The sequence below is a fragment of the Stenella coeruleoalba genome (assembly GCF_951394435.1).
Source record: "Stenella coeruleoalba genome assembly, chromosome: 15".
Classification (NCBI taxonomy): domain Eukaryota; kingdom Metazoa; phylum Chordata; class Mammalia; order Artiodactyla; family Delphinidae; genus Stenella; species Stenella coeruleoalba.
The window spans coordinates 81,607,628-81,729,523 of NC_137161.1; the positions used below are offsets into that span (position 1 = coordinate 81,607,628).

The 121,896-nt window shown below is 45.4% G+C and overlaps 4 protein-coding genes across 10 annotated transcripts; 2 read left to right on the top strand and 2 right to left on the bottom strand.

The window, feature by feature from the left end:
- Positions 1 to 9,778: 9,778 nt before the first annotated feature.
- Positions 9,779 to 19,068, bottom strand: ZSCAN21 (zinc finger and SCAN domain containing 21). Of its 3 annotated transcripts, none has more exons than XM_079943861.1 (4): positions 18,975 to 19,068; positions 13,339 to 13,828; positions 12,853 to 13,045; positions 9,779 to 11,198 (listed from the first exon to the last, which is right to left on the bottom strand). In XM_079943861.1, the coding sequence occupies exons 2-4, from the start codon at positions 13,729 to 13,731 to the stop codon at positions 10,363 to 10,365; spliced, it is 1,422 nt and encodes a 473-aa protein (XP_079799987.1). In that variant the 5' UTR covers positions 13,732 to 13,828; positions 18,975 to 19,068; the 3' UTR covers positions 9,779 to 10,362. The 3 variants fall into 3 exon arrangements, with proteins under 3 accessions (XP_079799987.1, XP_079799988.1, XP_079799986.1); XM_079943862.1 differs by having other exon boundaries at positions 18,096 to 19,026; XM_079943860.1 differs by having other exon boundaries at positions 13,339 to 19,026.
- Positions 19,069 to 27,459: 8,391 nt separating this feature from the next.
- ZKSCAN1 (zinc finger with KRAB and SCAN domains 1) lies at positions 27,460 to 48,369 on the bottom strand. 2 transcript variants are annotated; one of them, XM_079899055.1, is made up of 6 exons: positions 48,242 to 48,369; positions 39,804 to 40,321; positions 39,414 to 39,567; positions 37,296 to 37,387; positions 36,897 to 37,023; positions 27,460 to 34,609 (listed from the first exon to the last, which is right to left on the bottom strand). In XM_079899055.1, exons 2-6 carry the CDS (start codon positions 40,227 to 40,229, stop codon positions 33,714 to 33,716), a joined length of 1,695 nt encoding a protein of 564 aa, XP_079755181.1. In that variant the 5' UTR covers positions 40,230 to 40,321; positions 48,242 to 48,369; the 3' UTR covers positions 27,460 to 33,713. The 2 variants fall into 2 exon arrangements, with proteins under 2 accessions (XP_079755181.1, XP_079755182.1); XM_079899056.1 differs by having other exon boundaries at positions 48,235 to 48,360.
- A 15,409-nt stretch (positions 48,370 to 63,778) lies between these two features.
- On the top strand, positions 63,779 to 95,928 carry GJC3 (gap junction protein gamma 3; the record flags this gene model as incomplete). Of its 4 annotated transcripts, none has more annotated exons than XR_013831646.1 (2): positions 63,779 to 63,945; positions 75,920 to 76,859. XR_013831646.1 is itself a non-coding variant. In XM_079945566.1 (2 exons), the coding sequence occupies exon 2, from the start codon at positions 95,104 to 95,106 to the stop codon at positions 95,926 to 95,928; it is 825 nt and encodes a 274-aa protein (XP_079801692.1). In that variant the 5' UTR covers positions 63,779 to 63,945; position 95,103. The 4 variants fall into 4 exon arrangements, 2 of the variants coding, with proteins under 2 accessions (XP_079801692.1, XP_079801693.1); XR_013831647.1 differs by lacking the exon at positions 75,920 to 76,859 and adding an exon at positions 68,110 to 68,771; XM_079945566.1 differs by lacking the exon at positions 75,920 to 76,859 and adding an exon at positions 95,103 to 95,928.
- A 5,335-nt stretch (positions 95,929 to 101,263) lies between these two features.
- Positions 101,264 to 121,682, top strand: TRIM4 (tripartite motif containing 4). The gene is made up of 6 exons (XM_079944702.1): positions 101,264 to 102,033; positions 108,676 to 108,771; positions 109,463 to 109,693; positions 110,685 to 110,707; positions 110,974 to 111,071; positions 117,645 to 121,682. The coding sequence occupies exons 1-6, from the start codon at positions 101,641 to 101,643 to the stop codon at positions 118,229 to 118,231; spliced, it is 1,428 nt and encodes a 475-aa protein (XP_079800828.1). The 5' UTR covers positions 101,264 to 101,640; the 3' UTR covers positions 118,232 to 121,682.
- Positions 121,683 to 121,896: the final 214 nt, after the last annotated feature.

Genomic DNA, 121,896 nt, shown 5'->3' on the forward strand with positions numbered 1-121,896 from the left:
TGAGTCATGGAGGCGGTGGGGTTTCCAGTGAAGGTAATAATAGTGGAGACGTGGCATACACTCTTCCTGGCCCTTTCCCAAGTGGTGTTCATATATTAAATCATTTAATCCTCACAACAGCCTGTGTGTGAGGCAGGTGTTAGTATTAACCCCATCTTACAGAAGAGAAAACAATTGAACTTGCCTAGGGCATGGCCCAGACGCCTTGGATGTGAGGTCAGGAGGCCGGTGTGAAGAGCAAACGTCATCCAGGCAATTGCCTTGTCCTGTCAGTTACAATTCTACCATCTCCTTCCTAGTTCCTCCTCTTTGTTTCCTTTGTTGCGAACCCTAGAGTTTGGGTCTTTATGACTTTTCCTCTGGATCACATAAATAATCTCCTAATGGATTAATGCCTTTATTTTTTCTCCGGTTAATCTCCCCTAAGCTCTACAACCATCTTGTCACTCCTTTACCAAAAAGTTTCAATGTCTTCTCCCTCCTTAAAGGATAAAATTCAAACTCCTTAGCCATATAGTCCAGGCTTTCCTTGAGCTGGTGTCTACATATCTGTACAGCCTTCTCCTTTACTGCTCTTCACACATCTGAAAACCAGATGTTTGAGAAAACAGAGGTGGGTAGTAGGGCGGTAAAAGATTTTTATTCAGAACTATTATAATGGGGGAAAAGAGGCCTCAGTGTAGAACTGGGCTCAGTTCTGAATACAGCAATGGCCACATGGGAATTTATAGCTAAGGAGTAGGGCAGAGGTCAGTGGATAGAAAACTTCTAAGGGGAAGCTTTAGGGGTAAGAAGGGTTTTGGCTAAACTGACTTAGCAGGATTCTTGCTGAAGAAAGGCCAGGGTGGTCAGACATCACCCTGGGGTGATGGTGCAGGATGAGGTAACTGACTAGATACTGACTGAGGGGGACCAGACGTGAAGGATGCAGAACTCTTGCTAAACTGACTTAGCAGGGTTCTTGCTAGAACTGGATTTTGCAAGGAAGTGCACAGAGGGGCCTAAGAAAATGTTCGGGAGCCTGAGTAAGGTTTGGTCAAGCAAAGAATCTCTGTCACATCATATAGCAAGATGATAACAAGGCCCCGAACACACCCTACATCCTGCCTGTGAGGTTGTTCACGCACGGTGTTCCCACGTCCCGCTCCAGTTCCTTACCTCCAGCCAGTGAAAATCAGAGTCTAAGAGGGCCTGTTTCAAGGCGGCCTTCAACCTCCGCTCAGCGCAGACACTAAACGGTAGTATCCTGGCGGGCGGCTCTCGGGTCTCTGTGGTGTCTTTAGGGATGGGAGGCTTGTTGTTACCCCAGGCAAAAGCAGGTGATTCCACTCTTGAGCTTTCTCACTGCTGGAAATTAGGTTGCGCTGCATGCTGTCTCCCTGTAAGCTTCTGCTTTCCACGGTTAGCTTTGCCTTTTCACCTGTGGAGTGATTCCGAAGGATATTATCAGTCCTGGCAAAAGCAATTTCATTCCTGATGCCCCCGCCCACCCCAAGTCACGCCTGTCCGAGCTCCAACTGAAATAATTTTGAGAGAGGATGTTAAGTTTCCAAGTAGAGGAAAAGCCTGGTTTTACCTGAACCCTGCAGCTGACAGGAACGTGAGCCACGGGGTGGTGGTGGAGAAGAACATCTTAACAAACCGTTCCTTTTTAATTAAAAGATTGTTTTTAAAAGCTCCCCAAAGACATTTCCTTTTTTTTTTCATTTTCATAAATTGTTTATAGAGCTTAAGGTGTTTTTCCACTTCAAAAAATAAAAAGAAAGCCCAGTCAGGTACATTATTTTTTTTTTAGTTTATTTTTTTACAACCTTGTCTTTATTTCTTTTTAACATCTTTATTGGAGTGTAATTGCTTTACAATGGTGTGCTAATTTCTGCCTTACAACAAAGTGAATCAGCTACACATACACACACATCCCCAGGTACATTATTTAAAATATATCAATAATGAAGAACTGAAGAGTTTTTAAATGAGTCCAAATTCCCATGGACCATTTTCTGCATACGCAGATAAACATGGTCGCCAGAGTGGTTTCTCAGGAATGACAGAGGACTCTTAGTCCCTTCATCCACAGCACAGTTTCCCTTGTGTATCCCCTCCTCTGGTTGCTGAGAGCGTCAACTTCCCAGTCAGCCAATCCCCAAACGCGGGCCTTGTTCTGGCTGCGCTGCTGCCCACCAACTCCTCACCCTCCACGTCTCTCCCTATCCTGCCTGGCCCATTCCTGGGACTTCTGCATTGGCCTAGGCCGTCTCTGACTTGTTCCCAGACTTTGGCACCAGCCTTACAGTAGGTCTCTTCGCTCCCAAAATCCCCTCCAACCATTTGTCCTGCTAAGAGTGAGTCATCGCTCCTAAATGCTAACTGGCTGACAGCCTGTCCAAGCCTTCCAGGGGCCCCTTCTCAGCCCCCAGGTTGAAGTCCAAATTCTTCATCATGACACAGGGCTTTTCACTTCCTGGCCCTGCCTACTTCCCCGTCCCCCCTCCTAGCACCCCTCTCACCCCAGCACCCACCCTCCTGCCCTCCCATACACACTGTACTGGAGCGATGCACAACTACAGTGACGGCGGCGCAGACGCTATTTAATGCCCCAGTGCCTTTGCACATGCTAATGCCCTTCCCTGCCTCGTCCACCTAACAAACTCCTATTCATCTTTGAAAACCTCCTCGTATGTGAGCTTCACCTTGTCCGTGGGGTGTTTCCAGGGCGTGGGGGGCGGCACCTTCCGCCCCCACCGAGTACATCATTTCCTTGAGCTGCCTCTGCATCTTGTACACGTGTTCATTATTGTGCTCATCTCCCCCCTCCTCCATCTTTTACTTGTTTGCTCATACCTCTGACTCCCTCACTATGGTGGGGGGTTTTCCTATGTTTTCACACTTTTCTACCATAAATAAGTATGGCGTTCATAATCAGAAAGAAATATATCAAGAAAAAGAGAAAAGTAGTAAGAAGGAACAGCCACGGAGCACTTACTATGTGTCAGGCATTGTTCTAAGCATTTTAGCTGGTAACTCATTTGATCCTTGTAGCCATCCTGCAAGGTAGGTACTATTATTGCCCCCATTTTTATTCCCTTTTCTTCAGGAAAGAAGAAAGGAAGGAGAGGAGGGAGAGGAGTTCTCCAGGCGCAATAAATGGTGCAGTGAGACTCAGAGGCTTCGGAGCCCAAAGCCCGGGCTTGCCCTCCCTCATCACAGTCTCCCCAGACCTCCTCTCACTGATCCTTGAAGCCCTTCGCCAGCAGCTCAGCGAGTGCCATGGGGGGCACAGAGGCGAACCACCCATTGTTCTGCACTAAGGAGGCGCCAGCCTAATGAGAGCCAGAGTGAGACCCCAGGAGAGGCTGGTGACCATCATGACAGCTGCCCTTTACTGGCCGCTCACCTACACGCCAGCATGGACCGTCTTCAGTACAGTCAGTATTATTGTCACACAGTCATACGTGCTGTTAGTCCTATTAACATCCCCCCCCCTTTTTTTTTTTTTTTTGCGGTACACAGGCCTCTCACTGCTGTGGCCTCTCCTGTTGCGGAGCACAGGCTCCGGACGCGCAGGCTCAGTGGCCATGGCTCATGGGCCCAGCTGCTCCACGGCATGTGGGATCCTCCCGGACCGGGGCACAAACCCGTGTGCCCTGCTTCGGCAGGCGGACTCTCAACGACTGCGCCACCAGGGAAGCCCAACACCCCCCTTTTTACAGATGAGAAAACCTAGACACACAGTGCAGTGGAGCAGGGGTTCCAGAGCTTGGGCTCTTAATTACACCACGGTACTCTCTCTTTACAAATGAAACGGGGGAATCAAAAGAAGCTAGCTTGTGTTCCCCATGGGGAGGGGTGAGGCACATGGTGGTCACGAAAGGCTTCATTGAGGAAACGGCATTAAAGCTGAGTTGAGAACGTGGGTTGGTAAATACAGACAACCCTTCCTCTTTTAGTCACCAGGGTGTGACCTCTCCTTCCCTCAAGACTCCAGCATATTCCCCTGGATACCGCCCCAGACTATCTCGACATTACAGTCACCGCCACCTTCATGCCCAGAAATTTCTGTGCTGCGTGTTGTTCTGTGCGGCACGATACTTAAGGCCAGGGGCAGGCAGGCATCGTCTAGACAAGACTGTCCAGAACCATGAAATACCACTGCCACCTCCCCCCACCTGCCCCCATCTGCCTTGTCACAGTGTGGACGCCAGGTGAAAAGTTCCAGTGAAAAGAAAGTTTATGTCATCTCTTCTGCAGGAAGAAGCTGATGCACCATCAGAATCATAAAGAGTAGCAAGTGACAAAAAGGTTGCTTTTAAAGCTACTAACATTACCTGTCATGTACCCCAAATTAAACACAGAATTTCTTAGTAATACTTATCTGCTCTAATTACACCATGGAAACACCGAACCCCAGCAGCTGCACGATTCCCTGGGGGTAGCCCCGCCCCATTTTCTTCATGTCTCACACCTATCCAGGAACTGTCACGCTGCCCTGTCACAGATTTCCGTCACTGACTCCACGATCTGCCATTAAGGCTTCTCCACACACCAGCCACCCCAGGACCCACCAGCACCTTCTCTCAAGAGTGTGCCACATACTCTCTCCACCCTGCCTTTGCTGGTACTGTTCCCTGTTTGCAGTGTCCTTCCCTCCTTTCCCTGGTTGCTAAAATCCTAGTACGTTCGTATCAGGGGAAAAGCATTCCAAGCAGAAGGAACAGCAGCTGCAAAGGGCTCTTGAAGAGGACCGTGTTTGCCACATCCCAGGAACAGCGAGAGGCATTGAAATCTAGAAAGGGTTGCATTCTGAAAGTCAGATCATCATTTGGGAGGGGGTTTTCTCACACAGAATTCTTTTTTTTTGTGGTACGCAGGCCTCTCACTGTTGTGGACTCTCCTGCTGCGGAGCACAGGCTCCAGACGCGCAGGCTCAGCGGCCATGGCTCACAGGCCCAGCCGCTCCGCGGCATGTGGGATCCTCCCGGACTGGGGCACGAACCTGAGTCCCCTGCATCGGCAGGCGGACTCTCAGCCACTGCGCCACCAGGGAAGCACTTTTTTAAAATAAATTTATTTATTTTTGGCTGTGCTGGGTCCTCGCTGCTGAGCGGGGGCTCCTCTTCGTTGCCGTGTGCGGGCCTCTCATTGCAGTGGCTCCTGTGGTTGTGGAGTACAGGCTCTAGGCACACGGGCTTCAGTATCTGTGGCTCACGGGCTCTAGAGCACAGGCTCGGTAGTTGCGGCGCACGGGCTTAGTTGCTCCGCGGCATGTGGGATCCTCCCAGACCAGGGCTCGAACCCGTGTCCCCTGCATTGGCAGGCGGGTCTTCAACCACTGTGCCACCAGGGAAGCCCTCACACAGAAGTCTTGATCCTCAATCCAGTTGAAACTGATGGAAAATTTCCCTAGTTATTACATGCAAGGGTAACTGCTGGCATGAATCTTTTCATGTCTTTTCACATCTGACTCCCCAGTGCATCTTCTACTAAGCAGCAGCCTGTGTGGGCATCCATGGGTCTCCTCAGCATGAATCCTCCACTGCCTCACCAAGGCTGGCCCTTCGGCAAAGGCTCTGTATTTGTTTGCTTGAGTTTGTGTGTGTTTTTAAAAAACTTTATTGATAAATAATCCATACACCATATCGAGTGGTTTTTAGTATCGAGTTGTGTAACCATCACAATTTGAGAACATTTCATCCCCCTAAAAAGAAACCCCATACCCTTTAGCAGTCACTCCCCACTTCCCCCTAGCTGCCCCAGCCCTAGACAACTGCCGGTCTACTTTCTGTCTCCATGGATTTGCCTACTGCGAACATTTCACATAACTGGACTCATAATTATATATGCGGCCTTTCGTGTTTAGCTTCTTTTGCTTAGTACAATGACGTCAAGTTTCATCTATGTATGTTGTAATGTGAATCTGCACTTCATCCTTTTTATGGCTAAATAATATTCCATTGTATGCATATACCACATTTTGTTTTTTCTTTCATCCACTGATGGAAACATTTGGGGTTTTTCTTCTTTTTGGCTATTATGAATAATGTTGCTTTGAACATTTGTATACAAGTTTTTTGTTTGTTTGTTTTTTGCGGTACGCGGGCCTCTCACTGTTGTGGCCTCTCCCGTTGCAGAGCACAGGCTCCAGACGCGCAGGCTCAGCAGCCATGGCTCACGGGCCTAGCTGCTCCGCAGCATGTGGGATCTTCCCGGACCAGGGCACGAACCTGTGTCCCCTGCATCGGCAGGCGGACTCTCAACCACTACGCCACCAGGGAAGCCCTGTATACAAGTTTTTGTGTAAATGTTTTCATTTCTCTTGGGTATATATCTAGGGTAGCAATTTCTCAAACACTCTGTTTAAACTTTTGAGGAAATGCCAGGCTGCCTTCCAAAGTGGTTGTCCCATTTTACATTCTCACCAGCAGCATATAAGCTTCTGATTTCTCTGCATCCTCAATACTTGATATTATCTTTTTTATTATAGCCATCCTAGTGGGTATGGTGTGGTCTCATTGTGGTTCTGATCTGCATTTCCCTCATAGCTATGTTGAGCACCTTTCCATGTACTTGTCCGTTTTTGTATCTTTTGTGGAGAAATGTCTATTTAGATCCTTTGCCTATCTTTTAATTGGTTGTCTTTTTTTTTTTTGCAGTACCCGGGCCTCTCACTGTTGTGGCCTCTCCCGTTGCGGAGCACAGGCTTCGGACGCGCAAGCTCAGCGGCCATGGCTCACGGGTCCAGCCGCTCCGCGGTATGTGGGATCTTCCCAGACCGGGGCACGAACCCATGTCCCCTGCATCGGCAGGCGGACTCTTAACCACTGCGCCACCAGGGAAGCCCTTGGTTGTCTCTTTTATTACTCAGTTGTAAAATATATTCAACATAAAAGTGCCTTATCATATATACATGATTTGCAAAAATGTTCTACCATTCTGTGAGTTGTCCTTTCACTTTCTTGACGGTGTCCTTGGAAGTACTTTGATGATGTCCAGTTTCTCTTATATTTCCTTTGGTTCTTTATGCTTTTGTTATCTGTATTAGGTTAGACAGAGAGGTGGAAGCATCGCTGTTCACATATACTGGGGGTAGGATTGCTGGATAAGATGCCCAGTTACATCTGAATTTCAGATAAACATTGAATAATTTTTTTAGCATAAGAAGTATGTTCCAAATATACTGTTTACCTGGAATCTAAATGTGCTTTTATTTGCTAAATCTGGCAGCCCTAGCCAGGGGTCCAGTGTACATGTGTATCTGTGTGTGTCTAAATGTGTGTCCGTGTGTGACATATGGGGCAACACTCACAAGCATCTTCAGACCAAGCCAGCCTTGCAGCCCCCTGGGACAGTGTCCTTCCCAGCCCACCAGGGGTCCTCAGCCACTCTCTTGGAGCCAAGCAGGAACTGGTCTCCTAACCATGGGAGGGGGGAACTGGGACTGAGCAGAGGTCAGGTATACCAGCTTCCCCCATTTGTGATCTCATGTCTCTGAAGGTCCCCAGCAGACCTGAGCACTGGCTGCCTACAGAAGAACCAGCTCAATAATGCGTCTCTTACTGGCTTATTCCTCCTCTCTCTCTCCTTGCTTCCTCTGGTCATCTCCCTAAGTAACCTATCTGCCCCCATGCCCTGGTCCTGGGCTCTGTTTTAGAGGAACTCCAAACTATGACAGTTGGTAGTGGGAGTGCCCTAGAAATGGAGCCCTCGGGATGGGATTCTGGAGCGCGTCACTTGCTGGTCAGATGGTAAAAAAGGAGCCTGGTGATAAAGGTAACGGTGGCAACCCCTGGCGCTCTACCCCATGGCAGCTGCTACTGTTCCTACTAGTTCTGGCAAGAGATGAGGCACAGGCACCAGGGAAAGCATCAGCTTATGCAATAGTTCTATATAACCCAAGCATTACTGGGAGAGTGGCAGTTATAAGGGCTGCAGAGTTTCTCTCTCTCAAGCTTTGAAGAAAGGAAATGATAGACTTGGGTCAGCCAACTACCAGTTCAGGGCCTGTTGTGACAGCCGGAAGTCCTCCATGGCAGCGTTGGAGGAGAACCGCACCTTGTGTACTGAGAGCAGACTGGCCTGAAAACCAGGCGCAGGATTTAACTGTCAGGGTGGCAGAACTGCAAAGGTGGCTAAATGAAAAGCCTCACCAAGTCACTGATGCCAAAATTCCAGGCCCTGATCGGGAAAGACTGGGATCCTGATGTATGTGACACTTGGGTAGGTGTGCCTGAGCACCTGGAACCCTAAATTCCCAAGCCCTCTGGCCTAACAAAAGCACCTCCCTTCCCCCTTGATACAGGAAAGGAGCCTCTTTTTGCCTGGAAACCATGCAAAAATCTCACCTGAGGCAGATGCCTCTCAAGATAATGCTCATTCTCCTCAAGATCCGTCCCCGCCTTCCCCAATACATACAGACCGCGATACCGTGATTTATAACAACACGATTTAGTCATTCAGGCGACCTGAGCAGGTCCAGAAGTCCCAAGGTGTGTAAGCAGGAGGCTCAGGCCTCACGTTTCCTACCTTTGCTGACCTGCTGCCTCCCTCTGCTCACACCTGTGGATTCATTCCCCTTTGACTTGGTGGAAGGAACAAGGAGGGTTTGTGTTTCACAGAGGGATCAGCTCAGTATTTTGGTGTGTGAACCAAAAATGTGCTGATTCACACGGCCTTGTTCAGGAGTGGCCCTAAAGGCCAGAGTGAGGGGAAGGAATCTGGTGGGCAGAGCTGTGAGCAGTCTATCTGGCACCAACTTTCCATGGAGGGAGAAGTGGCCTCCCGGGCTGTGACTTGTCTAGACAAGGGGTCTGCAAAGAATAAGGCTGAAAGCCTGGAGACAAGGAGACCACAGGAAGACTTCAGCTCGCAGATGGACCAATGGGAGCTGAAAGGAAGTATGTGGACCTTTGCGTCACAGTAACACCCATCAGAAACTACCACTGCAGAGTCAGGAAGGTGAGTGGCAGGACAGATGGGGGGCCCAGTCCACTCTCAGCAGAGGAGGACGAGGGCTCAGCAGGCTCAGCCTTCATCTGGAGCAGTTTCGGAGGGGGCCCTACAGAGAGCCAGCTGCTACCTAATCACTAAATTCTCTGCGGCCTCCGGGACGGTTAATATACAAACAGGATGGCTCACACGAAACGTCCAGTCAAAGGAGCTGGCAGGGACGTCCAGATCGTCGGCAGGCCACCAGAACAGTAAGAACCCTTCAGATTTCAAGCACTATTGATTCTTTTTCAGTAGTGACCCCCCCCCCCACCGCCCTAATATTTTGGCTGCTGCACAGACTCATTACCTGTAGTTTAATCTGATCCCAGGATGGCATACGAGGCAGTTTCCAGCGATCAGAACTGGTACTAGACATGACACTTTCTTGCTGTCCCCAATCCTGGCATGTCAGGTTTGCGTGACCACTAGGGCTGCAGCAGCAGACAAAGAGATATTTCAGTGACTACTAATAAGAGGTAGAAAAAACTCACAATATGAAGATAAGCAAATGATAGGAGCAAAGAGTGAAGTTGTTGGGTTTCCAGGTAACAGGAGGACCAACTGGCCAAAAGCCATACCTTAAATCAAAGAGTTTGCAGTCACAGGGAAAAAAACAGGATGGATTTAAGGTAATCATATTGTGTATTATTGGCTTCTGGAATTTAGTAGGAAGCTTCTCAAGGAGTCAGATTTTCACAGACTTCGGCAGAGACACGAGTATACATGCCCCAAAAGCATGAGGCTGACAAAATGTTCCCAAATGCTGGAAAAACGTGTTCTGTATGCAGGAAAAGCACGATGAAGACTAAGCTGCAGCTACCCTGCACACCCTGCTGCAATTTCCTCACACACACACTCACAATCACTGAAAGTTCTATTTACCCCAAATCCAAATTTTCCAAAAGCAAAACCAGTAGGAAGTTTCCTCTCTAGAATAGTGTTGAATAACTAACATACAATTTTTTAATAAAATAGTCCTGAGGCATCACAAGATGTTTTAAGTTTATTCTGAATCGGATTAAACTGTGTTCAACATGGCTCATTTCTTTACAAATCATAATTCTTGAATATATGTTAAAACAGTTAAACAGTTTTAATGTTTCCTTCTTAATTATACCAGATACACAGCACTTTAACTATACAAAAGGCAATGTCCGCATGGTTTATGGGACTTGAAGTGCGGTGAGGGGACCCTGCTGCAGCCAGCGGGCAAGGTGAGGAACCCGCCGCGTCCCCGCCTGAGCTCTCACTGTCCCCTCGACGTCGAGTGAAACGAAATCTACCCCCGAGTTTACATTGCAATTACTGGGCTTTCTCCCTAGCATTCACGTTCTGAAGTTAAAAAAACAAAAACCATCAAGAGAGCATACCTGACAGTTAAGGCCCTTCTCCCTCTGCAGTGTGGACTCTCTGATGTTTGGAAAGATTGGACTTACTACAGAAGGTTTTCCCACAATTATTACACCAATAGGGCTTTTCCCCGGTATGGATTCTATGGTGTTTATTAAAATTGGAGCTGTGGTTGAAGGCTTTCCCACACTCCTTACATTTATACGGCTTCTCTCCAGTGTGGAGTCTCTGGTGAGAACTAAGACCCGCGTGCTGACTAAAGCTCTTCCCACACTCGTTACACTGATACGGCTTCTCCCCAGTGTGTATTCGATAGTGTCGAATGAGGCTGCCTTTCCCGCTGAAGGCTTTGCCGCAATCTTTACACTGGTAAGGAGCCTCTTCAGTGTGCATTCGCTGATGTTTAAGGAGGTCCGAGCTCTGACCGAAGGCTTTTCCACACTTACAGTCATAGGGCCGGTCCACCAAGTGTGTTCTGTAGTGAAGGGTCAGGTTGGAGCTGTGGCTGAAAGCTTTCCCACATTTGGTGCACACATATGGTTTCTCCCCAGTGTGTGTTCTCCGGTGTTTAGTGAGATTTGAGCTATTACTAAAGGCTTTCCCACACTCAGCACATATGTAACGTCTCTCTGCTGGGGCAGGTTTAGTCATTACTTCTCTACCTTTTGAGGGACCTTTGTCTTGGAGAGGAATTTTTGTTCCTCTTCCCTTTTCCAGGTTAACCCACTGCCTTTCTAACCTGGCCTCACATTTGTTGGCAATAATCATGGGAATAGAATCCCTTCTGAATCCTTCTGCGTGAAATTCTTCAGAACTTTCCTGCTTATCTGTTGATTCCTCATTCTGGGTGTTCGACTTACGATCTGAAACAGTAAGTAGAATAAGGACATGTCAGTTGTTTCCTGTCCTGAGAAGAAACTGTTAAATGAGAAATAGAATCACCAGGTGACACTGATGGATTCTAAGGGGTAACCAAATATTGCTCTATGAAGTTACAGTATCACACTAATACAAATAAGTCATTATCAGATCTAGTTTACGATGCCAAACTTTCATGCAAGCCCCCTGCCAGAAGCTATCATGGTATGAGAAGTACATGGTGTTCTCTGCCAGGAGAACTTCGGGTATAGAGGGCAATTAGGCAAAACCAAGCATACTGAGACAGCAGCAAAGGAGATGGGTGATGCTCAGGTAGAAAGAAACAAGAAAGAAAGACTGTGGAAGGGTCAAAGTTGATAAAGGAAAATAAAAAGGATAATTAAGGGAGAAGAGGCTAGTGGCAAACTCACAAAATCCTTATTCTCACAAAAGCTGAATATAAAAGCAATAAAAGAGAACGTTTGGTCCACTTATAATCATTCTAGTCCCAGATCCTTACTAATTTGAATGACAGTACTTAACTCCCATGAGGGTTTAATTCTCATCATTTCACCTACATTGGCTATGTCTTATCATTCTCTTAGTTATAAAGTAACTGTCAAAATCAGACTGAAGCAGTTTAGCTTTTTTAGAGCACTTCACGAGGCAGTCACACCTCTTAAAAGTTCACCTAGGGCTTCCCTGGTGGCGCAGTGGTTGAGAGTCCGCCTGCCGATGCAGGCGACACGGGTTCGTGCCCCGGTCTGGGAAGATCCCACATGCCACGGAGCGGCTGGGCCCGTGAGCCATGGCCGCTGAGGCTGTGCGTCCGGAGCCTGTGCTCAGCAACGGGAGAGGCCACAACAGTGAGAGGCCCGTGTACCGCCAAAAAAAAAAAAAAAAAAAAAAAAAAAAATCTACCTAACCATCCACGTACACAGAAAAGGGGAGTAAGAGAAATTCACACTGAAAAATGGGCTCCCTTTGAGAACTGTCATCCCTCCGCAAGTCCAGAAGCCTCAGTCAACAAGGTACTTTCCTCTAAGCCACTTTCTCCTCGTCCCTGTCTCTCTCTCCACCCACCATCTATTTCCCTCCTCTGCTACCAGCTGCTTCTAGGCTCACCCCCTCCTCACTGTCCACTGCTGACTGAAGCAGCAGCTAAAATCCCTTTCAGTCCCTATGATGAGCAGTCACTTGGCTACACGTACAGATCTCCCTTCAAGTTGCCATGAACTATGTGTGGGAAGTAAATAACTTAAGAAAAGTTAAACATTTTAAATAGCTTAATGAGGCATAAGTTGAAAAAGAAATTACCAGGACCATTTCTGCATAATCCCGAACTGATCACAGCAGGTTCACTAAGTCATTAACAAATGAACCAGCACCACCTCTTACTGATTCATTCAAGCTGTCCTCGCTTCCATGAACAGTCCCCTTACTAAACTCACTTCAACTCTCCCTTTACGAGCGTGTCATCTGTTCCCACGCCAGGACTGACTGAGACACACCTGAGGGAGGAAAGGAACTCATTCTGCCTTGTCAGCCAGACCAGTTGAGTCAGCCTAGGGGGTCCACCTCACAACCAGGAATTAGGACGAGTGTTTCTTCAACCACAAAGGCCCGGGCACCGAGTGGGGGCCTGACAGATGGTCCTACCTTGAACCTTTCTCAGCTCTGGAGTGAAGTCCTCCTCTTCACCAGTCTCTTGGATGTAGAGGGGCCCCCAAGACTCATATTTGTAACTGGTCTCCACAGACCGTGGCTGCGGGCTGCTCAGGGATTCCTCCACTGTTCCTGAGGATGCCATCTTCTCCCACCACTGTTTCTGTTCACTGGGAGGCGGTGAGGCCTAGAGACAATTAGGAATGGCTGGGTCTGTGCACAGCTCACTTTAAGAACCAGAACAAAAGAAAACCTCAGGACAGCTATGTAGAACCTCTAGGAAAGAGAAAAGCATCCATCCCATTCAACTCCCAAGGGTAATTCCCTAATTCCATATAGGACAGCAGAAGAAAAATAGGAGGAAACATGGTCTAACTCAGCGGAAGGTCCATTCAGTTATTCTCAGTGTGTGAACAAACCCGCTCCTGCCTGGACTGCTACGCTTCCGACCTCACAGAGTAAAAGGTCTCCCCAGCCTACCTGCTGTGCTGGCTCATCCAGCTCTCGCTCCAGATCTTCCAGGAGAGTGACGGCCTCTTCAGCGCTCTCCGGGCAGTGCTCCTGCACCCAGGCCTGGAGCTCCTGGGGCAGGATGGTCAGGAACTGCTCCAGCACCAGCAGCTCCAGGATCTGCTCCTTGGTGTGAATCTCAGGCCGCAGCCACTCACAGCAGAGCACCCGGAGCTGGCTGAGGGCCTCCCGAGGGCCAGGGGTGTCATGGTACCCAAACTGCCTGAAGCGCTGGCGGAATGTCTCCAAGCTGGGAAGGCGCTTCCCTTTCTCCTCCTCCTCGACCTTCACAATCACAGGCCCCTGCTCTTGTGGAGTTCTAGGGCCCAGAACTGTGGCCATGCCCAGTACCTTGGTCATCATATAGGTACTCCAGAAACAGTGTCACTAAAATGGGGCTCTGTGTAGCAGGAGTACTGGTTCCTTTGGGTTTCTGGTTCTTTAGGGCTACACGTTAAACCTATGAAAATATGGTTACCATAAAATTACCAAAAGAAAAAGTATGTATGCTTTTTGGTCTTTATAGCCACACCTTTAGCACAGGAAATTGTGGAAATTATGGCCATCGTAAAACTACCATATAACAATGACTGTCAAATATCTTTCTGGAGTCAGCTCAGGATATCCTATTTTGATTTGACTTTGCCTCCACTCTCTGAAAAAGTGCACTGTGGCTCAACCCCGCTCCTGCATATATGTCTGAAGAAAACGAAAACACTAATTCAAAAATATACATGCACCCCAATGTTCATAGCAGCATTATTTACAATTACCAAAATATGAAAGCAATCTAAGTGTCCATCAACAGATAAACAGATAAAGAAGATGTGGGGTGTGTACGTGTACACACACACACACACACAAAATGGTATACTAGTCAGCCATAAAAAAGAGTGAAATTTTGCCATCTGCGACAACATGGATGGACTTGGAGGATATTACGTTTAGTGAAAAGTCAGAAAGAGAAAGACAAATACTGTATATTGTCACTTATATGCAAAACCTAAAAAAAAAAAAACTAGTGAATATAATAAAAAAGAAACAGACTCACAGATACAGAGAACAAACCAGTGGTTACCAGTGGGGTGAGAGAATGGGGGAGGGGCGATATAGGGCTGGAAATTAAGAGGTACAATCCACTATGTATAAAAGAAATAAGCTACACGGATATACTGTACAGCAGAGGGAATATAGCCAATATTTTATAATAACTATAAGTGGAGTATAATCTTTAAAAATTGTGAATCACTATGTTGTACACTTGTAACTTATATAATATTGCACATCAACTATACCTTGATTTGGGAAAAAAAAAAAAAAAGCACTGTGGTGTAAGCTTAAAACTAAATTTAAATTAACTTTGCTCCAAAAATTGTTTCAGAATCTTACAATTCCTGAGATCTCAACAGACCATCTACTGGCCAAATGAAGTCTGTCTAAACCTACAACTTTTAGCTTCAGCATTAAAAATTTACTAGTCAAATGACAGGCTAGTTAGCATAACCAGGAATCATGTTAGAAGCCTGGAATTAATTAGCATATTTTTAAATGATTGAGCATAGTTAGTGATATAATTTGAGCTTCACTTGACCCATTTTAAGCAGGGCATACTCTTGTTTTAAAATGCCATTTATGTTTAGCTTTCACAGAAAGACCAGTGGAATGACAAGAGATTAGACTAAAAGTAACCTACGTTCTTTCAGAGGTATTTCTTTTGATGAGACACATACTGCTGAGAGGAAACTGAAGGGAAAAATTAAACCACAATAGACAATACAAAAGATGTTTAAGAGTATTTTTTCTTTTAAATTTTAAATATTATATATATCTGTCAGCTGATACATTAGAATACTGAAAACATCTATAGTAAATATAATTACTTCCATTTTCTTCATATACCAAAAAAGTGAAATCCACTCACTCAACATTTGCTGAATACCTGCCATGGGCTCGATGCTAGGACTGCAGGGATGCCTAAAACAGATACACGCCTACTCACAGAGCTTTCAAGTTGTGGGGGAGATGGAAAAGAAGTGAGTAAACAGACAACAGAATCAGTCTATCATTCTTGGCATTCATTAAATATAGTACTCTGAAAGAAAACTACGTAAGTTAATTAATCTTACACACTTGTGACTGGCCTTCCTGATGAGCATGTTTTCAAACTCTAAGCAGCACCTTTCCTGTCACATAGGTGTTCCCATACTGAATTTGAATAATCTAGACCAAGAAAACTCCAGCAGTCTCAAGAAAGAGCCAAACACATAAAAAATCTATGTGGGTGTTCATTACATGAAATTATATTGATAACAATGGTAGAGAACATAAAAAGGATGTATAAATGGCTTATAAAAGCTGAAGACGAGGGAACAGGAGTTGCAGATAATCTAAAGCTAAGGCATTTAAAAAGTTGAGTATGCTAATTTCTAACATGCGTGTCAATCTCCATGGATCTGGCTTGAGAGCACTTGAAATATCATCTTGCACACACACTCATAATATACACACAATCACAATGAAGGAAAAAGATAAAAACACAAACAGTGATATTTCTGGGTTACAGAATTACGAATGATTTCAATTTTTTAAAGTCTTTTTTTTATTTCCTACATTTTCTATAATGGGTATTATTACTTTTGTAGCCAGAAAATCATAAAATCTCCAAAGGAATCATAAGCAGTTTTTAATAAATAAAATAGATTTTACTTCTAATGCCCAAATTCCATGCCCTTCAAAAAAAGAAACCCAGAAAAACAAACAAGCAGCAATTCCAGCCCATGCAGGACCTTCCAAAAAAGGTACATTTATGTTACAGCTTTTCTATCAGATGTTTAGTTTCACACATTTAGTAAATATGTATTAAAAACATGTATTTTATATGACTCTTCCCCTTTATTTTTGTAATCAATTTTGGTAATTAAAAAAATATAGGAAGTGGGGTTCTAGGAATAAAACCTCAATACGTAACCTTGCTTTTACGAGAAAGTCAATAATTATCAGCTGCTAATTAGTTCAGAACTCTTGGGATGCTAGCTGGGACTCCCCTCTACTGTACCCAAATTCTGAAGCATCCTATGAGGTGCCAACAGGTATTCCAACACAGTGGACCAGCATCAGCACTGAACACTCGTTTATGCTATCCTCTGCACCCAGTACACTACTGAAAGCTCCCAAGTTCAGAATTACTTGAAAACTGAGCGGGGGGTGGGGGGGTGGGAAGCACTGTCATCTAGTCTCTTAAAATAAAGGCATTAGCACCAAAGGCTAAAATAACCTAAATATAGATGTAGTAGCGCTGGGAGCATTCCTTAGAAATCCTTTCAAGTGGACCTCCTAAGTGTTGGAATAACTTTGTAACATAACTGGTTACAAAATTTCCCACTCTCTTCATAGGAGGGCACCCCAAGAACAGGAAAGACTGCTCAGCTTCTGGGATCCAGCCTGGGAAACTCTGCAAGACACTAGGAGTTATAACCCAGCACAGGAGGCATTAAACAGTGAGTGTCCTGTATCATGTTCACATGGGATCTGTTCCCAGAAGTTGGCGAGTTCAAACTCACAGATGCCACTATATCACACAATCGCCTTTGCAAAACACATACACAGTCATAATTAAAGAAGAAAGTTTCCCTAGATGTTGCTGCTGGGCAACTGGCTGGGCTGGCTCAATAGCTCAGTGGTTTATTCTAGCACACCAGTTTTGCAGTGCCCACAATTCAAATTCATGCCTCAGCAAGGCCACAGACAAGTGGAGGGCTGGGTGCTTGAAGCCTTCTTCCTAACTGTACTCACTCTCTTTGGAGAGTTCATCCAGTCACGTGGCTTTAAGTACCATCTATATACTCAACAGCCGCCAATTTATCTGCAGCCTGGACCTCTCTTCTGAACTCCAGACTCACATAACAAACTACCCACTTGACGTTGCCACCAGCATGTCCAGTGGCATCTCAAGTTTAACACGCCTGAAACTGTACTTCCCATCTTTCACCCAAAGCTGCTCATCTTAGTTAATGGCAACTCCACCATTTTTTCCGGACCAAAAAAACCTGGGGACCCAATTCCTCCTTCACAGAATGCACACAACTCATGAGCAAATCTCTACAACTAAGAGATTCAGAGTTCGCTACCTCCAGCACTTGTGTCCCACCAGTCCATCATCTGTTGCCTGTTAAATACAACTCAGATCACATCATTCCTCTGCTCACACCTTTCAAGGCTTTGTGTGTCATACAGATTAAAAGCCAAAATCATCACAAGGCCAACAAGGTCTCAAAGATTTCAGCCCCTGTTGCCTCTCAGATCTCCTTGTCTCTTGTCTGCCTCTAGCAAAGCCAGTATTGGTCATGACCACACTGGTCATGTAGAGTTTGTCTAAAGGTTCATTTAGGGATGCCCTCAAGGTCTTAGCTTTCGAATTTTTAATAAGGTGCTTATAAAATAAAAAAGCATGTGAATAGAAAACAGAGGCTTCATTACTCACACTGTCTTCATCCACAGTGAACTATTTTAAGCTCGCTAGAATGTTTAGCACGAGAGGCCCATCAAGGAAAAGTTCACGATCTACTACAAGCAGAGGCCTTTGTTCTGTTCCGAGGTTTTTTCCCCCTCTTTTATGCCGATTTCCCAAAGCTTATATGCCCTTATCAAAGTGCCCCAAATCCATTCTAGAACAAGATGAGGCATAAATAAACCAAATTATTACAGTCTAACAATTTAACACGACTTACCAATTAATGCTAGAATGCTTCTGACATACTCATTCTGTACCCGAAAACTCCTACGCAGGCAAACTTGATAATTCATGAGGCACAGATTTCTACTGCTGGACAGTTCTAATTGTTACAGGTTTTCTTTAAACTGCGCCAAATTCTGCATCACTTTTTATCTTCTTTCTTCACTGATCCTAGTTTGGTCCTAGACCAAAACTTACTTTCTCCGTTGTAGGCTTCCAATACCTGAAAGCAGTTCTCTTTTCTTCACAGTTCTTTCAATTGCTCCTTATATAAGAAGTTTCCAAGTACCTCACTCACCAGATCACCTTTCTCTTGACAAACTATTTATAAATAAATGGTCCTCTAAAAATGTGTTTCCAAACTGGAGCAGATCCCTGTTACGTGCTTTCTAACCTGAACAAAGCCCTCCCTATTCCCTCCCTTGGAACAGATACTACCCAGGACTTCTGAGGCCCAGTTTCTCACACGAGGTCCCCAACCCCCTCGGGCGAATTCTTATCAATTAGCCTTTAATTCGGACCGCCTACCGAGAGGCAGGGAAAAAGAGAAAGCAGCCCCGCTCAGACTGACGGGCCGTTCGGCTCAGGGAGCGCAGAGAAAAACTGCTCTGGAACACGAAAGAAACCAACTTTCACCTTTTTAAACCCCTGGGGGTGTGCGCAGTGTGGGGGCGGGGGGAATGCTTTCAAGGGAGCAAACGCCTCCGCCGTCTGGGGCTGGGCAGGGACTGGGGGCTCCTCCCACCACCCTCCCAGGACCGGTCTGGGGAGTCCCCACAGGCCACAGCTGCCTAACCCACCCGTATCTCCCCGCACCCTTCGGCGGACACTCCCGCTTCCGCCCGCCACGCGAACCGGGGACCGGGAGGCTTACCGTGAGTAAAATCCGCTGGGGCCGCTGGAACACCTCGACGCGCACCGCCGCCGACGCAGCCGGAAGTGCGTCATAGCCCCGCCCACGGAGAGCTGTGCGGGGCCGCAGAGGCCCCTCTAGGAAGTTGGGAGGTCTTTTTTGGCATCTCGGTGTCTCGGGTACTCGGGAGGCTGAGGAGCGAAAGTGACTAGTGGAGGCGGCCTCGCAACGTGAACAGGCGGGGACCTCTTTCCCATTCCTTCTTTTTTTTAACCAAGGAGGGGTCGACCAGATGAAGTCTTGGCGGTTTTCGCACCCCGCCCCCGACGCCCCGGGCCAAGGGGAGGCGTGGGCTCGGCGCGGCGGCCTTGGTCCTCCTCGTGGACTTCAGAGGCCGGTTCCCCTGTGACCCTCAGGCCGGTCACCGCGTGAGAACTCGGTCCCCATTTATGGACAGAGCCCCACGCTTAGCCCACGATGCCCGAGATTCAGTTATCACACTCAGATGCCCGGCGGCATCCACCTGAAGTAGCTGTGCCCTTGGGGCTTTGCGGGTTCGAAACTTCCTGGGCAGAAGTCTCTGAGGCCGCCTTCCAGAAGCTCCTGATGCTGCAGGACTTTGTACAGAGGTCCTTGCCTACCTTTTCCCCCGCCGCTGTTGCTCAACTGCAGGTTACGGGACTGTAGATTCTCAATGTTTTCGATCTCAGCCCCACCCCATCTGGCCCTCACTGAGTTTGCTTTTGGCTGGTCCCTCAAAAGGCACACATGTTGAGGGACAGCAATGTGCCTGCGCAGGGAATACCGTGTCTGAATGCACCATAAATTTGTAGAGATGAGACGTTTTTCCCTGATGTTTTCTATGATCATTTAAATTAAAAAACAAAATTCAAAGACATACAAAAGATCAACAGTGAATCCCCTATGTACCAACTGACCAGTTTCAACAGTTATCACACAGTCAGTCTTGTTTCGTTCATTCCCCCACGCACTGGTCAGACGTCTAAGATGGGCCCCTTCTGGGTGGCAAACGTTAAGAGGAGTGTTCAAAACCCAGTGATCATCCAGAAATGATGAAATCATCAGGAGGTGTGAGCCCTGAACACCATGCCATTCCACCTAGGAGAATCTGGAGAATTTTTCTTACCTTAGGTAGGAGAGGACAAGGGGAGAATGAGAGACAAAGCAGTCTTAGTTTTCAAATTTGTGAAGTGTCATCACTTGAAAATGAAGTTTGTCTTCTGGGGCCCAGAGGACAGAACTAAGAGCAATGAATGGAAATGAAAGAAAAGTTCAATACAAGGAAGGACTTTCTAAGAGAGTTGCTCAAAAACGGCCACTTCCTGCATCATCTTGTGCTGCTTTGAAGTGGGAGAGCCCTGGGAATGGGGAGGACAGGAGTTTTGCAGAGTGAATTTTGGGGCTGGATGACCTACAGCTTGCCCCAGACTCCTGTTAGTTTTTCCCTTCACCTCCAGCCCCAATGGCATTCATTCACCATTACCACTCCCTCCACACACCTCCTCTGAGTACTTACTGTGGGCCGGTACTGTGTTAAGCACTTGGTTTCAATTCTTTATTGCCGCATAAAAAACTACCCCAAAACTTAGTGCCTTAAACACAACAATTATCCTGACTTCTTCTAACTCAGAGGCAGTAAGGGGCTTAAAAATATAGACTCTGAAGAAAGAGCCAAGTTTGGATCTTGACTTTCCCACATGTCACTTGTATGACACTGGAGAAGTTACTTACTTTCCTGAGCCCATGTTTCCTGATCTATAAAACAGAGATTTTAATATTTCACAGGGGTAAGTATTCTCAGGATTATGTTTCAAAGGATTGATAAATTGAAGATAAATGTGTGTAGCAGATTGTTTCTAAAAAATAGTCACAACTCCCATCCCACATGCTCTTTTGCAATGTGGCCAAGAGCTAGATAGAACAGAGTCACTCAGGCTGAGGGGGAAACCAGAAACCTCAGAAACCTGCATAGTTCTATGAGCCACACGTTTCATTGTTGTTTTTGTTGTTGTTTGTTTTTTTGGCCGCACTGTGAGGCTTGCAGGATTGAACCCGTGCCCTCTACAGTGAAAGCTCGGAGTCCTAACCACTGGACCACCCAGGAATTTCTGAGCCACACATGTATTGATGCCTTGGCAGCGCTCTGTCCAACCTCTTAGACAAAAGGATCTTTGCCGAGTCATGCAACCAGTAAGTTGTGATGTTGAGGCTTAAAGGAAATCCTTCCCGTTCCAAGCCCATTGTTGTTTCTACAGCAAAGGGCCTAGAGTTGCAAAATACTGATGGCAAGAGAGACCTTAGGGAAAAACTGGTTAAGTTCTTGTTTTCAGATGAAGAAACCCACCTGTGCCTGAAGAGGTCAGCTCCGAGGAACACTAGTGAGCTAATTAGTAGCAGAGCTGAGAGTAGAATCCAGATGCTCTAATTCAATCCTGTGTCCTTACTATATCTCAGCAGATTAAAAAGATCAATATGCTCCCATCCAAATCAGACTGTGGTCAAATAAGTTAACTTACATGATCCATTATCATCTATTGATATAACCATGGCCATATGACAAAACCACAAGAGAGCAGACGAAGGAAAAGTTAGCCATTGTGGCTGGTGGCTCTGCATTTCTTCTTCAGAACAGTTTAGACTTACAAGAACCTCATACTCTTCCAATGAATTCATTCAGCAAATACTAACCAAGAACCTACAATGTGTCAGCCATTGGGTTCAGGCACAAGGAGAAAATGAAAAATGAAAAATACACGTAGCTCTTGGCAGATATGTAAACAAATAACTATGGACATGGTCCATAATAATACACGGTCCATGATAATACAGACGAGACCAATAAATGGTGACTAAGTGACGTGTCATCTTGGGGATGCACAATGTGATGTCTCCTAACATGCAAAGCTCTGTGGCAGGGAGTTTATTAGAGGACAGTTCCCGCCTTTTGGAGAATTCTACTTGCTAAAAGTTCTTTCGATTAAAGCAAACATCTAGGGAAATTCCCTGGTGGTGCAGTGGTTAAGAATCCGCCTGCCAATGCAGGGGACACGGGTTCAAGCCTTGGTCCGGGGGGATCCCACATGCCGCGGAGCAACTAAGCCCGTGCACCACAACCACTGAGCCTGCGAGCCACACCTACTGAAGCCCTCGCGCCTAGAGCCCGCGCTCCGCAACAAGAGAAGCTACTGCAATGAGAAGCCCGCGCACCACAACAAAGGGTAGCCCCGGCTTGCCGCAACTAGAGAAAGCCCACACGCAGCAATGAAGACCCAACGCAGCCAAAAATAAATAAAATAAATAAATTAAAACAAACAAACAAAAAGCAAACATCTGCTTTCTTGTAATTTCAACTCATTGATCCTAGTCTTTTTTTTTTGGCTGCACCACAAGTCTTGTGGAATCTTAGGTTCCCAACCAGGGATTAAGCCCAGGCCCTCGGCAGTGAAAGCGCGGAGTCTTAACCACTGGACCGCCAAGGAAGTCCCACATTGATCCTAGTCTTGATTGATCATTTTCTCTCACAAAATGCATGTAGTTGTTCTTGTCAGCCCTTCAAAATATTTGGAAACTACCATGTGTGACTGTCCCAAAAACCACCTACAACAGTTCTATGATCTTGTCTGAAAGTTGCTTCTGAATCTTGGAATGTGAAGTGTATAATGACCCTCTGAGAGTCCACGGTTCCTCATTTAAATGACCTCCATACTCTCCCACTTAACTTTCTCTGCATTACTCGGTTTTCTTTTGTCTTTTTTTTTTTAACTGGAGTATAATTGCTTTACAATGTTGTGTTAGTTTCTGCTGTACAACGAAGTCTTTTGTCTTGAAAGATTATTTGGTTTGAAAAAGAAAAAAACCCCGCTTTGTAGCAGAGGTCTGGAAAGGGAAAAGCTACGCTAGTTACTGCAGGTCTGGGCTTCCTCCCTCCTCTTCCAGCAGGGTGGTCATGGTTCTCTCTAAAAAGGTTGCTTTCTGGATCTTCCTCGCTCAGTCTCGCCATCACTTACTTTTGCTGCCATCACTATGCTTGGCCAGCAGAGGGTGATCAAACCTTCGTTTCTTTTAGAATAAGGCAAGCTCCTTACCCATCACAGCTCTGAAAACTTCCCTCTTTTCTTCCCAGAGGGAGTCCACCTGTACAGCCTGTTGGGAAGCTGCAAAGACATTCATTCAGCTAAAGAAAATGAAAAGAGAATAAAGGTGATGTAGTTAGACAACCCCATATCTTAGAGCTGGAGCGCTGTTGCTAATGTGCCTTGGAGGACTTGAAGACGCAGCTTAATTATCTGGAAAATGGGCATAATAATAACCTGCTCTGAGAACTTTAAAGCATTTGGATCACATGAGAGTGAACTAGCTTTGTAATTACCTGTACCAATAGTAAGGACATTTTCATCTTCAAAACTCTTGGCTACCATACTATTTCTGATCTCCGTTTTAATGTCAGTGCACTGCCCTTCCCCACCGCCCTGTCCTAGGATGTGGCTCTGCCCATCACAGGTCCTTTTTTGTTGCTGTTGTCCTACCTGCTCTGGAGAGGGCCACTTGCCTTCTTAACAAGAGACAGTAAAGTTTCCCGCCAAAGCTTTTACAAGAGCAGGTTGCCGGCTTGTTCCCCGTTGTTGGTGGAAGAACCCAGAAAAAAATTGCATAATCTCTGAGTAGAAGGAGATCACCAAGGGCATCTGGCCCAGCCCTCCCCCTTGCAAAATCCCTTCCTGCCCAGGACCCCTGGGTGTCATACCTGACCTGATTCGATGCAGACACCTGCTCTGGCTGGTTCTGCAATGAGGTTCCTTCTCCCAGCGTCTTCCACTAGGGCCATTCCTTCTGGGTGTGCACCTTGGGCCCTGCAGAACCCTGGGGCCACCAGTCATCTTCTTATCAGGAGTTGTACGGTTATCACAACTCACTAGCACAAGGCAGGCAAGTGTCTTGAGGAAGGGGTGCCTTTTTCTAATTTGTCCAAAGTCCTGGTAACAGCTGGGAAGAGCTGGCTTTACTTATCTGCCTTACTCACTGCTGGACCTCTTTCTTTTTTATTATTCCTGACACCCAGCACATGGCCTGACAATAATGTTTGTTGAAAGGGATTTAGATTGATTTCTTGGAGGCATGCAGGACAAACTGAATGCCTCTTCTACATGACAGGCCTTTAGATACTTGAGGGCAGAGACCAAGTTCTCATACGTTTTCTCCTCACCAAGCAAAACCCTTTATTGCACATCTGAGGTGGTTTTGGTTTTACCATCCTGCGGTTGGTCTGTCTCTCTTTTAAAATGTGGAGTCCAGACCCAAATGCAGGGCGCACGATGACAGATGATCCAGATGGGGGGAGTCATGCTAGCACGTGTGTGTTCAAGCATCTGGAGTGGAGGCCGTGCCAAAGACACCTGAGACTTGGAGGCAGTGGTGGTGACTACTGGTGAAGGGATGTGCATAGTTTGGGACAAGAAAGGCCTCTTAAACCTGTGCAGTAATGCCCATGACTCCAGAGGAAATACCATTCCCCGGAGGATTTGGAATTGCAAGAGCTGAAGAAGGATTGGGGCAGGGGAAAGAATTGAGTAGGGATTAGTGCAGTTTGAGAGACTCAGAGGCCATGTGAAATTCTGTCCATAACATCGGGGACTGTCACGGGTCCCAAATTTTCACAAAGACCTGATTTCAAGGTAATGTCTTTTAGGGACTCATGGGATGGAGGACACTGCCAACATGTTTCACTTAAAGAAGGGAGACCTTTGTGAGGGGTAAATTAATATTCAGGAAAGAGTGAGAGGACCATGGAGGAAATAATAGCTAGTATATCTGGAACACATAGGTCAGGCACTGCTGTAGCTGCCTTACATGTAACGGCTCATTTAATGCTTACAACGCTATGTCCATTTTGCTGATGAGGAAACTAAGACACAGCACGTAAGTGGTAGATGAAGGATTTGATCCTGGGCACACTGGCTCCAGTGCCTGCGTGTGTAAACACTATGCTAGGCTGCTCCATAAACGTTGTGGGATCACAGAGGTGGCGTATGCAGGTGGGAGAATAACTGAGCTCAGAAAGGACATGAAGTAGTGGAAAGAACCTGATTGTTGGAGTCAGACACACCTCGCTTTAAATCCAGCTCTGCCACTCATGCATGGGATCAGCTGCTTCACGTTACGGGCCTCAGTGTCCACATCTGTATAATGGGGCAACTGTCTCTACAGAGTTGATGTATGGATTAGGGAAACCTCATGGTTGTTATTATTCAGGACCTGGTGAAGGAGGAAGAGAGAGAGGAGTTGATGGGCAGTGCAATGCAAACAACTCACAAGGTTTCAAGGAAATGTCAAGTGCTCTAGAAAAGTAAGGGAGAATGAAGACGAGAGAAAGGGCTCTGTCAAGAACACTGGTGACCCCTAATGGTGCCATCTAAGAGGCTGGGATGAGAGCCGAGTTACAAGGGAATTCCTTGGTGGTGCAGTGGTTAGGACTCCATGCTTCCACTGCAGGGGGCAGATCCCTGGGGAACTAAGATCTTGCATGCTGTACAACGTGGCCAAAAAATAAAAACACACAAAAAAAAGAATGTTAAAAAAAAAAGAACTGAGTTACAGGGGCTTTAAGAGGGAGGATATCAGCAGTGAAGAGATGAAAACAGCAGTTCTGGTTCACGTGGCAGAGGAATTTGGTAGCTAAAAGGAAGGGTCAAAGTCAAACCAAAGATTTGAAAAATTTGCTTTTGCTCCTTAAAGCTACAAGTTTGTGCTTATTTAAATGGAGAACAGGTACCGAGGGGTGAGGAGGAGGCTGGAGGCGCTCGAGAGCAAGGCCACATCCCTCGGAGGCAGCAGGGGCGGAGCTCCAGGGAGCAGGGAGGACCAGACAGCGAGGCGTCGAGATGGCCTGAGGCCCCTGGGAGAGCATAACAAGGGGGGTCTGCTGAGAAGGGGTGAGGTGAGGCCATGGTGGGCCTGGGAGCTTGGGGAGCAGGGAACACCCAGACAGCGGCCCCAAGACTACGGCAGAGAGGAGGGTAGGCTAGCAGGGGCGAGGGTCATGGAGGGGCCATGTCTGCAGATTTTCCCCGGGCAGCTTTCTGTAACTAAGGCACAGGAATGGAGGGAGGAGGAAGCTACCAGGGTTTGAACTGGACACAGTGAAAGGCTGAGATGCTCTTGGAAGGTAACCTTGACCCTTACGACTCCTGGGGCTCTTGTCTACACTGGGGACGCTGGAGTCTCTGGTCCTCTCCACACCCAGCCGTTAATAAACTCAGGACCAGAATCTCTCACAGGGCCCGTCGTCCACAGCAGTGACCAAGTTCAATAATGCACTGGACTTCTTCCAGCTTCTGTCTACCCTGCTGTTCTCTGAAATCATCTCCTAAAATAAATCAACTGCACACGAGCCCTGACCTCAGGTTCTGCTCTCAGGGAAACTAGGCTAAGATTGTTGGACAGTATAGGGTTTAGTACTACTGAATTAAGATTTGGTTGTGATACCTAAGTAAAAATACATTGCTTTTTCACACGTGCCACTTTTACTTTTTAAAAAATTTGTTTATCTCACCATAGCCCTGGAAAGCAAGTGAGGCAAGGGTTAGTATTCCTTTAGGATAAGGAAACTGAAGAGCAGAGGAAAACAGAACACTTTGCACTTCTCTCTAGTTTCTAAATAGGGTGGAAAAAAATCAATTATTTAAATGAGACAAAGTGAAAAAAATCACATTTTGTTTCAGTAAGTTATGCAAAAACAAGGTTATTAGGTTAGAGTTCATAGTTTGAAGGTCTAAAATATCAACTTTACATATTGCTCCTACTATTAGCATGTTCAATTTTTTAAGTCTCATAAAGTGGTCAAAGGTATGTTTTTGTTATTGGAGTATAGTTGATTTACAATGTTGTTAGTTTCTGCTGTACAGCAAAGCGAATCAGTTATACATATATCAACTTTTTTTTAGCTTCCTTCCCCATACAGGCCATTGTGTTCCCTGTGCTATATGGTAGGTACTTATCAGTTATCTGTTTTATATATAGTAGTGTGTATATGTCAATCCCAGTCTCCAAAGGTTATTTTAATTATTCCATCCTATGAAAAAATTGTTTTGGGGGATCATTAAAAAGCAACTTTAGGGCTTCCCTGGTGGCGCAGTGGTTGGGAGTCCGCCTGCCGATGCAGGGGACGCGGGTTCGTGCCCCAGTCCAGGAAGATCCCACATGCCGCGGCGCGGCTGGCCCCGTGAGCCACGGCCGCTGAGCCTGCGCGTCCAGGTGAGCCATGGCCGCTGAGGCTGCGCGTCCAGAGCCTGTGCTCCACAACGGGAGAGGCCACAACAGTGAGAGGCCCACGTACCTCAAAAAAAAAAAAAGCAACTTTATTCCATGGTTTTTCATTGTTGCCAAGAAGCTACCTAAGCGCTTGTGAAATTACCTACAACATGTCATTTGGGTGAGGATTGTGTCAGTTCTAGTTTTTAACTTTGAAATTATACTTTTTTCTTTACCCAAAACACGCATTTTATGCAACCAAGGGCAACAAAAAACAAACATCACAACTACTGCCACCTAGAGATGATAATTTATTGTTTTACCATGATCCTGAAGAGAAACAACATAAAGAGAATATTTATTACAAATCCCCACAATTTCCTTCCCCCACCTCACTACTCTAAAATTTGTCAGACACCATCGGCCTCCTAAAATGGACCATTGACTATAAATGCATTACCAATTTATTTTGCTGCCATTTCTCATGACTGAAACTTTAGTGCTCAATCAAATGACTATTTTCAGTGGAGTTTCCTAGCTTTAAAAAAAACCTTCACTTTTCCTCTAAAATTCCATTATTTACTGAAAGAAGCCGTTTTAGAAATGTTAATGAGGATTTTAAATGAACAAATTCAATTTAAAAATCATTCACTGAACATCTACCAAGCATCTGGATGCTTCAAAGACCAGGGAACTGAAAAGGCCAGGTTTAACAGCAATAACTTAATTCTGCGGATATACAAAGACAAGTCAGTTTCTGTCTAATTTATTCTAAACTAAGAAACTAGGAACTGACAAAACAGGAAAGGTTTGTTTTACCCAGTCTAGATAATAAACAAGACAATGCCTGAGTTAGCTCTCTATATAGATTTAGGGTTATCGTGTTGACCTGGGTGTAATAACCTCTATTTAACTAAAAGTTAATAAAAATATTTATGTTCATGTTAAAATAATTGCTGATTTTGCTTGCATATCCCGCCCCTTGCCCCTAAACTCATAGATTTTTAGAAAAAGATTTTCCTGTGTCGTCACAAACCTGCTTCCCCCTGACCAGCCCTCTCACATAAGAACCCCTGCAACCAGCAGAAGCACCTCTAAATCTAATACGCTTTGTCCTCGCTCGGCGGACTAAAACCTTACTCTGTCAAGTGGCTGAAGTGGGGGTAGGGGGATGAGGAAGGCAGGCGAGCACTGGCCCCCAGCACACGCCCAGCAGTCTCTCTTCTCTCCCTCCACAGGGCTCCCTCACCACTCTTCTGCAGCTGGGAGTCTGGCCCCTACAACCCTCCCCCCGCATTCTCCTTCCTAGCAAACCTGACCTTGTCGGGAGACTAAACAATAGCGACTCGGGCAGCTGCCCGGTCCCTTCCCTGGACCAAAGGAACTTGAAACCTGCATCTGAAACTGGAATGAAATCCCAGTTTCAGCATCACCTTTCAATCCCTCACAGAACTTACTCTTTGTATCTTAATGCACTCAGCCTGGCTGCTTAATGAGTCCTTGCTGAAGGGAGAAAATTTAATTTTAAGACCAATTAACTTTGCTGATTACTATGTAATTTGAAGTGAGTCATGATTCTTTAGTAAATGGAGGTGAGAATCTCAACGATTAAAAGAAAAACAAAACAAAAAACCTGTTAAAATAACAGCAGACCATTGTTCAGAAGTCAACCTAATGCCCACTCTTTACCTTCCACTGTTTTAGGATAAGAGAAAAACATGAGGTTTGTGGTATCCACTGTTAAACAGAACCAGACAATATGAAACTAAGTTCTCATGTTAAGACATTCTGTATTATGAGATGTCCAAAACAGTTCCCAAACTTTTGTTTGACCTGCAGAATTGGAGATGGCTTACCTCCCTATAACTTCGTTTGTTTTACAAAGCTCTGAAAAGTAAAACAGATAATTTCATTTTTAGATATAATAAAAAATTAATTTGAATAGCAAAATAAGTAACTACTTTTCAATGTACAGTAGTGTGTCCATTCTAAAAATGAAACCTAAATGTTAGGGAAACTTTTCAAATAATACTTTTTATTATATTCTCCAGTAGTAGTTGAAATAAAAATCTACTCTAACTTCTAGGAAAAGATCTATTTATACCACTTAATTTCCTTTTCTCTGATTCTACGTTTCACTTTGCAATCTGCAGACCTTCATGTGGTTTCCCAGCTGGGGAACCATAGCCCCCTCATCAGTATTTGAGAAGCTGCGCAGAGTGGGACCCACAAACACATGGCTCCGCTGGTAAGTACTGCTGTCACTGTGTGACTACGTTTTAATACTGTTACTCCAATTCACACGATGACTCTTCCGTGAGGATGGTAGGATGAACCTGGTTAGCTAGCTTTAGATGAGGACGTCGAGACCCTGCAATAAAAGGTGATCAACTCTAGGATAAAAATTAGAAAAAAGTTCTTTCCTAGCTATGAATCGTCACAAGCCCCTCTCCTAATAATCACAGGCCAGGGGAAGTGAGTGGGAGCAAGGAGGGTACACAGGAGACAGCTGAGACAGGAATATTGCAAAATGCTTCTCGAGCCTTCCTGCAATCCCAGGGACTGGATGCCTGTGTGTCTGTTTTTCCAGGGAAGAGCCCATCCTGGTGTTTTCCTATCCCAAGTTTTCTATACACAGAAATTTAAGAGTTAGTGGAGGAAACAGGACTACGCTTCACACCATTGGGTCAAGGTAAGTGGCCCCACTGGCCCTCCCAGGACATGCCCTCTTCTTGATTGACGGGGGCAGACCTTCTTTCTCCCCCGACAAGCTCAGAGAACCCATTCTCCTTGCTTGAAATGGTGATCTGGCAGCTAAGCGGTCAACTTCCTGGTCAACTTCAGGAAGCTGCCGATGTTTCTAGAACTGTTCCATTTTACTGCCCTAGTCGCCTGTCTCTCCTAGCAATTTCACTCATCTCCTAAGCTCTTGACTTGATAAGCACCAAACTATGAAGGTTTTTTTCTCGTTTTCCCCTTCCTCAGTTCTGTGAACTGACTTTTTGTCTATGACCACATCAACTTCTTCACTACTCCAAAACTTTGCTCTTTTGGAGTGATGTGTTCTGTCAAATAGATTAAAATAAAAATACATTACCTGTTTACAGGGAATATACAGAATAACAACAGGGGCTGGAGGTACAAAACACAGACACTGACATTATGGTCATACAAAATATATAGAAGTACCCAACATTAACAATTTTTGTCAGAAGTTGTACATTTTGCTATTTCTTTAGCATTTCCCCACATTTTTTTTCTTCTTCTGTGGATCCCCTGGAGTTAAGATTGAGCTTCCTCTGCAGTGTTTCTGAAATTCAATACATGATTGGAACATACTGACGGAATTCATTTTCTGTCCAAAGCAATGAGTGCTACACATGAAAGTTTTCCTCACATATAATATTAATAATGTTTATTTACAGTGTGAGCTTTCTGATGCTAAGGGCTGAGATGTGATTAAAGGCTTTGCCATATTTATCACATTCAAGAGGTTCCTTCCTGGGATGACTTCTCCGATGCCAGGTAAGACAGAATTGTCTTAGGTATCAAACGTGTCAACCTCTCTGTACATATTTAGCACAGTTTCACTTTTATGCCTTTAATAAAATACTAAGTGCCTTTCATATCAAGATGCCTCATACGTCTGTAGTCTTAGGCTTTAGCCTTGCCTGCCAGGATGAAGTAGAAACAAATGCCCCACAACTTTAAGACTTTTACTTCTCTTCCTGGCAAGGTTAAGGTATATTTTTAAAAACCCCTCAAAAACTTCCACTGGGTCAACTAGCATGCTAACAGTTAACTAGAGTACTTAAACTGTTAACGTACTTCAGCCAGTCGAGAACTTTCAAATGACTATCCTGAGCACTAATTTAGATGTCGTAAGCCTTTTGGGCCATGACTCTATTACACTTTGCACTGAAGAGCTGATAAATGAATGCAATGCAGATGGTTTTAATAGACAGTGGTAGCCGGTTTTCTTCAGAAAACTTGTCTTCAAATAGCTGCTTCAAGGAGTCCATCTGTTGAAGATCTGGAGCAACGCCCATGGCCATCCCACAGTCAGTACGATGTTCCAGGAAATGGGAATTAAATGTGGGGCACAGGTTATAGTTAACTTCCATTAAAAAGAAATGATGGCTGAATCATGTCCGCATAAAAAAGCCAATGTGGGTGGACTTGACCAGTGTTCTTTCCCTCTTCACAACAGTCGGTGCTTCGATCGGTGTCTGGAGTTAAGCACCTCACTGCTTTCAGTTGCTTCCTGGCAGCAAAAGTCTTTGCTCAAAAGCATCAGCAGTTTTCTATGCGACCACCACTATGTCTCACTCTTTGAAGAAAATTCCTAAAAGCATTTCTTCTACCTTCCCTTACTATAAAAAGCTATTTAGGTGTGCTCTTCTGGAGTATCTCTCCTGTTTTTCTTAAATTGGATGGACAGAATACTCTGGTCACCAGCTGACTTCCTTAAAGTTCCCCCAGGCAACACTGATGCAACTGCTTAGGAGCTACTGGGAGGCTGGAAGTTGCTCCAAGTTATAGAGAGAGGCCAGAGAAAAAGTGCTGTTTGGCCCGGAGCTGAGGCCACAGCTGCCCCCACCTCCATGGTTCCCCGTGAAGTGACACTGTCTCACAGGCTTGGGTTGCTGGCTAGCAAACCAGTGACGAGTGACAGTTTTAGTTCTTGACGGAAAATCTCAAACTCTATGTGAGGGGTCTCCCATTATGGGGCTAGTCTTCAGGTGTGTTCTTAGTCTGTTTCTAAGTCCCTGCAGGGCTGTCTACAATCATTTGCACGCTCTCACGAGCAGTTATCTCTACCCAAGGCCCTGATGACTTCCTATGTGACCCACGCTGCTTGGGTCTCTTGTGTGTGCACCTGAAAATGGTCTGTCGCTGGCTTCCACGCAGAAGCTAATGCATCATTCTGCATAGATGATGGGAAAGATCGAAGTTTCATAACCTCACCTCAGTCTCTAGTGATGAGAAACACAAAAGACATTGTGCGGTATGACTACAATACGACAAGCCACATCTCAGCACGTTGGTGAGCTTCTCAGAGCAACGGACATTTAGTAATTGCCAGCTAACGATCTCAATGTCTTTTAGAAGTTTCTGGAAGGTGTGGGAAAAAAAGTGCTCCCTCCAATGTTCCTTTTTCTGAAAAGCAACAGAAATCACATCTTTTGAACTTTAAAGTTACAAATGATTCAGAAAGTGCCCAAATCATCACGTTGTTCAGCAGCTGACTGAAGAAATTCTGGTTAAGATCTTTGCCATCTTTGCTTTAGTAAGTGTTCACATTGTTAAGATGACGGATGACAACAAAGTCGTCTGACATTTCATGGCATTTACTCTCTGATCCGTGTCTAGATAGTCTATGCTGGCAGCTGACCAGCACCCTTCGTTTATATTTAGGACAAAAATAGCATGCGACCCTAGAGCTTTAGCCACGCCTCGGGCTCACAAGCTGGGCCACGCTACCGTATTTCAGGTACTCGTGACTCACAGGCCTTGTCATGAATGTACAAATCCTGCTAGAAGTCAGGCCTAATGAGCACTTCTCATGTGGTCAGCACTGTGTCCAGGGCTGTCGGGGATATAAATATATCCCCCGACAAGAGAAGCATCTCTTTTGGGGAGTGATGAAAACTTTCACACACGGAACAACAAAAGATTCAAAGACAGTATGCAATCAAGTGCTAACCTGTGGAGAAACGCAGTTAGGAGTACGATAGTGCTTTAGGGAATTCGGGGATTTCGCGAAGGGAGAGAAGTGTTTTGAATCACGGTTGCCATTTCAGTAAGATTTATCTCAGTCATGAGGAGGGAACCATCTACATCTGCAGCCGTCCTTTGGAACTGTAGACTGGTGCGCATGCCCTCTCTTTCAGGAAGAGATAGAAATCTTTGGTTTGATACTGACAGCGCAGTCCTAGATTTCTATAGCTTTGGTAGGCTACCAGCGACTGTACAGAACTTACCGTATATATACAACTAGTTTTGAGCAGCATGTGCCGATGTAGTTTTTGTTCAAACTGTCCCTCTTTTTTGAGAAATAAGGTTCAGCAAGACGTTGGCCAAGTAGGGCGTGTTTGTGGCAAGCAGGTTTTGAACCTCAGTGTCATTTTCACAGAGCCGATCTTAGTCTTTCAATTATGTACTGTGGCTGCGGAGAGTTCAAGAGCGCCTTAAAGGTCTCCTCATTACTGAAAAGCTTGACATTTTCCTGTGTGTGTGCTTCTATCCTGTGTGGAAATAGCATGTGGATTATCCATCCCTATGACTAGCATTTTCCTGCAGGGGCTGTGGAAGAATTACATGCCCACAGACTAGGCAAAGGCAGAACACTGCTGATGTACCTGTAAGGATCCATAAGTGTGATTTTTTTTTTTAACCTGCTGAGGCTTTTTTTCCCCCCTCCATGGGCACACATCTCTGAAATAATTTTAGAAACGAAAAGGGGAAATGGCTTATTGACAAATTCTCGCTTTACACACAGCTTTTCAGGAATGCTCCGAAAGCATCGAGGGAGGCAGGGCTGTACTCAGAGGCTCGCTCTCTGGTGTGGATTCTGTGATGCAGAGTGAGGGTCGAGCTCCGGGTGAAGGCCTTGCCGCACTTCGTGCACTTATAGGGCTTTTCTCGGGTGTGAATTCTCCGATGCAAAATAAGGTATGAGTTTCGGTTGAAAGCTTTTCCACATTCACTACATTCATAGGGCTTTTCCCCCGTGTGGATTCTCTGATGCTTAGTGAGGTCTGAGCTCTGGCTGAAGGCCTTCCCACACTCATTACATTCGTAGGGTTTCTCCCCAGAGTGGATCCGCTGATGCAGAATGAGATTTGAACTGTGACTGAAGGCTTTGCCACACTCGTTACATTCATGAGGCTTCTCTCCTGTGTGGATTCGCTGATGCAGGACAAGGTTTGAGTTAAGACTGAAGGCTTTCCCACACTCACTACATTCATAGGGCTTTTCTCCAGTGTGGATTATTTTATGGCGAATAAGGCTTGAACTCCTTGTGAAGCATTTACCACATTCATCACATCTGTGGGACTTCGCTCCTGTTGGAACTTCTTCAGGGGTGTTGAAGTTTGAGCTCAGACTGAAACTTCTCCCCAGTCCTTTACCCTTTTCCCTTGGACCTCGCTCTCCTGTGCTGGGGTTTTTTTTTTCCTTGACTGTAGCTGGCCCTGGATCTCTCTTTTCTTTTCCAGTTTTCTCCTCAGGGTTTCTCTGCTGCCTTTCTACTACTCTGCCCTGCTGGTCACGTTTTTCTCCAAAATCTTTCTGGAATTTTCCTGTGGTCTCCCCATGTGATGCTGAGTCTTCTGCAATTTCAGCCTTTGAGGTGGACTCCTCATTCTCATTCCTGTTTTCACAACCTGACACAATAAATAAAAAATACAAATAGCATCTTTTTCTTTTGAATATGTGGGTTACTCAAGTGACACTGTTTTCCAGGAAGCTTCTACCTGCCTGCAAAATGACCTCACAATATTAACTGGGGATAAAATAGTAGGAAAAAAAGGGAAAAAACCTAGGGACAACAGGGAGTAGAACTGGGAAATGAGAGGGCAGGCGAAGTGTGGAAAGGACAATGGAGGGAGCATGCAGAGAGGCCGGGAGTGAGCAGAGGGAACAGACCAGGCGAGGAAAGAAGGAAGGGGTGAGGAATTAAGGAACGTAAGAGGTCACAACTCATGGTTCTATAATTTGGTCACCCAGTAATTAATCTGAAAGAATAAACACACATTAAAAAAATCATAGTCCAGGGACTTCCCTGGTGGCCCAGTGGTTAAGACCCCGTGCTTCCAATGCAGGGGGGGCGGCTTCAATCCCTGGTTGGGGAACTAAGAGCCCACATGCTGTGAGGCTAAAAAAAATTTTTTTTTTAAAAATGATGTTCCAGTTCTAATTAAGAATTTATGAGTTAAAAAAAAGAGAGAACGGACAGGTCTTTCCTAGAAAATGATAAGTGGTATTACCAGAAAGAAAGGAATGCAATTAATTTAAAAAAAGCAAATACTCTGCCAATTCTGTGAGATTTTTATTGACAAGGTGATAGTTAACAGGCAAAACAAGGAGCGCTGAACCTGGCAGGTTACGCAGAACTTCAGACACAGAAACTAGTTTCTCTCCACCAGGGAGAGCAGCACAGAGCTGACAGTGCTCAAGCAACAGGGATGAGGGTGAAGAAGCTGGTTGGGGCATTAGTACATGTAACTGAAACCTGCACTGACAAACGACTGAGAACTACTGAGAACAAAGAGATTGAAAACAATTCCGGAGACAGCCCACAAAGGACGTAATATAAGACAAGATCTTACGAATGCAAAGCTGATCCTCTGATTTTAGCAATCTGCCTGTTAAAACACTGGAATATATTCTTATTGTGGACTGCTACATTCTGTGTGCCACCCTGTTTTTTAAGTATAGACTAAAAATTATTCAGTACAAAAACACTATTTTACATATGTTTACATTTGTCTAGGAAAAAAACTATCCCAAATCTATTCTTTATTTACTTGGCCTTAAGAAACCTTTCCACGTGAGTGTGCACTATCTCAACGCAATCACTGAAGGAGTTGAGTATCTAACCCCTGACTTGAGTGATGAAATCACCATAAATACTGACCTGATCATAAGGAAGAGGAAACTGGTCTACTTCTTTTGAATTCCAAGCCTAGGTCCTTGATGATCTGGATAGTTCCCCGGCTGTTCCCAATGTTTTGTTTTGCTTTGTTTTAAGTTAGCAAGGGGTGGGTACTACCCGGCTCACAAACAGAGATCAGTTTTTTGGCTTAATTTTCACCTCGTCCAAAGAGCAAGTACTAAGAAACAACAAACCCCAGTTACCTCTATGGTTCAAAACAAAACTTGAGGTTTCTGTATTAACATCCTTTCTTCATAACTTCCCTTCATTCACCCTACCACTGCCCTCCCCAGGCAGAAGTCTTAGGAAGTGGCCTTCCTATGACAGGACTGATCTGAGAGCTTCCTGCAGTACTATCTCCCAGGGGTTAAGACCTAATAGAGACAAATGGGACTGTCTGTCAACTGTGTCACCTTGTCTTATCTGGTTGATGCCTCTTAGAACTTCTTTGTTCTTACTACACTCAGGAGCCAGAGCTCTTCACAGAAGATCACCATTAGGTTTGGAATCTGGGAATCCTGACCAGGTGCAAGTTCATGGAATTATACAGAACTGTTGTGGAGCAGCGCTCACAGGAAGCAAGACTGAAAGCCCATGGCAGGATGCAGTGTAGGTTCAGGAACATGGTCCCAGGTTAGGATTAGATTGATGATCAATTCTCACCTGGCCCTCTATAATAGGAAATACAGACACTGCCCTGACAAAAGCACTTAGTTGTATCCACAGGGAATGAAGCAGAATCCTCAATGGTGACAGAGTAGTTGAAGAGGTGGGGATTCAGAACATAAAATTATTTCTGCTTTCAAACAGCAAAAAATACCTAGAGGTAAAAAATCCACCTGGAATCAGGAAGTCCCAGTACCAGGCTTTTGGGATTAAAGAAACTCAAATTGTTCTCCTTCTCTATCTGGTCTGAAGAAACGGGCTCAGTAGTCTCTACCACACCACAGATCCCAGAACTAACAGAAAAAGAGGCAATACAATCTTATCAGACAATAATCCTGCAGCCATCTTACCCTGGGAAATCACGTTCCCATAATTCTCCTGCCTGGTGTCCCTATTCAGATTCCTCCGAGCCAGGTTCTGACATCCCCATTCCTCCAGGATGAGGGACACGGCCATGTCCTCGATCTTCACCATTGCCTGAAATAACACGAGATCCCCACACTCAGTTCTCCCAAAGTCCAGGGACAGTCCCACTGCCCGAACCTGGAGTCAGGGACGGAGGTGACTGCAAACCTACAGGATGCTGGGAAAGAAAAGGTGACCACGCCAGGCTCTAGTGGACAGGTGGGAGTGGAGCTACTCTGTGGGCAGGGACGTCAAGAGCCAGTGTCCTGGTGAAGACCGCTGAAAGAGCTCCAGGAAGAGGCAGATGCAAGGGACTCAGGAGGGCAGAGGGGCCCACAGCTCACCTGGGAATCTGCCGAGAACAGTGCAGATGCCATCGCCTGGTCTCTGGGACCCCCCTCATGATGAGGGGCAGGAACGTGGGTGGCAGGGAGAGCTGAGGGAGGAGAAAGGAGCTGTGAGTGAAGCCAGCTCTGCTCTGGGCCTCCCTTCAAAGAAGGGCCCAGGGGCACCCTCTTTCCTGTACCAGCATGCCCAATGTTCAGTGTTTAACTACAGAACTGAGAACTACAGAGAATGGAAGAAAGAAAAGGCATGATCTGTGTCTTCCCAAGATCTCTGTTCTTAAGCAGGAGTAACAAGGAGTCATAAAAGGGCCCTTAAAATCACCTGGTCCAACTCCTTCATTTTAAAGAAGGGGAAACCGAGGCCCCGATAGGGTAAACAACTTGCGTAACATCATCCTGTTAAGAGGGCAGAGCCAGAACTATAACCCGGGTTCCTACTCTCAGCCACAAAAGTAGGTAACACTCAGCCCACATTCAAGTCTGGCTCATAATTTAATTTTCTCCAGTCCAACAAACAGTATACCAGGACTTCAGAATCCCATTCAGTTGTGGAAAATGCAACAGTTTTAAAAATCTTTAGTAGTAATATCTTGAAACACAGAGAAGGAAGGGGCTCTTCTTACTTCTGGGTAAGTTTCAGCCATTTTTTGTCCCTCTACTTTTCTCCCTCACTTAGCCACAGTTTTTGGATAAAACATACACATGGTTCGAATGTCAATGAGACATTTACAAATGTATAAGGGTCTGGGTTGACACTCATCTAATAAAAGACGTCTACAATATAGGGTCACATTAACTGCGACGTGCAAGAAAAACTGGAAAAATTTTAAGCGGCAAAATCAAAGTCCTCCCGTGCCAAGTAACGTTAGATTTGAAAATGTTACTGGTGAACAGATGATGTTACTGTGCTGCAAAGATACTAGAAAAACTAATTTGAAACGGAATTAGTAAATTTTGTAACTATTTCAGAATATACAGCAATAATATAAGCTAAAGCAAAATGTAGAAAAAGATCAAGTACCTAGCACTTTAACCCGCTGAGAGTTAGGAAACGCTCTGGAAGATGAGCAGCACAAAGAGAAACTGAGAATAAGTGCATATGCCTCAATTCCTTCAAGAACTATTTACAACGTAACAACTGTATGTTCCAGGGTCTGGAAAGCTGTTACTCTGGTAACCTGAATCAGCCCTAATCTGGCACTTAAAACCACGAAGACCCTCCTCCGTTTCCTCACTTCACCTGGTGGAGTGTGGAGAGAGCTCACAAACCCTACGAGGACCTAACGGGACTGGGTGGACAGTGGTGGATAAACATCACAGCGCACTGGTTGGCTCACAAGGCTTTCTCCAGCTTACGAGCGCGGCTATCCTGCAGAATGCACGGAAGACAATACTTCCTTAAGCTCTAATATTCCTATCCTGAATGTCATCATAAATGAACACACTGGTTAAGGACTGTGCCTTTGTCAACTCTTGCTGAACAACCATACTTTTAGCATGTTATTTTTTTTTCTTTTACTGATATTCTAGGTATCAATTTTGATTTTAAAACTGGTTAAAAATATTGTTAATATTTCCCTCAAAGGAAAAAAAATTCAACTGATTTTTATTTATGACCCTGAAGTGATTTTTTTTGCCTCATTTTCCTCAACCAAAAACAAAATATTTTTTCCATCCTTTTCCCATTCTTTGGAATTTTTGAAAGTAACCTAGAAATAGAGTGATGTTACACAGTATTTTATACATTTTAAATAAAATGAATTGATAAATGATCCTTTTAAAGATAATTTATGACATACTAGGGTGTTGGCTATATTTCATCTCTTCCTAGGACTTTCCTGTAAAAAAAAAAAACCTGCTAGACATCCAGAATACTAACAATTCAACAAATAATATAATGTCCACCCAAGTTCATTATGCACATTTCACTTACCTCCTTGGTAACATTATTTAACTCCTGAAATTGGCCTGTAAGTTATATTTCCTCTGATGTTTAGTAATAACGACAATAGAAATAAACATGTTTCTCTATTACAGGCATTTAGCAACACAGAGAGGGCACTCCCATCCTGAATAGTTTGCTTCTTTCCCCCCATGTGAAACCTTGCTTCTTACCCCGTGGTTGTAAGAGGCGGGGTTTCCGAGATGAATGCTTGAAATGGGACTGGGTGGCCTCATGAGGAAGGTCAAAGCTCGAGGACTCCTGTACTGGATCCAGAGGCACCATGCCCCTTGCGAGCATCTCAGGTCCATGAACTTGACCTGGGACCTGAGGACAAACAGGGTGGGCTTGTGGGTAAATCACTTTTTAAACAGGAATTTAAACAAGTGAAAAAAGACACTAAATATACCAGTATATTAAAATACACTTTTTAATATCCAAGCAGAAGAGGATCAAAGCACCACAAGGACTATTAATACGAACTTTAAGTCAGTAACTTTCTCTCTGCTTCAGTCTCAAAGTCCACGTGCTGCTCACACATGACAGGTTTCCCCTCTTCTTACCTGCTGTCCTGATAAATCCAGCTCCAGATCTTCCAGAAGGGTCACAGCCTCCTCTCCGCTATCGGGACGGTATTCCTGCAGCCAGACTTGGAGCTCCTTGGGCAGAATGGAAAGGAACTGCTCCAGCACCAGCAGCTCCAGGATCTGCTCCTTGGTGTTTATCTCTGGCCGCAGCCACTGGTGACAAAGTTCCTTCAGTCGACTCAGGGCCTCTCGAGGCCCAAAAGTGTTCTGGTAACAGAAGTGCCTGAACCGCTGGCGGAAGATCTCCGGGTCGGGAGGAGGAGACTCCTGCAGACTGGCGTCCTGCCCCCACACGTGCTCTTCCTCATCCTCCTCTTCGACCTTCACTATCACGATGCCATCCTTCTCCTGGGCAGCGTGGGGGGACAGACCGGTGGCTTCCCTTGACTCAGCAGTCATCATTCAGGCTCAGGGACCTGACTTGATCCAAACAGGGTCTGTGCTCTCCTTTCTGTCCTGGGAAATGTTTTCTGATATCTGTTTCTGTACTATTCCTGGAGGAGTAAAAAAAAAAAATAAAAATAAAAAAGTTATTGGTACCTTTATGAAAAGTGACCTGTGCTGTTAATATTTCATACAAGGCTACACCTCAAGGCATTAAAAACGCCTCTGGGTGCTTCCCTGATGGTGCAGTGGTTAAGAATCCGCCTGCCAACACAGGGGACATGGGTTCAAGCCCTGGTCTGGGAAGATCCCACGTGCCGTGGAGCAAATAAGCCCGTGCGCCATAACTACTGAGCCCGTGAGCTACAACTACTGAGCCCGTGTGCAACAACTGCTGAAGCCCGCGTACCTAAGAGCCTGTGATCCACAACAAGAGAAGCCACCGTGATGAGAAGCCCGCGCACAGCAACAAAGAGTAGCCCCCGCTCGCCGCAACTAGAGAAAGCCTGCGCACAGCAATAAAGATCCGACACAGCCAAAAAATAAATAAATTAATTAATTTTTAAAAATGCCTCTGAATAGCAAAGGGGGAAAAAAAAGCCTCCAGAGCCACACTGTTTTCCCTGTCACTCTAGATATTAAGGTTTGCAAACAAACTTCCAACTGGCAAATTCCCCCCTCAGGGTGTTTGCCTGAGCACCGTCCCTCCAGGAGGAGGGCAGGCTATGACATCATGTGTTTACATGCTAAGCCCAGTGAGAGCGGAATGTTAGTGGGGTGCCAGGCACCCGCTTCAGCAGCACGCTAGCCATCTTACCCCCTCCCACAACACGCTTGGAGCACCATCTCACAGATGACATGACTGCGGCTCGGACAACTCAAGTGATTTGCTCACGAGCAGGAGGCTACCTACCTAGCAGTCAACACTCAAGCCAAACGTGAAGGCCAGGACTTACTAACCCACCATCTAGCTATTTCTATTATTTTTATAGGTGCCTTGGTCAGTACGAGATAATCCACTTTGGACAGAGAAAGAAAATATCAAAATGTCTATTTATATTTTAAAAGTGAGAAAAAATAAACCATATTTAATGTACAAATGGACACTACCAAACTCACTTGGTCTAAATGCTGAACTGCCACATGTCACACATGAGACAAGTGTGTGGGGGGGTGTGAGCAAAATGGGTCAAATGACACAAACTTCGAGTTATAAAATAAGTTAAGTCCTGGGGATGTAATGTACAGCATGGTGACTACAGTTAATAATAATACTGTACTGCATATTTGAAAGCTGCTGAGAGTAGTTCTTAAAAATTCTCATCAAAAGAAAATAAAATGTAGGGGACTTTCCTGGGGCAAAGTGGTTAAGAACCCGCCTGCCAATGCAGGGGACACAGGTTCAAGCCCTGGTCTGGGAAGATCCCACGTGCCTTGGAGCAACTAAGCCCGTGCGCCACAAATACTGAGCCTGCGCTCTAGAGCCCGTGAGCCACAAATACTGAGCCTGTGTGCCACAACTACCGCAGCCTGTGTGCCACAACTACCGCAGCCTGTGCTCCTAGAGCCCGTGCTCCACAACAAGAGAAGCCACCGCAATGAGAAGTCTGTGCACCACACCGAAGAGTAGCCCCCGCTCGCTGTAACTAGAGGAAGCCTGTGTGCAGCAATGAAGACCCAACACAGCCAAAAATAAATAATAAAATAAAAAGAAAAATGAAAAAAAGAAAATGTAACTATGGTGACAGATGTTAACCAGACTTACTGTAGTGATCACTTTGGAATATACACAAATATTGAATCGTTATGTTGTACACCTGAAACCAATATAATGTTACATATCAATTACATCTCAAAAAAAAAAACAGACAAGCAGCTTTAAAGATTCTTTCAGAGAAACTACAATTAGGGAAATACTAACGATGTAAATACACACAAACAAGAAAACTGCACAGCAATTTTTTTTTTTTTTTTTTTGCGGTACGCGGGCCTCTCACTGTTGTGGCCTCTCCCGTTGCAGAGCACAGGCTCCGGACGCGCAGGCTCAGCGGCCATGGCTCACGGGCCCAGCCGCTCCGTGGCATGTGGGATCTTCCCGGAACGGGGAACGAACCCGTGTCCCCGCATCGACAGGCGGACTCTCAACCACTGCACCACCAGGGAAGCCCTGCACAGCAATTTTTAACTCAGCCAGGTCAGAAGGTAAAAACAAATGTGGAACTAAATCAAACTTAAGAAGTCAACCGATAAGTGAGAAAGTAGCTGAATTTCAAGAACAAAAATTTAACATGGTTGGTGGATAGGCTCAATCATGAGTTGATGAGCAGAGGCAACAATGTGTCACTTCCATCTGAACTGACAAATCTTTGTGAAGCATCTTTTTTCCCCCACCTCTACGGCCATCAAAATTAAGCATCAAATTCAACTTTTAAAGACAGAGCATCCAATTGTTCTATAACAAAGAGATAAGCCAAGAGTTTTAAACTAGCAAAGTATTTTTAATTACATGGCTCTCACTGAAAAATTATTAGTAATTTTGATGGAAAAAGGATCATGTACGTTGAAAGCACAAATTTTTTTCTAGAATAGCACAACTTAATGTATTTTTTTAATTATACAAAACACTGGTACATGTATATAATTTTTCTAAATAGTTTTTACTGACAGGGACGTGTGACCAGAAAAGTTTGGAGATGACTGTTCTAATCGCAAAGAATATGATTTTAATCTGAGATTTATCACAGGATTAGTTTTTTTTCCTCTTTCTTTGGTCCTTAATGAAAACCAGAAATCCTTATTAAAATAGCAGTCTATAATAACAATAAAGAATATTACATTCAAAAAGGCTTACTACATAAATGTAAAAACATTGTGGGAATTAAGTCATTTCTCCAATGATTTTAAACTGGTAAAAGTCCTGTTGCAAACCATCTTCTAGCCCTTCCCATCCACTCCTTCAGACCTGTTTTGCACTCCACCCACCTTGCTGCAGGAAATATATTTTGTTTTTTAACTTCAGACCAGCTTTACCTGGAAAGTCCTTACAGTTACGAGTATTCAATTTCCTAACCATTTCTGCAATCTACAGTATGCAAAGTGTCCTGCTAGACTGATAGGAATAAAAAGATGAGAAGCACCATTCCTATTTTTACACAAATAATTACAGTACAAAGCAGATGTGCCAACAGTTCTAAGGAGGTTACAACCTGAGTGCTGGAGAAGCCCTGAGGAGTGACTGACAGCTACAAGGCAGCTTCCAGGAAACAGCCCCCCTGGAGCTGGGACCCAGAGAGGAAGAGGCAGCGAGTAGGGAGTCCAAGAGATCACTCCTTTGGCTAGCTTTCTCCCAGCTGGAGGCTGAATAATTCCTGTAAGGCTTAGTCTCTTTATTTCATTCTGAAAAGTGAAAAGCAAGACTATCTTTTCCAGCTATGCCTCCCAGAACTGTCTTCCACCACCCTAATCCAGGCTCCACATCTCCTGCCGAGACTAGGGCCTTAGCTCCATACATTTTCTCTAGCGTCCATTTCTCCCCTTTCTAATACGAACAACATACCAAGGTCAACTTAGTATTGCCAAAGTATGCTTCTAGGCATTCCCTCCTTCCCCTCAGTTACTGTCAATGAATCCCTGACATCTACCGATTAGTGTTCAAACAACACACCCCACTCGACCTTTCCACCACCATTACTTTCCTTAGTAGTGATCCCCTATGTTTTAGCCTACTGGGCCCATTAATGTTCCCCAAGCATAGGGTGTGACTTTGCATCTTCACCCCTTTGCTGGGACCAATCTCCCACCTTTATCCACCTCTACTGGCCAAATTTTCACTCACCCTTCAAGATGTACACTGTCTCCTGACATTCTGAATTAAATAAGATATCTTCCTCCTTTGAACACCCTTGGTACTTTCTCTGTTCCTATCTTAGGCACTTCTACTCTCCTTGTATTATCATTATTTGAGCTGCAGTTCCTATCTCCACCTCCCAGCTAAACCCCTCAAGAACAAGGACTTTTGTTTATTTATCTTCTAGGGAACTGGGGAGACTGTTGAACAGCACAGAAAAAATAAGAACAACTCAGCGGCTTCCGTGGTGGTCTAGTGGTTAAGACTCCACGCTGCCAATGCAGGGGGCCCGGGTTCAATTCCTGGTCAGGGAACTAGATCCCACATGCCGCAACTAAGACCCAGCTCAGACAAATAAATAAATAAATATTTAAAAAAAAAAAAAAGGAAAAGGAAAAGAAAAAAGAACAACTCAAGCCATTACAGCGCCCCCTGCCGTCTTATTGCCTTTAGTGGCAATTAGTGATCAGACAGCCCAGGAACATCTATCTCATCACTCAGGCGCAGAATCTCACCTTCCTTGACTCCTCTCTCCTTACATGCATTCAGTCTCCAGGCACCAGGGAGAAGTATTTCTTTGTTCATACTTATTTTTCTGTCTAGCTCCATGGAGGCCAGCTTCCTCTCTATGGTGCCCTGCCGTCATCTCCCCACAGTTCACCTCCCACCTTGCTCTCAGATCTTCTTCATAAAACTCTAGAGCCTTGTAGTCAATACTCCCCAGCACCTGGTCCCAGTTTCCCCATCAAGCTTCATTTCCCATGAATTTCTCTCCCTCCCCTGCCATGAACCTTTTCCATCCAGCAAAATGAGTCTACTCAGTACTTCCTAAATATGTCTTGTATTTTGAACACCATCCTTTTCTCCCACGATAATGCCTGGGATTTCACTCCCAGTCTTCTCTGACTTTTCAAATCCTACTTATCCTTCAGAGCTAAGCTAAAATGCAACTTGCCCCTCATCTGTTCAAGAGGCCTCTCTCTAGTAGGCATTATAGGAAGAACCAATGTTAACTGAGTGCTTTCTATGTACCAGGCATTTCACACAACACCCTCAGGAGGTAGGTACCATTGTTGTCTCACTGTATAATGACAAAACTAAGGTTTACAGATGTTAAATAACATACCCAAGGTCACAGAGCAATTGAATGGCAGAGCGAGGATTTGAGATTAGGTCTGTGGGACCCCTCAGCTCAAGCTCCAACCATCATACCAAACTCATTCTGTCCCAACGTGTGGGGTAAGGAAGGGCTTCTGTGGACACACGGATTCTTTTGAAGAGGAAGGCCTACAAAGGATGACCACTCAGGAATGGGCCTCACCTGCCATCCAGTTTTCACTGGAGAGCTGCGTGACTAAGGAGACACAGCAGGAGATGCAAGTGGGAATCATCTAAACTCTAACCAGGTGGGACCTTCAAAAGAGACAACTGAGCAGAGCTAGTGTGGCATCTAGTCTGGTGTCAGAAATCTCATTTATGAAAATTCTGTTCCATCTTAGGCATTTAAGGAGACTAAAGGAAAGGAATCTTAATTTGTGCCCACATCTTAGCCAGTTTTGAAGAGTAGGATGCTCCTTGGGTCAGTGGGACTCAACAGGATGGGATTCTGAGGAGGAAGTGAGACCTAAAGGGACAGAGATGAGGGCACGGCCACAGTCCCTCTTCCCCCAATTTTGACAGGTACCCTCCCCCCCCAACATTTCTCTGCTCCTACTTTGGGCAGGAGAAAAGTCACAACAGCGGCGGAAGGGCTGGGTTTTATTTTAGGTTTCAGAGGATCTGCGCACACAATCTTTTCTCCTCTCTCTAAACTCTATGCCCTAATGGTCTCCACCAAGCATTTGCTATTCAAGTTCTTTCTTGGTAATCTAATTTTTCATGCCGTCTTCTTCGACCAGACTATTGTTAAGAGTATGCGTCTTTGTACCTCTTAGACCTACACTTAGTATGACCTCTTTGCAAGCACTAGTTTTTAAAAAATACTTGACTGAATGTTACTATTTTTGGCGCATTCACATAGCATTCGAAGTTGCCCTCAAATTACAGGCGTGGAAGAGTTTCACTAAGCTGCATCACCACTTACCAGCTGATTTTAGGTTTAGTTACTCTAAGTACAGATGTTTCTTCTCTGGGTTAAAAAACAGTATTTGTCTCACAGAGCTGCTGTGAGGATTACAGGAGTTAACATATATGAAGCACTTCAAACAGTCTCTGGCATTTAGTAGGCACTAGAGAAGTGTTTTAAATTTTTTCAATAAACTTAAGAGATGTAACTATACTTTCCAATTTTCAGCCTGCTTAAAAGATTAAGCAACAGGAGAAATCCTGTAATAGTGAAAGTAGCACAGGGTGGAACACCTTAATTCTAGTCTCCCATGAATAAGAGTGAGTCCCTCCCTGGGTGAGTTATTTAACCTCTCTGACATCCAGTATCCTTATCTGTCAAATTGGGGCGGGGTGGGGGAGGGAACAGAGGAGGAGAAAACTACCTCTGGGGTCCCTTTGAGCTGAAAACCATTCTGACACACTATCCGATTTAGATAAGATTACCCCCAGTACCTGGTTCTCCCCGAAGGTAAATACGAAAGATTTTCTTACAAAAAAGGCTTGGAGTTACAAGCTCAGTTTATTCCAAAGGCTATTTTCTAAACAGGCCAGTATCTTTTCCAGGGCATAGTCTTCAAAGTTTAAACTGCCTCCCACCCATTTCTGAACAGAGCTCTAAGATGTTTTAAAACATGAAAAAGCTACCTTTAAAAGACAACTAGCTACCCAAAGAATACTGATACTCAGAATGAAAAGGTAACATTTAACATAACACTCATCTGTATTTAGATACAATATAAAGTTAGGAAAAATTTAAATGCTTAGATCAAGTAGGGAATCAGCAAAAGACTACGATATTAAGTAGCTAGCTTCCCTGTTTGTATTTTAAGATTGGTGAAGACTGCCTGAAATAATGAACAAGCATCGTGCATAGTAATTCAGAGACAATACAAACTTGGAGAAACATTCTGGGGCAAATGATCATTATGGTTCCCTAAGTAATAAAGCTATTTCTCCACACGTGGCTGGCAAATACACTAACAGGGCTTTGTTGACTGGTTACAATGAATCCTCCACAATTCAATTCGACAACTATTTACTGACCACCTCCAATCCGCCTAGCAATAGTCTGTACAATAAATGCTTTCTTTGGTCCCAGGCCATGTAACAGCTGCTCTCTATGATGAAAGTATCTTATTGAGTACTGGAGGCACTGCAAGAAACGGAGGGCAGGGGGTCAGTGTCAGGCTGAACTATAGCTGAATTTTTCAATTACATTGACCAAATTATCTCAAAGTTGGAAGGGCCTTTGGAGAAAACCTAGTTAATTTGATTGATGACAAAACTGAGTTGGCGGAAGTGTCTTATCTTATCCAAGGTCACTCAGTTAATCAGTCTCCTAACGGCCCCGCGCAATTTCCACAAATTCCTTTCACTCTTCACCCCTTCCAAGTCAGGCAGAATAACTACTACCCAGAAGTGGAAAATCCACCTCATCTACCGGACAGCTCGTTTTCAAAAGCCTTCGAAATAGTCCATAAAGCTGAAAGAGAGTGGGATGTACATATAACCTCTACCAGACCCGAATCATTTCTTTACCCACTCTGACTAGGTTTCAAAAGCTCTTTAATCACCGCTCGGGGGTGGGGGTGGGGTGCGGAGAAGCAGGTGATCTGGAAACACGTATGCGGCACCTTGAAACGTGTCCATTTCTCTCAGCCTTCCGCATTTTTCACCTCGAGGTCCTGCAAGGACCCCGAAAAAAAAAATCTCTCACTGGAATCAAAGCAAATGGCGACGAAAGCAGAGCAGAACATTCAGACAGGGGTCGGTTCGCTCGCGACCCGGTTCTCAGAAACGTCAAGCGACGATGACGACACTGCAGGAGAGGGGCCCGGAAGGGGCCCGCAGACGGCCTCCCAGGACCCCCGGCCAAGGACCGTCGACCCCTCCCCGCCTGGGCCCGCGGTGGGGAGGGGGCGGCCTGGCCTGGGGCGGGGACGCTGGCACGGACTCGCTTCACGCTGCGCCCCGGCCGCCCGGAGGGGACCCCGGGGCCTCAGTTGCAGAGCCCACCCCCACGCACACACCCCTGCGGCCCCGCCCACCCCCCCCAGAGGCCGGCCCCACCTCTCACCGTGAGCCCCGGGAGCGGCCTAGGGGCGCTGGGCGAGCAAGGGGAGCTGACTCTGGGGCTCAGGCCGGCCGAAGGGCGCCGCGCACGGATCTAGGCCCTCTTGACGCCTCGACACAGACACAATGAGTCACAAAGGCCGGAAGTGTGTCAGCACCTCGTCTTCCGGGACTGCGCCGCGCTTCCGGGTCCTCTCTAGGAGCGCGGGAGGTTTTGGAATCTCGGTTCCCGAACGCTGGACCAGTCCCGTGCCCTGCCGTGGTCCCATCTCCCGCTTTGGGGTCTCCGCCCTCAGCCTGTGCGCCCCGTGTGAAGGCTGGGAACGAAGGAGAAGGGATTCAGGCCTTTCGAGATACAAACAGACTGTCCAGTTCTGACACCAGTCCATCTGATAATTCGATTTCTCCTTTTTCATCTCTGGCAGTCCTTGTAGTAATTATAGTTATTACCAAGCAATAATAATACTTAATAATTGTATGTCTGTGGCAGAGGAGTTGAAAGAAGGGTGTACACAGAGGAAGGTCAAAGTGAAGCCAGCGGTGGCTGGTTTCACAAAACTGCCGTGGTAGTTTCTCTCGGGCCCTGAAGATGTCTGACAATTGAGTGGGTGGTATTTTTAAATACTTGGCGTGTGGATGAAGGACGTCTTTCTACAACCAAGCTAGTTACAGGTTCTATGTTCTGCTCATGTGAGATATGCTATTATAGCGATTTGAAAGAAGTTTTCAGAATAATAACAGACACTTATGCCTTCAAGGTGCTTTCACAACCTACAACAATTATGGCCTTCACCTGGCAAGATAAAGCAGAAATAATACTCTGCCTGCTGAACAAGGGTGACCACAGGCTTTAATGATTGTGACTTTGCTGTATATTCCAAGGCAAGTTTGGGGGAGAGACTGAACTTAATAGCTTGGTTGCATGACTCCTATTGCTTGGAAGAGATTACTTTTTAAAAAATTTGAGAACTAAAAGGCAATTACAGTATCATTAAATGAAAATTGCAAAATGGAGAAAAATAATCAGCTGTAATCCCTCCATCGTAACCCAACTATGATGGTTTTAATGTATCCCTTTCCTATCTGTTTTCATATGTATATGTTTTTATTATTTTAAACATGGTTCAAAACTATGATTGTATTGGATATGTGGCTGGTGTACTTGAAGCACTTGCCACATTCATATTGTGTGGCCACTTTTTGGACCACAGCTGATGGGAACAGTTTTGGGCACTTGATGGAAGCACAGCTTATATGCTGAGGTGGTCTGGTCTGAGAGCTCTGATGAATGGGACAGTAGGGAACTAAAGCAACTAGATCTCCTTTCTTGGGGAGTTCAAATGTGAGACACACAGAAAACTGGGGCCAAGCAGAAATCAGTCAGCAGAAGGCATTAGGTGACAGAAGCCACAAAGCCGTGAGTGTCATGGGTAAGCAGTGGTTTCAGTAGAGAAAACTCAACTGAGCTATAGAAACAAAGACCAAGAGGGTCTGATGCACCACATGGCAGGGCTCACAGAAGGGAGCCCAGCCACCTAGTGCTGAGAACCCACAGCATAAGGAGGTGACAGCCTGAATAACTCTCAGGTCTCAAAGTTTTATTCTCTGCACCACTTGACTTTGCTGCAGATGCTCTTGTATCCTGTCTCCCTACTTCCCCGTGTGTCCGTGTGTCCTTAGAATAAATCCCTTGCCAACAAAAGAGTCTCAGTTTGTTCCTTGCCACAAAGAAAAGCCCAATGTGGTTGATGTGAAATAATGCATGCTACTTAAAAAAGCTTAATATCATATCATTAACATTGAAAATTTTGCTACACAGAATGGATAAGTATCATTTTAATAGCTGTATAGTATTCTGTCAAGCAGCTGTACCATTAATTATTTAATAATTCCTGTATTTCTAGACATGCTGAATACTTCAAAAGTTTCGCTACGTTAAGAAATATTTAAATGAAGATCTCTGTGCAGATGTCTTTTGGATTATTTAAATAAGACAGATTCTGACAAGCAAGTTTACTGAGTTAAAAAAAAGTGTATATATATACATATATATGTATATATATATTACCCTTATTTACAATTGCCAAGATATGGAAGCAACCTAAGAGTCCATCAACAGATGAATGGATTACGAAGATGTGGTGTGTGTATACAATGGAATATTACTCAGGCATAAAAAAGAATGAAATTTTTCCATTTGCAACAACGTGGATGGACTTGGAGGGTATTATGCTAAGTGAAATAGGTCAGACAGAGAAAGACAAATACCGTATGATAGCACTTATATATGGAATAATAAAAATTTTTTTAAAAAGTGACATAGCACTGGTCTTTGAGAAGTTTAAAGTCTGGTGGGGATATTAGATCAATGCATGGGTCACCAAAATACAAAGTGAAATGATGCATATATCCAGAGCCATATAAACACACTTCTCTGTCCTGACTGCAGGTTTCCCAGGGCAGAATTAAGGGATCTGTGGGGCCCCTCTTCCAAGGGTTACTCTCTGGTAGTAGAAAAAGGGGTTGTCTCTTGCATAGCACAGGGAACTCTACTCTGTACTCTGTAATGACCTATATGGGAATAGAATCTAAAAAAGAGTGGATATATGTATATGTATAACAGAATCACTTTGCTGTACACCTGAAACTAACACAACATTGTAAATCAACTATACTCCAATAAAAATTAATTTAAAAAAAAAGAAAAAGGGGTTGTCTCAAGCCTGCTCCAAGGTCAGCTGTGACAAGGCCAGCTGTGACAAGGTCAGCTTCTCCTCCTGCTGCCCCTAAGTGCCACTGCCTGCTGTTGTCTACTCTGAGTCCCCTGGCTTGGAAAGGCCTCTTCTTCAGTTCCTGGACTTATGAAAGGTCCATAACACAAGATTGTTGTGCACCTGTGCCAGCGAGGCTGTGAGCAGGGCAGGGCGGAGTGGAAGGGGCCGGGCCAGGGAAGGAGCAGTCCCCACGTGAGGACCTTTCTCAGGTCAGCCACCTCTGTGCTGACTGAGGGCCTGGCCCTCACGCCTCCCCGCTCTGTCCCACTGTGTGTGGCCTCTGGCCTTCCCACCTGTCCCCTCTTGCTTCCTGTGGCTCCACAGAGAGACCACCACCGGTAGCCAGCCTGCTATCTGGCCCTTGTCAGCGCATCTGGGTGCAGTGGCTCTGTCCCTGAGCTGGGCTTTCCTCCAGCATGGTCGCCCCCCTCATCTGCTCCATTACCTCTGATACGCTGTGCAAACATATTTCTGGATAAAATGCTGGGAAGAAAAAAGATTGTTGTGCACAATAGATTTAATCCTCAGTTTCTGAATCAATGAGGAAGATGATAACATGCAGATTGGAATCAAACTCAAGGTGAATATTCAACATTTGCAACCACTGCAGCCATCAGGAATTTATACCTGCCCAGATCGCTCATGCTTAGCCCTCCCCCTGCACCCAAGCTCTCTGCTTTACCCAAATCTTCCCTCTCATCTTCTTCCTTCTAGGATTTTAACAATCTCTTGGAGCTTTTATTCTATTGAACATCGATGTCTCTTTATGTACGTCCATCCACCCCACCCCCAAGTGCCCACAGGGGCCAGGCAGCCAGTGGCTGGGATAAATTTAATTGTTACCTGAGCTTGAAGTGGGACTGTGGGTGGCTGTCCATCTGTTGAGCACAGGCCCTGGCGGAGGGAGGCACTCACCCTTCAGGCTATTGTTGCCAAACCAGGTGTGGACTCAGAATTTCCAGAAAGGCTAATTCTTCCAAGGAGAAAAGAGAAATGGGATTTTTAGATGAAGTCTCTCAATTTTTACTCGGTACTCAGCAAACAAACGAGGGGCACACTGGCACTGGGCATGCACACAATACACCCCCTCTGAGTTGGGCGCAGAGAGATTTGCAGGTGGCCGTGTGTGCTACCTCTCGCCTAAAGAGCCCCAGGGCGAGGAACCTTCCCTTTCTTATACAATTCCCTTCCAGGCGTTTTCCTAAACAAAGAGCCATCCACATGTGAAGTGAATGCTGATCCTCCACCAACAATATGGAAGCACTATTGCAATTCCTTCCCTTTAAAAAAATAGTCTTTTGGGGCTTCCCTGGTGGCGCAGTGGTTGAGAGTGCGCCTGCCGATGCAGGGGACACAGGTTCGTGCCCCGGTCCGGGAGGATCCCACGTATCCCTTAGTCTTTTTCTTTGCACTGCATGAGGAAATTGTACATCCTGGAGGTGGGTGGGGCCTCTGGGAGAAGGATGAGGGATGTAGCTGATTGTTTTGTTTTTTTTTAACATCTTTATTGGAGTGTAATTGCTTTACAATGGTGTGTTAGTTTCTGCTGTATAACAAAGTGAATCAGCTATACTATACACATATCCCCATGTCCCCTCCCTCTTGCGTCTCCCTCCCACCCTCCCTATCCCATCCCTCTAGGTGGTCACAAAGCACCCGCTGATCTCCCTGTGCTATTTGGCTGCACTGGGTCTTCGTTGCTGCGCGCAAGCTTCCTCTAGTTGCGGCGAGCGGGGGCTACTCTTCATTGCGGTGCGCGGGTTTCTCATTGTGGTGGCTTCTCTTATTGTGGAGCACAGGCTCTAGGTGCACGGGCTTCAGTATTTGTGGCATGTGGACTCAGTAGTTGTGGCTCGCGGGCCCTAGAGCGCAGGCTCAGTGGTTGTGGCGCACGGGCTTCGTTGCTTCACGGCCTGTGGGATCTTCCCGGACCAGGGCTCGAACCCACGTCCCCTGTATTGGCAGGCGGATTCTTAACTACTGCACCACCAGGGAAGTCCTGCAAAGTCCTTCTCACCATGAAAGATAACATATTCACAGATTTCAGTATTACGGCATAGATATTTTTTTGCGGGGGGTGGTGATCGTTCTGCCCACCAAAATTTCCTGGGGGAAGAATTCTTCAAACCCTCCCTGCAGGCTGTCCGTCCAGCTCGCAAGTCCTGGGCACGTACGGACCTGCATCCCCAGGCCATTGCTTCACCATCAACTGTCAGCTTGCCATCACCACCATCAAAGATGTTGCTGCTGCCACTACCCCCAAAGCAAATGACACCAGAATCACCTGCTGGCAAAGGAGTCTGGAAAGTATAATTTGCACGGTCCTAGCTTCTTCCATACAGAGCGGGAGCCAGAAGCTGGGAGCTGAGAGCAGACAGGAAGAGTCCACTGCACTCATTCTCACTGTTCATCAAGATTTAACTTCCATGTGGCAGCAGCAACAACAAAACACATTATACTTTCACTTAAGTTGTTGCAATGATTCCTCATACACATGAAATGCTTTTGTGCCTTTCCACAAATCCCCATCAGTCACTTATTCACCATTGGGTGTTAATGTCTTGTTCGGTTCCAATCTCACCTGTATAGTCTGTAATCTAAAATCTAAATTGTAAGTTAACCATTTCTGATGTAAAATTAGTAACACTCTTTATATAAAATAATAGGAGAAACAGAAGAAAAAGGACAGATTAGTGAATACATAAAAATATATAAATACATATATAACTATATACTACAAATAAGGAAGAAAATATTCATAGTTGCTACAGGTCTTACTTCCGTAACTCACTGCATGGTTGTGTTTGGGGGCTTTTTAATAACCTCTCTAAGCTTTCAGTTCCTTCATATGTAAAATAATGATAATTGATAACTGATCATTATTGATAATGATTGACAAGGGTGATAATGGTACTAACCTCGTAAAGTCTTTGTGAGCATTAAATGACATAATGTATAAATAATGTATTAAATGCATAGCAAAATGCTTGGTACACAGTTAACACTCAAGACCTGTTACCTATCATTATCATTATTATTGTTATTCTTATCATAATCTGAATCAGAAGAGGAAATAACGGAGCTTACATCCACATGGGGGGAAAGACGCAAGTAAATAATCAAGATAGTTTCATAGTGGTGCTGTGAAAAAAGCAAAACAATTTTGTGCATACTCACTAAAGGCATCTCTGATGATTTCTTAAGGACAGATTCTAAGAAATGAGATTGCTGGTCCCCCAAATAGTCAGAGGGTCTATATGAAATAGTGCTGGTAGCTCCAAGGTTCTAGACCTGTTGGCAAACGAACTCAGCTAATGAGATCAGGTGGCATCGCTCTGAAAGAACTCAAAGGTAAGAGCTGAGAGTACCACTCCGTGTAATGGTTTACCATTACAAAGAGATGCTGTGCTTACGGACTGACAGGCTGCCCTGAACAATAAAAGTTTCTGTAGGGCACTCTGGAAACTGAAGGCTCCCAAGTTTGACTTCCGGGCTGTGAAAGCTGGTGGAGTTGATACTGAAGGGGTGCCTCCCTGAAGGCGTTGGTGACACCAGGCACTAGGGACCCTGGAGGTATTTCATTGTGAGTTCCTCAGCGTTCTCTCTGCAGGGGCTTGTTGAGCCCTGGGTTTATAGTGAGAATCTGTGTTTGATTCAGTCTTGTACCAGGAACATTAAGAAGTTAGAGTCACTATAAACCAAATTTAGCTAGACATCTTTGGGGTCACTGACATAGTGTGATTTCAGACCACAAACTTTGCAGAGGGTGGTCTTGTGGTTGGGAAGTTTCCAAGGCCCGAAGAGCCACATTCCCAGCATCCTCTTCCTTGGTGTGGATCTTATTCTTACTCACCCCTCAGAGTGTTGTCCTTTGAGGTTCCTAGCTTTAGGCAGAGGCCTCAGGTCCCCAGCTTTGTCTCCCATCGTGTCATGTGTGGCCTGTCAAAACCCACGCTCTGGACACCAGAGGTGAGCAGACACTTCAGGGAAAAGTCTCTCACGGGTGTGCTTATCTCTCTGGACTGTCCTTTCTGGCCTCAGGGAATTCCCTTACTTTCCAACCGGCTCTTTCACATACAGTATTAATAAAAGATGTCTTTTTCATGGAACTCATCATTTTTCGGTATGCTCTATGGGGAGAGTTTCTCTAATCATCTTAGCTGCTCTATGACCAGAAGTAGAAATCCAGGAGGATATTATATGTAAGACTTGTAAGTCTGAAAAATTATAGGTGGCATGGCTGGAGTAAAATAGGCTTAATCATTAAATCTTGGAACACTAGAATGAAGATGCTCGTGCAAAGTACAAAGGACACGTACCTGGAGATATTGCTTTGTAGAGAAGATAGTGATTTTGTGGATCTTATTCCTGGGGGACAGGCTGGAAATATGTGGCCCTCGATGACTGTTTGCTATATAAATGGAAGGCAGGTAAGGGCAGAGTTGGATGGAATTTTTAGTTGGTTGAATAACCAGACCCAAGTTCTATTAACAAATTCATATCAACTTTAAATGGAGTCTCCAGAGACTGCTACCACTGGGCTCTGTACTGCTATTCCCGTTCAACAGGATCCTCTTATATGTGCTTTATATGACCTGTTTCCTCTTTTATCAGTGTCATACTCAAGAATGTTGGTGTCATAAAGTTGGATTAGCGCATGATCCTAAGCTAACGGTGTTAACTAATGTGTTGAAGGTAGAAAAGCAATTTCTGTCCCTCCTCCCCCGACCCCAATCCACAGACAGGGAATGGATGAGTTAAAATATAACAGGGCCAAGTGTTCTGCTTGTAGGGGGAAAAGTCTACAAGACATCCCTGTGGCTACCATCCAAGATGGAACATCAGTCTGGAAAAAACAAGTATAGAAGGCCCAGAAGTGAAAGATGTGGCTTTTTGACAGTAATGTTAGTGAACAAGGCCTGGGGTTCTTTACGGACTGTAAGCTCAAGGTGAGCCAAGGGTGAGTCAATCAAAGTTAAATAAATCTTAGGCTCCGTGAGCAGCAGCACAGAGTCCAATGAAGTGAGAGGCATGTCTTCCTCCACAAGTGGTCGGGCAACTAACTGGTTGCAGGGCTTCATCTCTGGGCACTGGAACTAACCAGAGTGCACGGAGGGGAGAGGTAGCCACATGGGGAAGGAGCAAGGGAAGATCCCTGCTCAGTAAGAAGAGCAGGGTCTGCTTAGGCTGAAGAGGGGGCTTAGCTGGGAGCCTGTATTAGTCTGCAGTGGCCGCCATAACAATATATTGTCTTAACATCTGGAGGCTTGATTCCTTCTGAGGCCTCCCTCCTTGGTTTGCAGATGGCCTTCTCCCTGTGTCCTCACTGGTCTTCCCTCTGTGTGTTTGTGTCCTAATCTCCTCTTCTTTTAAGGACACCTGTCCTACTGGATTAGGGCCTGCCCCAGGGACCTTATTTAAATTTTTTTTTAAAGGTACCATCTTAATCATTATTTTAAAATAAATTTATTTATTTATTTATTTTATTTTGGCTGCATTGGGTCTTCGTTGCGGTGCACGGGCTTCTCACTGCAGTGGCTTCTCCTGTTGAGGAGCACGGGGCTCTAGGCGGACAGGCTTCAGTAGTTGTGGCTCGCAAGCTCTAAAGCACAGGCTCAGTAGTTGTGGCGCATGGGCTTAGTTGCTCCACGGCATGTGGGATCTTCCTGGACCAGGGCTTGAACCCGTGTCCCCTGCATTGGCAGGCGGATTCTTTTTTTATTTTTAAAATTTTTTTGAATTTATTTATTTTTAATTAATTAATTTATTTTTGGCTGTGTTGGGTCTTCATTGCTGCGTGTGGGCTTTCTCTAGTTGTGGCGAGCGGGGGCTACTCTTCATTGCGGTGTGAGGGCTTCTCATTGCCGTGGCTTCTCTTGTTGCGGACCATGGTCTCTAGGCATGCGGGCTTCAGTAGTTGTGGCTCATGGGCTCAGTAGTTGTAGCTTGCGGGCTCTAGAGCGCAGGCTCAGTAGTTGTGGTGCACGGGCTTAGTTGCTCCGCGGCATGTGGGATCTTCCCAGACCAGGGCTCGTGTCCCCTGCAGTGGCAGGCGGATTCTTAACCACTGTGCCACCAGGGAAGCCCTGGCAGGCAGATTCTTAACCACTGCACCACCAGGGAAGTCCACCTCATTTAAATATAATTACCTCTTCAAAGACCCTGTCTCCAAATCCAGTCACCTTCTGAGGTACTGGGGGTTAGGACTTCAACACATGCACTTTTGGTGTGGCGACGATGATACATAATTCAGCCCATAACAATGACTGACTCTTGTTTCCACATGCAGAAAAGGAAGTAGATTTCTCTTTTGCGATTCCAGCAGACAAAGCAAAGACCACTGTGTAGGAATTATTAGGAAGGCCAATTCTGGCTCAATAGGAAAATCTTTGTAAGAAAGAAGAAAGAGCTTTGCCTTAGGAAGGGATGGTTTCAAAGATGGTCAAAAAGAGGGTGGATAGTCTCTTGTTGGGAATGTTGTATCTGAGAAAAGGCAGACTGGATGAATCCTCAAGATGCATCTATCAGCCTGAGGTTCTTTGATGCTGAGTGTACACAATTGCAAAAATATCTCTTGTGTTCCCCTTTAATGACAAAATACCAGACCTGAAGAGTCATCGTTTTGGATTGGGGTACCATTTCTTCTGTACTTAATTTTTTTAAATTGAGGTATAATTGACGTATAACCTTATATTAGTTCCAGGTATACAGCATAATGATTCAATGTTCATATATATTGCAAAACAATCACCACAATGTCAGGTTAACATCCGTCACCACACATAGTTACAAAATTGTTTTATCTTGTGATGAGAACTTTTCAGACCTACCCTCTTAGCAACTTTCAAATATGCAATATGGTATTATTAAATATAGTTGCCATGCTGTACATTGCATCCCCAGGACTTATTTTATAACTGGAAGTTTGTACCTTTTTTTTTTTTTTTTTTGCGGTACGCGGGCCTCTCACTGTTGTGGCCTCTCCCGTTGCGGAGCACAGGCTCCGGACACGCAGGCTCCAGACGTGCAGGCTCAGCGGCCATGGCTCACGGGCCCAGCCGCTCTGCAGCATGTGGGATCTTCCCGGACCGGGGCACGAACCCGTGTCCCCTGCATCGGCAGGCAGACTCTCAACCACTGCGCCACCAGGGAAGCCCGAGTTTGTACCTTTTGACTCTTTTCACCACTAACTCTGACCCTCCAGCCTCTGGCAGCCACCAATCTGTTCTCTGTATCGACGAGCTTGGCTTTTTTTTTTAGATTCCACATATAAGTGAGATTGTATGGTTTTTGTCTTTCTCTGTCTGACTTATTTCACTTAGCGTAATGCCCTCCAGGTCCACCCATGTTACTGCAAATGGCAAGGTTTCATTCTCTTTTATGATTGAATAATATTGAAGTACACACACACACACACACACACACACACACACTTCTTTTTAAAATAAATTTATTTATTATTTTATTATTATTATTTTTAAATCAACAAGTATTTATAGCCTCTTACAATTTCTATGTGGGTTAACTGGACCCAACAGTGCAATTCTATACCATGTGTTAGGGCTGCAGTCTTCTGAAGGCTCAACCCGGCTGGAATAGCCACGATGGCTGGCTCTTGGGGCGGGCAGTTGGTGCTGCTTGTCGTCTGGGAACTCAGCTGGGGCTGTTGATTGAAGGCCTTGATTGTTCTCCACACAGCTTCTCCATGTGGCGTGGGTTCCAAGAAGGAATACTCTAAGCGTGCTTCTACATGATAGAAGTCACCTTTCTTCTCTTGCAGTACTAGCAAGCAATTCAAAGTTCAAACCTCAGAGGATAAGGGCTGGGAAAGTAATTTCCTCTCCTATCTGCTTGAAGTCAATCTCCTGGTGGTCTCATTTCCTATATGAACCACCACTTGTAATCTTGGTGACTGAAATAGTAACCTACCACTTTCAGGGGACACACTGGCCTCTCAGAGACCTCACCTAGACAAGCAATTCAGAGTTGAGCTGACAATGCCAATAGTCATTCTAGGGATATGCACTTATATATATAGATTGCAAAGGGGTGGGGTAGGGTGGTGGTACGTTTCATTGGAGCCTCATGACAATCACTTATCTTATTATTGTAAGAGAACACTGCAAATGGGCTACATATTTACACACTACTGAGAACGAAACAGACATGGGAAAATAAGAAAAAACAAATCAACCAATCTAGTATATGTCCATGTCAACTACGCTAAATACTTCATTAATATTTTATGTCTTTTTAAAAATTTTATTTATTTTTTTTACAGCAGGCTCTTATTCGTTATCTATTTTATCCATATTAGTGTATACATGTCAATCCCAATCTCCCAATTCATCACAACACCACCCCCACCCCCACCACCCGCCGCTTTCCCCCCTTGGTGTCCATACATTTGTTCTCTACATCTGTGTCTCTATTTCTGCCCGCAAGCCGGTTCATCTGTACCATTTTTCTATTTATTTATTTATTTAGGCCACATTGGGTCTTCATTGCTGCGCGCAGGCTTTCTCTAGTTGCAGCGAGCGAGGGCTACTCTTCGTTGCGGTGCACGGGCTTCTCATTGCGGTGGCTTCTCTTGTTGCAGAGCATGGGCTCTATGTGCACGGCTTCAGTAGTTGTGGCACGTGGGCTCAGTAGTTGTGGCTCACGGGCTTAGTTGCTCCGCAGCATGGGAGATCTTCCTGGACCAGGGCTCTATCCCGTGTCCCCTGCATTGGCAGGCGGATTCCTAAACACTGTGCCACCAGGGAAGTCCGATACCACATTTTCTTTATCCACTTACCCATTGATGGACACTTAGGTTGTTTCTATATCTTGGCTATTGTAAATAATGCTGCAATAGACATGGGGTGCCTATATTTTTGAGTTAGTCTTAAGTTTTAAATGCAGAAATGAGAAGGAACAGTGGCTGGACTGCAGTGAGGTGACCCAGAAGGAGGAGGAAGTGAAGTCCTGCTTGGTTCTGCCCAGCTGGGACCACTGGTGGTCCTTTCATAGGTGAGCTGCCCCCTTGTTTGCAGGCCCATTCATATCAGGGGAAGATGTGAGGGGACCCAGCTGACCCTTAGGTATCAGCACAAGGTCACTCTGGTTGCTCTTGGGCACCAGTTCTATGACCTGAATTTCTGTTTTGTTCCAAAAACCAGCTCTCCTTGAATCTGAGTTCCCATGTCTGGAATCCTGACTTGTCCCTGTGCCTGAAGTCCTGGTTTAGGATTTATCTAGAACTCTGGTCCATTTAGGGCTGGCACAGGGCTTTGCATGCCCCTCTATGAAATTCTAGGACTCAACTTTAGGACATGTTCCTAGGACTTCTCTGATCGTCAGAGTTTCAATCACAGGCAAGCTGGGAGTCACCTCTCACGATGCCTCCCCCAAATTGCCTTCGGTATAATGCCAAACCTATAGGTAATAGAACACAGGGCGTGTCTGAGTCGGGATAGAACCTGAAGAGCAGCTGAACTAACCCAGAGCTTCCTCTAAACATCTGTGTAGTTTGTAAAGGAAAAGGACTGTCACTGCTGCAAGGAGCCGGCAGGGTAGAAGCAAGGTGTGGATGTGCAAACACACCCAGGCAGCACGGGGTGGCTGGCCATGGGGTGAACTGTCATTCATGGCCACCTGACCCTTAAAGTTGCTGGTTTCAGGAGTCACATTTTAACAATCGATGACAGGCTCTGAATGTTGAGAGAGAAGAAAGAGACAGGAGGGGGCTATTTAGAATTTTTGGAGGAAAGGAAGTGAGATCTTCACATTAGGAAAGATGCTTGAAAGCGTATAAGGAGCAATTTATCAGGAAGGTAGTGAAGATCTTAACGTAGGTCGGTTAAAAGAAAAATGGCGGCAGAGCTCAGGTGCATTGAAGGCAAAGACAAAAAACAACAACAACAACTCACAAACAACCAGTGTTAGAGGGACTCCCCTGGTGGTCCAGTGGTTAAGACTGCACACTCCCGACGCAGAGGGCCCGGGTTCGATCCCTGGTCAGGGAACTAGATCCCACAGGCCGCAACTAAGACCTGGCACAGCCAAATAAATACACAAATAAATAAATATTAAAAAAATATATAACAACCCAGTATTGGTAGTTTAGGCAGGGGATGAATAGAGATCCAGCAGGGAGGAGAAGCTAACTCTTAAATGTGAGTCGGTATAAATGTTTGTCTATATGCACGTAGGCAAATGGACTTTGCAAGCTGTAAGACATGGTAGCACATTAGTTGTCACAGGAAAGTGGTCCCTGAAGGATGGATTGGTGAGAAAAGAGGGGAGACAGGATTTGACAGCGACGGGAAAGACTAGGAAGTGAGGCCGGCCAGGTGCTGAGTCAGGTGCTGGAGCTGGGCTAAGTGGGGACGGGAGCAGAGCTGAGAAGTTCCAGCTGACCTCACAGGTCAAAGCAATTTGGATGGAGCAGGGCAGCTGGACTTGAGGGACAGAGATGGAACTCAGGTAACAGCTTCAGGTAGACACGCACAGGTTCGAATGCACGGGGACAAGCCCAAGAGGAGACAGGGAGAAATGAACTTGGAGGAAAGCTTCGGTGGTCCTACAGCACGTTCCCCCGCCGCCATGATTCCGCTGGTGGTAGAAGAGTGTGTATGTTTTGTGTCGTCTCACCCGGCTGGTCCACATAAGGCTCTGTCTGGTGCCCGGGGAATGCCACATTGGCGGTACCCATGGACAGACCCCGTGGTCCAGGCACAGTGCCCTGCAGCTCACACCGCCTTTGCTTTCTGCTAGGTCCCTGAGATGCAAGGCTCTCTCCCAGGAGCCACTGGAAGGACGTAACATATCGGAACAAGGTCTCCGCACACCTTACTTTACAGCCAAGTGGGAGGCAGGGGACGGAGTAGAAAAAGCTCATAACCTGCCGTCACTGGGCCTCTGCCTCTTGTTGGGTGTGTGGTTTCATGCCAGTGACTTGACTCTCTAAGTGTCAGCTCCTCATTGGTAAAACAGGGATGACTTTGGCTGCAGCTACCCACCTCCTTGCTGTCTTGAGGGTCACGTGAAACGGTGGAAATGACAATGTTTTGTCAACTGTACCTCGTGTGTGAAACATCACCATTCCTTGAGTGCTGAAAATGGCATTTCTCCCCACTTTGAAAGGTCCTAGATGATTTATTTGGTGCGGGTATGAATTAAAGGGGAAAATAATTAGCACTGTTTTGAGAATTTTTTCCAAATCCGCCAGATTCACTCTCAAAGAAGAGACGAGAGCATCTCCAAAAGACTGTTGTCAGGGGCCTGCCTTCCCCAAGGCCCTGGAACACAGACGGGGCCTGACCTGCGAAGGTCTCCGCCCGCTTCCCCCCCGCTCAGCCAGAGAACAGCCAGACGGCACTGCCACCTCCCTCCCTGTGCAAACAGCTCTCACCCAGCCGAGTAAACAGGCCTCCTGGGTAGCAGCGCCTCCGTGCTGCTTCTGTGTGATGAACCCCAGGAAACAAGGAGCCTTGGGCTCTGGACTTGGGTTCTGTTTTCAATCCGGGCCCCCGGGCAACGGGGTCATCTGTCTTGGCTCTCCTTCTCTCTTTCTGTAAACAGGGCTGGGGGCCCCTGTGGTTTGAGTACAGCCAGGCCCCTGCTCTCACTCCTCCCTGTGTAAACACATTACAAAGAATCTTTGTAACTGTCCAGAGGAAGGGAGCTTGAATCAGGAAGCGGGTGGTGGTAGAGATGGGGGTGGCTGCAGGGAGGGGGGAGAGGGGAGGGGGAGAAGAGGTGTTGTCCATCAATACTCCCTGTGCCGTGTGATGCAGAGAGGTCTGCTTTGCCCAGTGTCTGGCCATGGGAGGAGTGGGTCTGTCCCCTGCAGCAGAAACCAATCGGGCTGTGAGAAAAGGGGGGGAACAGACCTGATATCCTTCATCCCTGACACCTTCCCTACTGTAGAATTTCAGGTGTGGTAAGAAAAAGAACTAAAACCTCCTCTTCCAGCAGTGCAGTGTAGAAGAAAGAATATCCGCTGGAGAGTCGAGAAAACAAACTCTATTCCTGCCTCCACCCTTAATGAGCTGTGTGTCTTTTGGATGGTGCCTTAACCTCTCTGAGTTTCCTTGTCCAGATAAATTAAAACTATACTCTCTGCCATTTGTTGAGCCCCTTTGATGTGATGGGGACTTTAGGGGGTATGTTATTTTATTAATCCACACAACTACCCAATGAGGTAGGGAATGATTATCCCCATTTTAGAGATAAAGAAATTGAGGCTTAGCAGGTAGACCTGATTTGCCCCCAAAATGCACGTTAAGAATCGGAAGATTGGGACTGACATAAACACACTGCTATATATAAAATAGATAACTAATAAGGACCTACTGTAGAGCACAGGGAACCCTACTCAATACTCTGTAATGACCTATATGGGAAAAGAATCTAAAAAAGAGTGGATTTATGTGTATGTATAACTGAGTCACTTTGCTGCACACCTGAAACTAACACAGCCTTGTAAATCAACTACACTCCAATAAAAATTAACTGAAAAATAAAAAGAAGTGGCAGAAGCAGCTCTTCTCTCTGCCAAACCCCCATTTTGCCCCCACAACTGAGGATTTCTTTCCTTGACAACTTGGAAGCTGAGCTAAGAAGGTCCTGGCCTACGGAAAACAATCTTTCTTGCCGGAGACAGAGGTTCTGACTCATAAGCTCAAGGCCTGGGAGTCAGGGCTCTGTCTCAGGGGCCCCACCCTCCCCAGACATCTCCTCTCACTGCATTCCTGTATCACCTTGGGTAAAATCCAGGGAAAGAGAACAATCAGTGACTTGTTCCACCCGGGGTAGAACTTGGCAGGAACTCTCGGAATCGCTGTCACCACCTTTTCCACTCCAAGGCAGTTCATAAATGTCTACATTTCCACGGCACGTCTTGGAGGCTGCACGAGGGAGAGAGAACCGGTAACCCTCATACCTACAGGTAAAAATCAGCGCTGGGAGCATTGCTAAGGGGAGGAGTAAGAGAGGTTCAGAGGCCTTTGACAATAAACCCTCGACCACGATGTTCTAGGACTGGGATGGGCAAACTTCCACCACTGGGCCAACTGCAGCTTGATACATTTTTTGTAGAGCTAGCGACCTAAGAATTTTATGTTTTTATTTTTATTTTTTTAGATTTTATTGGAGTATAGTTGATTTGCAATGTTGTATTAGTTTCAGGTGTACAGCAAAGTGATTCAGTTATACATATGCATACAGTCATTCTTTTTCAGATTCTTTTCCCATATACGTTATTACAGAACATTGAGTAGGGTTCCCTGTGCTGTACAGTAGGTCCTTGTTGGTTATCTATTTTATATATAGAATTTTATGTTTTTAAATGCTTGGGAAAAAAATCAAAAGAATCATTGTTCATGACATGTGAAAATTATATTAAATTCAAATTTCAGCCCATAAATAAAGCGACTTTGGAAGGTAGCCACTCTTCTTCGTTTACACAGTTGCCTTTGCGCTAGGATGGCAGAGTTGAAGAGTTGTAACATCGACCATGTGGCCTGCAAAGCCTAAAGTATTTGCTGTCTGGCCCTTTACAGAAGAAGTTTGCCATCTCCTGTCCTAGGAAAAACTATGTGCCTGGGACAGGGGTTTGGGGGGAGGGTCTCACCATTCAGGAGGTAGATATTTATTTAACCCCTTGTTTTTGGTACAGCACCCACACCTCAGCTGCACCTGGTGGCCTCGATCCAGCTGGGTCTAGTTGGTAGCCTGAGGGGTGCAGGCTCCCAGACCCACAGTGGATGAGTGGCCTTGTCCTTCACCCCCTGCCGTTCAAGGGTCAGGTCCTTTCCTCCCCGGGCATCTGGAGTACTGGCAGCCAGGCTTGGACTCCTCAGGAGGGAGACTAGAGGGTTTTCCCCCGGAGAAACTGACCAAGAGACGAGATCTAGATGCTGACAGTTGGGAGTTGAGGGAAGCTCATGGTGGACAAGCCCTGCCCACAGCCAGGACCTTCCAGAGTCCCACGATGACATGTGAGTGGACGGCCAAGACATGTGAGCAAAGCCCCCATCTTTACATCTGGTGAGGTGGAGAATTTCAGGGCTGATCAAGGAAGAGATGGGACCATGATGTGTCAGATTCACAGAACAGGCCTACTGGGTCGGGACTGCATGAAAAGGACCTTACAGACAGCTGCAGGAGACCTTACAGGGGCAGCTGTGGCACCCAGAGCAGGAACAGGGCAAGGGAACTCCCAGGAGAGAGTGGAATCACAGAAGGGACTTTTGTGTCTCCGTGGCATCACTCAGCAGTGCGGTGGGGAGTTTCCAGGTCAGAGAGCCCTGAAGGGCAAGAGCAGATTTGGGGTCTTTCATGGCCCCAGGGTTTGTCTTATCTAAGGTAAGCTGATGCTGGGTGCAGTTTTTCAAAGTGGGCAGGCTCAGGTGGCTAAAAATACCCTTCTTTGGGCTATATTTAAAGCAATCGGATGTGTGAGGATTTGAATTTAGCACTGGTGGGCTTGGAGCCTGCTGTGAAGAAGTAAAAAACACTGAGGTCATCTCTAGCCCATGAAATAACAGCAGCCACAACAAGAGAAAGACCAGGAAACCATGGCAATGGAGGGAGCAGGAGAAAATCGTGAACAAGAACCTCTGCTGTTAACGTCCTCAGAGATATGAGAGGAAATTGCAGGGTGCTCTATAAAAGGAACACTCAGAAAACAAAAGGAGTATCTTTGAAATGGAAATTATTGGAGCAAAAATGGAAACTTCAACAGAAGAGAAGGTTAAGGAAATAGGACAGCAAATAGAACAAAAAAGACAAAGAAATTTTAGAAAATGACTGGAAAATGAAAATGAGAGAAGCAACCCAGGAGGTCCCACATCTGACTTTTAGGAATTTTGCAAGGAGAGAACAGAGAAAATGAAGTGGGGGAAATTGTAAGTAAAAGAATTTAAGATAATTCCTCAGAAATAGAGAACATGCACAGCCCACTGAATACTCAGCAAAATGAATGGGAAAGAAACAAACCATAGATGTGAAATTTTTGAGCCTAAAGATTTCCAGAAATCAAAACGAGTTCTCATATAAAGGACGAAGAATCAGAATGTTCCTGGGTGGCTCAATCGCAATATTAGAAGTTAGGAGACAAAATTCCATGGGAAAATAATTTCCAAACTAGAATTTTATGCCCAAACTAAAAAAAAGAGTTTTTTTAAAGGAGAGCAAAAAGACATTTTCAGATATGCAAGGTCTCAAAATATGAACTCCAACAGGCACTCTATCTCAGGATGCTTCTAGAAGGGTATGCTTCACCAAAAGGAGGAATAATCAGGAGAGAAAGGGGATCCGGAAGCAGGAAATCCAACATATCGGGGGTGGGGATGGTCCCAAGGTGACACCAACGCGTGACTGAGAAGCAGCCGGGCATTTCTGGGGCAGGAAGCGAGAGCTCCAGAATTTTTCTATAGAGTAAAACACATGCCTGTATTCAGGTGATAAATTGAACAGTTCTCAAAACCGAAAGAAAACATTTTAGCCCCAGTGGAAAAGGACTCCTTTGCATTTCTTAAACAAAGAAAAACTTCTTTTTGCTGTTGTTGTTTAGCAGTTTTCAAAAAAAACCAATCAAGTCCTTCTGTTTTTCCATGTCGGTTGTCACTTGTGCATCTATATGATAATATGAAGAAGACAAAATTTGGGGTAAAGAATATTCCAGCATCTCTGGCTATCTCCAGAACACAAGACCATACTACCCTCTTGTCTTAAACACTTCAGTTTTCCTTTTGAATATTGCGCAGCCAAACTCTCCCTAATGCATAGAGCCCATGGGTTTTCCAGATGGCTTTTGGCCTGTTCTAAAGTGTGAGCACAGTAAGAGCCTATATCTGGAGGGTTTTAGTGAAAAGAGCCTGAGCTTTGAACCTGAACAGACTAGCCTCTGCCACTCTGCAGCTGATGCATTTTGGCAACTGTTCTGACTTTTAAAAATGATCCTGTGCTTGCTTCGGCAGCACATATACTTAAATTGGAACGATACAGAGAAGATTAGCATGGCCCCTGAGCAAGGATGACACGCAAATTCGTGAAGTGTTCCATAGTTTTTGTGTAACATGGAATAAAGTCAATGAATGATTATATTGATTTCTTTGAGAACTGAGATTTTCAGCATGAGACAAAGAAAACATATATATAAGATCGATGCAGTTAAACAAAAACTCTATAGTCTTCAAGAAAAAAAAAAAGATCCTATCACGGCTACAAAGCATCTAGTACCATGGGTGGTTCCTAGAGACGCTTAATGCCTTGTGGCTGTGACATGTGTTAATGTTCTGTAGTTTCCACAGTGCTTTCATCTGTCCTTTCTCATCGACTCTTCATTGAGGTGGGAGGCAAGGCGAGAGGGCGAGTTTGAAGTCTCCACTTAAAAACAGACAAAACCAAGGCTCAGCACAGTCTAGTCCTCTGGGATGGACCCTTTGGTGGCGTAGCGTTTCTCGTCACTGGGCAACGCTCTACCACAGATAGAGCCATTGAGAAGGGGACTTCCTTGAAAGAGATTCATCCCTGCTGTGGTTTTACTTCCCATCCTACCCTCCCAGCAGCAGGACCATGTGGTTGAGAACAGACTGTGATTACAGATCTGCTCCCAGAAAGAGGGTGTTTTGACATTCCAAGTGGGACCAGGAGGGATAAGTGATGACAGGACAGAGTGGATCCAGGAAATAATGTTTTCCTATCCATTGCCTAAAGGAAATTGGAAAACAAGTGTGTACGAATCACTTCACTCCTATAAATAAGTTTACTACATAGATGGGATAAGAAATATCACGGCAGTCTGTAGAAATAACAAGGACAAAGCCCCAAGCAAAGGATAGAGCTTTTATTCTTAGGCAGGCTTAGAGTTCCTCTTTGAACATAACTAAGTAAACATTTGTGTTAAACCATGTCTTTAAAATGGTGAATGGGAAGGATTGTGCCAAGAATGCCACTTTAAACAAATTCAGATTCTCGAGTCATTTAGAAATAACTTAAAAAGCTTCAGACTATCATAATAACTGCCATGAGAGTAGGATCCATATTTAATTGTCTGCGCAAATTATCTGTGTATATGAGACTTCTGTTTACTTTTTCATTTTAAAAGAAATGTACAGGACTTCCCTGGTGGCGCAGTGGTTAAGAATCCGCCTGCCAAAGCAGGGGACACGGGTTCGAGCCCTGGTCCGGGAAGATCCCACATGTCGCGGAGCACCTAAGCCCGTGAGCCACAACTACTGAGCCTGCGCTCTAGAGCCCGCGAGCCACAACTACTGAGCCCGTGCGCCACAACTACTGAGCCCGTGCGCCACAACGACTGAAGCCCGCATGCCTAGAGCCCGCGCTCCGCAACAAGAGAAGCCACCGCAATGAGAAGCCCGCACACCGCAACGAAGAGGAGTCCCCGCTCGCCGCAACTAGAGAAAGCCTGCGTGCAGCAACGAAGACCCAACGCAGCCATAAATAAATAAATAAGCAAATAAATAAATAAAAATAATAAAAAGAAATGTGCAGTGGAGCTAAGAAAGTTACATTAGACCGTTTTGTGTAGGGCAAAGAACCCTGAAGGCGTCATTGTGTAAAGGATACTCATAATGTTGACCAAGTCAGAGAAAAATGAGTTAAATCATACACACACAGGCAGGTGTCATAAATTTTAGAAAGATTTCCATGCAGAATGATTAAAAGTGTTATTTCTGAAAATATTAGCAAAAGGTCAATAAATGTGGATTGAATGCAGAAAAATTATTTACAACAATAAATAAATATCCGAAGACTAAAACACTAACATGTAAATGGTTATCTCTAACATATAACAATATATTCCAATAGTCCCGTTATAGACTGGCTTTTGGGAATTTGGAGCTTATTTTCCCAAATAAGTAGTGCTGTAGACATCAGTTATGCTCTCACAAAAGTTTAGGTAAAACAGCATGTAGATAAAACCCTGTGTACCTGCAGTGAAAATCAGTAGAAACCCTAGCATAGACGTACAAAAGGAAAACAATAAAATTGGGTTAGAAATGCTATATTGGTTTGCATGCTAGTTTTCGAGGATTAGAGAACTACTGAAAAAAGAGATTACTTCTGGGGGGATTCTGAGTGAGGTATCTGGGCTTTCAAATAACTGAAGTGCTGGTGGCACCCATGTGATTTCACTTTAATATTTATGGCCTTCTCTTTTCTTGATACACTTATATCTCTGGATTATTGTGAGTCAAATCAGCAGTGATTATTGTCATTTTTAAGTTCACAAATGGTATGAAGAGGGTGAGGGGATAAAGGACAGTATTGCTTTTTTTTTTTTTTTAACTGAGGTATAATTGATTTACAATGTTGTGTTAAGGACAGTGTGTCTTTTAAGGTAAAAGGCAAACGATGAAAGATAGGGGCCTGTTGCAGGGACGTAAAGAGGGAGCTTGTGCAGCCTTGTGAAAGGGTGTGAGACGGCATAACTTAATGGTAAGCAGTGAGGGGCAGGAAAAGGCAGTGAGTCATGGTTGCCCTGAGATGCCTCATCACACGTGTCCTTCCGCCTTAACTCCTGGGTTCTGGTCAGCATCTTCAGGGGTGGTGGATTCTAGGGGTGGGGTGGCGTGGGGGAGGGTGGAGCAAGAAGGAGGTAGGGTGCATCCGGCCACTGTACATACAGAACATCTGTAAACGGAACCCTCGTAACTTGAGGACTACCTGTATCGTGTATATTTCAATCTCATCCACGCCACCCCATTTTTCCCCCCACATGCTTTCCCAATTTCTGATAATTGTGAGTCTCTGCAATAGAACCATAATTATTATCCATCACATCCCCTCCTGAGAAATTAAGAAAAATGTAGCTTGAGGCATTACAAAAGGACCAGAAGAAAACAGTGACCAGATAGTCTGTTTACCTAGACTCCGTGTTTCTGGAATGTGAGTAAGCTCATGCACACTCGGTAAACAGGGGAACCGTATTAGTATAAAGTGAAGCCCTATTGTTTCATATACAAGTTTTCTCCGTTTACTGTTTTGAGCTGCTAAAGCACCGGCGCCTGCAAGCAAAGCACACCAATGAAGCTGAACTCAGCAAGGTGCGAGGCAATCCAGAACAGTACTCGCCCCTTCTTTCCCCGTAAGCTCCGGTGGCCACATGCTCTATTTTGGAAAGGCTTATGCACACTTGTCCCTAATTTTTGTGTATTAGCCCATGTCTCCCTAACTCTATAGCCTCAAGCTTTCCTCACAGCCCTTCCATCAAGCTACCTTCCCCTTTTATTTAAAAAAATTCCCCCGGTTTTACTGAGATAGAATTGACATATTGTATTGTATTAGTTTCAGGTGTACAACATGATTGATAATATGTATATATTGTGAAATGACCACCACAATTACTTAACACCATCACCTCACATAGTTAACAATTTTTTTTCTTGTGATGCAGGCTTTTAAGATCCACTCTCTTAACAACTTTCAAACATATAACACAGTATTAACTATAGTCATCATGCTGTACGTTACATTTCCAGAATGTCTTATAACTGAAAGTTTGTACCTTTGGACCACTTTCACTATTTTTACAAGAAATCTCTAGAGCAGGGATTTGTGGCCACACATTCACTAATCCCCACTACCCAGTGCAGAATAAACATTTACCAGAATGGTATTGAAATATTTACTGCTCTCTCTGCAGTTCTCCCCACCCTTTCACCTTTAGGCTTTTGCACCAGCTCTATCCGGAATATCCTTGGCTGGTAGGGCAGTGCCACAGATCCAATTCTTATTCTCCTTCGAATACCACCCCCGCCCCAACCCCCCTTTGCAAAATCTTCAGGATTTGATCGCAGCAGCCGCTGCAGCTCTTTATCGGTATCTCTCCATCTCTCGGTCGTATCTCACATTATATCGACAACACACGTCAGTTCCCTTGCTAGAGCGCCCAGCTCGGGAAATGCAAAAATCTACTCTGATGTTTATTCCCCCTACACCCAGGCCAGCGCTCGGCTGATTAAGTGCATGTGGAAGAATAAAGAACATGCAAAGCCAAGGGATCCAGCGTGTGTTCTGCGGTTCAACAACCTGGATTTCCCACAGGGTCGTTTCAAAAGGAGTTTCTGTAGACTTGGGAGGGGCCGGGGGCGGCCTGAACTCCGCTGCCAGTCTGGCTCCAAGGAGGCCAGAACGAGGGGTCAAACCTCGGACCTACTCCCGCTCCCGCCCCAAGTCTCCGTATGTCCACCCGGGCTGGCTGGGAGCACAAAAGGAGGGCAACACCAAAAATGCGAGGGTAGGGAGATGTGGTGCCTGCAACTGGCCGCCAGGCCTTCTTGGGCCCCACAGGCCGAGACTGGCATCGCGTAACCCGATAACCCACGCCTTTATCCTGGGGGCCTCAGAGCCACGCCTCACCGTGCAGCCCCGCAGATAAGAGCTCAGAGAACTGACCCCCCGGGCCGCAGTCGACTGCGGCACACAAAGGCCGGAAGTAAGTCGGCGTCAGCCTGGCGAGGCGTCCTCTCTAGGACCCAGGAGGCCCCACACCTCAGTGGTTCGCCAGAATCGCAGGTGGCGGGAGAGGACCAGGGCCAGACCCGGCAAGACCTCGTCTCCCAGGGCGTGTGCCCCACTCCAGGCGCAACAAAGTGAATCGAAAGAAACAACTTGGAAATCAAATCCAGAACTTTTATGTGCAAGAGAAACTCCCCTTAAATGTATTCAGGCCTGTTTCAGCTAAGAGTTTGGAGCACAGTGGGTTATCATCCTAGCTCCCCGCAGAGCAGGAGGAAACAACATGGAGAAAGTTCTCCGTGGCTCAGGGCTCAGGGCCTCTCACTGACAGAGTGTCTCAGAACCCGGACCTGTGCCACCACAGTCAGTGCACTTTCTGCTGCCCGGGGCTGCCTCTCATCAGAAAGACTCAGTAGGGACAGGAGAGTGTCTTCAGTAAATGGTGCTGGGAAACTGGATTACCACCTGCAGAAGAATGAAACTGGATCCCTGTCTTCTACCACTCACAAAAACTAACTTGAAATGGATTAAAGACTTAAATATAAGACCTGAAACCATGAAACTAATGAAGAAAACACAAGGAAAAAGCTCCATGACTTTGGTCTTGGCAACAATTTTTTGAAGATGACAACAAAAGCACAAGCAACAAAAGCAAAGATAAATAAGTAGGATTGCATCAAAATAAAGAACTGCTCAGGGGAAAAAAATCTGCAAAATGAAAAGGCAGCCTATGGAAAGGGAGAAAATATTTGCAAACCATCTATCTAATAAAGAGCTACTATCCAAAATGTATAAGAAACTTATACAACTTATACAACTTAACATCAAAAACCTAATAATCTGTTTATTGTATAATGGACAGAGGACCTGAATAGACGTTTTTCCAAGGAAGACATACCAATTGCCAACAGGTACTTGAAGAGATGCTCAGTATCACCAATCATCCAGAAAGTGAAAATCAAAACGACAATGAGGAGCTTCCCTAGTGGCACAGTGGTTAAGAATCCGCCTGCCAATGCAGGGGATACGGGTTCGAGCCCTGGTCCGGGAAGATCCCACATGCCGCGGAGCAGCTAAGCCCGTGAGCCGCAAATACTGAGCCTGCACTCTAGAGTTCGCGAGCCACAATTACTGAGCCCGTGTGCCACAACTACTGAAGCCCGCAAGCCTAGAGCCCGTGCTCCGCAACAAGAGAAGCCACTGCAATGAGAAGCCTGCGCACAACGAAGAGCAGCCCCCACTCGCCGCAACTAGAGAAAACCCGCGCGCAGCAATGAAGACCCAATGCAGCCAAAAAAAAAAAAAAAAGACAATGAGATATCACCTCACATTTGTTATAATGGCTGTTATCAAAAAGACAAGAGATAACAAAAGCTGGTGAGGATGTAGAGAAAAGGGAACCTGGTGCATTATTGGTGGGAATATAAATTGGTACGACTATGGAGAACAGTATGGAGGTTTTTCAAAAAATTAAAAATAGAACTACGATATGACCCAGCAATCCCACTTCTGCGTAGATATCCAGAGGAAATGAAATCAGGATCTTAAAGAGATATCTGCATTCCTGTTCATTGCAGCATTATTTGCCATAGTAAAAATACCGAAACAACCTAAGTGTCCATCTAGGGATAAATGGATAAAGATGATGCGATATATATCTTCTTCTGGTATATGGGATTATTCAGCCATGAGAAAGAAGGATATCCTGCCATTTTTGACAACATAGAGGGATCTTGAGGGCATTATGTTAAGTGAAGTAAGTCAGACAAGAAGTCTCTGGGTCCAACAGCCAGTTCTGGATTAACCCAAGCTCTTCTGTTCCTTAGTAGAATATCCTCAGGTTCATCCACGTTGCAGCATGAGTAAGGATTTCCTTCCTTTCTAAAGTTGAATAATGTTCCATTGTTTGGATAGATCACATTTTGTTTATCTGTTCACCGTTTGATGGACACTTGGGTTGTTTCCACCTCATCTTGACATTTAAGAGACAAATGACGTGATCTTACCTGTGTTGTCAGAGCATCGAGCATGTTAGGAAAGGAGACAGACTTGTGAGGACTGTGAATAATTGATGGAGGTGCAGCAAGACAGGAGCAGTCTGCGGGAGAAAAGGGCCCGAGTCAGAACATAATTTGGTGACATCTAGGCTGCCGGGGCTGAAAGGGAAGGGACAGGAACCTTAGCTTGGGAGGTTGGGAGGAGAAACCCAGAGGACAAGGATCAGGAGGTAGAAGAGGCGACGGTGAAGAGGGAAAGTAGTTTTGGTTTTCTTTGGGGGTAGGGTGGAGTGGGGAAGATCATGCTGGAACTGGGACTTGTGATTCTGAGACGTCTTCAGGACATCCAGGTGGCAATGCTGGGGAATAGGTGTGAAAACGGAGTGAGATGATCCCATAATTATAAAAGGAATCAACAAATACAGTGGAAGAGAGATGCCCTCCTCTCTCCTCTCACCCAGGGCTCCCGGCCAAAGCCCTGCAGGTTCTTAAGAGCTGCTGGGAGAACTTCTCCGAGCCCGTTAGCTGGACACACAGTGCCCTCTCCTGGCCATAACTTGAACCTGCAACTGAGCCTGCATCCTAGGGCGGAAATGCCTTTCCCGCTGAATATCCTGAAAGCCGCAGCTGCGGTCCATTAGCCTAAGAAAGAACTGTGACTGACCCGCACTACGGGTTTTAAGACCCCGCACGTGAGGATTGCGTGCTCAAGGGTCCAGAGAAGCTAACCGCCCCCTCAGCAGGTGCCGTGAGCCTCGGAGGCACCTGCGGGACAGCAAAGTGGAAATGGGAGACCAATACGGAAGGTTCACGCCTGACTTAAAGGAGTCCGATGCTTTTGCTATAAACGCCGTTGTTTATTTGAAAGCATTCACACACCGGGAACATCACAAAGAGAAGAAAGACCCAGGGCGGTGAGAGCTCCTTCATCCCTGTGGTCCCTTGAGGGCGGCAAGGGCAATGTTGTAATTCCATCATTTTTCTCTGCCTGGCCCCTGCCGCTGACCCCGTCTCCTAATCCCACCTTCTTCCGAGGTCTGGGACTTAACACAGAGGGGCCTGGCCTCTTCTGTGTGTCGGGCATCTGAGCAGCTCCCAGGAGCTCCAAATCCCATCCTCTCCCCCATCAGGAAAAGTGCTGCGACCACCCAGCCCCGGCCGGATCCCCGGCATCTGAGTTTTGAGGTGCCCAGAGCTGGCTGCATGGCTTGAGGGTTTGGAGGAGAGGAAGGAAGGGGGAGAAGGCAGCACAACAGAACCCAGGAAACAGTCTAGACTGAGCTTTTCTCGTAAATTCTGAGAACTCTCCCCTGTCCTGTTATCCACAACATACCACGATTTTTTCCTGATTGGGAGGCCTCCCGTGCCTTAGACTAAACACTCGCCTGGTTCTCAGAGCTTCGGGTCTCCCAGTGAATTCTCTGCACAGATGCAGCCCAAGCATTCGTTCCTCCTTCCCCTCTTCCCAGGACAGCATCCTGCCCCGGTGCTCCCGGCCACGAGGGCACGCACCCACACTGGGAACCCAGCCTCCTCCCTCCCAGCCATGGACCCCAGGCTCTCCATCACGTGTGAGCCTGAAACCACATAATCCACGGCCCACTGGGGACGTGGAGTGTGCACAGGCAGGAAGGGTGACATCTTGCCAAGGAGCTGGACTTGTTGATAAAGCAAGATTTAGAGGCTCTGGCTCTGTTTACAGAGCAGAGAGAGGGACCCTCCCCCCCTTAGGGTGGGGAAAGGCAAAATCAAGGTCAGCCATGGGGTGGCGTTGGGGGTACTCACAGCGGTGGCTCCGGGGACAGATTTTTAAAATATGTAAACATTGCAAAACTGTCACATGGCTTCACTAAGGGCCTTTCACAAGCCTGGTGACCATGGGGAGAGAGGGTGAGAGATGTGAGAAGGAATGCCAGTGAGGGGCGGCTACGTGGTGAACTGCCCCGTCCTGGGCACCCTCCCCTGGCTGCTCTCTGCCCGTGTCACTCACCTGGAGGCCCCAGCAAGGGCTTGTCCACAGGTAGAAGCGCAGAGAAAAGAGCCTTCTGGCCAGAGCCCAGCTGAACCCCAGCTCTCCCCCGGGCCCTGCTTCCAGCCACAGCTGTGTCTATCTCTTCGCTTTCCATTCCCCCTCGGAGGAAAGACCAGCAGCTGGAGGCAGTCCTCCTCCTGCCTGCGTTTGAGAAGCAGCAGAAACATGGTTTCCTGAGCAAGGGGTGGGGCTGGAGAATCACTCCGAAGCCAGTGTGGAGGCAAGGAGGTGATGCCTGGGAGGAGCGCCCTGGGTGAGGCTCTGATCATAGCAATGGCAGGTCTTAGAGCCCAGGGCATGGAGGGGCCCTGGGCGGCAGGAAGGAATGCAGCCCCCGGTTACCTTCCTAACTTTCCTCTGTGTCACCTCTTTGTCCCTGCTGTCTACCACTGTTCAATTCTTAGGCCTTCCAGAAAAAAGCCCTGTGAGCACTGACTATCTCCAGTTCTTGCCCCACCATCACTGCTCAAGCCACTGCAACCTGGCAGCGTTTGGTCCTCTTAACCAGCGGGGTGGAGAGGAAGATGGGAGATGCCTGACGTGGAGAGGAAGATGGGAGATGCCTGACAGCTGGAGTCAGGAGAGCTGGGAGAGCCCTGACCCTGGTTCCTAAAGAGAAGTGGCACCGAAGAATGTTCCTGAATACAGCTCTGCAAGATTGCAGGTGCTGCAGAGGCAGGGGCTGTGCCTGTCACGCTGACCATGGTGTCCTAAGCTGCGTGTCTCACACGTGGTACATTTGAAGTAACAAGAAAACACAGTAACTAGGAAACAGAAGATGAGAGGAAAGCAATCAATTTAACTGTGTCAGAAATCACAACATATTTAAATAGGTTAATTTCCTATATTAAAATGCAGATGTTTAGGACTTAATTCTCCATTTCTTGGAATCCTTAAGAAGACATACTGTTACCCAGAAGGCCTTTATAGTTTTGCAATGTGTAAAATAAGCATCAGCCCAGAGCAGAGAAGCAGAAGTTTGCAGTCCAAGGGCAATGTGATGAGCTGAGTTGTGTTCCCCCAAATTCATGCGTTGAAGCCCTAACTCCCAGTACCTCAGGATATGACTGTACTTAGAGATAGGGCCTTTAAAGAGGTAATTGAGTTAAAATGAGGCCATTAGGGTGGGCTCTAATCCAATTTGTCCGGTGCCCTTATAAGAAGAGGAAAGTTGGACACACAGGAGACACCAGGGTGTGCGTACACAGGGGAACAACTGCGTGACAACACAAGGAGATGGCCATCTGCAAGCCAAGGAGAGAGGCCTCAGGAGAAACCAACCCTGCCAACACCTGATCTCAGCTTTCTCGCCTCCAGAACTGGGAGAAATAAATTTCTGTTTTTTAAGCCACCCATCGTGTGGTGTTCTGTTACGGCGGCCCTAGGAAACCAATACAGTCATGTACAAGAACGTCGGGTGCTGACAGGTTATGGGCAGGTTACCAAAGGCATCTGCTACAGGGACCAACTCATTTCATCAGATTCTCAAGGGGGCGATGATCTCCCAAAGTTAGAGTCACAGCGTAGAGATTTCATAACTCAGGGTGGAGATAGAGAAAGGTAGAAAGTGCCCCTCACCCCAGCTTCCGAGGCTGCTCACCCTGACTCATTTGCCCGGCGGGAAGAGAACCCACTAGAAGGTAGTGTGTGGGGCAGAGGCTCATCTCCTATAAACAACCAAGGAGCTGCAATGTGAGGATGTGAGAAAATTTGGGAAGTAACTGCATAAAGGAAAACCCTAGGGGCCTTGAGTCATCGGGCTGATCCTGTGCTGTGTACTTCAGAGTTACGATGAACTTTAACCTCCATATGGGGAAGAGGAAAATAAAATAAAATGAGGCTACCTGGGAGGGGGGGTTGTCTTCTCTCCTTCTGCCCCTTCTGGGGAAGCCAGGGGCATGAGGAGATATCTGCCAAGGGGGCTTCAGGGAAAAATTCAGTTGAGTCTCTTCAGTTTGGGCCACTTTGTTTAAGAATGCTCGATAGCAGTTATTAACCTCCCCGGTAGAAAGTATTTCCTGGAGCTCTCCTGCTGTGGGGGATATTAATCCAGCCACCTAGGCTGAAGATACAAATTTGAGAGCTTTCAGCAGATTGATGGCTTCAAATCCATGGAAATGGAGTGAAAATCCTAGGAGAGGGTGGGCACAGAACATAGAAGAAAGTCCATGCATTAATCATGAAAGACAAACCGAGTTATCAAAAAAAAACCCTTCTGCATCTCAAAGGCTTAAAATAAAGGTGTGTTTCTCACTTACTTCACAGTTAGTGACCGAGACGTATGGCCCCGCCTAGATGTCAGGGGCCTGGGGACTGAGGCCATCCTGTGTATCCAGGAGGACAATGGATTGGCTTGGTGGACACACAGCATCACCTCTGCCACAGTCCAGGCCCGGGCTTCCATCAAAGGAAGCTGAGACAGGAAGCCCGTGTGCAACGTGACAGCCTGCAGAGGTGGGGCTGCAGGAAGTGGCTCAGAGCAAAAACCTGGGATGCACACTTGAGTGGTCCCTTCCCCCCAACAGCTCATATCCAGCCCATCAGCAAACCCAGTGCTCGCAGATCCATCAGCAAGTCCTGGAGGCTTGATCTCCGGGATATATCCTAATCTGGCTGCCTACTACCTTCTCCACTGCTGCCACTCCGGTCCAAGCCCTTCACTGGGGCCTGGATCTGTTTTCCTGATCTCCCTCCTTGCATCACTGTGGTCAGTTCACACAGCAGCTGAAGGGATATTTTAAAAACTTAAATCAAATCATATTGCCACCTTGGCTAAAACCCACCAGGAGTTCCATTTGCAGTAGAAACTCTTTTCCAAGGCCTACAAAGTCCGACGTGATCTGGTTTCAACATCTTCTCTTAGGGCTTTCCTCTTGTTCACAATGGTCCAGCCCCACTGGTCTTTATTCTGTCTTTCAAACACCTAGATGTTTCCTTCCCCAGGACTTGGCATTTGCTGTGCCCTCTGCCCCAAATGCTCTTCCCTCAGATAGTCCCAGCTTTGATTTCTTTACTTTTCTTTCTCTTTCTTTTCACTTGGGAAGGAAAAAAAAAAAGAGCCTCAGTGATGGGTGGTCTGGGATCTCTTGTGACACCCTCAGATGATGTACAGATAGGCTTCACTCAGACTTCTTCTTGAAATCTCCCCTGATACTTCTATCTGAAAGAAATCTCAGCATGAAAAGAGTGCATGTTGGAATTGGTTATCATGGAAGCGGTCGTGGGAGGAGGTGAGATTGCAGCTGGACCTTAACAGTGAGGGTTGTTTCAGTAAGCAGAATTGGGGTAACCTCCACGCAGGAAGGGGCTGTACCTACCTTGTTCTACTGGGTCTCCAGTGCTTATTAGAGTACCAAGCAGAAAACAGATACTCAATATAGAATTCTTGAATGAATTCACCACCAAATGAACAAAGGAAAGAGAGTGAAAACACTAAAAATGTGTGATGACGACAAACAACAAGGTCTATTTGGCTGGAACAGCCAGTTCTAGTGAGAAACGAGGTTGAAAAGCAGCATTCAGCTGAATTGAAGAGAGCATTAGCAGAGAATGTATTTAAGTCCTATACCCGGTTGGTGTCTCCTGCCTAATTCGGAGCATGCCATCCCTCCAATCCCCTGGTGAACGATCCCCAGAGAAATCCTCCATAGAGAGCCGAGGTAGTACTTAGGGACTGAGGAACTGTCGAGAAGGAGATAATTTGTGGCAACGAGCCTCTCCTGGCCGGGGCGGGGCGGGGCGGGGGGGGGGGGCGGCGGGGCGGGACGGGACATCCTCAGATTGCACCGGAAGTTGGTCCTGCCCGCAGGGAATCTGTTGGTGGGTCTTTGCTGGGTGGGCAGGAGGTGACCATGGCAGGACCCACATTTGGCTCTCTGGACCCCTTCTTCCTCCCTGCTGTGCCCAGTCGATGCCCATGGCCCCGCCCCACCCTCGGGTTGCTTCCCTTGTCGGGACCTTGCCACCTTCACATCCCAGCTGTCTCACACCCGACTGGTCAGGAACAATTTTTTTTTTTTTTTTTTTTGCGGTACGCGGGCCTCTCACTGTTGTGGCCTCTCCCGTTGCGGAGCACAGGCTCCAGACGCGCAGGCCCAGCGGCCATGGCTCACGGGCCCAGCCGCTCCACGGCATGTGGGATCTTCCTGGACCGGGGCACCAACCCGTGTTCCCTGCATCGGCAGGCGGACTCTCAACCACTGCGCCACCAGGGAAGCCCAGGAACAATCTTTTTAACCTCTTCTTGGCAAGCTGTCTTAGGCTTCCCCTGAAGTCTGAGCCCCTCCAGGAAGTTTCTCTAGGTGTCCAAGTGGCTCTGTGCCCTCTCCTTGTCCCCACACCTGGCCAGGACTCAGGTCTTCTGAGGTTTTCTCCCCCTTGCCCATCTCTCCTGTTGTAAATGGGGCAGATCTCACATTGCCTCATCCCTGGACTGTTCACGTGGACTGTTCAAGTGGACTCTACGTCTCCTCGTTGATCTGAAACTTTTCTCCTGTCACGTGTTATTCTTTATTTGTTCAAAGGCCAGAAGTTGCTTTGAAATATCACTGGCTGTGTTACTTCCTTCTGAGTTATTTGGTTCTTCTTCCATGACTAATTATTAAAGACAGCATTTCCACGTATTGTCCACCAAATACAGGGTAAGAAAAAAATACTACCATGAGTGAGAATTATAGAACCATGGGGCTTATCCAGGCCAGTGTCTCCCTGGGGAGCTCAGGACAAGGACAGAATCCAGACTTAGGCCCTTTTCTTGAGTCTCAGGAGTGGGCTGACAATGTCCTTCCCTGTCCCCAACCTTGTCCTGAACCTACAGCTTTTGAGAGTACTTTTGGTGGGTTAAGCAGGATTCTGAGGCACACTGTTCCACACCTCTAAGCCTTCCTCCTTCTCTTCCACTGAGTCATGCACCCTCTATGTCCCCTTTCCTCAAGGTTTCTTGGCCCTTCTTTTGCTCAATGCTGATGAGTAGAACATAAGAAGAAGTGAACACTTAGTCCAGGTAGTAGGTGATCCCTCTGAGCATCTCAGGGCACTCCTCCTCCAGGCAGCCCTCAGCCACTTCACTGAGCTGCTCTCCGATTCCCACTTCTGATGGGTGTCTGGGGCTGCAGGGTCCAAAGGGACTCAGGCTGGGATTTCTTTGTTGAACGTGTTGAATCTGTCCATTGTAGGCATACCTCCAGAGTGGTACCCTGATTTGTTTTTTTATTTGTGTTTTTACTCCAGAGCTTTCAACCCAACATTCCCTGGAAGGTGTGAGACTCTGAATGTATGGCCTCTTGGACCCTGTACACAGTCAGGTGGTCTGGCTTCATTTCCTGCTTCGTTCACATCACTTCCATCTCTGTTTTTAAAAAAATTTAATGTTTCATTTTTATCATTTTATCCTATAAAGCTATAAAAGCAGTTGAGGCTTGAGCCACATTTTTTAAAATTAATTTTTATTGGAGTATAGTTGTTTTACAATGTTCTGTTAGTTTCTGCTGTACAGCAAAGTGTGAGCCACATTTTTTGTTTTAAATAAATTTCCACACTTCCAATTACATGACCTTTTCACAATTCTTTCCTTTTTCTGTTAATTATGTTCCAGTAAAAATTCTTTGCTTAAGATCATAAGTATTTTTTTCCAATGCTTGGTTTATGCAAAAAGTAATATGGTTTCCAAAATATTTTTTCTTTATATTTCACGCAATGATTTTTCATATCTTTTCATATCTTTCATATCTTTTGGCTGGTTATTTTGTAGATACTTACCTCCATGTCTCTAAATAAAATGCTTTCTTGATATTTCATTATAAAGTCAATATCCTGGAAGATGATGATTTACCTTCATCCTTTCCCAGCCTCCACCACCACACACATCCATTTCCCATCATCCATCCTCCCAACATAAATACCTTATATGACAATTTAGGTTAGATCGTCATTATTTTCATTCTTGTGACTCTGTAATATATTCACATCTCTGCTGTGTAGTAAACTATAATCATTTTACTTTCCCACACAACTTTTTATTTTCAATGGAGCTAATAGTTATTACTTTTCGATGTTCTTATTCAACTGCAAGCTTCTCACCAGTCATATTAATCTCATCACAAGACATTCAGAAATCTCAGGTTTAGTGTGGTTGCTCTCCACACTTGGGATCTCCCTTTATCATCCTCATCTTGGGAATTCCATCTCTTACCTGTGTGGCACCTTCTATGTCCTCTATACCATATATATATTCTTCTCTTAGTTTACTTTTTCATTTTGACGGAGCACATTATCAAGAAGCTTCTGGAGGTAAATTTTTAGAGTGCTTGTATATCTGAAAATGTCCGTATTATACCCTCACACTTGAGTGACAGTTTGGCTAGGTATAGAAGTTTAGGTTAGAAATTATTTTCTTCAGAAGTTGAGGCATCTCTCTGTTATCTTCTGGCTTTCATTGGTACACTTGAAATGTCTGGAGACATTCTGATTTCTGATTCTTTAGTATGTGACCTGTTTTTTTTTGTCCCCTCTGGAAGCTTGTAAAAAAATTTATTTTTTTCTCTAGCATTTTGGAATGCAAGATATGAGTCTATTCCTCCTCAATTCTTTCTTTAGGGAACTCCTATTGTGTAGCTGTTGAACCTGCCAGCCAGGTTAATTTTTTAAATCTCTTTTCTCCTACTTTCTATTTCTTTTTTTTTTTACTATAGTTTCTGGGAAATTTCTTCAACCCCCCCCCCCCCCATGAGGGGCTACAGAAACAGAATGACCCATTGCTCTGTTCCTGTGCCTCATGGACCACCTGGAGCTTTCCAGGGCCAGTGAGAGGGGCTGGAGGGGACTGTCCAATTACGGGAGGACCCTCCCTCCCCTTGGTGGAGGGGGATCCCCAAGAGACAGGGGGACCCTGAGCCACACCTCACCAACCATATGGCTGAGGAGGAGGAGGGGGAGGGCCAAGGGGGCAGCAAGAAGAGCAGTCAATCCTCATGGCTATGCCTGGCCAGGAGAGCACTGAGTCACCACACTGATCACCGCAAGTGAGGATGTTCCTCTGCTTAATTCATCTGGAAAGCCCAGCTACAAAGAGAGGTGCTTTCCCCACTCCCCAGCCTGATCTGAGAAACAGAGGGGGGCGTCCAGGTGGCTGGGCATCCAGGTTGCTGGACACCAGCTGCCACCTTCACTGCCCTGGGGTGCTGTGGATTGGAGGGGGCACCTCACAGGTTCTCCCCGCCACCTCCAAACTCACACAGAAGGGTAGAGCTGTGGGCTGCTATAGCCCAGAATCCTGAACCCGTCCTGCGTCCCACGCCCACGAGAGCAACCAGAGATCAGTGTGTTAGCATCATTCTGATGCAGTCCTGCCTCACCAGCATGAGCAATCAGCTCGTGTGGACAGTGGGCCAATCTGGCATAGAGGTGGGGGTTGGGGACAAGGAGCTGGGGAGGGTGCTGTTGGGAGGGGCAATCTGCCATGGGTTTTGAACTCGCTGCACGTTCTGGGCGTCTCGACAATGCAAAGTCCTGTGTTATCTTTACCCAGGCTGTTTCTCAGGGTACTTCATGGAGCCACCTCCAGGGAAGAGGTATTGATCCCCTCTGGAAAAAGATCAGGCTTGTGCCAGCTCGCTGTCATTCCCCAAGCTCTGTGTTCCCTCCAAGCCTACCACCTGGGTCCGGTGGAGTCACTGTCTGGGATTTAGGGGCCATGCTGCTTGTTCTTTGTCTGTGTTCCAGAGCTGTCCTGTCTTCCGTCACATCCATGAAACATAACAGGCTGACTTATTGGCTTTCAAGTAGGGTTCAATTCCAGAGTCTGACAAGCACCTGCCCCAGGGGATGGTCTCACGCCCCTCCCCTGCCTGCATCTGATTCTCTGCTGGCAGTGTGTGTTGGGGGTACTTTGTGTGCTAAGCTGATCAACCCACCTGTGTGCACCCCAGCCCTGGATATGTCAGTGCACTCTTAGGAAACCAGGTCCACCGTTCCAGGGAAAAGAGTCAGGATGATCCAGCCCTCACTGCCGGCCTCCTGGAGCTCTTGTGGGGGACACCACACACCTTCGCTTTAGTAAGGTCCAAACCCGACATTGACACTTGGGTTGGTGTTTCTTAGACTCTGAGAGGTAATATCCCGTTTAGCCACAAGAGGAGCCTATCAGTGGGCTGGGGGAGGAAAATCAGCTCGGTGGGCACTCCTGAGTCGGCTGAATAGAATCTCTTTCTTTCTTTTTTCATTGAAATATAGTTAATGTAAAAAGTACTGGCTTATATTTTTGTGACCTTCAGATTGTCATGCAATGATGGGCCCAGGACTAGCTTATCTCCCTTCTCTCCAGGTCACGTAGTATCCCCGGCCCAGTGCTGTCGAATCCGATTCTCTGGGGAGATTTTTTTTTTTTGCGGTACGCGGGCCTCTCACTGTTGTGGCCTCTCCCGCTGCGGAGCACAGGTTCCGGACGCGCAGGCTCAGCGGCCATGGCTCACGGGCCCAGCCGCTTCGCGGAATGTGGGATCTTCCCGACCGGGGCACGAACCCGTGTCCCCTGCATCGGCAGGCGGACTCTCAACCACTGCGCCACCAGGGAAGCCTGTTTTTCTTTTTATTCTGACACTTTCCTTCTACTGACTGTAACTGAGCAGGGCCCTATGAGGCCTTTCCAGAATAACGCCCCCACCCCCATGTCCTCCGCCTGCCTTTTGTCTGTAGAAAAACTTTAGTCAACGAATAAATTTAATCAGAGAAGTGAGAAAATGCAGAAAGAAAGAAAAACAGTCAAGCAAGACAAACTAATAATACTTTAGCCATTAAACAAAGTCAAGGACCTTTAGTTCTGCCTCAAGGGCTATAGATAATATTCTGAGCCATGTCCTTTGAGCTGTTTTGCAGATACTGAAACCCCCTCCAGGTGGAAGAAGTTAACCGTGTGCTGACCACACAGGTAGACCCTAGACCAGTTGGAACCAGAAGGTTGATGATGCTGACTCCCCGTGACCTCACCACCGACCAATCAGAAGAATGTCCACGAGCTGACCACGCCCTGCTCCTAGAACACTGTGAGACTCCTCACTACCCCCTCCAGGGAGGGACACAGTTTTGAGGGCATTAGCCCGCTCTGGCCCCCTTTGCATGGCAAAGTAATAAAGCTATTCTTGTCTACTTCACCCAAAACTCTGTCTCTGAGATTTAACCCGGCACTGGTGTACAGATGCCCAATTTCGGCAACACGACTCCTTCTCAATCCTCGTTCCTGGTGGTGTCTCTCTCTCCCAAAGCAGATAGACACATCCAGCTGTGGAAAGAGGGAGGGAGGGAGGGAAGAAAGATTTCTCCCCCCATCACCATGAGGGTACAGAGATGCTCCCCAGCCTTGGGTGACCCCTGCACCCCAGGCACCCTTGCTGCTCCAGGTCCTGGCACTTTTCGTCAACATATGGCTGTGGGAGGAGCCTGGTCTCATCTGCTGGGAGGAGGGGAGACAAAGAGGGCCTTGTTTGGTGGAATAAAGAAGTGGGAGGAGAGTTCTCTTGACCCTTGGGGGCTTCTTTCCTGGCACCAATCCTCAGAAACTTACTGTGAAAGAGAAGTTTGTCTTGGTGCTTTAGGGTCCTGTCAGAAGCTTAGAAATAATTAAGCAGAAGCCCCCTCCCCCAGGCTCCAGCACCAACCTTAACCTCCTGCCCTGATACCCACACTGACCCAGGCACTGTGGACATTTATAAATGGAGCCATTGAGGAATCAGGAGAAATCCAGGCAACTTTGAAAAATGTGCCTATTCTCCGAGTCCTCTGTATCTCCCCACTTCCCACCCCTATTACAGACAAGTAGTCAAGGACTTTGGTCACTGCAGCCGGACTGTCTGCATCGCCCCGAATGGCGGGCTCACAGTTCTCTGTTTCCAAGGAGGTGATCACATGCCGTCAGCAAAGAGGTGCTGTAGGCACCTGACTCAGTGGCTCCTCCTTGAAAGGGGGAAAGAGTTGGACCCTAGATTCACCCTTGGTTCCCATCCTGCCTCTTCTACTTACTGCCTGAGTGGCCTTCACAAGTGATTCAACCTTTCTGAAACTTGTTTCGTTGCTAGTCACCTAACTCTGTTATTAGGTGTATAAATGCTTAGGATTTGATGAACTGACCCCTTTACAATACCGGAATGACCTCTTTATCCCTGGTAATATTTTTGCTATGAAACCTAATTTGATATTAATATAGTCCCTCAAGCTTTCTTTTTTTAAAAATTTATTTTACTTTATTTGTTTATTTTTGGCTGTGTTGGGTCTTTGTTGCTGTGCGCGGGCTTTCTCTAGTTGTGGTGAGCGGGGGCTACTCTTCGTTGCGGTGCACGGACTTCTTATTGTGGTGGCTTCTCTTGTTGTGGAGCACGGACTCTAGGTGCGTGAGCTTCAGTAGTTGTGGCACATGGTCTCAGTAGTTGTGGCTCATGGGCTCTAGAGAGCAGGATCAGTAGTTGTGGCGCACGGGTTTAGTTGCTCTGCCGCATGTGGGATCTTCCTGGACCAGAGCTCAAACCTGTGTTCCCTGCATTGGCAGGCAGATTCTCAACCACTGTGCCACCAGGGAAGCCCTCAAGCTTTCTTTTGATTAGTGTTAGCTAAGTATATTTTTCCATCCTTTTACTTTTAAACTATGTGTGAATTTGTATTTAAGGTGAGTTATTGGCGGGACTGCCTGCCACCTTCTTATAAAGAACCCTGTGATTTCATTGGGCACACCCAGACAATCCATGGAAATGTCCGCATCTTGAGATCCTTAACTTTTTTTTTTTTTCCTGCCACACCTAGTGGCATGCAGGATCTTATTTCCCCAATCAGGGATTGAACCCATGCCCCCTGCAGTGGAAGCGCAGAGTCCTAACCACTGGACGGCCAAGGAAGTCCCACGATATCCTTAACCACATTCGCAAAGTCCCTTTTTCATGTAAGGCAACATTCACAGGTTCTGGGGATTGGGATGTGCATATCTTGGGGGGCATTACCCAGTCTACTCTAGGCAAGAAAAGGAGGCACAAATGGCCCCCAAACATATAAAAAGTAGATCAACGTCATTAATGTTCAGAAAAATGCAACTTAAAATCAAAAGGTCATGATCACAGAAAACTGTTAGGCATTGCCTTATAGGATTGGGTATATTCTATCTAACATTAGTCTACATTCTGGTAATTCCTCAAAGATGAAAACTCTAAGGAAAATCTTGCATGGGTGCAGATATAGAAATGTATGAGAAATGTGCATAACAATATTGATGAAATAACAAAACTGAGAAACAACCCAAATATCATCAATATTAGAACATATAAATCACTGTGGTTTATTTAAACAATGAAGAACTACACAGCAGGGAAAATTAATGGACTTCAACTGCATATATGAGCATTACTTACATTCATACTCATGTTAACATGTATGAGTCTAAAAATATATAATACAGAGGCAAAAAGGAAATCACAGAACTGTATAATTCTACCACATATATAAAAAGTAAAAACAGGCAACATTAAAAACAGATTTTAAACAAAGTAGATATGTGTTAAAAGTATAAAAAGATAAAGGTATGATAAATATATATTTTAGGAAGATGGATACCCTGGAGGGTTGGGAGAAGGAGATTTTTTTAAAGGGGCAAACACATCATTAAAAACTCTACAAATAACAAATGCTGGAGAGGGTGTGGAGAAAAGGGAACCCTCCTGCACTGTTGGTGGGACTGTAAATTGGTGCAGCCACTATGGAAACAGTATGGAGGTTTCTCAAGAAACTAAAAATAGAACTACCATATGACCTATCAATTCCACTCCTGGGTATATAGTAAAAGAAAAAATGAAAACACTAATTAGAAAAGATACATGCACCCCAATGTTCATAGCAGTATTATTTACAATAGCCAAGATATGGAAGCAACCTAAGTGTCCATTAACAGATGAATGGACAAAGAAAATGTGATACACACACACACACACACACACACACACACACACACACACACACACTATGGAATACTACTCAGCCATAAAAAAGAATAAGATTTTGCCATCTGTAACAACATGGATGGACCTGGAGGGTATTATTCTAAGTGAAATAACTCAGACAGAGAAAGCCAAATACTGTATGATATCACTTACATATGGAATCTAAAAAATACAACAAACTAGTGAATCTAACAAAAAAGAAACAGATTCACAGATATAGAGAAAAAACTAGTGGTTACCAGTGGGGAGAGGGAAGGGGCGGAGGGGCAAGAGAGGGGTAGGGGATTGAGAGGCACAAACTACTACATATAAAATAAATAATCTACAAGAATATATCTTACAACACAGGGAATATAGTCAATATTTTATAGTAACTATAAATGGAATATAACCTTTAAAAATTGTGAATCACTATGTTGTATAATACTGTACATCAACTATACCTCAATTAAAAAAAAAAGAAGGAAAAAAAGAGAGCTTACCCCTAGACAGTTCCCTAGTAGAAGAAATACTAAAGGTTGTACCTCAAGAAGAAAATTTAGTGCACCTATGTTCATAGCCCATTATTCACAATAGCCAAGAGGTGGAAACACCCCAACTGTCCATCAATGGATGAATGGATAAGCAAAATGTGGCACATACATACACACAATGGAATATCATCTAACCTTAAAAAGGAATGAAGTTCTGGGCTTCCCTGGTGGCGCAGTGGTTGAGAATCTGCCTGCTAATGCAGGGGACACGGGTTCGAGCCCTGGTTTGGGAGGATCCCACATGTCGCGGAGCAACTAGGCCCGAGAGCCACAACTACTGAGCATGTGCGTCCGGAGCCTGTGCTCTGCAACAAGAGAGGCCGCGATAGTGAGAGGCCTGCGCACCGCGATGAAGAGTGGCCCCCGCTTGCCACAACTAGAGAAAGCCCTCGCACAGAAACGAAGACCCAACACAGCAAAAATAAATAAATTTTTAAAAAAAGGAATGAGGTTCTGATAGATGTTACAACATGAATGAACCTTGAAGAGATCACGCTAAGGAAAATAAGTCAGTCACAATGTTCTATGATTCCACTGATATGAGAGGTTTAAAGTAGTCAAATTCATAGAAACAGAAAATAGAATGATGGTTGCCAGGGGCTAAGGGCAGGTAGAAACGGGTACAAAGTTTCAGTTTTGCAAGATGAAAGAGTTCTGGAAATCCACTGAACAACAACAATGTGAATATATTTAACACTACTAAAATGAACACAAAAATGGTTAAGACCACGGTCACCAAGAAAAAAAAAAAGAGAGAGAAAGAAGGAGAAAAAGATTTAATCCGGAGGAAGGCATAAAATTGAAGAAGCAACACTGAGCAAAGAAACTGGTAAACATGTTGGTAAATCTAAATAAGAATTGAATTAAATATTGTCTGCAATGCAGGGAATGCAGTAGAGGTGGACAAGTCTAGAAACAGCGACACTAGGGTGACATTTTGGTAATTCAGTCTTTTTTTTTTGTAAATTTCTTTCTTTATTTTTGGCTGCATTCAGTCTTCATTGCCGTGAGCGGGGGCTACTCTTCATTGCAGTGTGTGGGCTTCTCATTGCGGTGGCTTCTCCTGTTGTGGAGCACGGGCTCTAGAGCGCGGGCTCAGTTGTTGTGGCACATGGGCTTAGTTGCTCCTCGGCATGTGGGATCTTCCCAGACCAGGGTTCGAACCCATGTCCCCTGCATTGGCAGGCGGATTCTTAACCACTGCGCCACCAGGGAAGTCCCGGTAACTCAGTCTTGAACTAAGGCACCTTCTTAATTCATGGGACAGAAATCTGTACAACCAGTAGAATTATAAGATGTGTTCAATGAAGGAGAAGTTGTCAGTGATGACACCTAAGTTTTTGCTTGAAATCCAGGGTTGATGGCATAGCTAGTCATTAAGATGGAGAAAATGCCAGCAGAGGATTTTTATTTTCTTGAAGGTATGAAATTATAGTGGATTTACCGTCAAAAGGTCTTTAAAGGCTGGTAATTTGAAATACGATGAGGCTAGGAGTATAGCAGTGTTTAGGGGTTTGCTATCTGCAGCCAGATTGCTTTTTCAGATCCCATCTCCTTTACTCACTAGCTGGTCAACCTTTTACAAGTTACTTAACTTCTCCATTCTTCATTTCTGTCCTCTGTAAGAGGGCAGTAACAGTATTTACTTCATAAAGTTGTTATGAAGTGTGAATTAATAACCATTTAGCACTTAGAATATCCATCATTTATTAAGCAACTAAATAAATGTTGGTGTAACAAGGTATTGGAAATTTGGACGGGGATTTCAAGATGGACTATTTTAGAAAATACAACACATACGACATTCTAAAGTGATTTGTTAGTCTAAAATGCAATATTTCAAAGGAAAACCAAATAAGTTATGTCGCTCGAACTCTACACCCACGTCTAAGTTGTATAAAATGGCAGAGCTGTTGGAAATTAGAGGGAGAGAGGATTAACTCTGGAGGGAAGCTGCCTTGGAAAGAGATGTGCTATTAGTTCTCCCCAAGGGAAGGCGGTGAGGGTGCTGCCTCCCGTATCTCATGCCTAGTGAGAGGGGCTCCAGTGTGTTGATTCCCGACTGATAAATCAAAAAGGCAGGAGATAGGATATCCAGCAGATGAATGGAAGGAGATGTGGCTGTGTTGGAAATGGCCTGGATGCCCAGAGTTTCTTGGCCCTAAGGATGCATCCATGTTTCCTGTGTACCAGATGTGAACAGGAAAGAGCCAGTGAGAGATTTCTACGTCTTGCTGAATAGTATCCCCTGGAGGAGTGAACAGGCTTCAAAGTTTGCCATTTGGCAAACTGTCAAAAAGATGAAATCACTTAAAAGATGAAGACTATTGAGGTGGATTTGAACTTCTCTACAACAATGTGAAATGCTAGAAAATGGTGGAATTATGCTCCAGATCTCCACAGGGCCAGTATCTGGAACTCAGGTGCTGCAATCTTCCCTGGGCCTGGTGGAGAGGGGCTGGGCTCCCTGAGCTGCAGAGAGCCCGTTTCTCCCAGCCGAGAAGAGAGGATGTCCAGAGATAAATGTATGGAATTCTATCTGTTGTTGCCTGCAAGTCCCTATATTGAAAACATGCTGAAGCCTTTGCCCCCCTTTCAGATGATCTGAAAATCCCCATTTCAGTTCACTTAGAAGACAGAGCCCTCACCCTCGACAACAGAGGGTTATTCTCCAGAGCCCATTCTTTAGCAGCTGGGCTGCCTGCCCCTCTGGCTGCAATTCTTTGACCCTGCGCTAAGGCTGCCAGGAAAGACAAGGGGCGGGGGAAGGAGTGGGTGGAGGCTTGGAGGCAGGGCCTGGGGGAGAGCTGGGACCTTGCGGGCTCCAGCCTGAGGGCTCTTACCTCTGCCTCTTTCCCCGGCTGTTGGTGCTTCTGCTTGAAGCTGCCAGGTGAGTGCCAGGGCAGAGCAAAGCTGGGCTGGCACAGGGCCTGGGGTAGTGGTGGTGGGAACCGCCTGGGGCTCTGGGCTGTGCATCTGCAACTCTAATGCCCACGCCCACTGCCTGGGGATTATTATTAAAATTCAGACTTGACTTGCTAAGCCTGGGATGTGGCCTGAGATTCTGCACCCCTGGTGATGACAGGGCTGCTGCACCATGGACCGCACTTTAGTAAAAGATCTAGAATGTTTTCTAGGCCAGGTGGGGTGAGCTGGAAGCAGGGAGCTGCTCTAGTGCTGGCCTCAGTGGACAACCTTCCTTCACGCCTTAACTCTCTGAGGTGGATTCTGCCACCCATAGTATCCTGAAAGTTTTCTCCCAAAGAACAAGAGATGCTTAGAAAAATTCTTAACAAAATTGCTATGGAATTTTTAAATATCTGTATACGTATTCGAAAATCTCCTCAAACTCTGGGTTTTCCTCCTTCTCCCAACTCTTGAGCGCATAGGAACTGCTTCTAAAATCTGGACAGAACTCAGATCCTGCCAGCCCCCTCCAGAATAAATTGATTTGCAAACTCTTTCTTTTTCTTGGAGAAAGAGTGGTCCCTTGAATTTTCTCAACAATGCTGATCCCTCAGCTCCCTAGGTCTCAACGTTTGGCCTGGGGTCTCTGGCCCCCTGTGGGCAAAGCTGCAGACGTGTTTGTGGGAGGAGGACGCAGGTCTCAGAGAACGAGAGGGGTGGGCTGGGGACGGCTGGAACAGATGGGGAGACCACTGGGTCCCAGGAAAGCAGGGGAGGAGGGAGGACGGACAGCTGTGTTTGAGCTTCGGTTTATAGGAAACTCCCTTTGGTCTGCAGCCTTGGGGAGATGGAGCAGGCTATTTATTGTCTGCACCCTCCAGGAGCCCCTGGAATGTGTGTTGAATGAGCATTGTTTTGGTTATAAGGGCCGCGGGGCAAAGGGCAGGAAGGGTGCTCCAAACCAAGGGATCTCAAGCAAGCCCTCTTGTCCTGCTTTTTCTGTTCTCTCCCTTCCAAATCCCCGAAGCTCTGTGGTGAGCCCTGGAGACCTCACTTCAGTTCTGAGAGCCTCTCAGAGGACATCTGGGTGTCTGGCTACAGGTCTGGGGTGGGCACGGGAAAGAAGAACCAGAGAGAGGGCTTCAGGAAGCTACTCAAACTCCCGACACTTGGAATATGCCAGGGCTGCTCTGTGTTAAATTCCAGGTCTGCTGGGGATGTGCTGGCAACATGTGTAGACAGTGCTGGGCCTGCACTTGGAAATGAGACGAGGCGGAGAGCTTGACTTGAGAATTTACCAAATTAACATTTAGTCTGGTGACTCGCCAGGAGGGCCAGGGCAGAAACCCCCAGAGCCCAGGGCTCTCCCCCAACCCCAAGTGCTGGGACCCTTTGAACTTATGAGGTGGGAGAGGCTGCAGGCATCCTCACAGGAGGATGTACAACCAGCCTGGAAATGGGCTGATTATCATGCCCTACAAAAGCCCTCTGAGATGCTCTGGTGCAGACATCTTGCTTTACAGAGCTGGCAACTGAAGCCAAGAGTGGAGGGGTGATGGACCAGTGCTACCCTAAAGCAGTGGTTCTCAACCAGGGGTGATTTTGACCCCAGGGGACACTTAGCAGTATCTGGAGACAGTTGTGGGTGGGAGGGGAGAAGTGTGCTACTGGCATCTGGCGGATAGAGGCCAGGAACGCTGCTAAACATCTTACAAAGCATGGGACAGCACCCCTGCTACCCCTAAACAAAAATTATCAGTCCCCAAGCATCAACAGTGCCAAGGTTGAGAAACCCAGGACCAGCCTTGAAACTTGCTGTGGAGCTCAGTTTTCACCAAACAAAACTGAAACATTTATGGAGAAAACACTTCTTTCCTAGTGTTTCACTTAATGAAAGCACTTCATTGAGTGCTTTCTCACCAATACGTAAGCTAGTGACTTTGTTTTACTGTTGTCTTGATTTCCAAATTAGAAACAGATTTTGTTCCTTATCTATTTATCTTTTTTTTTTTTTGTACCCGGGCCTCTCACTGCTGCGGCCTCTCCCGCTGCGGAGCACAGGCTCCGGACGCTCAGGCCCAGGGGCCACGGCCCACGAGCCCAGCTGCTCTGCAGCACGCGGGATCCTCCCGGACCAGGGCACGAACCCGCGTCCCCTGCATCGGCAGGCGGACCCTCAACCACTGCGCCACCAGGGAGGCCCTATCTTTTATTATTTTCAATTATTCATCTTCTTCCTTTGAATTCTGGGAGAATTATCCAATGTGCTTTCTAGCATCCTGATCTAATCTCCCCCAGAATCTCTTATTGCCTTCAAGCTGATGATCTCTCTTCTACTCTATTTATAGTGGGTGTACACATGTAAAGATCCACTGACTCTCATTTTTGAGGAGTCTTAGGGACGTGAAGGGATAAATCTTTATCTTCAATATGCCATCTTTAATCACGGGACCAATTCTGCATCTTTCTAGAGACTGGAAATAAGTTTCTTCTAAAAATTTTAACCCAATTTTATAGAAAAGAATTTTCAGCAGCCTGATATACTTCTAAGTTTTCACAGTCTATGAAGGAAGAAGAAAGACAGGGACTGAGGGGCAGGCAGAAGTTCAGGCTCTGATTCTTAGTGGCTCAAATATGGTTTCTCACAGTTGGTGGATGGTGACATAATTCTCTGGTCAACTGAGGCCCTTAGAACTGTTCCTTGGAAGCATCTCAATCCGTCTCTTTTGATTGCACTAAAGTGACCGTTCTGCCTAAGTTTTGGCATGTGGTCCATTCTTATCTATAGTTTATAACACTAATACTCATTTAAGATTGTTTTGTGCATCTCGCTGGGTATTATAATAGGGAAGCCGACGTGAGATAAATTAGGCCTGTCTCACTTGCTGCCATGTTAACCTAGAAATTCAGGTTATTATTATTAGACTTAACAGGAAGAAACCTAAGCAAGTTCAAGGTCAGAGCAGAAACAAGGATGGTCTGAATTACAGAAAAGATAATTAGGGGGTCAAATTCTTGAAGAAGCTGGAAGTTGTGCCCCAGGGACACAGAGTTGAAAGGGAGGGCAGCCTTGCACAAGTGGAAAGACACTTCTTTCTCTGAGATGCTACAGCAGGACGTGACTGTGAAGATACGAGAAGGAGGAGCTTCAGGGTTTCACACTAACGAGTCTATTTTCTCTGGAATAAGAGCTTTGCATGGTCTTCTGAGAGTGAGGGGAACAAGGTATGTAAGAGTTTGGGCTGAAGGGGAAGGGTTAGGAAGAGAAGCTTTGAGGCGTTGAGGAGGGCTGCTGGGGACAGAGAAGATGGCAAACTGAGCTTGTAGCATGACGGCATTTTGTCCAGAGAACAGAAGAATTTCTGAAGCCTGTCCTCGACCATGGTCACCTCTTACCACGAGGGAGATGTAAACCCAAGGAGCAATGACAAAGCAGAGTTGAATTTTGAATTTTGATCCAGTCACCTCTGGCTTTGGCCCAAACACCATTGTGTTTAACCAGTAGATCTGCTGGGTTTTCTTCAAAGTATTCTCCTTTCCTAAGCTGGTTAGGTCTGAAGAACATCAGACTAGAGCAAGCCTTGACATTCACTCTGTTCACTGGATCCCCACCGAGCCCCTTAACCTAACCTCACCTCAGTCTCACCACTGTGATGGGGGCCAGACTGACACACCTGTGAGCACCTGGGGGCCTGAAGCCAGAGAAGGCAATGCACACCCCTCCCAGGGGCAGCACTGATTTCGTTCAGGTGACACTGACAGTAGCACCAGACCTAGCAGCCATCACCTAGGGAAGCAATGGTCTTCAGAGGACTCGGGTCTCTGACTATTTAGCCTTTGGGAAGCAGGAGCGGGAGGGAGGGAAAGAGAGAGACAAAGACTGACCCTGGCCTCCCCACAGGCCGAGAGTTCCTCTCCCCTCCAGCAGTACAGGAGCGGGGACAGAAGAGAAAGCCACACCCACACTCACTCACTATTAATATTCTATACAGATGATTCCGTTAACTATAAAGGGGTGCCCTCAGGTCGTGGTATTCGATCAGCCAGGTCCTAGGAGAGGAGCGAGGAAGCCTGCCTTAGCCACCGTTGGATTGGGGGTGAAGAGCTGGCCTGGCACTACTCCCACCGGACAGTGAGCATTACACCTACACTCACCACTATCCTCTGCTCCCTAACAGGATGTGCGGCAGGTTCCTGAGGCGGCTGGTGGTGGAGGAGAGCCGGCACTCCACCCCCGTGGGGCGCCTCCTGCTTCCCGTGCTCCTGGGGTTCCGCCTCATGCTGCTGGCCGCCAGTGGGACGGGGGTCTACGGCGACGAGCAGAGCGAGTTCGTGTGTCACACGCAGCAGCTGGGCTGCAAGGCTGCCTGCTACGATGCCTTCCACCCTCTCTCCCCGCTGCGCTTCTGGGCCTTCCAGGTCACCCTGGTGGCTGTACCCAGTGCCCTCTACATGGGTTTCACTCTGTATCATGTGATCTGGCACTGGGAGGAATCTGAAAAGGTGAAGAAGGAAGAGGAGACCCTGATCTGCCAAGGGGAGAAAAGCAGAGATGCCTTGGGGCCTGGAAGCCCCAGGGTGCTCTGGGCCTATGTGGCACAGCTGGGGGTGCGACTGGCCCTTGAAGGGGCAGCTTTGGGGGGGCAGTACCATCTGTACGGGTTCAAGATGCCCAGCTCCTTTGCGTGTCGTCGAGAGCCTTGCCTTGGTAGTATAAGCTGTAATCTGTCTCGCCCCTCTGAGAAGACCATCTTCCTGAAGACCATGTTTGGGGTCACTGGGCTCTGTCTCTTGTTCACACTTTTGGAGCTTGTGCTCCTGGGCCTGGGGAGATGGTGGAAGATCTGGAAGCACAAATCTCCCTCTTCTAAGTACTTCCCAACTTCAGAGAGCACCCAAAGACACAAGGAACCGACTGATAACTTCCCAGTGGTGGAAACAAAAGAACGGTTTGCAGAAGCAGGTGAGAGGGGCACTGATGTCCCTCTTTCTACCTGTCCCTGATGTATGGGTCCTGATGATCCCCCACGGCAAGCCCCTCACCCTCGGGAAGTACAACTCCCACAAGTTACAAAGTAGAAAACCAGGTTCTACGCAGATGTGTCCTAACCACTCATCCCACCCCATCGCCCAGCTGCATCCCCATCAACTGGATGGTTCCTTCCAATGAACCAGGACCCAAGTGCTCAGCTGATTGTACCTCCTGCCCTTCCATTTAGGTCTCTTCCCACTTAGGAAAAGGCTCAGCTTCTGCTTGATCCTCTACTTTGCAGAATTATGAAGACACCTGGCTCACCTCTGAAGGAAACCCTCTGACTGCATCTTTGTCCGAACATCCAGTGAGTGGGGTGTCTATCTCCATGGTAAATTAAAGGCTGTTGAAGCGTATCCAAGGGCCTTGGGGGGCCACGGTGTCTGAAGCTTTTCCTTGGAGATCTCCTGCTTGTGCCTCCTCACCAGAATTCCCTGGTGTCAGCATCACAATTTTCATGGGCTTGGTTCCAGAGTCAGCCAGCAGAGACCTCCATAAAACCGTGCCTCTCTGTCCTGCGCAATAAATATTGACCACTGTTGCTGGCATTCCTGTTGCTGAGGACAATCCTCTTTCCTGTCTCAATGAGTCTACTCCTCTTTCCTGCTGTCCACATCTCTGCTCCCCCCACCTTTAAAATCTTGTAACCTATAAATGCACCCGGCCCTGCAATATATGTCATATTCAGAAACTCTGGCTTTCCAAGCATATGTAACCCAGGGTCCTTTAATATATAGATTCAATGTATTCAAACACTCAGCCACACTCTTCTGGAAGATTCCTGTGAATTCAGAGGCTTACATACCCTGGACCACTGACAGATCTGATTTCTGCTCGGTCCTCATTCTCTGCCTTGTACGTTGCAGCTGCTCCATTGTTTCATATGGGGGGGAGGGGCCAAGTCGTTACTTTTTAAACTCATACTTCTCAGTATCACACAGAAAAGACAGCAGAGTTTTATTGCTGATTCAGGGCTAACAGTAAGGGACATTTACATCACAGTGTGATTCAGCAGATGATCTAATGCTGAATATCAGGTTTCTCTTTTCTTGTGTCTCTCAGTCATTTCTGTCCAAAAGCATCCCAGCCTCCCACCTTTTCTGCAGAAACACTTCCCTTCTCAGTTCTTCCTTGCCCTCAAATTCTCAACAAAGAGCAGTTTCCAGGTTTGGTTGTCTCCTCTGAATCTCAGATGATCCCCAAGTAAATTAGGAAGGCTCATTCCTAAGGAAAGATACTTGATTCCCCAAAGACACTTTGGCAACAACTAGCAAAGTAACAGTTTTCTTTCTGCTACAGTGTTTCATAAAGAATCCCTTATCTAGCATAGCCAGAGCCCAGCCAAGTGACCAAGGACAGAAAAAAAGCAAATGTCATTATTCTGAATTCCTCCTTGATGGTGTCCCTTTTAAAATAGCTTTATTTTTTAATTAATTTATTTTAAATAAATTTATTTATTTATAGCTGCGTTGGGTCTTTGTTGCTGTGCGCAGGCTTTCTTTAGTTGCTGCGATTGGGGTCTACTCTTTGCTGTGGTGCGCAGGCTTCTCATTGCAGTGGCTTCTCTTGTTGCGGAGCATGGGCTCTAGGCACGCGGGCTTCAGTAGTTGTGGTGCACGGGCTTAGTTGCTCCGTGGCATGTGAGATCTTCCCAGACCAGGGCTCGAACCCGTGTCCCCTGCATTGGCAGGCGGATTCTTAACCACTGCCCCACCAGGGAAGTCCCTAAAATAGCTTTTTTGACATATGGTTCACACACCCTATAATTCACCCATTAAAAGTATATAATTCAATGGCTTTTAAAAAATTTATTTATTTATGGCTGCGCTGGGTCTTTGTTGCTGTGCGTGGACTTTCTAGTTGTGGCGAGCAGGGGGTACTCTTCATTGTGTGCGGACTTCTCATTGCAGTGTCTCTTGTTGTGGAGCACGGGCTCTAGGCGCGCGGGCTTCAGTAGTTGTGGCATGCGGGCTCTAGAGTGCAGGCTCTGTAGTTGTGGCACACGGGCTTAGTTGCTCCATGGCATGTGGGATCTTCCTGGGCCAGGGCTCGAACCCGTGTTCCCTGCACTGGCAGGCGGATTCTTAACCACTGCACCACCAGGGAAGCCCTCAATGGCTTTTAGTATAGTCAGAGTTGTGTATCCATTAACACAATTTTAGAAAATTTTCAGCAATTCAAAAAGAAACCCTATAGTGCTTAGCTGTTACCCGCAAATCCCCACGCCCCCAAACATAAGCAACCACTAATCTACTTTCTGTCTCTACAGATTTTCCTAGGCTGGGCTTTTCATACAAATGGAATCATACAGTATGTGGTCTTTTGTGACTGGCTTCTTTCACTTAGCATCATGTTATCAAGGTTCATCCACGTTGTAGCATGTATCAGCACCTCATTCCTTTTTGATTATTTCATTGTATGGCTATACCACATTTTATTTACTCATTTTTCAGCTGGACATTTGGATTGTTTCCACTTTTGGGATATTCTGAGTAATGGTGCTACGAACATTCATGTACTAATTTCTGTTTATGTTTTCAGTTCTCTTGGGTAAATAGCTAGGAGTGAAATTGCTGGGGCATATGGTAACACTTTAAATTTTTGAGGAACTGCCAACCTTTTTCCCACAGCAGCTGTACTATTTACTATTTCACATTCCCAGCAGCAATGTACAAATGGATTCCAATTTAATCTGCATCCTTGCCAGCACTTAGTATTTTGTTTTTATTTTTCTCTGTTTGTTTGATTTTTAAATTCTAGCCATCCTAGTGGGTGAAGTGATATTTCATTGTGGTTCTGATTTGCATTTCCCTAATGACTAATGATGTTGAGCATCTTTTCATGAGCTTATTGGCCATTTGTAGAGCTTCTCTGGGGAAATGTCTACTCAAATCTTTGTCCATTTTAAAATTGGGCTGTTTGTATTTTTATTCTTGAGTTCTTCATATATTCTGGATACTAGATCCTTATCAGACTTAAGGATCTGAAATTCCAAATATTTTCTCCCATTCAGTGGGTGGTCTTTCACTTTATTGAGTGTCCTTTGATGCACAAAAGGTTTTAATTTTGATGAAATCCAGTTTATCAATTTTTTCTTTTGTTGCTTATGATTTTGGTGTTATAGTTAAGAAACCATTGCCTAATCCATGACTATGAAGATTAGACCTATGTTTCCTTCTAAAAATTTTATAGTTTTAGCTTTACATTTAGGTCGTTGAATTAATTTTTGTATATGGTATGAGATAAGGGTCCAACTTCATTCTTTTGCATGGAGATATCCAGTTGTCCCAGCACCATTTGTTGAAAGGCCTATTTTCCCTACATATAATGGCTTTGGCACCACTGTTGAAAATCAATTGCTTGTAGATGTATGGCATTGTTTTTGTACTCTCAATTCGATTCCATTGATCTACGTGTCTATCCTTATAGCAGTACCATGTTTTGATTACTGCAGCTTTGTAATAACGTTTGAAATTGGGAAGCGTGAGTACCCCTAGTTTGTTCTTCTTTTTCAAGATTGTTTGGCCAATTGGGATCCCCTGGAATTCCATATGAATAAAATTGTAAATCAGGGAGCCTCAATATTTTCAGTAAAGAAGGATGTTCATTTCAGGAGTATGGCAGGATTGAAGACACAAAGACATTAAGGAGATATAGTTCAATACAAAGGCAGACATACAGATACAAAGACATTCACACCACAGATACTCATGGCAAACATCAGTAACTGATAAGAGCACCTCATTCTGCTTGGTCCATATTTAAGACTCAGATTCCTTCTCTCTCCTTTTTTTTTTTTTTTTCTCTTTTGGCCGCACCGTGTGGCTTGCGAGACGTGGGATCTTAGTTCCCCCAACCAGGGACCAGGGAACGAACCCGGGTCCCCTGCAGTGGTAGCACAGAGTCCTAACCACTGGGCTGCCAGGGAATACCCTCAGATTCCTTCTCAAGATAGTATTCCGATTTACAAGGAAAACGCAGCTATCTGTTGTAAACATTTAAAGACATTCTGTGGAACTTTCACCAAAACCCCAAAATAGTGATCTCAGGAACCCCCTTTCCAGATCATTTAATCATACATTCAGTGACCACTTACAGAGCATATTACAGGAGAGGTGGTATCTGATTTTGGGACACAGGAAGAATTAAAAATTTCTTTCATAAGAAAAGGAATAGAGGGAAGAATAAAAAACCAAGCACCTCAGAAACACAAGCTCAAAAATCCATTGACGAGGAACAGATAATTCCCTGAAACAGGCAAGCACACTGCTTGTTGAAAACCTCAATGGATGTGCCTTGGGATAGCAAAACGGTTGCCGTCTTCAAGTTGGGTACCAAAAAGCAATGCATCTGTGCTTCTGAATCTTAACTTAAAACACCTGATTTCCTTCCCACCACTCTCCCGGTGCTATAAGTTTTTTCACAATGTCCTCAGAACAACTACAGCTTCAGCTCCACTCTCCAGGTACTGCTCTCACAACCTGGTGTTGACCTTCTCAGGTAGGACGGTCAGGAACTGCTCCAGCACCAGCAGATACAGGATCTGCTCCTTCCCAGCATATAGGATGACAGCCGCTCATAGCAGATCACCCAGAGCTGGCTTAGAGCATCCTTTAGCCGACAGTCCTCCTCCGCACTGAATCACCTAAAATACTGGTGGGAAGTCTCAAACCTGGGGAAGACCATCTAACCCTAGATTCTTTCCCCTAACTTAATTATTAGACCCTCTATCTGCACTGGGTGAGTGAGGCCCCTGCTCTAAGAATGGGCTTCCTCTGCCTGGTGTGTCTCTTGTGCTGGGGAAGAAAGAGAGGGAAATCAGAGTGCAGAGTGATCAGACAGCTCCCCACTAGGTCGTGGGGCTAAACACTCCCTTCCCTGGTCGCCTCGTAGAAAACTGGCTCTCCAGTTCGCCTGAATCCTCGAACTCCAGGAGAGCTTGTAGGCTTCGAGTTGGTAGGCTTCGTGTGGGGAGTCAGAAATCCTGCCTTTCTAGACCTTGGGGTTGGAGGACAAGAACGGCTTCCTCTCCTGGAGAATGAGGCTGAAAGAAAAAGGAGAGGCTTCAAGAAGAGCCAGCCTATGGGGCACGGCGCCTCCTTAACCGCACTCCAGGCCCGGCTGCACAGATGCGCCTCGTTCTTCTGGCCCTTCTGGCGCTAGGCTGCTGCCCGCCTGGAACGCCCTTCTGGGCAGCAGCTCGCCTAGGACTCCAGAGCCTAAATCTTCCGGAGCGGACGGCGAACATTGACCTCACCCCGCAAACCTGAAGGCCAGACGCAGTTAATGAGCACCCGACCGTTTTGCTTCACCAGCAGCTGCTGCAGCTGCGCAGTCGTCGCATTCCGGCGCGTCCCCCGAACTACGGACTCCTCGAGGCCTCTCTAGGCTTCTTGGGGGACTTCCGCATCTCTACTGTTCGTCCAGTTGCAGCCCGCAGTCCCGTCACGCCTAGCGCGCAGCCCTCGCGAGGAAACCCGGAGGTTCGCGGGGCTGGCGGCCTCAGTACGCGTGGGAAAGGGCCGCCGCCCGGGGGTTGCGCGGGCCCGCTGGGTGCCGAACCTCGGAAGAGGCTGCACTTTTCCCTCCCGCTGGAGGCGGTGGCCGCGGGTCCAAAGGCCACCACCCGCAGCCTGCAGACCTCTCATCCAACCACGACTCCGGCTCTGGGGCCGAGGAGCAGCATGGAGGCCGAGGACTTCCAGGAGGAGCTGATCTGCTCCATCTGCCTGGACTATTTCGAGGACCCGGTGTCCATCGAGTGCGGCCACAACTTCTGCCGCGGCTGCCTGCGCCGCAGCTGGGCGCAGAGCGGCAGCCCGGTTCCCTGCCCCGAGTGCCGGCAACCGTCGGCGCCCGCTGCGATGCGGCCCAACTGGGCCCTGGCCAGGCTGACGGAGAGGATGCGGCGCCGGCGCCTGGGCCCCGCGCCCCACGGCCTATGCGACCGCCATTGGGAGCCGCTGCGGCTCTTCTGCGAGGACGATCAGCGGCTCGTGTGCTTGGTGTGCAGGGAGTCCCAGGAGCACCAGGCCCACACCATGGCCCCCGTCGACGAGGCCTTCGCGAGCTACCGGGTGAGCCGGCCCTTACGGGGCTGCCGGTATTGCCTGGGAACGTTTACTGTTCACGTTGGAAGCATGAACCCCCATCCTATCCCCACCAGGCTCAGAAAAGTTAAGCTACTCACGGATCTCAGAGCTGGAGTTAAAACTGGGATTGGGAGGGCCGGTGCAAGGCTCAGTCATCACCGCAGAATTTTCAAGGGACTGGCTTCCGGGAGCTTCTAGTTTAAGACGGTTATCCTGAGAGGTTATACACCAGTGCTGTCCAATAGAAACAAAAATACGAGCCACATATGTTATTAAAATTTTTTCTAGTGGTAAAAAGAAACAGGTGATGTTAATTTTAATAATTTATTTAACCCAATTATCAAAAATATCATTCAACATTGATTTTTTTTCTTAAAGCTCATTCTGTTTCCTCTTTATTGTGAAAATGAAACAAAATATAATCAGAAAATGGAGAACTCAGGTTCTTCTTACAGCTGTTCTCTGACTTGGATGGGCACAGATAGTGTGATTTCACATATACATTTTGGAGTATAGTTGCTTTACAATGTTGTGTTAGGTTTTGCTGTACAACAAAGTGAATCAGCTATACGGATACATCTGTCCCCTCTTTTTTGGATTTCTTTCCCATTTAGGTCACCACAGAGCACCGAGTAGAGTTCCCTGTGCTATACAGTAGGTTCTCATTAGTTATCTATTTTATACATAGTAGTGTACATATGTCATTTCCAATCTCTCAGTTCATCCCACCCCCCTTCCCCTCTTGGTATCCATACGTTTGTTCTCTACGTCTGTGCCTCTATTTCTGCTTCGAAAATAAGTTCATCTATACTATTTTTCTAGATTCCACATATATGCAATAATATACAATACTTATTTTTTTCTTTCTGACTTACTTCACTCTGTATGTCAGTCTCTAGGTCCATCCATGCCTCTGCAAATGGCACAATTTCGTTCCTTTTTATGGCTGAGTGATAGTCCATTGTACGTATGTACCACATCTTTGTCCGTTCCTCTGTTGATGGACATTTAGGTTGCTTCCATGCTCTGGCTGTTGTAAATAGTGCTGCAATGAACATTCAGTCAACATTGATTGATATAAAAAATTATCAATGAGATATTTTACCTTTTTTTTTTCATGATAGGTCTTTGAAATCTGTGTATTTCACATTTACACACATCAGTTCGGACTATCCACATTTCAGGAGCTCACATGGCTAATGGGTGCTGTATTGGACAGTACGGGTTTATACCTACAGATGTCATAGACAACTAATGATTTGGGGAAAACCTGGCTTGTAGGGATGAGTCTGGGTTTTACTAGCTTCCTTCATCAATTGGGAAAATCACTTAATGTTTGAATTTGGAGATTATCTGTTCTGCCTTATCTTATGGGTTAAGAAGCTTCAGTCAAATAAATCGGTTTATCATATTCTGGTCCAGCCACACTGGCCTTCTTGCTTTTGTTTCAAGCCTGTTCACTCTCTACTCATACCTTCCATCCTTTAGATCCTTTTAGACTTTAGCTTGAAGACCTTCCTTGATCATCCTTTCCAGAGTAGCCCCACCCCCTTCCATTACTGACGGTGTCACTCCGGTGGTCTCCATCTGAATTGGTATCTAGTAAGTACTTGTTGAAAACATGAATTTAATGATACAAGTTAAAGTGTACTGTAAACTGTGAAATGCTGTACAGTTTTATCAGCTGATTACAAACAGGAAACAGATGCAAAGTTAGACTAGGAAGCGTACATTTGTTTTTTTATTCAGTAACCTTTATCGGTGCTTCCTGTATGCTAGTCATTGTTCTAGAATCTGGACGTAAATTGATGAGAAAGACATGGGCCTTGTCTTGTATAGGGCATAAGCATGTAGTCCTGTAATTTCAGTGTGTGTGAGTTATTGACGTTTGTACCAACACACAGAAGGTCTGAGGTTAGAGTGATCAGACAGGAGTGAGGATCGCCTTCACAGAGGAGTGGAACATGAGTCCACTCTTGACGGATGAGTACAGCAAGATAGGGGAGAGGATGTTCAGGCCAAGGGAACAGCATATTCAGTAGTGTGGCAACGTGGAATAGCATGTGATAAATAAGAAGACCAGAGGTCGCTCTGTGCTTCAGGAGGGTAGCACATGGCAGGGAGGATGGTGGGAGTTGAGGCTGAAGACAGAGGCAGGGTTCATGTTGTGGGGGATCTTGTTGACCATACTGAGAAGACTGAGCTTTCTCTTCCAGGGAATGGGGATCATTGAAGGATTTTAAGGCAGGAGATGACATGATCAGTTCTTTTGTTTTAGAAAGTTCATTGTGGCATCCACGGGGATGAATGGAGAAGACCAATTGGGCTGCTGTTGCACTACTTCAAGCAAGAGGTAGTAAGGGCCTGAATTAGTGCAGGGCAGGGGTGATGGAGAAGAGGAGGGCATGGAGTTATGATGAGCTGGAGCTGAATGACATTGTGACTAATGGGAACTGATGGGTCGGGGAGAGAGAGGAGTCTAGGACGGCAGTCTGGGTATCTGGTGCTTATTTGGGACATGTTGAGAGTAAAGTAACTGTGACAGGAAGTCCAAGGAAGAGGGACAAGAGGCAGGGGGCATAGGAAGCTAGAAACACAGTATTTTAGATTAGAATCATCAGCCTACCCTTGAAGTATTAGAAGAAGTAAGCTGATTAGATTTTCCGGGAGGGACCACATAAAAGGTAAAAAAAAAGAGGGGCATGAAGAGAAGCTTGGGAAACACCAATGCTTAGTAGCCAGCAAAAGAGATTGAAAGGACCCATCAGAGAAATGGAAGAGAAAATATATGGGACTTCCCTGGCGATCTAGTGGTTAAGACTCCGTGCTTCCACTGAAGGGGGCGTGGGTTCGATCTCTGGTCTGGGAACTAAGATCCCTCATGCTACACTGCACGGCCGAAAAAAAAAACTCAAAAGACCCCCCCAAAAAAATTTATGGGGGAGGGCTGAGGCAAGTGTAAGTGGTTAGGTATGAAAGGGGAAAATAACCCTTAAAGCTTCAACCTCTGGCAGTAATCATAATATTAATGGTAGCTATCAGGTGTTGATTACTTATGCATCACTGACAGTTCTAAGCATTTTTCGTATAGTAATTTTTAAATTTCCATAGCAGCCCTGTTGGATGGATTCTGTTTTCCCCATTTTGTAGATGAGGCAGCTGAGGCCCAGAGATGTGAGACCACTTACCCAAGGTCACAGAAGCTAGGAAGTGGCTAAGCTTGGACTGAGTTCCTCTAATTCCTATAGCCCATGTCACTTGTCACTCTGCTACAGCTAATCTAACTGAAGACTAATCGGAAGAGGTGGGATTTCAGGATTAAACAAAAACGGGCCAACAGGTAGGGAGTGGGTGAGAGTAACGCTGGGGAGGGTTGAATGTCATGAGGTTGACTGGCCAGGTGTTCCGGAGTCAGGTCATTAGGCACAATTGCCCGTTGTCTGTCTTTTTCTGCACCCTCCTCTGCTTCATCGCTGCTCAGTTTATCCATCTCCACACCACCCCAAGCTAGCTAGAAAAACATTAAGTTGCTCTTGGGTGGAGCAATTCTGTTTCCACCATCCTATTGCAAGCACATACTCAGGTGGCTGCACTGTGACTTAAAAGTTTGGAGTTCCCTAAATCCATGGAAAATATCCCCCATCCTATGCCCACACCTGAGCCCTGCAGACGGTGTGCTAGATGCTTTCTCTGAGGATCTGAGCCCCTGAGTACTGCATCCGGGAAACCTGCTTTGATGAATTCCTAGTCCACTCTGCTCACCCTCTTGGGCCCCACCAGTGGCTCAGGATACACCTGGAAGCACTTTTAAGCAATACTACCCCCAACCCCTGTGAGTGTTTGATTCAGTTGGTGGGGCCCTTGGCATCAGCATTGTTTAAAAATTCACTAGGTGATTCTAGTGTACAGATAGGATAGAGGACCATGGACCTACGTCTTAGTATCTTCACAGAGGGAATCTCAAAAAAATCTTTCAGAGCAGAAGTTGTCTTTAATGGAGTCATTGGTGGTCGGAGAGAAAAAGAGAACAGAGAAAGAGAATAGCGTCCTAAGCTTCAGGGAGCAAACTCTGCCTGGAAGAGGCTTCCAGGCACAGCTCTTCTTTCCCTCAAGCCAATGTTTAGTCTGTGACTCTGGGAGCTAATCCCTTCATTGCTATTAACTCATTTAACAGATACTCAGTATTTCTTGAACCACCTGTTTTGTGTCACTTGCTGTACTACAGTACCAGACTCAGCACTGGGCAGACAGTGGTGAAAAGACCATGGGGCTTACAGTCTGGCTGGGGTGGGGGGTGAGAGGCACACCACGGACAAGTAAATGACCGCAGATAATGATATGTGCTGTGAAAGAAAGATAGTGCTGTGCCAGAGAAGCGACACGGGCTTTAATAAGGGAACACGGTAGCCTCTGAGGAGATGACATTTCAGTTGAGACTTGATGGATGAGGAATCAGCCATCTGAGGAACTGTGGGAAGAACATCCCAGGCAGCGGATAGCAAATTCAAAGACCGTGAGGCTGGGAAGAGCAGGACCTGTCAGTGGAACTGAAAGACCTGTACACCTGGAGCATCACGAGCAAGGGGGAAAGCAGCACGAGCTGGGAGATGCAGACAAGAGGGGGGTTATGTTGGACCGCAAGGTGTTTGAATTTTCTTAGTGATGCGGGAAACCAATGGAGAATCTTAAGCAGGGGACTGACATGATCTGACTGGTCTTTAGAAGATTATGCTGGCTTCTCTGTGGACGCTGGATAAGAGAAGGACAAGATTGGAAGTAGGGAGCCCAGTCATGAGGTTATTGTAGTTGTGTAGACAGGAGGTGGCTTGAACTAGGAGGTGACTGGGGACGGCAGATAGGCAGATTTGATATGTATTTTGGAGGTAGACCTCCCTGCTTGGATTGGATACAGAGGTTACAGTGACTGAAATTCACAGAACCTAAGTGCTGGGATGGTGTTTAAGAAAAGACCATCTAGTCTAGTTGTCTTCATCTTCTAGGTAAGGCAGCTGTGGCCCAGAAAATGTGTGTGGCTGACTTGACCACAGATCCGTGGCTAGTTTGTGAAGGTCTAGACTGAAACTCAGACCTGATTTGAAGTTTCATGTCGTTTGAACTACATGATCACAAGTCAGCAAATGTCTTCATGGTACAAATGTCTGCTCTTTTATTATAGTTTTATATACACACAATTGTCTGATGTTAAATGAAGAGAGTGATTTTTAAACTTTGGTACGTCTACCCAGCTTTGAAATGCTTGTGTTGCCGTCCTGCCACTTCGTGGCAGTCTCTGTTATTGCAGGGAAGAAGTTTTCTACTCCCAGAACGTTACCAAGTTTACTCAGGGGACCACTATAAGAGCCCAACTGTGGCAAGATACAAAAAAGCTTAGGTAATGAAACAGGAAAATTCATACATACTAAAAATTGTTAAGGGCTTTTAAAAACTGAAAAGTTCTATTTCAAATATATTTGAAAGCTTAAAGAAAAATCTTCGTCACATTCAAAGGGGCTATTTATCTCATGACAGCCTTCACACGTACATCAGATTTGACAGTGATTTGTGCGTGTCTCTAACCTGTCTGCCTCTGTCTCTAAGGTCATCCCTGAGATTCTGCTGTTAGGTGCTTCCCCTCTGCAGCCCACTGTGTTCCTTCTGATCGACTCAATTTTTTTAATAGCTTATTTGTTTTTTTCTAATTATAAAGAGAATATGTGCCTCTTGTAGAAATTCAAACAAAACAGATTTATAAAATTTCTAGTCCTCCCCCTCCAACTTTCAAGCCATTCCTATTCCCCAGAGATAAGCAGTGTTAATAATACTTAGGTATATACCCTTCCGGATTTTCCCTCTGTTCAGATACAAACGCACACACTTGCACAGACACATGTATATTTGTTCTTTTCAAAACGGAATTATATAGAGAGCTACCTGAAATTGATGTAGAGTATCAATATACCATAATTTAATGATTTCACATTGATGGGTAGTGAATAATGCTGCAGTTAACATTCCTATACATATTATTTTTGCTAGTGTTTTTTGTTGGATATTATTAGAAATAGGATTATGCATATTTTAAATTTCGTTAAATCCTTCCAGTTGCTCTTCAAAAAGATGGGACCTTTACTCTCCTACTATTATGGTGCCAGAGGCCTTTTCCCTTGCCAGGACTAGGCATTTATTAATCTTCTAACAATTTTAAATTTTTGTCTATTTAATAGGCATACTCTATATTGTATTATGATGATTTTAGAACAGAATAATTCTTTTTTTTTTTTTTTTTTTTTGCGGTATGCGGGCCTCTCACTGTTGTGGCCTCTCCCGTTGTGGAGCACAGGCTCTGGACGCGCAGGCTCAGCGGCCATGGCTTACGGGCCCAGCCGCTCCGCGGCATGTGGGATCTTCCCGGACCGGGGCACGAACCCGTGTCCCCTGCATCGGCAGGCGGACTCTCAACAACAGCGCCACCAGGGAAGCCCCAGAATAATTCTTATGCATTAGCCTGTAGTCATCTTCAGCATTTTCTCAATCTCATCCCCTGTTTGAATTAGGTGACTTTTAGCTCTTGAACAAGGAAGATGCTGGGAGAGATGATTTCTTACTTATGCATGTTTCTGCTGACAGGAAAAACTTCTGAAGACTCAACATAGTCTGACAGCCAAGATGAATAAAGCCATGCATTTACAGGACATGGAAGTGAAGAATGCTGCAGAGTGGAAGGTAAGAGCAAAAGTTGGTTGGGTATTTCTTGCCCTTGAGTCCTTTCAGTCTGAGGCCGCTCAAGGGCATTCGCTGGGAAGAGCTTGTGGATCTCACCAGTTGTTAGGCCCCTTTCACATAAGGTGATAGAACAGGAAGAATCTACCTCTACTGACCTGTGTCTTTGGGCAACATGAGTTCTACACACTTCATCCTCATATCTCAAGGGTAGTGTTCCTTTCTTTCCTGCTTTCTCCCTAGGTTGGCTTCCTACATTGGAGTTGATTTGGGTCTGTGGCACTGTGGAAAGCAAATGGACTTTGCTTCCAGAGATGCTAGTCTAGTTGGGAGGCATGATGTGGGCGCACATGTGCACATCTAAGATTTAACTAAATGGTAGGTGATCTGAGGGCTAAATTAAATAATAGATGTGCAAGTGCATTTTAGTTTAAAAAGTGTACAAACAAGGCATTGCTATCATAGCAGAGACTCAGATGTTACAAAGAATGAACTAATACTATATAGACTAGTACAAAGATATGAAGTAGGTGTAAAGAAAGGAGTAGGGGAAATTTGTAGGGGCTGGGCAGGAACTTTTCTGGAGGAGGTGATTTGGATGGAAGGATCATGGGTTGTTAGGGAGTCATGTGCAAGGAATTTAGGAGGAAGGACCAGGCAGAACAAGGACTGAGCTAGTCCCCTGTGGCTATAGGAGAAGATGAAGAATAAGCGAACGAGAGTCAGTGCGGAGTTTGCAAAGCTGCACGTCTTCCTGGCTGAAGAAGAGCAATTGTTTCTTAAGAGACTGAGCCAAGAAGAAGAAGAGACAAAGAAGAAACAGAATGAGAACACATTAAGGCTCAATCAAATGATCACTTCCATGAAGAAGCTCATCTTCGAGGTGGGGGAGAAGAGCCAGAGCTCCACCCTGGAGCTGCTCCAGGTGAGACCGGCAGGGAAGGGCGTAGTCTTTGTCTTTACAGAGTTGTTATTTAACATCCGTAACTGAACTCCCTCTTGCCTTTAGAACTGAATGTCCTTCCTGGTGAGTGGGTTTAGTAGAAGACGTGTTTTCTCTGTGTTGCTGTTGTGTTATTATTTTTATTATACAATTAAAGAGTCAAAAATTCATCTTTCAAAGGAAATTAATGTGAAATTTAGGCCTGATGAGCTCAGGTAATATGAGATACTTAGATTCCAAGAACTGTCTAGAACTTTTACAATTTGACTGAGCAGTGAAGTTCCAATTTCATTTCTAAAGATATACTATAGCAGAATCTTTGAAATAACACATTTCTTTTGTATATGGATTCTTTCATTTAGTGTAATGATTCTGAGGTTCATTCATGTTGTAGCATATATTAGTATTGTATTTGCATCCCTTTTTTAAATTCCAGAATAGTATTCCATTGTAGAATATGCCACATTTTTATATCTGTTCACCAGTTGATGGACATTTGGGTTGTTACCACCTTTTGGTTATTAGGAAGGATGCTGCTTTAACATTTGTCTGTCATTCTTTGTGTGGACATATGTTTTCATTTCTCTCTGTGCTAGGCTGTATGCTATATTTATATTCAACTTTTAAAGAAACTGCCTTTTCCCATTTTATATTCCCACCACATCCTCACTAACATTTGTCTGTGATTGAAAGAGTGTAGACGGAGAAGTAAGCAAAAAGCCAGGAGAGAGTTAATGTCATAGTGCCAAAGGAGAAAGAGGAGGGCTTCAAGGAAAGGATTGGTCAACATTGTGAAATAGTTCAGAGGGGTCACATGAAACAAAGACTACATTGTGTTAATGCATTGGGTTTGACAGCATGAGAGCATATGTGACGTTAATAAAAGCAACTGACAGAAAAATACCTGCTCACAAAGTTGAGTAACAGATCTCTAGGGGAAGGTACATAACTTATTTCTTTCTTCTCTTCACAGAATCCAAAAGATGTGTTGACCAGGTACAAAATCTTGCCTTCTTATGGGGGCTTGAGGAGAATGGTAAAGATACAGGCCAAGCAGAGGGGAAATGAGGCCTGGGCTCCATAGATCAGTGTGGACGTTGACGTGAGGGGGTTGTCGGGGAGGAGTTCCACTGTTCACTTTTGCCAGGAGGAGTGGGAGAGAAGTAGTCTGAGCTTTGGGATTTGAACCTTCAGTTGGGAGTTGGGGGTCTTGGGTGTCCTAGTTGTCTCCTAAGCAGAGCAGCCTTCTGCACTTCTCTTAGGTGTGAGAACCAGGATGTGAACTATTCCTTTGAAGTTCTAAAGGTGAAGACTGTGTGCCGGCTACCAATGATGAAGGAAATGCTGAAGCGATTTCAAGGTGAGCAGAATTTCTGGGAGTTGGAGCTCAGAGAATGAACGAGAGAAGTCTGGAAAGGAAAGAGAAAACAGAGCATGCAGCTGACAGGAGGGCCAGGAAAATGGTAATAAGTACTTAGGAATAAATGGATATATGCTTCATTCAAGAAACATCCATTTAACACATACTGTGTGTTATAAGGTACTTGTGATACAAAAAGAAAAAGACCTATTTGCTTACAAATTGGAGAGACAGACACGTATCACTTTACTGTAATACAGTGGGATCCAGTGTTTATCAGTGGTGTGAATAAAATACTGCAAAACTACAGAGGAAGACCTCTGTTGGGGGTGAAGTGGGAAAGTTTTCACAGCAGAGGTGATGACAGTTGTTTGGGAATTTGAAGGATGAGTATCAGTTTGCCAAGTGGAAAATGAGGGAATCCTGTTCCAGGCAGAGGCGGCAGCATGGGCTAAGGTGTGGAGAAAATGGAGGAGAGGGTATCTGATGTGACTCAACCATAAGGTGCGTATGGGGAAAGGCAGGAACTGAGTTTGAGAAGATGAGTGTAGGAAAGACTGAAGATAAACTTATTAGATCTCCAGGGAAGTACCAAGGCATGTACGTGATGTAAAGGTATGCACTCAATTCTCATGCGCATGTACCTGAGTAAGCATCATGTTGTGGATGTCTACTTCCAGCTAAAATGCAGCGACAGGGCCTGGATTTACTCCTGGAACTTAGTTGACCAAAAAAAACCCAAAACAAACCCAAAACAGACAATACATAAAGCAGCAGTTTTTAAAACACTGGACCTCAGGCAGTGAAGGCCAGTGATCCATGGGAAATGTGAAACAAATGAGGTGCGCTCTATGATGGCCCCAGCCTACAGCCTTGAGAGAGTTTCCAGCCCACCTCAGAGAGGGTAACAGCGGTGGAGCCAGGTGGACTTCCTGAGTTGAGGAGTGGAGCTGAGAGTCCAGGGAGAACAAAGCACTGAGCGTTTACAGAGCACTGGACAGAGTACTGGAGAGGAGAGAGCTGGACAGAGAGAGAACCCAGGTGATCTACAGAGACACGCCGTGAACATTCAGCAGAATGCTGATCAGTACATGCTTGTGAAGAACTAACCGAGTTTGAGGAAGGAAATTTCCAAAATGAGTAGAAGAAACAGTTCCTGGTGCTCACACAGGGCCAGGAACAATGCCTGTTCCTACCAGCCTCTGGAAAACTCTTAATTTGTGGGGTACTGGGTAGAGTACTCAGGAAAATCTTGCCTCATTAGTGGGGAATAATTAACCCTACACTGAGCACTGCTTTGGACCCACTTTACAAATCATGAAATAAGACCCAAAAGGATGAAATTATTTCCAAGTAACTGCATCCCAGAACAAAGCTCAACAAGATGGATAGGAATTTAAAAAATGAGTACCCAACAATGTAAGACCACAATGCCTGGCATCCAATCAAAGTTTACTAGGCAGGCAAAAAGATAGGAAAACATGACCCATGATGAGGAGAATAATCAATTGAAACTGATCCAGGATTTACCTTGACGCTAGAATAAGCATAGAAGAACATTAATACAGTTATTGTAGCTATTTTGTAAAGAGGCATATGGGGACATGGAAGATATAAAAAAATCTCAGACAAACTTCTAGAGATGAAAACTACTGTAACTGAGATGAAGAACAAGCTGGTTGGGGTTAATGGGTCATTGCAGAAGAAAAGCTTAGTGAGCTTGAAAAGATAGAGCAGTGGAAACTATGCAGAATGAAACACAGAGAAAAAAACTTAAAAAATGAAAATAGCATCAGTGAGCTGTGGGTCATTTTCATGCAGCCTTGTGTCTGGTCACTGGTACCCCTCAGGGAGAGGAGTGGGATGGGGATTAGACAGAAAAAACATTTGAAGAAATAATGACCAACAACTTCCCAAAGTTGATGGAAACTATAAGTACACAGATCCAAGAAACTCAGCAAATCCTAAGCATGATGAAAACTACACCAAAACCAGTGATAAAGAGAAAATTTTAAATGCAGCAAGTTGAAAAGAACATGTTACAGTGGAACAAAGATAAAGATGACATCACATTACTCATTGAAAGCAATGCAAGTGAACAAAATCTTTAAAGGAATGAAAGAAAATAACTGTTAACCCAGACTTTTATTCCTGGCAAAAATACCCTTCAAAAACAAAGTGAAACAAAGATGTTTGCTGACATCCAAAACCAGAAAGAGTTTATCAGACCAACACTGCAAGAAATGTTAGAGGAAGTCCTTTAAGCAGAAGGAAAATGATACCAGATGGAAGTCAGATCTACACAAAGGAGTAAAACATTTTCTGAAATGGTAATGACATAAAGAAATATGTACTTCTGTCATTACTTAAATCTCATTAAAAGGTAATAGGGATGGCTAATTTATGTGTTAATTTGACTGGGGCACAAGGTGCCCAGATATTTGGTCAAACATTATTTCAGGTGTTGTTGTGACAGTAAGAGTGTTTTGGGATGAGATTAATATTTAAATCAGGAAACTTGGGCTTCCCCGGTGGCACAGTGGTTGAGAGTCCTCCTGCTGATGCAGGGGACACGGGTTCGTGCCCCGGTCTGGGAGGATCCCACATGCCGTGGAGCGGCTGGGCCCGTGAGCCATGGCCGCTGAGCCTGCACGTCCAGAGCCTGTCCTCCGCAACGGGAGAGGCCACAACAGTGAGAGGCCCACGTACTGCAAAAAAAAAAAACCCCAGGAAACTTGAGTAAAGCAGATTGCTCTCCATAATGCTGGTGGGCCTAATCTAATCAGTTGCAGTCCTGAATAGAACAAAAGGCTGACTTTTCACCCTGAACAAGAGGGAATTCTACAGCAGACTGCCTTAGGACTCCATCTGCAGCTTTGGTTCTTCCTGCCTTGTGGCCTTTGAACTGGAACATCACTTTTCCCTGGGTTGTAAGCCTTCTGTCACACACAGTGGATTTGGACTTGCCAGTCACCATAATCACATGAAACAATTCCTTATAATCTCTTTCTCTATACATGTACATCTTATTGGTTCTATTTCTCTGGAGAACCCTGACAAATACAGTAATTGACTGTTTAAACAGACAGAAAAGAACATATTATAGAGTTTATAACGTATTTACAAGTAAAATGCACAAAAATAATAGCGTGAACGTTGGGAGGGGAGAAATAGAAGTATACCATTACATAGTTCTTTGTTTTAAAGTATTTGTTTATTTGGCTGTGTCGGCTCTTAGTGCGGTGTGCAGGCGCTTCATTGAGGCGAGCGGGCTTCTCTCTAGTTGTGGTGCGTGGGCTCTAGAGCACGTGGGCTCAGTAGTTGCAGTGCACGGGCTTAGTTGCCCTGTGGCATGTGGGATCTTAGTTCCCCGACCAGGGATCGAACCCATGTTCCCTGCATTGGAAGGTGGATTCTTAACCACTGGACCACCAGGTAAGTCCGTATTATACAATTCTTATATGTGAAGTGGTATAATATGTCTTGAAGGTAGGCTGTTAAGTTAAAGGTATATATTATAAACCTTATGGCAATCACTAAGATAAAAGAGTTGTAACTAATAAATCAACAAAGGAGATGAAGTGGAATCATAAGAATACTTGGTTAATCAGAAAGAAGGCAAAAAAGAGGAAAAAAGAATAGGACAAATAGAAAACATAACAAGATGATAGACACAAACCTAATCATATTAATAATCATATTAAGTATAAATGGTCCTAATCAGAAGGGAGAGACTGGTTGGATTGGATAAAAAAAAGCAAGACCCAACTATATGCTGCAAGGAACGCACATTAAATATAAAGACCCATATATGTTAAAAGTAAAACAATGGAAAAAGCTATACCATGCTAACGTTAGTCAAAGGAAATCTGGAATGGTTATATTAATATCAAGAAGATTTCAGAGCAAGGACTATTACCAGAGATAAAGTCAAGTGCTAACGATTAAGGAGTCATTTTATCAGGAGGACATAACAGTTCTAAACATTTATACACCTAATAACAGAGGTTCAAAATATATTAAGCAAAAATTAATAGAGCTGCCAGGAGAAACAGGCAAATCCACAATTATAGCTGGAATTTTCAGTACCTTTTAAAAATAATTTTTAGAACAAGTCGGCAGAAAATCAGTAAGGATATAGTAGACTGAATAACACTATGAATTTGAATAGCAGTGTCAACCAACTTGACCACCCTGTTATTTACAGAATACTGCCCCAAACAAAAACAGAGTACATATTCTTTTTGACTGTACATGGAACATTTTCTAAGGTAGAACAGGGTGGGCCATGAGACATATCTCAGTATTCAAAAGGATTCAAGCCATACAAAGTGTGTTCTCTGACCCCAATGCATTTGAGTTGGAAATCAGTTAAAAAAAAAAAATCCTTGGAAGTTCCCCAAATGTTAGGAAACTAAATGACACACTTCTCAATAACCCGTGAATTAAAGGTGAAATCAAAAGGGAAGTAGAGAGTGTTGATACTTTGAACTGAATGAAAAGGAAAACACAACATTTCAGAATTTGTGGGATACAGCTAAAGCGACACAGGGAAATGTATAGCACTAATCACCTATCTTATAAAAGAAGAAAGTTCTTAAATCAGTGACATCTGTATCTACCTTAAGACACTAGAAAAAGAAGAGCAAATAAAGCCCCCCAAAACGGAAGAATGGAAATAATAAAAATCAGAGCATAAATCATTGGAATAGAATACAGAAAACAAAAGAAATGTTAGTGGAACCAAAAGCTCTTTCTTTGAGAATATCAATTTTATTGAGATACTTTAAGCAGAATGACCAGCTACATCACTAGTATTAAGAATGAGAGAGGCATCATCACTACAAATTCCGTAGATATTAAAAGGATAATAAGGGAATATTACAACTTTATGCTGATATGTCAGACAACATAGATGAAATGGACAAAGTCCTTAAAAGACTCAAATGACTAAAGCTGACTCGAGAAAATATAGATAACTGGAATAACCTTATTTCTATTAAAGAAATTCGTGTTAGAAACCTTTCCAAATGGCTTCACTGGTGATTTCACCAAACATTTAAAAAATATTTATTCTACGTAAACTCTTAACAAAAAATTGAAGAGACTATTCCCAGTTTGTTCTATGAGGCCTGCATTACCATGATAGTAAAATCAGACAAAGACATTATAAGAGAAGAGAACAATAGATCAGTGTCCCTCATGAACATAGAAAAATTCTAAAGAAAATTTTAGCAAATTGAATTCAACAATGTATAATACATCACAACCAAATGGGGTTTATTGTAGAAAAGCAGGTTTGGTTTAACATTTGAAAGTCAATATAATTCACGACGTTAGCAAATTAAAAAAAGGAAAACTATTTGATCACCTAGTAGTTGCAGAAAAAGTCCTTGTCAAAATCTAACATTCAGGACTTGAGGACACGGGGAGGGGGAAGGGTAAGCTGGGATGAAGTGAGGGAGTGGCATGGACATATATACTCTACCAAACGTAAAATAGATAGCTAGTGGGAAGCAGCCGCATAGCACAGGGAGATCAGCTCAGTGCTTTGTGACCACCTAGAGGGGTGGGAGGGAGACGCAAGAGGGAGGGGATATGGGGATATATGTATATGTATAGCTGATTCACTTTGTTATACAGCAGCAACTAACACAACATTGTAAAGCAATTATACTCCAATGATGAAGCTAAATAAAAAAAAAATCTAACATTCATTTCTGATTAAAAAAACAAAAGAAAACACAACTCTCAGCAAACTAAGGAGACATGGAGAGTCTGGGAGGGAAGAGAAGCTGGAGACAGGCCAGGGAGGAAGTTATAGACACAGTTACAGTGAAAGATGCAGAAGGTCCGAGTGAAGACAATGGCGATGGGAAAGGAGAGGAAGAAAAGAACCTGAGTGATATTTCAGAGGTAGAATTGATAGGACTTGGTGATTAATTAGCCACCGAGGGTCAGAGGGAAAGAAGAATCAAATAACCTTAAGATTTCCAAGTGTGAGTGTTTGGGTGGAGCTAATATTATTAGACCTTAGAGAACATAGAAAACAAGAAGTCTGCATGTGAGGGAGGATTAGTCTCAAGAGTGGAAGGGGACTTGGGATGCTCTGAATTCGGTTTTGAGTTACCTGCTGGAGGCTTGCAGAGATGCCCAGTGAACAGCTGGAATCAGTAAAGAGATACCTTGTTAATGATGATATCTGTGTGTTCCTGTACAAAGAACCAGCCAGTCGACAGCTTTGGTTCTGGTCCTGATTCAACAAGGCAGTATTTGTTACTGTTTCTCCAAATTTTATGCTGGTGAAGACTTGGGGCCATGAAATAATGGGCTCCCCATTTTCTAGATCATAGTCTTTGAAAGCAGAAGGGGAATGAAGATTTCAGGTTACTAACACACACTATGGCCTGTTAGTCCCAGCTGACGGTCAGTTGAAGGACAATGAGTCGTCTTATCCCTAACAGTATGTGATAGGAGAAGGATGGCACTGAAGCTGGAACAGACGGGTGTTTCTGGAGGAGGGTTGGTGGTAAGCTCTTGCATTACTGATCTCAGCTCTCATTTTCTCTGCAGTGGCTGTAAATCTAGCTGAGGACACTGCTTATCCCAAACTTGTCTTCTCCCAGGAAGGGAGATATGTGAAAAATGGAGAATCAGCCAGTTCTTGGCCACTGTTTTCTACTGCGTGGAGCTACTTTACTGGATGGAGGAATCCTCAGAGGACCACAGACTTTGTGGAGAGATTTCAGCACTTACCCTGCGTTTTGGGAAAAAACGTTTTCACTTCAGGGAAACATTACTGGGAAGTTGAGCACCAAGGTAGCCTGGAGGTTGCTGTGGGGTTGTGTCGGGAGGACATCATGGGGATTACTGGTGGTTCAGCAATGTCCCCCCGCATGGGAATCTGGGCTCTTTGTTGGAGTTCTGCTGGCTATTGGCCCCTGACAGACATCTCTGTGAGGCCTACCAAGCTAGAGCCAGCTCTTCACCGGGTGGGAGTTTTCCTAGATCACAGGGCTGGGGAAATCTCATTCTACAGTGCTGCGGATGGAGAACACCTGTACACTTTTTCCTGTCCTTCCATCTCACGTCTCCGGCCGTTTTTTTGGTTGAGTCCATTAGCATCTTTAGTCATCCCACCAGCAACTGGCGGGAAATGAGGCTGTTCTTCTCCTGCCCAAGAATCTTTGCCGTGTGCCCCAGCCCAGGGACATACATCCCTTGGCCCTCATCTTTGACTTCATATATAAATCCATCCTGGGTGGTCCCTCAATTCTGTCCATTCAGATTCCAACTTCACATTTTGTTCAGCCCCCCTGGACATCATGTGCGTAGACAGATGTGGGAGACCCTGCTGGGTATCTCTCCAGTAGCCACTTGGCCCACTTTCTCTCCTTCTCCTCTGGTTCTTCCTAAATGCACTGCTCAGGATGTGCCCTCCACATGCCTCAGGGAGACACAGGCCCATAGGAGGGGCTTCAGGCCAGCGAGGCGGGGTGAGAAATTCTCCAAGGTGCCTCTGAGGAAAGTTTTTTAGCTTTTTAGAAAGAGATGTTTGGGAAGACACAGCCCCTCTCCTGATGTTAGTAGGTATACTGGAACTGAGAGGAGCACAGTAACCGTGGAAAAAGGAGGAGAAATGTGGTCTTTGTTGGCATCATGAAATGGTCGGAATTTCCCTAATCATGAATTTCTTGTTATATGAGATTATTGCTTCTTTATTGTATAAGGCAGTCTAGTTGCCTTCTGGTCACTTGCAGGCTGAAGTATATCCTAACCGGTGCTCTAGGCGCGTAGCTTGGACATCTCACAGTACAGGCCTGTCTCACTTTTCTTCCTGAAATTTGACCGCTTTATAGAATCCCTTTCTGTTTAGTCATGTAATTCCTCTTCTTTCCAGTAAGTACTGATATTCCTCACTTCTTGCATTGGAAAATTGAGGCAGTCTTCCCCTGCTCTGCCCGTGTTGTTACTCTTCACCTGACCGTGTCTCTGCCCTCAAGGGTTCATTATGCTCTCCATTCGTCAGAGTCGTGTACTGTGTGCACAAGGTTATTAACGTCATCCTGACAATGTTGGGAAACCCTTGTTAAGTATTTACACTGTGCTAGCCTCTTCACATAATGCTCCCACGTGACTCTTGCAACAGAGATGGAAATGAGATGGAAATTAAAATCCTGTCTTTACAAAAGAAAAAACAAACCTTGAGATTAATTTGCTCAGTCCTGCCCAGCTGTCAAATGGGCATGTTGGGATTGAATCTAGATCTGAGAGGAAAGTCCTGGTCTTTGCTACTCTACGTTCACCTTACGCTCACCTACACGAGCACTTACTGAATGCTGATTGTGGTCTCCAACGCCTTTGTTTCAGGTGTTTATTTTGTTACATGTTTTTACCCTGTGTGAGTGTCCTCCTCTCTTCACCTTCCTGCGCTAGATTGTATGCACTCAGAGGTTTGTGACTGTTACTGGAGAGTTATTTGAAAAATAATGAATGTTTCTCTCTGGTTATAAAATCACGTACTTATTATAGAAACTTTGAAACATATAAAAAGCGTGAAGAAAATTAAAGTTATTGATAATCCCACCACCACTAACATTTTAATGTGTCTCCTCCCAGACTTGCAATAGGCTTTCTGGCAGCTTCTTACAAAACTTCCAGTACCCTCCCTAATCCCTCCTCCCCTTCCTGTGTCCCAGCCCATCCTGGCTTGTCTTCCTTTGCAGCTGGAGCAATCGCCCTCATTCAGTGATTTCTGCTGAGTTCTCCTTAACTCTCCAAGATCCTTGCTGTTATGAGTTGAATGAATTCTGTCCTCCAGAGAAAAAGATATGTTGAAGTCCTAGCTGTGAATGTGACCTTATCTGGAAATTAACATGAGGCCATTAGGGTGGGACCTAATCCAATATCACTAGTATCCTTAGAGGGAATTTTGTACACACACACATACACTTACATACACAGAAATGCCATGTGAGGACACAGAGGGAAGATGGCTATGGGAGAGGCTGGAGTTATGCTGTCACAAGCCAATGAATGCCTGGGGCTGCTAGATGCTGGAAAAGGCAAAGAAGAATCCTCCCCTAGAAGCTTCTGAGGGATCATGGCCCTGCAAACACCCTCATTTCAGACTTCTGGCCTCCAGAACTGTGAGACAGTAAATTTCTGTTGTTTTAAGCCACCCAGTTTGTGGAACTTAGGAATTTAACACACTTGCCCATCAGGACTTCCTTCAGTACTGTGAAATAATATTCATATTTTATGGCAAGACAAGAAAAATTTAAACATAAAAAAATTTTCTCTGCCCATTGGTCTGTGTCCCTGCACTGTGCATCGTGTGTCTGCATTATGCATCGACCAAACCTCCCCCATCAGCAGAAATACCTGCTCAACCATAAAGAGCAGCATTCTCCCAGCATCAACAGGACAGCTCCCTCGAAGATAACATTCCTTCTTGATAAGGGGTCACATGGTGCTTAGATCCGATGTAAACTGTCATTAATATGTCATTTGATGTACAGCCCGCATCTCAAAAAACTTGTATAACTGTGCCTTGACTTCTAACGGGTGGAACGGTTCTCAGAGCTTTCTCAGATACTCTTCCTGGATTATAATCCTCAAATTTGGCTCGAATAAAATTTTCCATTTCCTTCTTAGATCGATTAGTTTTTTGTCGACAATACCTACATTGTTAATTTCCAGTCCTTGGGAAACTCATTAGTACCTTTCCTCCACTCTTCTTTCTGGGCTGTTGAACCAGGTTGGTTGGTTCTGCTGCAAAGACTTGTTCTCTGACTTCGAGTAGGCTCTTTGGGCTGCTTGGTAAACAAGCTTGGTCTTAAATTCCTTTTTACATCTTCTGATGGCAGTGATTCCAGACCTTTTCCTCTTTTCTCAAAGAAAAGGCCTTTATAAGCCTCCCTTTATACTACTATAACGGAGGTAAAACTTTGCCTCTGCTTATCTGAGGTTTTCAGCTGGGACTCTAACGAAAAGAAAGATTAACAAGAAAAAGTTTAACACATGCAACACATCATGCAGGAGAAACATAAAATGAATACTAACTCAAAGCCTTGGCTTAGAATTCTGGCTTTCATAGTATCTTCGACAAAGAACAATAAAATTGTGGAGAGATGATAGGACAAAGGTAAGCAGTTTTAGTCTTGCAAGGGTGGCAGACTGTGTGAGGGTAACTCTATGTGTGGAAACAAACGGGTCAGTGTGTGTTTGCAGATTCTTCTGGCACTGCCTCTGGGCTGCGTCTGTCTCCGGTAAAAGAAGAATTTATATCCTGCCTTTAGGGTTTCTGGGTTTGCTGCCTCTTAATTGCCTTCAGCTCAAAATGATTTTTATGTCAAAGAGGCATATTTTGGGGTGACACATTCTGGTTTCCATCACTACTTATTATTGCAAAGAACTTGCATCTTTTACTGAGAAAAAATTTTTTCTCTTCTACCCATCTGATTAACAATTTTTTGCCTCTATTTTGGGTCTTGATATTGGACTGTCTCTCATCTCTTCAGGTATGGAATGGGACCCAGTTGTTGTATTGGTTAAAAATAAACTCTTCTGATGCTTCTGATGTACAAACAGGATTGAGAATAAATGTGTCCCAGTCAGTTTCCTATTTTACTTAGTTTCTCTGAGCCTTTACTCTGTTAGTGTGTTATATGACTCTTTCGGAGGGGTATTTATTCACCATTTCTTAAGTTCATTTCACCGCAGAAACTTTATTTTTTATTGACGTATAGTTGATTTACAGTGTTTTACAATGATTTACAATTTACAATGATTTACAATTTACTGCTGTACAGCAGTGATTCAT

Bases quoted from the DNA above. Each gene is read 5' to 3' on its own strand.
- ZSCAN21 (XM_079943861.1), bottom strand. From the start codon at position 13,731: ATGATGACCAAGGTACTGGGCATGGCCACAGTTCTGGGCCCTAGAACT. The intron at 13,046-13,338 runs GTAGGCTGGGGA...AATTGTCTCTAG, and splicing joins TGGATGAGCCAGCACAGCAG to GCCTCACCGCCTCCCAGTGA. The intron at 11,199-12,852 runs GTAGGACCATCT...TTACTGTTTCAG, and splicing joins AGAGCTGAGAAAGGTTCAAG to ATCGTAAGTCGAACACCCAG.
- ZKSCAN1 (XM_079899055.1), bottom strand. From the start codon at position 40,229: ATGATGACTGCTGAGTCAAGGGAAGCCACCGGTCTGTCCCCCCACGCT. The intron at 37,388-39,413 runs GTAAGAAGCAAG...CTCCTCCCTCAG, and splicing joins CCGCCTCTTACAACCACGGG to CTCTCCCTGCCACCCACGTT. The intron at 34,610-36,896 runs GTAAGATGGCTG...TTATTGTGTCAG, and splicing joins TGGGAACGTGATTTCCCAGG to GTTGTGAAAACAGGAATGAG.
- TRIM4 (XM_079944702.1), top strand. From the start codon at position 101,641: ATGGAGGCCGAGGACTTCCAGGAGGAGCTGATCTGCTCCATCTGCCTG. The intron at 102,034-108,675 runs GTGAGCCGGCCC...TTCTGCTGACAG, and splicing joins AGGCCTTCGCGAGCTACCGG to GAAAAACTTCTGAAGACTCA. The intron at 109,694-110,684 runs GTGAGACCGGCA...TTCTCTTCACAG, and splicing joins CCACCCTGGAGCTGCTCCAG to AATCCAAAAGATGTGTTGAC.